Raw genomic sequence first — 144,179 nt, forward strand, 5'->3', positions numbered from 1 at the left:
CTACCTAAGTACCACATCTCTATCCATTTTTTCTCTCCAGAGACATTTAAGTTATATCCTAGTCGAGGATCTTTTAAACAGAGAGGGGGTAAACATTGGGGTGCCTGTGTCCTCTCGATTTTTGTTTTTCCCAAGATATACGCCCATGAGTGCAAGTGCCCTATGCTCTGTAGCTCATTTTTTAGATGCTTTAGTAAACACAATACACTTCTCCAGAATGGCCGTTGGCAATATACATTTCCACTATAAGTCTCACAGGGCTCCCTCTTCTCCTTGCCCTGTCCTGCATTTCTGTTATTTACGCTTTATGAGGATGGCTCTTCTGACTGATGCGAAGTGATATCTTTTGTAGTATTGACTTCCAGTGCCCACCTGTTTGGTTGGCTAAAAAAGTGTATGCCCTTTTCTTGAATATATACAGAAAAAAACGCATACACCCTTTTTGGCCAACTGCAATGTTGGCAATGTTCAGCTCCTTTTCTTGTGCTTAATGGCGAGTCCTTTCTACCTCCTCAAATCCCTTTCCTGCCATTCTCCCTTGCTTACAAGTCCTCTTCTCTGACTTTCCTCAAGACATTTTTCAGTGATGGATATTTTCAACTCTGCAGTTTCATGAATTTTACTGCCCCTGAGTTCCATTGTTCAACTTGTGTTTATGGGAACTGGCCACAAAGCAGCGGGATTTCCTCAAGCCCTATACTGTTTCCATGGGCAACCCTAGCCTTTGGTCAATTCGTCTTCCTGATTGGAAATTAGAGTGACATGTGCCTGTCTGAACACCTAGGACTTGTCTCTCATTGTTCCTCATCCTTCCGCTTCATCCTCTGGACAAATTCCAAACTGTACGCAACAGGATGTTGACAGTGCTGACCTCTCCAAGTGGGGAGACTGTTAGTAAAGACGCTGGAGGGGTGAACCCGAGCACCAGGAGATGAGGAGATGAGATGCCTTTTCCAAACTCTTCCCGATCAGACGGTATACCATCCTCTGGGTGTGACAGACATGTTTTAGCAGTAGGAAGAGTCCCATTCATGTAAGGAGAACACCAGGGCTTTTTCAAAATCAGTGTCTCCCCGAAACCCAAACTGGGGAATTTTTTAAGCTACGGCTACACATATGTTCATTAAGGGCCTTGGGAAGTAGGCAGAGTCCAAACTTTAGATGATTGAAGTCTTCAGGGTCAGAAGCACTCACCACCAGCTTCCCTTAGGTTACACTTTAACTGTCATTGATAGATGATGTCAATAAAAATTTCTATTCTTTTTCAGATTATTTCCCCTTGAGTGTAGTTCCCTGTGCTATACAGTAGTTCCTTGTTGATGATCTATTTTATACATAGCAGTGTGTATGTGTTAATCCCAAACTGTTAATTTATCCCTCCTCCCACCTTTCCCCTTTGGTAATAATAAATTATAAGATTTTATACTTCTCAGAAATGGGGGAGCTGAAAGAGAGGTATCATTTTCAATGGAAAAGCATTTAAAACAAGATTGAAGCTTTAACCAAGATTATTAGATGTACATCCTTGGAAAGAAATCACTTCGTTTCTCTAATATTGACCTGACAAATAAGACAAACCTTTTCACTGAACTTGCTTATAATAAAGAGATGGAAATATCAAATGGAAGTGTTAGAAACATCTTATTTTACCCGAGCCTTATACACTGTTCTATGTTAACTACAGTTTGGCTCACACATCTGTTCATTGAGGTTACAATAGTCTCAATTTCTGTTACTGATCCTCCAGAGTGGACCCCAACAAGTGTCCCCCTGCCCAGTGTCATTGGGGCCAACAGATCGAGACTGAGTTTGGTTCACAAGCAAAGGAAACTTTATATTTTGATCAGAGAATGGAGAGGTGAGAGCATGCACTACCCCGTGGGCTGTGGGCTGGGCTGCTGTGTAAAGATCCTGTCAGAGTCAGTGGGAGGGAGGGGGCGGAGCTCTCGAGGGCCGGGTTGGCTGCAGCTCAGGCTCTATATTGCGGAGTCTGCACTGGGCCCCAGGAGCTGAGGTGTCGACCCAGCCATTCTGCACTAGGAAATCTGGTCTGAAGTGCCGGGTGTGGAACCTCTGCATGCGGGACACTAGGAGCACATGAAATTAGACAAAGCACAAAGGATAAAAAAGGTTAGACTTGACTTTATTGCCCAGATTCTATTTTTATCTCCCAGGGATTTTTAATGGGCTTTGCTGGGGACAAACCCCTCCTCTGCCTTTTGTCCCGTTCCTCATTCTTGGAGTGCTGAGGGTGCAGACCCTTCTTCTGTAACTGCTGAGTGCTGAGTTGGGAGCCCTCATACCCGGGGGCGAGGGTCAGAGCTTCTCCCCAGCAGCCTCCAGGTGACGTTGATTGTCCCCAGGCCCCCTGCCTCCCTGCTCGTCCACCTGAGCACCAGCATTGGAAGTGTTATAGATTCTAATGACCTTTAAGGGTCCAGGAAAGAGATGTGCAGAGACGCTGTGGGGGCCGGTTTCACCCCGCCCCACATTTGTTCGGCCACCTTAGGCTGACCGTTTCTGCCAGCCTAGATGCTCTGACCAGTAGTCTGCGCTTTCTTCAATTAGGCCCCTGAATTAACGTACAAACAGCACCAGGTGTCAGAGCCCTGCCCGCTCAACTCCCAGACAGTCCAGGGTCAGTGGTGATCAAGGACCATGATGGCCACTGAGTCAACAGCCTTTTGAAGTAAACAGGAGTCCAGCCGGTCTTATTGGCCACCATCATCATGGTGTCTGTAGGCTTTTCTATGGTGACAGTGTGATATACGGTTCCCCCGCCAAGATTATTAGCTCCCCTCTGGGTGCAGTAAGTCCTGCAAGCAGTAGTCTACTCTTTTGGGACACACTCTTGTTGTTTTATGAGAGAAACTCCAGGTCAAGTGATGTTCACACGAGTCGTCATGGTGCCCTGTTGCCCCCGGTTATCTCTCTGGATGTTGGAGTTGGAGGGCCTCCTCACTCGAGGTTGGTGTGCCCACGGAGCGAACCCTGCAACTTCAGGGCATGGTTGGTGGTTAGGATCACCACGTGGGGTCCTTTTCCCTTAGGAGGGAGGTGGCCTTTTGGGCTGCTGATTTCCAGGTTTTTAGATACTGCCAGTATCTTGGCCAGATGTGGCAGTGGGCCAAGCCCCTTGGTGACCGTAGTTTATCCTACCTGGATGGCATTCTTGCATTGTTCCATTTCAAGTGGTCCCAGTTTTTGCACTAATTCTCCAATGGCGATTCACCTTTCACCGGGAATGTAAAGGTCAAAGGGTTTAGCTAAATTAGGGAGTTCCAGGGCAAGGGTCTGAATTGACTGCTCTTTCCATTCTTGAAAGGCCACTTCTGGATTCTATTCAAAAGGATCATCATCTTTTCCTTTCAGTGTTTCATATAGAGGCCCAGCTAGTAGACTGTAGTTAGGGATCCAGAAGCAGCAAACCCTGGCCTCCCCAGGAACCCCTAAGCTGTCTTCTAGTTTTAGAAAGGGGTAAGGCTGAAAATGGTTTCTTCCCTTTCCTGGGATGGGCTTCTCCGTACTTCTGTGAGAATGAAGCCCAGGCAGGTCACCACAGTCTGTGATATTTGAGCTTTTTCTTGGACAACTTCTATCCTTTATTGGCTTGGTAGTTCAGAGGCCTCCTTAGTAGGGCTGGCGATCAGAATGTCGTCTGCGTACTGAAGGAGGGTTTCCTTTTCCAGAGGTAGAACTTTTAGGTCTTTAGCTAAGCTTTCCCCAAAGATGGTGTGGGAATTTTTGCACCCTTGGGGCAAGACGGCCCGGAAGTATTGTTTTAGTTGTATGTTGAGTCCTGCCACTCACAAGCCAAAATTTCTTGTGACTCTGGGACTAATGGAATGCAAAAGAAGGCATCATTGAAGACTAATACGGAATACCATGTCCTGGTGGTTGGTAGAATGACCAGCAGGGTGTAGGAATTAGGAGCAGCTGGAGGTATATCCTCGGTGGCTTCACTGACTGTCCTGACATCCTTCACCAGGTCCCCAGCAGCCCATGGGGCTCTCGTGGTCAGACCAATCCCAGAATATGGAGCTCACCTGGGCAGGTACCCCACCCCCCACCCCAGCCCACAGGGCTCTCATGGTCAGGCCCCTCCCAGGATACAGAGCTACCCTTGCATGTACCGTGGCAGGGCTGGGCACACAGGAACTGTGCACATAGCCCTAATTGCAGAGCACCCCCAGCTCACCTGTCACTCAGAGCTGACACAGAGCACCTCAGAGCAGGACTTGAACTAACAAACAGCAGCTGCGACAGGTCTGTGACCCTGGGCATCACTCTGTGCGGCCTCCCTCCACCTGGTCTTCCAGAGACTTCCACTGCACCCGGGGCACCAGGCCTCTGTCTCCAACCACCACCCACCCCTCCTCTCCCTGACTCCTGGGTTCCTCTCATTAGGAGAGGGTTTTCTTGAAGTTGTCTCCCACTCATGGGCCAGATAAAATGATTAGAAAACAAACCAAAGCTGCAGGCCCTTGTCTATCCTGACTCTCAGGAACCCACACCTGCTCCTTGGACCTGGCCGGTTCAGCAAGTTCCATTTTCTGCAACTGTGAGCCCCTGAGGGGTGATGATTGGCTGACCTGGGCAGCCTTACCGTGCCGGTCAGCCCTCCCCAGGTGTGCCTGGGTTGAGATCAATATAAATACCACTCCAGGCAGCAAGAGCCCCTGCAGCCGTGCCTGACACCATTTTCTCTGCCCTGTCAGCAGTCTCGGGGCTGGGCTGGTGGGAGGGAGTGAGAGGCCACGGCTTTGTGGGTGGCCCAGTGTGAGTGGGGCTCTGCTGGACTTTCTGCAGCAGTTGCCAGGCTGCCACCTGCTAAAGAAGATGATGTGTTACCCATACATGCTGCTGGAATTTCTCCCTGGGCAGAGGTGGGGAAGGAAAAAAGCAGTGGGGGCAGGGACAGGACGGGTATCTCAGGCAGGGAAATGGAAATCTTCCAGAAGAGCACCCAGGGCCAGGACCATCCTGGCTGGCCTGCAGGCACCAAGTCGGCCGGCATGCTGTCACTCGTGTGGCTCTATGGCCCTTCCTCTAGGCTTTCAAGTCCTTGTATATATTCAGGTGTTTTACCTGGGACGGGTGGGAATAGTTCAGCAGCAACTGGCCTGGGGCTCAGCTCACGTTTACTCACAGATGCCTCGGCACGGTGCCCCAGCTTTGCAATGAGGACGCTTGTTGCGTGGGGGCTGCTGGCTGAATGGGAGATGATTCCCCACCACTGACCAACTTCAGAATTGTTTACAACTGGAGCAAGTGCCCTGATACGGTTTTCCTCTGTGGAACTGGTGGGTTCTGTGTTTTTTTTCTCTTTTTCGTTTTTGGTTCAAGGTAGATTTTATTCCTCTTTTTTGTATTTACAGATATAAGCATGGAAATAATTTATTCATATAAATACATGTATGTGAAGGGAATAATTGTTTTTTCTGTTTTATTTTTTAAATTTTATTTCTTTCTAATTTTGAATTTTATTTTATATTTTTATAGAGCAGGTTCTTATTGGTTATCTATTTTATACATATAAATGTATACAGGCCAATCCCAGACTCTCAACTCCTCCCACCACCACCCCCCCAACAGCTTTCCCCCCTTGTTGTCCATACATTTGTTGTCTACATCTGTTGCTCTATTTATACCTTGCAAAATGGTTAATCTGTACAGTTTTTCTAGGTTCCACATATATGCATGAATATACAAGATTTGTTTTTCTCTTTCTGACTTACTTCACTCTGTATGACAGTCTCTAGATCCATCGACGTCTCTACAAATGACCCAATTTCATTCCTTTTCATGGCTTAGTAATATTCCATTTTATATATGTACCACAGCTTTATGCATTCGTCTGTCTGTGGGCATTTAGGTTGCTTCCATTACCTCGATATTGTAAAGAGTGAGGCAATGAACATTGCAGTGAATGTCTCTTTTTGATTTATGGTTTTGTCTGGGTATATGTCCAGTACTGGGATTGCTGTATCATATGGTAATTCTATTGTTAGTTTCTTAAGAAACTCCATATTGTTCTCCATAGTGACTGTATCAATTTATATTCCCAACAATAGTGGAAGAGGGTTCCTTTTCTCCACACCCTTTCCAGCATTTTTTGTTTGTAGATTTTCTGATGATGCCCATTCTATCAGGTGTGAGGTGATACCTCATTGTGGAGTCCATTGTGTTGAGCAAGGGGTAGGTCTTGTCTATTACATATTAGGCTTATGGAACGGTATCTGTGCTAAATTCAAACTCTGGTTTTATGCAGCACCCCAACTCACCTTCCCCCTTAAGCAAGCATAAGTTGGTTTTCTAAACTTGAGACCCTGTTCTGTTTTGTAACTCAGTTCATGTGTAGCCAAGTTCACATTCCGTGTATTAGTGATATCTTATGATGTTTCTTTTTCTGTGTGACTTATTTCAGTTAGAATCATCATACCTGAATCCACTCATTATGCTGCTATGGGCCTGATGACATAGATTTCATTGCTGAGTGATATTGCATTGTACGTAAGTACCACAACTTCTTTATCCATTTTTCACTTTCTGCGATATTGAACTTGTACTGTAAACGAGGTTCTTGTAAACAGACCCGTCCCAAACTTTGGGGTGGCTGTGTCTTTTTGATTTTAATTTCCCTAAGCTTTAGGAACATAAGTTCAAGTCCCCTAGGCTCTGTTGCTTTGTTTTTTAGATGTTTCAGGAAACACCATACATTTCTCCCAAGTGGCTGTTGGCAATTTACATCCCGCCCATCAGCATAACAAGGCTCCCAGTTCTCCATGGCCTGTCCTGCCTTTCTGGATTTTACACTTTTTTCAGATGACCCTTTTGACTGGGGGGAAGTGAGACTTCATTGTAGTGCAGTTTGCCTTTGCAAGCTTGCTTGGTTGGCCAAAAAGGGCGTATGCGTTTTTTCCTGAATATATTCAGGAAAAAACGCATACGCCCTTTTTGGCCAAGTGCATCATTGTGGACGTTCTGCCTCTTTTCCTATGCTTTCAATGCAATTCCAGTCTACCTCCTGAAATCGGTTGCCTGCTATTCTGCCCCGCTTTCAAGTAATCTTGGCAGCCTTACTTCAGTATATTTTTGGACGATAGCTGTCATTTATAACTCTGCAGGTTTGTGAATTACAGTGCCCCTGAGCTCCTTTCTTCAACTCGCTTTCTTGTGAGCTGGCCGCAACACCGCAGGATTGCTTCAGGCCCTAATCTGGTTCCGGCACGGCATGCTGAGCCTTTGGTTAATTCCTCTTCCTGGTGGGAAATGAGAGGTAAATTTGCCCGTCCAGACACCTCCAGCTAGTCTCTCATTGGTTCTCCCTATTCCTGTTCATCTTCCGCAGAAATTGCAAACTGGGCCAAACAGGAGGTTAAAGGCAGTGACTCTCCAAGTCGGGAGAGTGTTAGTAAAGCATCTGGAATGTTGCACCCGAGTACCAGGGGACGAAAACTGAGACATATTTGAACACGTCTCCCGATCACACGGTTGATCATACTCTGGGTTCCACATGCATGTTTTAGCTGAAGGAAGAATCCCTTAAACCTGGAGAGTTGAGACCCGTGGAATGGGTACCATGCAATATGACTTCAAAGGGTCTTCATTTGCTCACCGAACCTCTCCAATCCTATCACTGCTGCTTTTATGCCCCTGTACACACGCTTGATTCTCTTTCACAGACATAGCTATCTATAGGTTTTAAGGTATTTACTAGTCAGGTACATTCTTAGGCGTTTAATATGGGGTGATGAGTCCATTTCGTGGAGCAAGGAGTAGCTCTTGTCTATTCCATATTTGGTTTAAGGAACTTTATCTGTGCTCATTTCAATGTCTGGTTTTATGCAGCACCCCAACTCACCTTTCCCCTTAAGCAAGCATAAGTTATTTTTCTAAATTTGAGACCCTCTTCTGTTTTGTAATCCAGTTCCTGTGTAGCCAAGTTTACATTCCGTGTATTAGTGATATCTTATGATGTTTCTTTTTCTGTGTGACTTATTTCAGTTAGAATCATCATACCTGAATCCACTCATTATGCTGCTACGGGCCTGATGACATAGATTTCATTGCTGAGTAATATTGCATTGTACGTAAGTACCACAACTTCTTTATCCATTTTTCACTTTCTGCGATATTGAACTTGTACCGTAAATGAGGTTCTTGTAATCAGAGCCGTCCCAAACTTTGGGGGGGCTGTGTCTTTTTGATTTTAATTTCCCTAAGCTATAGGACCATAAGTGGAAGTGCCCTAGGCTCTGTTGCTTTGTTTTTTAGATGTTTCAGAAAACACCATACACTTCTCCCTAGTGGCTGTTGGCAATTTACATCCCGCCCATCAGCATAACAAGGCTCCCAGTTCTCCATGACCTGTCCTGCTTTTCTGGATTTTACACTTTTTTCAGATGGCCCTTTTGACCGGGGGGAAGTGAGACTTCATTGTAGTGCAGATTTCCTTTGCAAGCTTGCTTGGTTGGCCAAAAAGGGCGTATGCGTTTTTTCCTGAATATATTCAGGAAAAAACGCATACGCCCTTTTTGGCCAAGTGCATCATTGTGGACGTTTTGCCTCTTTTCCTATGCTTTACATGCAATTCCAGTCTACCTCCTGAAATCGGTTTCCTGCAATTCTGCCCCGCTTTCAAGTCCTCTTGGCAGCCTTACTTCAGTACATTTTTGGACGATAGCTGTCATTTATAACTCTGCAGGTTTGTGAATTACAGTGCCCCTGAGCTCCTTTCTTCAACTCGCTTTCTTGTGAGCTGGCCGCAACACCGCAGGATTGCTTCAGGCCCTAATCTGGTTCCGGCAAGGCACGCTGAGCCTTTGGTTAATTCCTCTTCCTGGTGGGAAATGAGAGTTAAATTTGCCCATCCAGACACCTCCAGCTAGTCTCTCATTGGTTCTCCCTATTCCTGGAAATATTCCGCAGAAATTGCAAACTGGGCCAAAGAGGAGGTTAAAGGCACTGACTCTGCAAGTCGGGAGAGTGTTAGTAAAGCGTCTGGAATGTTGCACCCGAGTACCAGGGGACAAAAACTGAGACATATTTGAACACGTCTCCCAATCACACGGTTGATCATACTCTGGATTCCACATGCATGTTTTAGCTGAAGGAAGAATCCCTTAAACCTGGAGAGTTGAGACCCGTGGAATGGGTACCATGCAATATGACTTCAAAGGGTCTTCAGTTGCTCACGGAACCTCTCCAATCCTATCACTGCTGCGTTTATGACCCTGTACACAGGCTGGATTCTCTTTCGGAGACATAGCAATCCATAAGTTTTAAGAAACTTACTAGTCAAGTACATTCTTAGGCGTTTAATATGGCGTGTTGAGTCCATTTCGTTGAGCAAGGAGTAGCTCTTGTCTATTACATATTTGGCTTAAGGAACTTTATCAGTGCTCATTTCAATCTCTGGTTTTCTGCAGCACCCCAACTCACCTTTCCCCTAAAGCAAGCATAAGTTGGTTTTCTAAATTTGAGACCCTGTTCTGTTTTGTAATTCAGTTCCTGTGTAGCCAAGTTTACATTCCGTGTATTAGTGACAACTTATGTTTCTTTTTCTGTGTGACTTAGTTCAGTTAGAATCATCATACCTGAATCCACTCATTATGCTGCTACGGGCCTGATGACATAGATTTCTTTGCTGAGTGATATTGCATTCTACGTAAGTACCACAACTTCTTTATCCATTTTTTGCTTTCTGCGATATTGAACTTGTACCGTAAACGAGGTTCTTGTAAACAGAGCCGTCCCCAAATTTGCGGTGGCCGTGTCATTTTGATTTTAATTTCCCTAAGCTATAGGACCATAAGTGGAAGTGCCCTAGGCTCTGTTGCTTTGTTTTTTAGATGTTTCAGGAAACACCATACACTTCTCCTGAGTGGCTGTTGGCAATTTACATCCTGCCCATCAGCATAACAAGGCTCCCAGTTCTCCATGGCCTGTCCTGCCTTTCTGGATTTTACACTTTTTTCAGATGGCCCTTTTGACCCGGGGGAAGTGAGACTTCATTGTAGTCCAGATTTCCTTTGCAAGCTTGCTTGGTTGGCCAAAAAGGGCGTATGCCTTTTTTCTTGAATATATTCAGGAAAAAACGCATATGCCCTTTTTGGCCAAGTGCATCATTGTCCACGTTCTGCCTCTTTTCCTATGCTTTCAATGCAATTCCAGTCTACCTCCTGAAATCGGTTTCGTGCAATTCTGCCCCGCTTTCAAGTCCTCTTGGCAGCCTTACTTCAGTATATTTTTGGACGATAGCTGTCATTTATAACTCTGCAAATTTTTGAATTACAGTGCCCCTGAGCTCCTTTCTTCAACTCGCTTTCTTGTGAGCTGGCCGCAACACCGCAGGATTGCTTCAGGCCCTAATCTGGTTCCGGCACGGCACGCTGAGCCTTTGGTTAATTCCTCTTCCTTTTGGGAAATGAGAGTTAAATTTGCCCATCCAGACACCTCCAGCTAGTCTCTCATTGGTTCTCCCTATTCCTCGAAATATTCCGCAGAAATTGCAAACTGGGCCAAACAGGAGGTTAAAGGCACTGACTCTCCAAGTCGGGAGAGTGTTAGTAAAGCATCTGGAATGTTGCACTCGAGTACCAGGGGACGAAAATGGAGACATATTAGAACACGTCTCCCGATCACATGGTTGATCATACTCTGGGTTCCACATGCATGTTTTAGCTGAAGGAAGAATCCCTTAAACCAGGAGAATTGAAACCCGTGGAATGGGTAGCCTGCAATATGACTTCAAAGTGTCTTCGTTTGCTCACTGAACCTCTCCAATCCTATCACTGCTGCGTTTATTCCCCTGTACACACGCTGGATTCTCTTTCAGAGACATAGCAATCCATAGGTTTTAAGATACTTACTAGTCAGGTACATTCTTAGGCGTTTAATATGGGGTGTTGAGTCCATTTCGTTGAGCAAGGAGTAGCTCTTGTCTATTCCATATTTGGCTTAAGGAACTTTATCTGTGCTCATTTCAATCTCTGGTTTTATGCAGCACCCCAACTCACCTTTCCCCTTAAGCAAGCATAAGTTGGTTTTCTGCATTTGAGTCCCTGTTCTGTTTTGTAATCCAGTTCCTGTGTATCCAAGTTTACATTCCGTGTATTAGTGACATCTTATGATGTTTCTTTTTCTGTGTGACTTATTTCAGTTACAATCATCATACCTGAGTCCACTCATTATGCTGCTACGGGCCTGATGACATAGATTTCATTGCTGAGTGATATTGCATTGTACGTAAGTACCACAACTTCTTTATCCATTTTTCACTTTCTGTGATATTGAACTTGTACCGTAAACGAGGTTCTTGTAAACAGAGCCGTCCCAAACTTTGGGGTGGCTGTGTCTTTTTGATTTTAATTTCTCTAAGCTATAGGACCATAAGTGGAAATGCCCTAGGCTCTGTTGCTTTGTTTTTTAGATGTTTCAGGAAACACCATACACTTCTCCAGAGTGGCTGTTGGCAATTTACGTCCCGCCCATCAGCATAACAAGGCTCCCAGTTCTCCATGGCCTGTCCTGCCTTTCTGGATTTTACACTTTTTTCAGATGGCCCTTTTGACCGGGGGGAAGTGAGACTTCATTGTAGTGCAGATTTCCTTTGCAAGCTTGCTTTGTTGGCGAAAAAGGGCGTATGTGTTTTTTCATGAATATATTCAGGAAAAAACGCATATGCCCTTTTTGGCCAAGTGCATCATTGTGGACGTTCTGCCTCTTTTCCTATGCTTTACATGCAATTCCAGTCTACCTCCTGAAATCGGTTTCCTGCAATTCTGCCCCACTTTCAAGTCCTCTTGGCAGCCTTACTTCAGTATATTTTTGGACGATAGCTGTCATTTATAACTCTGCAGGTTTGTGAATTACAGTGCCCCTGAGCTCCTTTCTTCAACTCGCTTTCTTGTGAGCTGGCCGCAACACCGCAGGATTGCTTCAGGCCCTAATCTGGTTCCGGCACGGCATGCTGAGCCTTTGGTTAATTCCTCTTCCTGGTGGGAATTGGCAGTTAAATTTGCCCGTCCAGACACCTCCAGCTAGTCTCTCATTGGTTCTCACTAAAGAGTCTGGAATGATGCACCCGAGTACCAAGGGACGAGAACTGAGACATATTTTAACACGTCTCCCAATCACAAGGTTGATCATACTCTGGGTTCCACATGCATGTTTTAGCTGAAGGAAGAATCCCTTAAACCTGGAGAGTTGAGACCCGTGGAATGGGTACCATGCAATATGACTTCAAAGCGTCTTCATTTGCTCACCGAACCTCTCCAATCCTATCACTGCTGCGTTTATGCCCCTGTACACACGCTTGATTCTCTTTCGGAGACATAGCAATCCATAGGTTTTAAGATACTTACTAGTCAGGTAAATACTTAGGCGTTTAATACGGGGTGTTGAGTCCATTTCGTTCAGCAAAGAGTAGCTCTTGACTATTACATATTTGGCTTAAGGAACTATATCTGTGCTCATTTCAATCTCTGGTTTTATGCAGCACCCCAACTCACCTTTCCCCTTAAGCAAGCATAAGTTGGTTTTCTAAATTTGAGACCCTGTTCTGTTTTGTAATTCAGTTCCTCTGTAGCCAAGTTTACATTCCGTGTATTAGTGATATCTTATGATGTTTCTTTTTCTGTGTGACTTATTTCAGTTAGAATCATCATACCTGTATCCACTCATTATGCTGCTACGGGCCTGATGAGATAGATGTCATTGCTGAGTGATATTGCATTGTACGTAATTACCACCACTTCTTTATCCATTTTTCACTTTCTGCCATATTGAACTTGTACCGTAAACGAGGTTCTTGTAAACAGAGTCGTCCCAAACTTTGGGGTAGCTGTGTCTTTTTGATTTTAATTTCCCTAAGCTATAGGACCATAAGTGGAAGTGCCCTAGGCTCTGTTGCTTTGTTTTTTAGATGTTTCCGGAAACACCATACACTTCTCCAGAGTGGCTGTTGAGAGTTTACATCCCTCCCTTCAGCATAACAAGGCTCCCAGTTCTCCATGGCCTGTCCTGCCTTTCTGGATTTTACACTTTTTTCAGATGGCCCTTTTGACCGGGGGGAAGTGAGACTTCATTGTAGTGCAGATTTCCTTTGCAAGCTTGCTTTGTTGGCCAAAAAGCGCATATGCGTTTTTTCCTGAATATATTCAGGAAAAAACGCATACGCCCTTTATGGCCAAGTGCATCATTTTGGACCTTCTGCCTCTTTTCCTATGCTTTAAATGCAATTCTAGTCTACCTCCTGAAATCGGTTTCTTGCAATTCTGCCCCGCTTTCAAGTCCTCTTGGCAGCCTTACTTCAGTATATTTTTGGAAGATAGCTGTCATTTATAACTCTGCAGGATTGTGAATTACAGTGCCCCTGAGCTCCTTTCTTCAACTCGCTTTCTTGTGAGCTGGCCGCAACACCGCAGGATTGCTTCAGGCCCTAATCTGGTTCCGGCACGGCACGCTGAGCCTTTGGTTAATTCCTCTTCCTGGTGGGAAATGAGAGTTAAATTTGCCCGTCCAGACACCTCCAGCTAGTCTCTCATTGGTTCTCCCTATTCCTGTTCATCTTCCGCAAAAATTGCAAACTGGGCCAAACAGGAGGTTAAAGGCACTGACTCTCCAAGTCGGGAGAGTGTCAGTAAAGCGTCTGGAATGCTGCACCCGAGTACCAGGGGACGAAAACTGAGACATATTGGAACACGTCTCCCGATCACACGGTTGATCATACTCTGGGTTCCACATGCATGTTTTAGCTGAAGGAAGAATCCCTTAAACCTGGAGAGTTCAGATCCGTGGAATGGGTACCATGCAATATGACTTCAAAGGGTCTTCATTTGCTCACCGAACCTCAACAATCCTATCACTGCTGCGTTTATGCCCCTGTACACATGCTTGATTCTCTTTCAGAGTCATAGCAATCCATAGGTTTTAAGATACTTACTAGTCAGGTACATTCTTAGGCGTTTAATATGGGGTGTTGAGTCCATTTCGTTGAGCAAGGAGTAGCTCTTGTCTATTCCATATTTGGCTTAAGGAACTTTATCTGTGCTCATTTCAATCTCTGGTTTTCTGCAGCACCCCAACTCAACTTTCCCCTTAAGCAAGCATAAGTTGGTTTTCTAAATTTGAGACCCTGTTCTGTTTTGTAATTCAGTTCCTGTGTAGCAAAGTTTACATTCCGTGTTTAGTGATATCTTATGATGTTTCTTTTTCTGTGTGACTTATTTCAGTTAGAATCATCATACCTGAATCCACTCATTATGCTGCTACGGGCCTGAGGACATAGATTTCATTCCTGAGTGATATTGCATTCTACGTAAGTACCACAACTTCTTTGTCCATTTTCCACTTTCTGCGATATTGAACTTGTACTGTAAACGAGGTTCTTGTAAACAGAGCCGTCCCAAACTTTGGGGTGGCTGTGTGTTTTTGATTTTAATTTCCCTAAGCTATAGGACCATAAGTGGAAGTGCCCTAGGCTCTGTTGCTTTGTTTTTTAGATGTTTCAGGAGACACCATACACTTCTCCCTAGTGGCTGTTGGCAATTTACATCCCGCACATGAGCATAACATGGCTCCCAGTTCTCCATGGCCTGTCCTGCCTTTCTGGATTTTACACTGTTTTCAGATGGCCCTTTTGACCGGGGGGAAGTGAGACTTCATTGTAGTGCAGATTTCCTTTGCAAGCTTGCTTGGTTGGCCAAAAAGGGCGTATGCGTTTTTTCCTGAATATATTCAGGAAAAAACGCATACGCCCTTTTTGACCAAGTGCATCATTGTGGACGTTCTGCCTCTTTTCCTATGCTTTCAATGCAATTCCAGTCTACCTCCTGAAATCGGTTTCGTGCAATTCTGCCCCGCTTTCAAGTCCTCTTGGCAGCCTTACTTCGGTATATTTTTGGATGATAGCTGTCATTTATAACTCTGCAGGCTTGTGAATTACAGTGCCCCTGAGCTCCTTTCTTCAACTCGCTTTCTTGTGAGCTGGCCGCAACACCGCAGGATTGATTCAGGCCCTAATCTGGTTCCGGCACGGCACGCTGAGCCTTTGGTTAATTCCTCTTCCTGGTGGGAAATGAGAGTTAAATTTGCCCGTCCAGACACCTCCAGCTAGTCTCTCATTGGTTCTCCCTATTCCTGTTCATCTTCCGCAGAAATTGCAAACTGGGCCAAACAGGAGGTTAAAGGCACTGACTCTCCAAGTCGGGAGAGTGTTAGTAAAGCGTCTGGAATGTTGCACCCGAGTACCAGGGGACGAAAACTGAGACATATTTGAACACGTCTCCCGATCACACGGTTGATCATACTCTGGGTTCCACATGCATGTTTTAGCTGAAGGAAGAATCCCTTAAACCTGGAGAGTTGAGACCTGTGGAATGGGTACCATGCAATATGACTTCAAAGGGTCTTCATTTGCTCACCGAACCTCTCCAATCCTATCACTGCTGCGTTTATGCCCCTGTACACATGCTTGATTCTCTTTCGGAGACATAGCAATCCATAGGTTTTAAGATACTTACTAGTCAGGTACATTCTTAGGCGTTTAATATGGGGTGTTGAGTCCATTTCGTTGAGCAAGGAATAGCTCTTGTCTATTCCATATTTGGCTCAAGGAACTTTATCTGTGCTCATTTCAATCTCTGGTTTTATGCAGCACCCCAACTCACCTTTCCCCTTAAGCAAGCATAAGTTGGTTTTCTTAATTTGAGACCCTGTTCTGTTTTGTAATTCAGTTCCTGTGTAGCCAAGTTTACATTCCGTGTATTAGTGACATCTTATGATGTTTCTTTTTCTGTGTGACTTATTTCAGTTAGAATCATCATACCCGAATCCACTCATTATGCTGCTACGGGCCTGATGACATAGATTTCATTGCTGAGTGATATTGCATTGTACGTAAGTACCACAACTTCTTTATCCATTTTTCACTTTCTGCGATATTGAACTTGTACCGTAAACGAGGTTCTTGTAAACAGAGCCGTCCCAAACTTTGGGGTGGCTGTGTCTTTTTGATTTTAATTTCCCTAAGCTATAGGACCATAAGTGGAAGTGCCCTAGGCTCTGTTGCTTTGTTTTTTAGATGTTTCAGGAGACACCATACACTTCTCCCTAGTGGCTGTTGGCAATTTACATCCCGCCCATCAGCATAACAAGGCTCCCAGTTCTCCATGGCCTGTCCTGCCTTTCTGGATTTTACACTTTTTTCAGATGGCCCTTTTGACTGGGGGGAAGTGAGACTTCATTGTAGTGGAGATTTCCTTTGCAAGCTTGCTTGGTTGGCCAAAAAGGGCGTATGCGTTTTTTCCTGAATATATTCAGGAAAAAACGCATACGCCCTTTTTGACCAAGTGCATCATTGTGGACGTTCTGCCTATTTTCCTATGCTTTCAATGCAATTCCAGTCTACCTCCTGAAATTGGTTTCTTGCAATTCTGCCCTGCTTTCAAGTCCTCTTGGCAGCCTTACTTCAGTATATTTTTGGACGATAGCTGTCATTTATAACTCTGCAGGTTTGTGAATTACAGTGCCCCTGAGCTCCTTTCTTCAACTCGCTTTCTTGTGAGCTGGCCGCAACACTGCAGGATTGCTTCAGGCCCTAATCTGGTTCCGGCACGGCACGCTGAGCCTTTGGTTAATTCCTCTTCCTGGTGGGAAATGAGAGTTAAATTTGCCCATCCAGACACCTCCAGCTAGTCTCTCATTGGTTCTCCCTATTCCTGTTCTTCTTCCGCAGAAGTTGCAAACTGGGCCAAACAGGAGGTTAAAGGCACTGACTCTCCAAGTCGGGAGAGTGTTAGTAAAGCGTCTTGAATGTTGCACCCGAGTACCAGGGGACGAAAACTGAGACATATTTGAACACGTCTCCCGATCACACGGTGGATCATACTCTGGTTTCCACATGCATGTTTTAGCTGAAGGAAGAATCCCTTAAACCTGGAGAGTTGAGACCCGTGGAATGGGTACCATGCAATATGACTTCAAAGGGTCTTCATTTGCTCACCGATCCTCTCCAATCCTATCACTGCTGCATTTATGCCCCTGTACACACGCTTGATTCTCTTTCGGAGACATAGCAATCCATAGGTTTTAAGATACTTACTAGTCAGGTACATTCTTAGGCGTTTAATATGGGGTGTTGAGTCCATTTCGTTGAGCAAGGAGTAGCTCTTGTCTATTCCATATTTGGACCAAGGAACTTTATCTGTGCTCATTTCAATCTCTGGTTTTATGCAGCACCCCAACTCACCTTTCCCCTTAAGCAAGCATAAGTTGGTTTTCTTAATATGAGACCCTGTTCTGTTTTGTAATTCAGTTCCTGTGTAGCCAAGTTTACATTCCGTGTATTAGTGACATCTTATGATGTTTCTTTTTCTGTGTGACTTATTTCAGTTAGAATCATCATACCCGAATCCACTCATTATGCTGCTACGGGCCTGATGACATAGATTTCATTGCTGAGTGATATTGCATTGTACGTAAGTACCACAACTTCTTTATCCATTTTTCACTTTCTGCGATATTGAACTTGTACCGTAAACGAGGTTCTTGTAAACAGAGCCGTCCCAAACTTTGGGGTGGCTGTGTCTTTTTGATTTTAATTTCCCTAAGCTATAGGACCATAAGTGGAAGTGCCCTATGCTCTGTTCCTTTGTTTTTTAGATGTTTCAGGAAACACTATACACTTCTCCCGAGTGGCTGTTGGCAATTTACATCCCGCCCATCAGCATAACAAGGCTCCCAGTTCTCCATGGCCTGTCCTGCCTTTCTGGATTTTACACTTTTTTCAGATGGCCCTTTTGACCGGGGGGAAGTGAGACTTCATTGTAGTGGAGATTTCCTTTGCAAGCTTGCTTGGTTGGCCAAAAAGGGCATATGTGTTTTTTCCTGAATATATTCAGGAAAAAACGCATATGCCCTTTATGGCCAAGTGCACAATTGTGGACGTTCTGCCTCTTTTCCTATGCTTTAAATGCAATTCCAGAGTACCTCCTGAAATCGGTTTCTTGCAATTCTGCCCTGCTTTCAAGTCCTCTTGGCAGCCTTACTTCAGTATATTTTTGGACGATAGCTGTCATTTATAACTCTGCAGGTTTGTGAATTACAGTGCCCCTGAGCTCCTTTCTTCAACTCGCTTTCTTGTGAGCTGGCCGCAACACCGCAGGATTGCTTCAGGCCCTAATCTGGTTCCGGCACGGCACGCTGAGCCTTTGGTTAATTCCTCTTCCTGGTGGGAAATGAGAGTTAAATTTGCCCGTCCAGACACCTCCAGCTAGTCTCTCATTGGTTCTCACTATTCCTGTTCATCTTCCGCAGAAATTGCAAACTGGGCCAAACAGGAGGTTAAAGGCACTGACTCTCCAAGTCGGGAGAGTGTTACTAAAGCGTCTGGAATGTTACACCCGAGTACCAGGGGAGGAGAACTGAGACATATTTGAACACGTCTCCCGATCACACGGTTGATCATACTCTGGTTTCCACATGCATGTTTTAGCTGAAGGAAGAATCCCTTAAACCTGGAGAGTTGAGACCCATGGAATGGGTACCATGCAATATGACTTCAAAGGGTCTTCATTTGCTCACCGAACCTCTCCAATCTTATCACTGCTGCGTTTATGCCCCTGTACACACGCTTGATTCTCTTTCAGAGACATAGCAATCCATAGGTTTTAAGATACTTACTAGTCAGGTACATTCTTAGGCGTTTAATATGGGGTGTTGAGTCCATTTCGTTGAGCAAGGAGTAGCTCTTGTCTATTCCATATTTGGCTTAAGGAACTTTATCTGTGCTCATTTCAGTCTCTGGTTTTATGCAGCACCCCAACTCACCTTTCCCCTTAAGCAAGCATAAGTTGGTTTTCTACATTTGAGACCCTGTTCTGTTTTGTAATCCAGTTCCTGTGTAGCCAAGTTTACATTCCGTGTATTAGTGATACCTTATGATGTTTCTTTTTCTGTGTGACTTATTTCAGTTAGAATCATCATACCTGAATCCACTCATTATGCCGCTATGGGCCTGATGACATAGATTTCATTGCTGAGTGATATTGCATTGTACGTAAGTACCAGAACTTCTTTATCCATTTTTCGCTTTCTGCGATATTGAACTTGTACCGTAAACGAGGTTCTTGTAAACAGAGCCGTCCCAAACTTTGGGGTGGCTGTGTCTTTTTGATTTTAATTTCCCTAAGCTATAGGACCATAAGTGGAAGTCCCCTAGGCTCTGTTACTTTGTTTTTTAGATGTTTCAGGAAACACCATACACTTCTCCCGAGTGGCTGTTGGCAATTTACATCCCGCCCATCAGCATAACAAGGCTCCCAGTTCTCCATGGCCTGTCCTTCCTTTCTGGATTTTACACTTTTTTCAGATGGCCCTTTTGACCGGGGGGAAGTGAGACTTCATTGTAGTGTAGATTTCCTTTGCAAGCTTGCTTGGTTGGCCAAAAAGGGCATATGCGTTTTTTCCTGAATATATTCAGGATAAAACGCATATGCCCTTTATGGCCAAGTGCATCATTGTGGACGTTCTGCCTCTTTTCCTATGCTTTAAATGCAATTCCAGTCTACCTCCGAAAATCGGTTTCCTGCAATTCTGCCCCGCTTTCAAGTCCTCTTGGCAGCCTTACTTCAGTATATTTTTGGACGATAGCTGTCATTTATAACTCTGCAGGTTTGTGAATTACAGTGCCCCTGAGCTCCTTTCTTCAACTCGCTTTCTTGTGAGCTGGCCGCAACACCGCAGGATTGCTTCAGGCCCTAATCTGGTTCCGGCACGGCATGCTGAGCCTTTGGTTAATTCCTCTTCCTGGTGGGAAATGAGAGTTAAATTTGCCCGTCCAGACACCTCCAGCTAGTCTCTCATTGGTTCTCCCTATTCCTGTTCATCTTCCGCAGAAATTGCAAAGTGGGCCAAACAGGAGGTTAAAGGCACTGACTCTCCAAGTCGGGAGAGTGTTAGTAAAGCGTCTTGAATGTTGCACCCGAGTACCAGGTGACGAAAACTGAGACATATTTGAACACGTCTCCCGATCACACGGTTGATCATACTCTGGGTTCCACATGCATGTTTTAGCTGAAGGAAGAATCCTTAAACCTGGAGAGTTGAGACCCGTGGAATGGGTACCATGCAATATGACTTCAAAGGGTCTTCATTTGCTCACCGAACCTCTCCAAACCTATCACTGCTGCGTTTATGCCCCTGTACACATGCTTGATTCTCTTTCGGAGACATAGCAATCCATAGGTTTTAAGATACTTACTAGTCAGTTACATTCTTAGGCGTTTAATATGGGGTGTTGAGTCCATTTCGTTGAGCAAGGAGTAGCTCTTGTCTATTCCATATTTGGCTTAAGGAACTTTATCTGTGCTCATTTCAGTCTCTGGTTTTATGCAGCACCCCAACTCACCTTTCCCTTTAAGCAAGCATAAGTAAGTTTTCTACATTTGAGACTCTCTTCTGTTTTGTAATGCAGTTCCTGTGTAGCGAAGGTTACATTCCGTGTATTAGTGATATCTTATGATGTTTCTTTTTCTGTGTGACTTATTTCAGTTAGAATCATCATACCTGAATCCACTCATTATGCTGTTACGGGCCTGATGACATAGATTTCATTGCTGAGTGATATTGCATTGTACGTAAGTACCACAACTTCTTTATCCATTTTTCACTTTCTGCGATATTGAACTTGTACCGTAAACGAGGTTCGTGTAAACAGAGCCATCCCAAACTTTGGGGTGGCTGTGTCTTTTTGATTTTAATTTCCCTAAGCTATAGGACCATAAGTGGAAGTGCCCTAGGCTCTGTTGCTTTGTTTTTTAGATGTTTCAGGAAACACCATATGCTTCTCCCAAGTGGCTGTTGGCAATTTACATCACGCCCATCAGCATAACAAGGCTCCCAGTTCTCCATGGCCTGTCCTGCCTTTCTGGATTTTACACTTTTTTCAGATGGCCCTTTTGACCGGGGGGAAGTGAGACTTCATTGTAGTGCAGATTTCGTTTGCAAGCTTGCCTTGTTGGCCAAAAAGAGCATATGCGTTTTTTCCTGAATATATTCAGGAAAAAACGCATACACCCTTTTTGGCCAAGTGCATCATTATGGACGTTCTGCCTCTTTTCCTATGCTTTAAATGCAATTCCAGTCTACCTCCTGAAATCGGTTTCCTGCAATTCTGCCCCGCTTTCAAGTTCTCTTGGCAGCCTTACTTCAGTATATTTTTGGAGGATAGCTGTCATTTATAACTCTGCAGGTTTGTGAATTACAGTGCCCCTGAGCTCCTTTCTTCAACTCGCTTTCTTGTGAGCTGGCCGCAACACCACAGGATTGCTTCAGGCCCTAATCTGGTTCTGGCACGGCACGCTGAGCCTTTGGTTAATTCCTCTTCCTGGTGGGAAATGAGAGTTAAATTTGCCCGTCCAGACACCTCCAGCTAGTCTCTCATTGGTTCTCCCTATTCCTGTTCATCTTCCGCATAAATTGCAAACTGGGCCAAACAGGAGGTTAAAGGCACTGACTCTCCAAGTCGGGAGAGTGTTAGTAAAGCGTCTGGAATGTTGCACCCGAGTACCAGGGGACGAAAACTGAGACATATTTGAACACGTCTCCCGATCACACGGTTGATCATACTCTGGGTTCCACGTGCATGTTTTAGCTGAAGGAAGAATCCATTAAACCTGGAGAGTTGAGACCCATGGAATGGGTACCATGCAATATGACTTCAAAGGGTCTTCATTTGCTCACCAAACCTTTCCAATCCTATCACTGCTGCGTTCATGCCCCTGTACACATGCTTGATTCCCTTTTGGAGACATAGCAATCCATAGGTTTTAAGATACTTACTAGTCAGGTACATTCTTAGGCGTTTAATATGGGGTGTTGAGTCCATTTCGTTGAGCAAGGAGTAGCTCTTGTCTATTCCATATTTGGCTTAAGGAACTTTATCTGTGCTCATTTCAGTCTCTGGTTTTATGCAGCACCCCAACTCACCTTTCCCTTTAAGCAAGCATACGTAAGTTTTCTACATTTGAGACCCTCTTCTGTTTTGTAATGCAGTTCCTGTGTAGCGAAGGTTACATTCCGTGTATTAGTGATATCTTATGATGTTTCTTTTTCTGTGTGACTTATTTCAGTTAGAATCATCATACCTGAATCCACTCATTATGCTGTTACGGGCCTGATGACATAGATTTCATTGCTGAGTGATATTGCATTGTACGTAAGTACTACAACTTCTTTATCCATTTTTCACTTTCTGCCATATTGAACTTGTACCGTAAACGAGTTTCGTGTAAACAGAGCCGTCCCAAACTTTGGGGTGGCTGTGTCTTTTTGATTTTAATTTCCCTAAGCTATAGGACCATAAGTGGAAGTGCCCTAGGCTCTGTTGCTTTGTTTTTTAGATGTTTCAGGAAACACCATACGCTTCTCCCAAGTGGCTGTTGGCAATTTACATCCCGCCCATCAGCATAACAAGGCTCCCAGTTCTCCATGGCCTGTCCTGCCTTTCTGGATTTTACACTTTTTTCAGATGGCCCTTTTGACCTGGGGGAAGTGAGACTTCATTGTAGTGCAGATTTCGTTTGCAAGCTTGCCTTGTTGGCCAAAAAGAGCATATGCGTTTTTTCCTGAATATATTCAGGAAAAAACGCATACGCCCTTTTTGGCCAAGTGCATCATTGTGGACGTTCTGCCTCTTTTCCTATGCTTTAAATGCAATTCCAGTCTACCTCCTGAAATCGGTTTCCTGCAATTCTGCCCCGCTTTCAAGTTCTGTTGGCATCCTTACTTCAGTATATTTTTGGAGGATAGCTGTCATTTATAACTCTGCAGGTTTGTGAATTACAGTGCCCCTGAGCTCCTTTCTTCAACTCGCTTTCTTGTGCGCTGGCCGCAACACCACAGGATTGCTTCAGGCCCTAATCTGGTTCAGGCACGGCACGCTGAGCCTTTGGTTAATTCCTCTTCCTGGTGGGAAATGAGAGTTAAATTTGCCCGTCCAGACACCTCCAGCTAGTCTCTCATTTGTTCTCCCTATTCCTGTTCATCTTCCGCATAAATTGCAAACTGGGCCAAACAGGAGGTTAAAGGCACTGACTTTCCAAGTCGGGAGAGTGTTAATAAAGCGTCTGGAATGTTGCACCCGAGTACCAGGGACGAAAACTGAGACATATTTGAACACGTCTCCCGATCACACGGTTGATCATACTCTGGGTTCCACGTGCATGTTTTAGCTGAAGGAAGAATCCCTTAAACCTGGAGAGTTGAGACCCGTGGAATGGGTACCATGCAATATGACTTCAAAGGGTCTTCATTTGCTCACCGAACCTCTCCAGTCCTATCACTGCTGCGTTTATGCCCCTGTACACACGCTTGATTCTCTTTAGGAGACATAGCAATCCATAGGTTTTCAGATACTTTCTAGTCATGTACATTCTTAGGCGTTTAATATGGGGTGTTGAGTCCATTTCGTTCATCAAGGAGTAGCTCTTGTCTATTCCATATTTGGCTTAAGGAACTTTATCTGTGCTCATTTCAGTCTCTGGTTTCATGCAGCACCCCAACTCACCTTTCCCCTTAAGCAAGCATAAGTTGGTTTTCTAAATTTGAGACCCTGTTCTGTTTTGTAATCCAGTTCCTGTGCAGCCAAGTTTACATTCCCTGTATTAGTGATATCTTATGATGTTTCTTTTTCTGTGTGACTTATTTCAGTTAGAATCATCATACCTGAATCCCCTCATTATGCTGTTACGGGCCTGATGACATAGATTTCATTGCTGAGTGATATTGCATTGTACGTAAGTACCACAACTTCTTTATCCATTTTTCACTTTCTGCCATATTGAACTTGTACCGTAAACGAGGTTCTTGTAAACAGAGCCGTCCCAAACTTTGGGGTGGCTGTGTCTTTTTGATTTTAAATTCCCTAAGTTATAGGACCATAAGTGGAAGTGCCCTAGGCTCTGTTCCTTTGTTTTTTAGATGTTTCAGGAAACACCATACACTTCTCCCCAGTGGCTGTTTGCAATTTACATCCCGCCCATCAGCATAACAAGGCTCCCAGTTCTCCATGGCCTCTCCTGCCTTTCTGGATTTTACACTTTTTTCAGATGGCCCTTTTGACCAGGGGGAAGTGAGACTTCATTGTAGTGCAGATTTCCTTTGCAAGCTTGCCTGGTTGGCCAAAAAGGGCGTATGCGTTTTTTCCTGAATATATTCAGGAAAAAACGCATACGCCCTTTATGGCCAAGGGCATCATTGTGGACATTCTGCCTCTTTTCCTATGCTTTCAATGCAATTCCAGTCTACCTCCTGAAATTGGTTTCCTGCAATTCTGCCCCGCTTTCAAGTCCTCTTGGCAGCCTTACTTCAGTATATTTTTGGACGATAGCTGTCATTTATAACTCTGCAGGTTTGTGAATTACAGTGCCCCTGAGCACCTTTCTTCAACTCGCTTTCTTGTGAGCTGGCCGCAACACCGCAGGATTGCTTCAGGCCCTAATATGGTTCCGGCACGGCACGCTGAGCCTTTGGTTAATTCCTCTTCCTGGTGGGAAATGAGAGTTAAATTTGCCCGTCCAGACACCTCCAGCTAGTCTCTCATTGGTTCTCCCTATTCCTGTTCATCTTCCGCAGAAATTGCAAACTGGGCCAAACAGGAGGTTAAAGGCACTGACTCTCCAAGTCGGGAGAGTGTTAGTAAAGCATCTGGAATTTTGCACCCGAGTACCAGGGGACGAAAAATGAGACATATTTGAACACGTCTCCTGATCACACGGTTGATCATACTCTGGGTTCCACATGCATGTTTTAGCTGAAGGAAGAATCCCTTAATCCTGGAGAGTTGAGACCCGTGGAATGGGTACCATGCAATATGAGTTCAAAGGGTCTTCATTTGCTCACCGAACCTCTCCAATCCTATCACTGCTGCATTTATGCCCCTGTACACACGCTTGATTCTCTTTCAGAGACACAGCAATCCATAGGTTTTAACATACTTACTAGTCAGGTACATTCTTAGGCGTTTAATATGGGGTGTTGAGTCCATTTCGTTGAGCAAGGAGTAGCTCTTGTCTATTACATATTTGGCTTAAGGAACTTTATCTGTGCTCATTTCAATATCTGGTTTTATGCAGCACCCCAACTCTCCTTTCCCCTTAAGCCAGCATAAGTTGGTTTTCTAAATTTGAGACCCTGTTCTGTTTTGTAATCCAGTTCCTGTGTAGCCAAGTTTACATTCCGTGTATTAGTGATATCTTATGATGTTTCTTTTTCTGTGTGACTTATTTCAGTTAGAATCATCATACCTGAATCCACTCATTATGCTGCTACGGGCCTGATGACATAGATTTCATTGCTGAGTGATATTGCATTGTACGTAAGTACCACAACTTCTTTATCCATTTTTCACTTTCTGCGATATTGAACTTGTACCATAAATGAGGTTCTTGTAAACAGAGCCGTCCCAAACTTTGGGGTGGCTGTGTCTTTTTGATTTTAATTTCCCTAAGCTATAGGACCATAAGTGGAAGTGCCCTAGGCTCTGTTGCTTTGTTTTTTAGATGTTTTAGGAAACAACATACACTTCCCCAGAGTGGCTGTTGGCAATTTACATCCCGCCCATCAGAATAACAAGGCTCCCAGTTCTCCATGGCCTGTCCTTCCTTTTTGGATTTTATACTTTTTTCAGATGGCCCTTTTTACTGGGGGGAAGTGAGACTTCATTGTAGTGCAGATTTCCTTTGCAAGCTTGCTTGGTTGGCCAAAAAGGGCGTATGCGTTTTTTCCTGAATATATTCAGGAAAAAACGCATACGCCCTTTTTGCCCAAGTGCATCATTGTGGAAGTTCTGCCTCTTTTCCTTTGTTTTCAATGCAATTCCAGTCTACCTCCTGAAATCGGTTTTCTGCAATTCTGCCCCGCTTTCAAGTCCTCTTGGCAGCCTTACTTCAGTATGTTTTTGGAGGATAGCTGTCATTTATAACTCTGCAGGTTTGTGAATTACAGTGCCCCTGAGCTCCTTTCTTCAACTCGCTTTCTTGTGAGCTGGCCGCAACACTGCAGGATTGCTTCAGGCCCTAATCTGGTTCCGGCACGGCACGCTGAGCCTTTGGTTAATTCCTCTTCCTGGTGGGAAATGAGAGTTAAATTTGCCCGTCCAGACACCTCCAGCTGGTCTCTCATTGGTTCTCCCTATTCCTGGAAATATTCCGCAGAAATTGCAAACTGGGCCAAACAGGAGGTTAAAGGCACTGACTCTCCAAGTCGGGAGAGTGTTAGTAAAGCATCTGGAATGTTGCACCCGAGTACCAGGGGACGAAAACTGAGACATATTTGAACACGTCTCCTGATAACACGGTTGATCATACTCTGGGTTCCACATGCATGTTTTAGCTGAAGGAAGAATCCCTTAATCCTGGAGAGTTGAGACCCATGGAATGGGTACCATGCAATATGACTTCAAAGGGTCTTCATTTGCTCACCGAACCTCTCCAATCCTATCACTGCTGCGTTTATGCCCCTGTACACATGCTTGATTCTCTTTCAGAGACGTAGCAATCCATAGGTTTTAAGATACTTACTAGTCAGGTACATTCTTAGGCATTTAATATGGGGTGTTGAGTCCATTTCGTTGAGCAAGGAGTAGCTCTTGTCTATTCCATATTTGGCTTAAGGAACTTTATCTGTGCTCATTTCAATCTCTGGTTTTATGTAGCACCCCAACTCACCTTTCCCCTTAAGCAAGCATAAGTTGGTTTTCTACATTTGAGACCCTGTTCAGTTTTGTAATCCAGTTCCTGTTTAGCCAAGTTTACATTCCGTGTATTAGTGATATCTTATGATGTTTCTTTTTCTGTGTGACTTATTTCAGTTAGAATCATCATACGTGGATCCACTCATTATGCTGCTATGGTCCTGATGACATAGATTTCATTGCTGAGTGATATTGCATTGTACGTAAGTACTACAACTGCTTTATCCATTTTTCACTTTCTGCGATATTGAACTTGTACCGTAAACGAGGTTCTTGTAAACAGAGCTGTCCCAAACTTTGGGGTGGCTTTGTCTTTTTGATTTTAATTTCCCTAAGCTATAGGACCATAAGTGGAAGTGCCCTAGGCTCTGTTGCTTTGTTTTTTAGATGTTTCAGGAAACACCATACACTTCTCCCGAGTGGCTGTTGGCAATTTACATCCCGCCCATCAGCATAACAAGGCTCCCAGTTCTCCATGGCCTGTCCTGCCTGTCTGGATTTTACACTTTTTTCAGATGGCCCTTTTGACCGGGGGGAAGTGAGACTTCATTGTAGTGCAGATTTCCTTTGCAAGCTTGCTTGGTTGGCCAAAAAGGGCGTATGCGTTTTTACCTGAATGTATTCAGGAAAAAACACATACGCCCTTTTTGGCCAAGTGCATCATTGTGGACGTTCTGCCTCTTTTCCTATGTTTTCAATGCAATTCCAGTCTACCTCCTGAAATCGGTTTCCTGCAATTCTGCCCCGCTTTCAAGTCCTCTTGGCAGCCTTACTTCAGTATGTTTTTGGAGGATAGCTGTCATTTATAACTCTGCAGGTTTGTGAATTACAGTGCCCCTGAGCTCCTTTCTTCAACTCGCTTTCTTGTGAGCTGGCCGCAACACCGCAGGATTGCTTCAGGCCCTAATCTGGTTCCGGCACGGCACGCTGAGCCTTTGGTTAATTCCTCTTCCTGGTGGGAAATGAGAGTTAAATTTGCCCGTCCAGACACCTCCAGCTGGTCTCTCATTGGTTCTCCCTATTCCTGGAAATATTCCGCAGAAATTGTAAACTGGGCCAAACAGGAGGTTAAAGGCACTGACTCTCCAAGTCGGGAGAGTGTTAGTAAAGCGTCTGGAATGTTGCACCCGAGTACCAGGGCATGAAAACTGAGACATATTTGAACACGTCTCCCGATCACACGGTTGATCATACTCTGGGTTCCACATGCATGTTTTAGCTGAAGGAAGAATCCCTTAATCCTGGAGAGTTGAGACCCGTGGAATGGGTACCAGGCAATATGACTTCAAAGGGTCTTCATTTGCTCACCGAACCTCTCCAATCCTATCACTGCTGCGTTTATGCCCCTGTACACATGCTTGATTCTCTTTCAGAGACATAGCAATCCATAGGTTTTAAGATACTTACTAGTCAGGTACATTCTTAGGTGTTTAATACGGGGTGTTGAGTCCATTTCATTGAGCAATGAGTAGCTCTTGTCTATTCCATATTTGGCTTAAGGAACTTTATCTGTGCTCATTTCAATCTCTGGTTTTATGCAGCACCCCAACTCACCTTTCCCCTTAAGCAAGCATAAGTTGGTTTTCTACATTTGAGAACCTGTTCTGTTTTGTAATCCAGTTCCTGTGTAGCCAAGTTTACATTCCGTGTATTAGTGATATCTTATGATATTTCTATTTCTGTGTGACTTATTTAAGTTAGAATTATCATACCTGAATCCACTCATTATGCTGCTACGGGTGTGATGACATAAATTTCATTGGTGAGTGATATTGCATTGTACGTAAGTACCACAACTTCTTTATCCATTTTTCACTTTCTGCGATATTGAACTTGTACCGTAAACGAGGTTCTTGTAAACAGAGCCGTCCCAAACTTTGGGGTGGCTGTGTCTTTTTGATTTTAATTTCCCTAAGCTATAGTACCATAAGTGGAAGTGCCCTAGGCTCTGTTGCTTTGTTTTTTAGATGTTTCAGGAAACACCATACACTTCTCCTGAGTGGCTGTTGGCAATTTACATCCCGCCCATCAGCATAACAAGGCTCCCAGTTCTCCATGGCCTGTCCTGCCTTTCTGGATTTTACACATTTTTCAGATGGCCCTTTTGACCGGGGGGAAGTGAGACTTCATTGTAGTGCAGATTTCTTTGCAAGCTTGCTTGGTTGGCCAAAAAGGGCGTATGTGTTTTTTCCTGAATATATTCAGGAAAAAACGCATACGCCCTTTTTGGCCAAGTGCATCATTGTCAACCTTCTGCCTCTTTTCCTATGCTTTAAATGCAATTCCAGTCTACCTCCTGAAATCGGTTTCCTGCAATTCTGCCCCGCTTTCAAGTCCTCTTGGCAGCCTTACTTCAGTATATTTCTGGACAATAGCTGTCATTTATAACTCTGCAGGTTTGTGAATTACAGTGCCCCTGAGCTCCTTTCTTCAACTCGCTTTCTTGTGAGCTGGCTGCAACACCGAAGGATTGCTTCAGGCCCTAATCTGGTTCCGGCACGGCACGCTGAGCCTTTGGTTAATTCCTCTTCCTGGTGGGAAATGAGAGTTAAATTTGCCCGTCCAGACACCTCCAGCTAGTCTCTCATTGGTTCTCCCTATTCCTGTTCATCTTCCTCAGAAATTGCAAACTGGGCCAAACAGGAGGTTAAAGGCACTGACTCTCCAAGTCGGGAGAGTGTTAATAAAGCATCTGGAATGTTGCACCCGAGTAACAGGGGACGAGAACTGAGACATATTTGAACACGTCTCCCGATCACACGGTTGATCATACTCTGGGTTCCACATGCATGTTTTAGCTGAAGGAAGAATCCCTTAAACCTGCAGAGTTGAGACCCGTGGAATGGCTACCATGCAATATGACTTCAAAGGGTCTTCATTTGCTCACCGAACCTCTCCAATCCTATCACTGCTGCGTTTATGCCCCTGTACACATGCTTCATTCTCTTTCAGAGACATAGCAATCCATAGGTTTTAAGATACTTACTAGTCAGGTACATTCTTAGGCGTTTAATATGGGGTGTTGAGTCCATTTCGTTGAGCAAGGAGTAGCTCTTGTCTATTCCATATTTGGCTTAAGGAACTTTATCTGTGCTCATTTCAGTCTCTGGTTTCATGCAGCACCCCAACTCACCTTTCCCCTTAAGCAAGCATAAGTTGGTTTTCTACATTTGAGACCCTGTTCTGTTTTGTAATTCAGTTCCTGTGTAGCCAAGTTTACATTCCGTGTATTAGTGATATCTTTTGATGTTTCTTTTTCTGTGTGACTTATTTCAGTTAGAATCATCATACCTGAATCCACTCATTATGCTGCTACGGGCCTGATGACATAGATTTCATTGCTGAGTGATATTGCATTGTACGTAAGTACCACAACTTCTTTATCCATTTTTCACTTTCTGCGATATTGAACTTGTACCCTGAATGAGGTTCTTGTAAACAGAGACGTCCCAAACATTGGGATGGCTGTGTCTTTTTGATTTTAATTTACCTAAGCTATAGGACCATAAGTGGAAGTGTCCTTGGCTCTGTTGCTTTGTTTTTTAGATGTTTCAGGAAACACCATACACTTCTCCCGAGTGGCTGTTGGCAATTTACATCCCGCCCATCAGCATAACAAGGCTCCCAGTTCTCCATGGCCTGTCCTGCCTTTCTGTATTTTACACTTTTTTCAGATGGCCCTTTTGACCGGGGGGAAGTGAGACTTCATTGTAGTGCAGATTTCCTTTGCAAGCTTGCTTGGTTGGCCAAAAAGTGCGTTTGCGTTTTTTCCTGCATATATTCAGGAAAAAACGCATACGCCCTTTTTGGCCAAGTGCATCATTGTCGACGTTCTGCCTCTTTTCCTATGCTTTCAATGCAATTCCAGTCTACCTCCTGAAATCGGTTTCCTGCAATTCTGCCCCGCTTTCAAGTCCTCTTGGCAGCCTTACTTCAGTATATTTTTGGACGATAGCTGTCATTTATAACTCTGCAGGTTTGTGAATTACAGTGACCCTGAGCTCCTTTCTTCAACTCGCTTTCTTGTGAGCTGGCCGCAACACCACAGGATTGCTTCAGGCCCTAATATGGTTCCTGCACGGCACGCTGAGCCTTTGGTTAATTCCTCTTCCTGGTGGGAAATGTGAGTTAAATTTGCCCATCCACACACCTCCAGCTAGTCTCTCATTGGTTCTCCCTATTCATGTTCATCTTCCGCAGAAATTGCAAACTGGGCCAAACAGGAGTTTAAAGGCACTGACTCTCCAAGTCGGGAGAGTGTTAGTAAAGCGTCTGGAATGTTGCAGCCGAGTACCAGGGTTCGAAAACTGAGACATATTTGAATACGTCTCCCGATCACGCGGTTGATCATACTCTGGTTTCAACATGCATGTTTTAGGTGAAGGAATAATCCCTTAAACCTGGAGAGTTGAGCCCGTGGAATGGGTACCATGCAATATGACTTCAAAGGGTCTTCATTTGCTCACCGAAGCTCTCCAATCCTATCACTGCTGCGTTTATGCCCCTGTACACACGCTTGATTCTTTTCAGAGACATAGCAATCCATAGGTTTTAAGATACTTACTAGTCAGGTACATTCTTAGGCGTTTAATATGGGGTGTTGAGTCCATTTCGTTGAGCAAGGAGTAGCTCTTGTCTATTCCATATTTGGCTTAAGGAACTTTATCTGTGCTCATTTCAATCTCTGGTTTTATGCAGCACCCCAACTCACCTTTCCCCTTAAGCAAGCATATTGGTTTTCTAAATTTTAGAAACTGTTCTGTTTTGTAATCCAGTTCCTGTGTAGCCAAGTTTACATTCCGTGTATTAGTGATATCTTATGATGTTTCTTTTTCTGTGTGACTTATTTCATTTAGAATCATCATACCTGAATACACTCATTATGCTGCTAGGGGCCTGATGACATAGATTTCATTGCTGAGTGATATTGCATTGTACGTAAGTACCACAACTTCTTTATCCAATTTTCACTTTCTGCGATATTGAACTTGTACCGTAAAGGAAGTTCTTGTAAACAGAGCCGTCCCAAACTTTGGGGTGGCTGTGTCTTTTTGATTTTAATGTCCCTAAGCTATAGGACCATAAGTGGAAGTGCCCTAGGCTCTGTTGCTTTGTTTTTTAGATGTTTCAGGAAACACCATACACTTCTCCCGAGTGGCTGTTGGCAATTTACATCCCGCCAATCAGCATAACAAGGCTCCCAGTTCTCCATGGACTGTCTTGCCTTTCTGGATTTTACACTTTTTTAAGATGGCCCTTTTGACCGGGGGGAAGTGAGACTTCATTGTAGTGTAGATTTCCTTTGCAAGCTTGCTTGGTTGGCCAAAAAGTGCGTATGCGTTTTTTCCTGAATATATTCAGGAAAAAACGCATACGCCCTTTTTAGCCAAGTGCATCATTGTGGACGTTCTGTCTCTTTTCCTATGCTCTAAATGCAATTCCAGTCTACCTCCTGAAATCGGTTTCCTGCAATTCTGCCCGCTTTCAAGTCCTCTTGGCAGCCTTAATTCAGTGTATTTTTGGACGATAGCTGTCATTTATAACTCTGCAGGTTTGTGAATTACAGTGCACCTGAGCTCCTTTCTTCAACTCGCTTTCTTGTGAGCTGGCCGCAACACCGCAGGATTGCTTCAGGCCCTAATCTGGTTCTGGCATGGCACGCTGAGCCTTTGGTGAATTCCTCTTCCTGTTGGGAAATGAGAGTTAAATTTGCCCGTCCAGACACCTCCAGCTAGTCTCTCATTGGTTCTCCCTATTCCTGTTCATCTTCCTCAGAAATTGCAAACTGGGCCAAACAGGAGGTTAAAGGCACTGACTCTCCAAGTCGGGAGAGTGTTAATAAAGCATCTGGAATGTTGCACCCGAGTAACAGGGGACGAGAACTGAGACATATTTGAACACGTCTCCCGATCACACGGTTGATCATACTCTGGGTTCCACATGCATGTTTTAGCTGAAGGAAGAATCCCTTAAACCTGGAGAGTTGAGACCCGTGGAATGGGTACCATGCAATATGACTTCAAAGGGTCTTCATTTGCTCACCGAACCTCTCCAATCCTATCACTGCTGCGTTTATGCCCCTGTACACATGCTTCATTCTCTTTCGGAGACATAGCAATCCATAGGTTTTAAGATACTTACTAGTCAGGTACATTCTTAGGCGTTTAATATGGGGTGTTGAGACCATTTCGTTGATCAAGGAGTAGCTCTTGTCTATTCCATATTTGGCTTAAGGAACTTTATCTGTGCCCATTTCAATCTCTGGTTTTATGCAGCACCCCAACTCACCTTTCCCCTTAAGCAAGCATAAGTTGGTTTTCTACATTTGAGACCCTGTTCTGTTTTGTAATTCAGTTCCTGTGTAGCCAAGTTTACATTCCGTGTATTAGTGATATCTTATGATGTTTCTTTTTCTCTGTGACTTATTTCAGTTAGAATCATCATACCTGAATCCACTCATTTTCTGCTAGAGGCCTGGTGACATAGATTTCATTGCTGAGTGATATTGCATTGTACGTAAGTACCACAACTTCTTTATCCATTTTTCACTTTCTGCGATATTGAACTTGTACCGTAAACGAGGTTCTTGTAAACAGAGCCGTCCCAAACTTTGGGGTGGCTGTGTGTTTTTGATTTTAATTTCCCTAAGCTATAGTACCATAAGTGGAAGTGCCCTAGGCTCTGTTGCTTTGTTTTTTAGATTTTTCAGGAGACACCATACACTTCTCCTGAGTGGCTGTTGGCAATTTTCATCCCGCCCATCAGCATAACAAGGCTCCCAGTTCTTCATGGCCTGTCCTGCCTTTCTGGATTTTACACATTTTTCAGATGGCCCTTTTGACCGGGGGGAAGTGAGACTTCATTGTACTGCAGATTTCCTTTGCAAGCTTGCTTGGTTGGCCAAAAAGGGCGTATGTGTTTTTTCCTGAATATATTCAGGAAAAAACGCATACGTCCTTTTTGGCCAAGTGCATCATTGTCAACGTTCTGCCTCTTTTCCTATGCTTTAAATTCAATTCCAGTCTACCTCCTGAAATTGGTTTCCTGCAATTCTGCCCCGCTTTCAAGTCCTCTTGGCAGCCTTACTTCAGTATATTTCTGGACAATAGCTGTCATTTATAACTCTGCAGGTTTGTGAATTACAGTGCACCTGAGCTCCTTTCTTCAACTCGCTTTCTTGTGAGCTGGCCGCAACACCGCAGGATTGCTTCAGGCCCTAATCTGGTTCCGGCACGGCACGCTGAGCCTTTGGTTAATTCCTCTTCCTGGTGGGAAATGAGAGTTAAATTTGCCCGTCCAGACACCTCCAGCTAGTCTCTCATTGGTTCTCCCTATTCCTGTTCATCTTCCTCAGAAATTGCAAACTGGGCCAAACAGGAGGTTAAAGGCACTGACTCTCCAAGTCTGGAGAGTGTTAATAAAGCATCTGGAATGTTGCACCCGAGTAACAGGGGACGAGAACTGAGACATATTTGAACACGTCTCCCGATCACACGGTTGATCATACTCTGGGTTCCACATGCATGTTTTAGCTGAAGGAAGAATCCCTTAAACCTGGAGAGTTGAGACCCGTGGAATGGGTGCCATGCAATATGACTTCAAAGGGTCTTCATTTGCTCACCGAACCTCTCCAATCCTATCACTGCTGCGTTTATGCCCCTGTACACACGCTTGATTCTCTTTCGGAGACATAGCAATCCATAGGTTTTAAGATACTTACTAGTCAGGTACATTCTTAGGCGTTTAATATGGGGTGTTGAGTCCATTTCGTTGATCAAGGAGTAGCTCTTGTCTATTCCATATTTGGCTTAAGGAACTTTATCTGTGCCCATTTCAATCTCTGGTTTTATGCAGCACCCCAACTCACCTTTCCTCTTAAGCAAGCATAAGTTGGTTTTCTACATTTGAGACCCTGTTCTGTTTTGTAATTCAGTTCCTGTGTAGCCAAGTTTACATTCCGTGTATTAGTGATATCTTATGATGTTTCTTTTTCTGTGTGACTTATTTCAGTTAGAATCATCATACCTGAATCCACTCATTTTCTGCTAGAGGCCTGGTGACATAGATATCATTGCTGAGTGATATTGCATTGTACGTAAGTACCACAACTTCTTTATCCATTTTTCACTTTCTGCGATATTGAACTTGTACCGTGAATGAGGTTCTTGTAAACAGAGCCGTCCCAAACTTTGGGGTGGCTGTGTCTTTTTGATTTTAATTTCCCTAAGCTATAGGACCATAAGTGGAAGTGTCCTAGGGTCTGTTGCTTTGTTTTTTAGATGTTTCAGGAAACACCATACACTTCTCCCGAGTGGCTGTTGGCAATTTACATCCCGCCCATCAGCATAACAAGGCTCCCAGTTCTCCATGGCCTGTCCTGCCTTTCTGGATTTTACACTTTTTTCAGATGGCCCTTTTGACCGGGGGGAAGTGAGACTTCATTGTAGTGCAGATTTCATTTGCAACCTTGCTTGCTTGGGCAAAAAGTGCGTATGCGTTTGTTCCTGAATATATTCAGGAAAAAATGCATACGCCCTTTTTGGCCAAATGTATCATTGTGGACGTTCTGCCTCTTTTCCTATGCTTTAAAGGCAATTCCAGTCTACCTCCTGAAATCGGTTTCCTTCAATTCTGCCCCGCTTTCAAGTCCTCTTGGCAGCCTTACTTCAGTATATTTTTGGACGATAGCTGTCATTTATAACTCTGCAGGTTTGTGAATTACAGTGCCCCTGAGCTCCTTTCTTCAACTCGCTTTCTTGTGAGCTGGCCGCAACACCGCACGATTGCTTCAGGCCCTATTCTGTTTCCGGCATGGCACGCTGAGCCTTTGGTTAATTCCACTTCCCGGTGGGAAATGAGAGTTAAATTTGCCCGTATAGTCACCTCCAGCAAGTCTCTCATTGGTTCTCCCTCTTCCTGTTCATCTTCCGCAGAAATTGCAAACTGGGCCAAACAGTAGGTTAATGGCACTGACTCTCCAAGTCGGGTGAATGTTAGTAAAGCGTCTGGAATGTTGCACCGGAGTACCAGGTGACGAAAACTGAGGCATATTGGAACACGTCTCCCGATCACACGGTTGATCATACTCTGGGTTCCACATGCATGTTTTAGCTGAAGGAAGAATCCCTTAAACCTGGAGAGTTGAGACCCATGGAATGGGTACCATGCAATATGACTTCAAAGGGTCTTCATTTGCGCACCGAACCTCTCCAATCCTATCACTGCTGCGTTTATGCCCGTGTACACACGCTTGATTCTCTTTCGGAGACATAGCAATCCATAGGTTTTAAGATAATTACTAGTCAGGTACATTCTTAGGCGTTTAATATGGGGTGTTGAGTCCATTTCGTTGAGCAAGGTGTAGCTCTTGTCTATTCCATATTTGGCTTAAGGAACTTTATCTGTGCTCATTTCAATCTCTGGTTTTATGCAGCACCCCAACTCACCTTTCCCCTTAAGCAAGCATAAGTTGGTTTTCTACATTTGAGACCCTGTTCTGTTTTGTAATCCAGTTCCTGTGTAGCCAAGTTTACATTCCGTGTATTAGTGATGTCTTATGATATTTCTATTTCTGTGTGACTTATTTCAGTTAGAATCATCATACCTGAATCCACTCATTATGCTGCTATGGGCCTGATGACATAGATTTCATTGCTGAGTGATATTGCATTGGACGTAAGTACCACAACTTCTTTATCCATTTTTCGCTTTCTGCAATATTGAACTTGTACCGTAAACGAGGTTCTTGTAAACAGAGCCGTCCCAAACTTTGGGGTGGCTGTGTCTTTTTGATTTTAATTTCCCTAAGCTGTAGGACCATAAGTGGAACTGCCCTAGGCTCTGTTGCTTTGTTTTTTAGATGTTTCAGGAAACACCATACACTTCTCCCGAGTGGCTGTTGGCAATTTACATCCCGCCCATCAGCATAACAAGGCTCCCAGTTCTCCATGGCCTGTCCTGCCTTTCTGGATTTTACACTTTTTTCAGATGGCCCTTTTGACCGGGGGGAAGTGAGACTTCATTGTAGTGCAGATTTCCTTTGCAACTTGCTTGGTTGGCCAAAAAGGGCGTATGCATTATTCCTGAATATATTCAGGAAAAAATGCATACGCCCTTTTTGGCCAAGTGCATCATTGTGGACGTTCTGCCTCTTTTCCTATGCTTTAAATGCAATTCCAGTCTACCTCCTGAAATCGGTTTCCTGCAATTCTGCCCCGCTTTCAAGTCCCCTTGGCAGCCTTACTTCAGTATTTTTTGGACAATAGCTGTCATTTATAACTCTGCAGGTTTGTGAATTACTGTGCCCCTGAGCTCCTTTCTTCAACTCGCTTTCTTGTGAGATGGCCGCAACACCGAAGGATTGCTTCAGGCCCTAATCTGGTTCCGGCACGGCACGCTGAGCCTTTGGTTAATTCCTCTTCCTGGTGGGAAATGAGAGTTAAATTTGCCCGTCCAGACACCTCCAGCTAGACTCTCATTGGTTCTCCCTATTCCTGTTCATCTTCCACAGAAATTGCAAACTGGGCCAAACAGGAGGTTAAAGGCACTGACTCTCCAAGTCGGGAGAGTGTTAATAAAGCATCTGGAATGTTGCACCCGAGTAACAGTGGACGAGAACTGAGACATATTTGAACACGTCTCCCGATCACACGGTTGATCATACTCTGGGTTCCACATGCATGTTTTAGCTGAAGGAAGAATCCCTTAAACCTGGAGAGTTGAGACCCGTGGAATGGCTACCATGCAATATGACTTCAAAGGGTCTTCATTTGCTCACCGAACCTCTCCAATCCTATCACTGCTGCGTTTATGCCCCTGTACACACGCTTGATTCTCTTTCGGAGACATAGCAATCCATAGGTTTTAAGATACTTACTAGTCAGGTACATTCTTAGGCGTTTAATATGGGGTGTTGAGTCCATTTCGTTGATCAAGGAGTAGCTCTTGTCTATTCCATATTTGGCTTAAGGAAGTTTATCTGTGCTCATTTCAATCTCTGGTTTTATGCAGCAACCCAACTCACCTTTCCCCTTAAGCAAGCATCAGTTGGTTTTCTACATTTGAGACCCTGTTCTGTTTTGTAATCCAGTTCCTGTGTAGCCAAGTTTACATTCCGTGTATTAGTGATATCTTATGATGTTTCTTTTTCTGTGTGACTTATTTCAGTTAGAATCATCATACCTGAATACACTCATAATGCTGCTACGGGCCTGATGACATAGATTTCATTGCTGAGTGATATTGCATTGTACGTAAGTACCACAACTTCTTTATCCAGTTTTCACTCTCTGCGATATTGAACTTGTACCATAAACGAGGTTCTTGTAAACAGAACCGTCCCAAACTTTGGGGTGGCTGTGTCTTTTTGATTTCAATTTTCCTAAGCTATAGGACCATAAGTGGAAGTGCCCTAGGCTCTGTTGCTTTGTTTTTTAGATGTTTCAGGAAACACGATACACTTCTCCCGAGTGGCTGTTGGCAATTTACATCCCCCCAACAGCATAACAAGGCTCTCAGTTCTCCATGGCCTGTCCTGCCTTTCTGGATTTTAGACTTTTTCCGATGGCCCTTTTGACAGGGGGGAAGTGAGACTTCATTGTAGTGCAGATTTCCTTTGCAAGCTTGCTTGGTTGGCCAAAAAGGGCATATGCGTTTTTTCCTGAATATATTCAGGAAAAAACGCATATGCCCTTTTTGGCCAAGTGCATCATTGTCGACGTTCTGCCTCTTTTCCTATGCTTTAAATGCAATTCCAGTCTACCTCCTGAAATCGGTTTCCTGCAATTCTGCCCCGCTTTCAAGTCCTCTTGGCAGTCTTACTTCAGCATATTTTTGGACGATAGCTGTCATTTATAACTCTGCAGGTTTGTGAATTACAGTGCCCCGAGCTCCTTTCTTCAACTCGCTTTCTTGTGAGCTGGCCGCAACACCGCAGGATTGCTTCAGGCCCTAATCTTCTTCTGGCACAGCACGCTGAGCCTTTGGTTAATTCCTCTTCCTGGTGGGAAATGAGAGTTAAATTTGCCCGTCCAGACACCTCCAGCTAGTCTCTCATTGGTTCTCCCTATTCCTGTTCATCTTCCGCAGAAATTGCAAACTAGGCCAAACAGGAGGTTAAAGGCACTGACTCTCCAAGTCGGGAGAGTGTTAGTTAAGCATCTGGAATGTTGCACGTGAGTACCAGGGGACGAAAACTGAGACATATTGGAACACGTCTCCCGATCACACGGTTGATCATACTCTGGGTTCCACATGCATGTTTTAGCTGAAGGAAGAATCCCTTAAACCTGGAGAGTTGAGACCCGTGGAATGGGTACCATGCAATATGACTTCAAAGGCTCTTCATTTGCTCACCAAACCTCTCCAATCCTATCACTGCTGCGTTTATGCCCCTGTACACACGCTTGATTCTCTTTCGGAGACATAGCAATCCTTAGGTTTTAAGATACTTACTAGTCAGGTACATTCTTAGGCGTTCAATATGGGGTGTTGAGTCCATTTCGTTGAGCAAGGAGTAGCTCTTGTCTATTCCATATTTGGCTTAAGGAACTTTATCTGTGCTCATTTCAGTCTCTGGTTTTATGCAGCACCCCAACTCACCTTTCCCCTTAAGCAAGCATAAGTTGGTTTTCTACATTTGAGACCCTGTTCTGTTTTGTAATCCAGTTCCTGTGTAGCCAAGTTTACATTCCGTGTATTAGTGATATCTTATGATGTTTTTCTTCTGTGTGACTTATTTTTGTTAGAATCATCATACCTGAATCCACTCATTATGCTGCTACGGGCCTGATGACATAGATTTCATTCCTGAGTGATATTGCATTGTACGTAAGTACCACAAATTCGTTATCCATTTTTTGCTTTCTGCTATATTGAACTTGTACCGTGAATGAGGTTCTTGTAAACAGAGACGTCCCAAAGATTGGGGTGGCTGTGTCTTTTTGATTTTAATTTCCCTAAGCTATAGGACCATAAGTGGAAGTGTCCTAGGCTCTGTTGCTTTGTTTTTTAGATGTTTCAGGAAACACCATACACTTCTCCCGAGTGTCTGTTGGCTATTTACATCCCGCCCATCAGCATAACAAGGCTCCCAGTTCTCCATGGCCTGTCCTGCCTTTCTGGATTTTACACTTTTTTCAGATGGCCCTTTTGACCGGGGGGAAGTGAGACTTCATTGTAGTGCAGATTTCCTTTGCAAGCTTGCTTGGTTGGCTAAAAAGTGCGTATGCGTTTTTTCCTGAATATATTCAGGAAAAAACGCATACGCTCTTTTTGGCCAAGTGCATCATTGTCGACGTTCTGCCTCTTTTCCTATGCTTTCAATGCAATTCCAGTCTACCTCCTGAAATCGGTTTCCTGCAATTCTGCCCCGCTTTCAAGTCCTCTTGGAAGCCTTACTTCAGTATATTTTTGGACGATAGCTGTCATTTATAACTCTGCAGGTTTGTGAATTACAGTGCCCCTGAGCTCCTTTCTTCAACTCGCTTTCTTGTGAGCTGGCCGCAACACCACAGGATTGCTTCAGGCCCTAATATGGTTCCTGCACGGCACGCTGAGCCTTTGGTTAATTCCTCTTCCTGGTGGGAAATGAGAGTTAAATTTGCCCATCCACACACCTCCAGCTAGTCTCTCATTGGTTCTCCCTATTCATGTTCATCTTCCGCAGAAATTGCAAACTGGGCCAAACAGGAGGTTAAAGGCACTGACTCTCCAAGTCGGGAGAGTGTTAGTAAAGCATCTGGAATGTTGCACACGAGTACCAGGGTTCGAAAACTGAGACATATTTGAACACGTCTCCCGATCACGCGGTTGATCATACTCTGAGTTCAACATGCATGTTTTAGGTGAAGGAATAATCCCTTAAACCTGGAGAGTTGAGCCCGTGGAATGGGTACCATGCAATATGACTTCAAAGGGTCTTCATTTGCTCACCGAACCTCTCCAATCCTATCACTGCTGCGTTTATGCCCCTGTACACACGCTTGATTCTCTTTCGGAGACATAGCAATCCATAGGTTTTAAGATACTTACTAGTCAGGTACATTCTTAGGCGTTTGATATGAGGTGTTGAGTGCATTTCGTTGAGCAAGGAGTAGCTCTTGTCTATTCCATATTTGGCTTAAGGAACTTTATCTGTGCTCATTTCAATCTCTGGTTTTATGCAGCACCCCAACTCACCTTTCCCCTTAAGCAAGCATAAGTTGGTTTTCTACATTTGAGACACTGTTCTGTTTTGTAATCCAGTTCCTGTGTAGCCAAGTTTACATTCCGTGTATTAGTGATATCTTATGATGTTTCTTTTTCTGTGTGACTTATTTCAGTTAGAATCATCATACCTGAATCCACTCATTATGCTGCTATGGGCCTGATGACATAGATTTCATTGCTGAGTGATATTGCATTGTACGTAAGTACCACAACTTCTTTATCCATTTTTCACTTTCTGCGATATTGAACTTGTACCGTAAACGACGTTCTTGTAAACAGAGCCGTCCCAAACTTTGGGGTGGCTGTGTCTTTTTGATTTTAATTTCCCTAAGCTATAGGACCATAAGTGGAAGTGCCCTAGGCTCTGTTGCTTTGTTTTTTAGATGTTTCAGGAAACACCATACACTTCTCCGGAGTGGCTGTTGGCAATTTACATCCCGCCCATCAGCATAACAAGGCTCCCAGTTCTCCATGGCCTGTCCTGCCTTTCTGGATTTTACACTTTTTTCAGATGGCCCTTTTGACCGGGGGGAAGTGAGACTTCATTTTAGTGCAGATTTCCTTTGCAACCTTGCTTGGTTGGCCAAAAAGTGCGTATGCCTTTGTTCCTGAATATATTCAGGAAAAAACGCATACGCCATTTTTGGCCAAATACATCATTGTGGACGTTCTGCCTCTTTTCCTATGCTTTAAATGCAATTCCAGTCTGCCTCCTGAAATCGGTTTCCTGCAATTCTGCCCCGCTTTCAAGTCCTCTTGGCAGCCTTACTTCAGTATATTTTTGGACGATAGCTGTCATTTATAACTCTGCAGGTTTGTGAATTACAGTGCCCCTGAGCTCCTTTCTTCAACTCGTTTTCTTGTGAGCTGGCCGCAACACCGCACGATTGCTTCAGGCCCTATTCTGTTTCCGGCATGGCACGCTGAGCCTTTGGTTAATTCCACTTCCCGGTGGGAAATGAGAGTTAAATTTGCCCGTATAGTCACCTCCAGCTAGTCTCTCATTGGTTCTCCCTCTTCCTGTTCATCTTCCGCAGAAATTGCAAACTGGGCAAACAGTAGTTTAAAGGCACTGACTCTCCAAGTCGGGAGAATGTTAGTAAAGCGTCTGGAATGTTGCACCCGAGTACCAGGGGACGAAAACTGAAGCATATTGGAACACGTCTCCCGATCACACGGTTGATCATACTCCGGGTTCCACATGCATGTTTTAGCTGAAGGAAGAATCCCTTAAACCTGGAGAGTTGAGACCCATGGAATGGGTACCATGCAATATGACTTCAAAGGGTCTTCTTTTGCGCACCGAACCTCTCCAATCCTATCACTGCTGCGTTTATGCCCGTGTACACACGCTTGATTCTCTTTCGGAGACATAGCAATCCATAGGTTTTAAGATACTTACTAGTCAGTTACATTCTTAGGCGTTTAATATGGGGTGTTGAGTCCATTTCGTTGAGCAAGGAGTAGCTCTTGTCTATTCCATATTTGGCTTAAGGAACTTTATCTGTGCTCATTTCAATCTCTGGTTTTATGCAGCACCCCAACTCACCTTTCCCCTTAAGCAAGCATAAGTTGGTTTTCTACATTTGAGACCCTGTTCTGTTTTGTAATCCAGTTCCTGTGTAGCCAAGTTTACATTCCGTGTATTAGTGATGTCTTATAATATTTCTATTTCTGTGTGACTTATTTCAGTTAGAATCATCATACCTGAATCCACTCATTATGCTGCTATGGGCCTGATGACATAGATTTCATTGCTGAGTGATATTGCATTGGACGTAAGTACCACAACTTCTTTATCCATTTTTCACTTTCTGCGATATTGAACTTGTCCCGTAAACGAGGTTCTTGTAAACAGCCGTCCCAAACTTTGGGGTGGCTGTGTCTTTTTGATTTTAATTTCCCTAAGGTATAGGACCATAAGTGGAAGTGCCCTAGGCTCTGTTGCTTTGTTTTTTAGATGTTTCAGGAAACACCATACACTTCTCCCGAGTGGCTGTTGGGAATTTACATCCCGCCCATCAGCATAACAAGGCTCCCAGTTCTCCATGGCCTGTCCTGCCTTTCTGGATTTTACACTTTTTTCAGATGGCCCTTTTGACCAGGGGGAAGTGAGATTTCATTGTAGTGCAGATTTCCTTTGCAATTTACTTGGTTGGCCAAAAAGGGCGTATGCATTATTCCTGAATATATTCAGGAAAAAACGCATACGCCCTTTTTGGCCAAGTGCATCATTGTGGACGTTCTGCCTCTTTTCCTATGCTTTAAATGCAATTCCAGTCTACCTCCTGAAATCAGTTTCCTGCAATTCTGCCCCGCTTTCAAGTCCTCTTGGCAGCCTTACTTCAGTATAGTTTTGGACGATAGCTGTCATTTATAACTCTGCAGGTTTGTGAATTACAGTGCCCCTGAGCTCCTTTCTTCAACTCACTTTCTTGTGAGCTGGCCGCAACACCGCAGGATTGCTTCAGGCCCTAATCTGGTTCCGGCACGGCACGCTGAGCCTTTGGTTAATTCCTCTTCCTGGTGGGAAATGAGAGTTAAATTTGCCCATCCGCAAACCTCCAGCCAGTCTCTCATTGGTTCTCCCTATTCCTGTTCATCTTCCGCAGAAATTGCAAACTGGGCCAAACAGGAGTTTAAAGGCACTGACTCTCCAAGTCGGGAGAGTGTTAGTAAAGCATCTGGAATGTTGCACCCGAGTACCAGGGGACGAAAACTGAGACATATTTGAACAAGTCTCCCGATCACATGGTTGATCATACTCTGGGTTCCACATGCATGTTTTACCTGAAGGAAGAATCCCTTAAACCTGGAGAGTTGAGACCCGTGGAATGGGTACCATGCAATGTGACTTCAAAGGGTCTTCATTTGCTCACCGAACCTCTCCAATCCTATCACTCCTGCGTTTATGCCCCTGTACACACGCTTGATTCTCTTTCGGAGACATAGTGATCCATAGGTTTTAAGATACTTACTAGTCAGGTACATTCTTAGGCGTTTAATATGGGGTGTTGAGTCCATTTCGTTGAGCAAGGAGTAGCTCTTGTCTATTCCATATTTGGCTTAAGGAACTTTATCTGTGCTCATTTCAATCTCTGGTTTTATGCAGCACCCCAACTCACCTTTCCCCTTAAGCAAGCATAAGTTGGTTTTCTACATTTGAGACCCTGTTCTGTTTTGTAATCCAGTTCCTGTGTAGCCAAGTTTACATTCCGTGTATTAGTGATGTCTTATGATATTTCTTTTTCTCTGTGTCTTATTTCAGTTAGAATCATCATACCTGAATCCACTCATTATGCTGCTACGGGCCTGATGACATAGATTTCATTGCTGAGTGATATTGCATTGTACGTAAGTAGCACAACTTCTTTATCCAGTTTTCACTTTCTGCGATATTGAACTTATACCGTAAACGAGGTTCTTGTAAACAGCCATCCCAAACTCTGGGGTGGCTGTGTCTTTTTGATTTTAATTTCCCTATGCTATAGGACCATAAGTGGAAGTGCCCTAGGCTCTGTTGCTTTCTTTTTTAGATGTTTCAGGAAACACCATACACTTTTCCCTAGTGGCTGTTGGCAATTTACATCCCGCCCATCAGCATAACAAGGCTCCCAGTTCTCCATGGCCTGTCCTGCCTTTCTGGATTTTACACTTTTTTCAGATGGCCCTTTTGACCCAGGGGAAGTGAGACTTCATTGTAGTGCAGATTTCCTTTGCAAGCTTGCTTGGTTGGCCAAAAAGGGCGTATGCGTTTTTTCCTGAATATATTCAGGAAAAAACGCATACGCCCTTTTTGGCCAAGTGCATCATTGTCGACGTTCTGCCTCTTTTCCTATGCTTTAAATGCAATTCCAGTCTACCTCCTGAAATCGGTTTCCTGCAATTCTGCCCCGCTTTCAAGTCCTCTTGGCAGTCTTACTTCAGTATAGTTTTGGAAGATAGCTGTCATTTATAACTCTGCAAGTTTGTGAATTACAGTGCCCCGAGCTCCTTTCTTCAACTCGCTTTCTTGTGAGCTGGCCGCAACACCGCAGGATTGCTTCAGGCCGTAATCTTGTTCCGGCACAGCACGCTGAGCCTTTCGTTAATTCCTCTTCCTGGTGGGAAATGAGAGTTAAATTTGCCCGTCCACAAACCTCCAGCTAGTCTCTCATTGGTTCTTCCTATTCCTGTTCATCTTCCGCAGAAATTGCAAACTGGGCCAAACAGGAGGTTAAAGGCACTGACTCTCCAAGTCGGGAGAGTGTTAGTTAAGCATCTGGAATGTTGCACGTGAGTACCAGGGGACGAAAACTGAGACATATTGGAACACGTCTCCCGATCACACGGTTGATCATACTCTGGGTTCCACATGCATGTTTTAGCTGAAGGAAGAATCCCTTAAACCTGGAGAGTTGAGACCCGTGGAATGGGTACCATGCAATATGACTTCAAAGGGTCTTCATTTGCGCACCGAACCTCTCCAATCCTATCACTGCTGCGTTTATGCCCCTGTACACACGCTTGATTCTCTTTCGGAGACATAGCAATCCATAGGTTTTAAGATACTTACTAGTCAGGTACATTCTTAGGAGTTCAATATGGGGTGTTGAGTCCATTTCGTTGAGCAAGGAGTAGCTCTTGTCTATTCCATATTTGGCTTAAGGAACTTTATCTGTGCTCATTTCAATCTCTGGTTTTATGCAGCACCCCAACTCACCTTTCCCCTTAAGCAAGCATAAGTTGGTTTTCTACATTTGAGACCCTGTTCTGTTTTGTAATCCAGTTCCTGTGTAGCCAAGTTTACATTCGGTGTATTAGTGATGTCTTATGATGTTTCTTTTTCTGTGTGACTTATTTCAGTTAGAAGCATCATACCTGAAACCACTCATTATGCTGCTACGGGCCTGATGACATAGATTTCATTGCTGAGTGATATTGCATTGTACGTAAGTACCACAACTTCTTTATCCATTTTTCACTTTCTGGGATATTGAACTTGTCCCGTAAACGAGGTTCTTGTAAACAGAGCCGTCCCAAACTTTGGGGTGGCTGTGTCTTTTAGATTTTAATTTCCCTAAGCTATAGGACCATAAGTGGAAGTGCCCTAGGCTCTGTTGCTTTGTTTTTTAGATGTTTCAGGAAACACCATACACTTCTCCCGAGTGGCTGTTGGCAATTTACATCCCGCCCATCAGCATAACAAGGATCCCAGTTCTCCATGGCCTGTCCTGCCTTTCTGGATTTTACACTTTTATCAGATGGCCCTTTTGACCGGGGGGAAGTGAGACTTCATTGTAGTGCAGATTTCCTTTGCAAGCTTGCTTGGTTGGCCAAAAAGGGCATATGCGTTTTTTCCTGAATATATTCAGAAAAAAACGCATACGCCCTTTTTGGCCAAGTGCATCATTGTCGACGTTCTGCCTCTTTTCCTATGCTTTAAATGCAATTCCAGTCTACCTCCTGAAATCGGTTTCCTGCAATTCTGCCCCGCTTTCAAGTCCTCTTGGCAGCCTTACTTCAGTATATTTTTGGACGATAGCTGTCATTTATCACTCTGCAGGATTGTGAATTACAGTGCCCCTGAGCTCCTTTCTTCAACTCGCTTTCTTGTGAGCTGGCCGCAACACCGCAGGATTGCTTCAGGCCCTAATCTGGTTCCGGCACGGCACGCTGAGCCTTTGGTTAATTCCTCTTCCTGGTGGGAAATGAGAATTAAATTTGCCCGTCCAGACACCTCCAGCTAGTCTCTCATTGTTTCTCCCTATTCCTGTTCAACTTCCGCAGAAATTGCAAACTGGGACAAACAGGAGTTTAAAGGCACTGACTCTCCAAGTCGGGAGAGTGTTAGTAAAGCGTCTGGAATGTTTCACCCGTGTACCAGGGGACGAAAACTGAGACATATTGGAACACGTCTCCCGATCACACGGTTGATCATACTCTGGGCTCCACATGCATGTTTTAGCTGAAGGAAGAATCCCTTAAACCTGGAGAGTTGAGACCCTTGGAATGGGTACCATGCAATATGACTTCAAAGGGTCTTCCTTTGCTCACCGAACCTCTCCAATCCTATCACTGCTGCGTTTGTGCCCCTGTACACACGCTTGATTCTCTTTCGGAGACATAGCAATCCATAGGTTTTCAGATACTTACTAGTCAGGTACATTCTTAGGTATTTAATATGGGGTGTTGAGTCCCTCTCGTTGAGCAAGGAGTAGCTCTTGTCTATTATATATTTGGCTTAAGGAACTTTATCTGTGCTCATTTCAATCTCTGTTTTTATGAAGCACCCCAACTCACCTTTCCCCTTAAGCAAGCATAAGTTGGTTTTCTAAATTTGAGACCATGTTCTGTTTTGTAATTCAGTTCCTGTGTAGCCAAGTTTACATTCCGTGTATTAGTGATATCTTATGATGTTTCTTTCTCTGTGTGACTTATTTCAGTTAGAATCATCATACCTGAATCCAGTCATTATGCTGCTACGGGCCTGATGACATAGATTTCATTGCTGAGTGATATTGCATGGTACGTAAGTACCACAACTTCTTTATCCATTTTTCACTTTCTGCGATATTGAACTTGTCCCGTAAACGAGGTTCTTGTAAACAGAGCTGTCCCAAACTTTGGGGTGGCTGTGTCTTTTTGATTGTAATTTCCCTAAGCTATAGGACCATAAGTGGAAGTGCCCTAGGCTCTGTTGCTTTGTTTTTTAGATGTTTCAGGAAACACCATACACTTCTCCCAAGTGGCTGTTGGCAATTTTCATCCCGCCCATCAGCATAACAAGGCTCCCAGTTCTCCATGGCCTGTCCTGCCTTTCTGGATTTTACACTTTTTTCAGATGGCCCTTTTGACCCAGGGGAAGTGAGACTTCATTGTAGTGCAGATTTCCTTTGCAAGCTTGCTTGGTTGGCCAAAAAGGGCGTATGCGTTTTTTCCTGAATATATTCAGGAAAAAACGCATATGCCCTTTTTGGCCAAGTGCATCATTGTGGACGTTCTGCCTCTTTTCCTATGATTTACATGCAATTCCAGTCTACCTCCTGAAATCGGGTTCCTGCAATTCTGCCCCGCTTTCAAGTCCTCTTGGCAGCCTTACTTCAGTATACTTTTGGACGATAGCTGTCATTGATAACTCTGCAGGTTTGTGAATTACAGTGCCCCTGAGCTCCTTTCTTCAATTCGCTTTCTTGTGAGCTGGCCGCAACACCGCAGGATTGCTTCAGGCCCTAATCTGGTTCCGGCACGGCAGGCTGAGCCTTTGGTTAATTCCTCTTCCTGGTGGGAAATGAGAATTTAATTTGCCCGTCCAGACACCTCCAGCTAGTCTCTCATTGGTTCTCCCTATTCCTGTTCAACTTCCGCAGAAATTGCAAACTGGGACAAACAGGAGTTTAAAGGCACTGACTCTCCAAGTCGGGAGAGTGTTAGTAAAGCGTCTGGAATGTTTCACCCGAGTACCAGGGGACGAAAACTGAGACATATTGGAACACGTCTCCCGATCACACGGTTGATCATACTCTGGGCTCCACATGCATGTTTTAGCTGAAGGAAGAATCCCTTAAGCCTGGAGAGTTGAGACCCGTGGAATGGGTACCATGCAATATGACTTCAAGGGGTCTTCATTTGCTCACCGAACCTCTCCAGTCCTATCACTGCTGCTTTTATGCCCCTGTACACATGCTTGATTCTCTTTCAGAGACATAGCAATCTATAGCTTTTAAGATACTTACTAGTCAGGTACATTCTTAGGCGTTTAATATGGGGTGTTGAGTCCATTTCGTTGAGCAAGGTGTAGCTCTTGTCTATTCCATATTTGGCTTAAGGAACTTTATCTGTGCTCATTTCAATCTCTGGTTTTATGCAGCACCCCAACTCACCTTTCCCCTTAAGCAAACATAAGTTGGTTTTCTACATTTGAGACCCTGTTCTGTTTTGTAATCCAGTTCCTGTGTAGCCAAGTTTACATTCCGTGTATTAGTGATATCTTCTGATGTTTCTTTTTCTGTGTGACTTATTTCAGTTAGAATCATCATACCTGAATCCACTCATTATGCTGCTATGGGCCTGATGACATAGATTTCATTGCTGAGTCATATTGCATTGTACGTAAGTACCACACCTTCTTTATCCATGTTTCACTTTCTGCGATATTGAACTTGTACTGTAAAGGAGGTTCTTGTAATCTGAGCCGTCCCAAACTTTGGGGTGGCTGTGTCTTTTTGATTTTAATTTCCCTAAGCTATAGGACCATAAGTGGAAGTGCCCTAGGCTCAGTTGCTGTGTTTTTTACATGTTTCAGTAAACACCATACATTTCTCCCGAGTGGCTGTTGGCAATTTACATCCCGCCCATCAGCATAACAAGGCTCCCAGTTCTCCATGGCCAGTCCTGCCTTTCTGGATTTTACACTTTTTTCAGATTGCCCTTTTGACCGGGGGGAAGTGAGACTTCATTGTAGTGCAGATTTCCTTTGCAAGCTTGCTTGGTTGGCCAAAAAGTGCGTATGCGTTTTTTCCTGAATGTATTCAGGAAAAAACACATACGCCCTTTTTGGCCAAGTGCATCATTGTCGACGTTCTGCCTCTTTTCCTATGCTTTCAATGCAATTCCAGTCTACCTCCTGAAATCGGTTTCCTGCAATTCTGCCCTGCTTTCAAGTCCTCTTTGCAGGATTACTTCAGTATATTTTTGGACGATAGCTGTCATTTATAACTCTGCAGGTTTGTGAATTACAGTGCCCCTGAGCTCCTTTCTTCAACTCGCTTTCTTGTGAGCTGCCGCAAGATCGCAGGATTGCTTCAGGCTCTAATCTGGTTCCGGCACGGCACGCTGAGCCTTTGGTTAATTCCTCTTCCTGGTGGGAAATGAGAGTTAAATTTGCCCGTCCACACACCTCCAGCTGGTCTCTCATTTGTTCTCCCTATTCCTGTTCATCTTCCGCAGAAATTGCAAACTGGGCCAAACAGGAGGTTAAAGGCACTGACTCTCCATGTCGGGAGAGTGTTAGTAAAGCGTCTGGAATGTTGCACCCGAGTACCAGGGGTTGAAAACTGAGAGATATTAGAACACATCTCCCGATCACACGGTTGATCATACTCTGGGTTCCACATGCATGTTTTAGCTGAAGGAAGAATCCTTTAAACCTGGAGAGTTGATAACCGTGTAATGGGTACCATGCAATATGACTTCAAAGGGTCTTCATTTGCTCACCGTACCTCTCCAATCCTATCACTGCTGCGTTTATGCCCCTGTACACACGCTTGATTGTCTTTCAGAGACAGCAATCCTTAGGTTTTAAGATACTTACTAGTCAGGTACATTCTTAGGCGTTTAATATGGGGTGTTGAGTCCATTTTGTTGAGCAAGGAGTAGCTCTTGTCTATTACATGTTTGGCTTAAGGAACTTTATCTGTGCTCATTTCAATCTCTGGTTTTATGAAGCACCCCAAGTCACCTTTCCCCTTAAGCAAGCATAAGTTGGTTTTCTACATTTGAGACCCTGTTCTGTTTTGTAATCCAGTTCCTGTGTAGCCAAGATTACATTCCGTGTATTAGTGATATCTTATGATGTTTCTTTTTCTGTGTGACTTATTTCAGTTAGAATCATCATACCTGAATCCACTCATTATGCTGCTACGGGCCTGATGACATAGATTTCATTGCTGAGTGATATTGCATTGTACGTAAGTACCACAACTTCTTTATCCAGTTTTCACTTTCTGCGATATTAAACTTGTACCGTAAACGAGGTTCTTGTAAACAGAGCCGTCGCAAACATTGGGGTGGCTGTGTCTTTTTGATTTTAATTTCCCTAAGCTATAGGACCATAAGTGGAAGTGCCCTAGGCTCTGTTGCTTTGTTTTTTAGATGTTTCAGGAGACACCATACACTTCTCCCGAGTGGCTGTTGGCAATTTACATCCCGCCCATCAGCATAACAAGGCTCCCAGTTCTCCATGGCCTGTCCTGCCTTTCTGGATTTTACACTTTTTTCAGATGGCCCTTTTGACCGGGGGGAAGTGAGACTTCATTGTAGTGAAGATTCCCTTTGCAACCTTGCTTGGTTGGGCAAAAAGTGCGTATGCGTTTTTTCCTGAATATATTCAGGAAAAAACGCATACGCCCTTTTTGTCCAAGTGGATCATTGTCGACGTTCTGCCTCTTTTCCTATGCTTTAAATGCAATTCCAGTCTACCTCCTGAAATCGGTTTCCTGCAATTCTGCCCCGCTTTCAAGTCCTCTTGGCAGCCTTACTTCAGTATATTTTTGGACGATAGCTGTCATTTATAACTCTGCAGGTTTGTGAATTACAGTGCCCCTGAGCTCCTTTCTTCAACTCGCTTTCTTGTGAGCTGGCCGCAACACCGCAGGATTGCTTCAGGCCCTAATCTGGTTCCGGCACAGCACGCTGAGCCTTTGGTTAATTCCTCTTCCTGGTGGGAAATGAGAGTTAAATTTGCCCGTCCAGACACCTCCAGCTAGTCTCTCATTGGTTCTCCCTATTCCTGATCATCTTCCGCAGAAACTGCAAACTGGGCCAAACAGGAGGTTAAAGGCCCTGACTCTCCAAGTCGGGAGAGTGTTAGTAAAGCGTCTGGAATGTTGCACCCGAGTACCAGGGGACGAGAACTGAGACATATTGGAACACATCTCCCGATCACACGGTTGATCATACTCTGGGTTCCACATGCATGTTTTAGCTGAAAGAAGAATCCCTTAAACCTGGAGAGTTGAGACCTGTGGAATGGGTACCATGCAATATGACTTCAAAGGGTCTTCATTTGCTCACCGAACCTCTCCAGTCCTATCACTGCTGCCTTTATGCCCCTGTACACACGCTTGATCTCTTTCGGAGACATAGCAATCCATTGGTTTTAAGATACTTACTAGTCAGGTACATTCTTAGGCGTTTAATATGGGGTTTTGAGTCCATTTCGTTGAGCAAGGAGTAGCTCTTGTTTATTCCATATTTGGCTTAAGGAACTTTATCTGTGCTCATTTCAATCTCTGCTTTTATGCAGCACCCCAACTCACCTTTCCCCTTAAGCAAGCATAAGTTGGTGTTCTACATTTGAGACCCTGTTCTGTTTTGTAATCCAGTTCCTGTGTAGCCAAGTTTACATTCCATGTATTAGTGATATCTTATGATATTTCTATTTCTGTGTGACTTATTTCAGTTAGAATCATCATACCTGAATCCACTCATTATGCTGCTACGGGCCTGATGACGTAGGTGTCATTGCTGAGTTATATTGCATTGTACGTAAGTACCACAACTTCTTATCCATTTTTCACTTTCTGCGATATTGAACTTGTACCGTAAACGAGGTTCTTGTAAACAGAGCCGTCGCAAACTTTGGGGTGGCTGTGTCTTTTTGATTTTAATTTCCCTAATCTATAGGACCATAAGTGGAAGTGCCCTAGGCTCTGTTGCTTTGTTTTTTAGATGTTTCAGGAAACACCATACACTTCTCCCGAGTGGCTGTTGGCAATTTACATCCCGCCCATCAGCATAACAAGGCTCCCAGGTCTCCATGGCCTGTCCTGCCTTTGTGTATTTTACACTTTTTTCAGATGGCCCTTTTGACCCAGGGGAAGTGAGACTTCATTGTAGTGCAGATTTCCTTTGCAAGCTTGCTTGGTTGGCCAAAAAGTGCATATGTGTATTTTCCTGAATATATTCAGGAAAAAACGCATACCCACTTTTTGGCCAAGTGCATCATTGTGGACGTTCTGCCTCTTTTCCTATGCTTTAAATGCAATTCCAGTCACCTTCTGAAATCGGTTTCCTGCAATTCTGCCCCGCTTTCAAGTCCTCTTGGCAGCCTTACTTCAGTATATTTTTGGACGATAGCTGTCATTTATCACTCTGCAGGATTGTGAATTACAGTGCCCCTGAGCTCCTTTCTTCAACTCGCTTTCTTGTGAGCTTGCCGCAACACCGCAGGATTGCTTCAGGCCCTAATCTGGTTCCGGCACGGCAGGCTGAGCCTTTGGTTAATTCGTCTTCCTGGTGGGAAATGAGAATTAAATTTGCCCGTCCAGACACCTCCAGCTAGTCTCTCATTGGTTCTCCCTATTCCTGTTCAACTTCCGCAGAAATTGCAAAATGGGACAAACAGGAGTTTAAAGGCACTGACTCTCCAAGTCGGGAGAGTGTTAGTAAAGCGTCTGGAATGTTACACCCGAGTACCAGGGGACGAAAACTGAGACATATTGGAACACGTCTCCCGATCACACGGTTGATCATACTCTGGGCTCCACATGAATGTTTTAGCTGAAGGAAGAATCCCTTAAACCTGGAGAGTTGAGACCCGTGGAATGGGTACCATGCAATATGACTTCAAAGGGTCTTCATTTGCTCACCGAACCTCTCCAATCCTATCACTGCTGCGTTTGTGCCCCTGTAAACACGCTTGATTCTCTTTCGGAGACATAGCAATCCATAGGTTTTCAGATACTTACTAGTCAGGTACATTCTTAGGCATTTAATATGGGGTGTTGAGTCCCTCTCGTTGAGCAAGGAGTAGCTCTTGTCTATTATATATTTGGCTTAAGGAACTTTATCTGTGCTCATTTCAATCTCTGTTTTTATGCAGCACCCCAACTCACCTTTCCCCTTAAGCAAGCATAAGTTGGTTTTCTAAATTTGAGACCCTGTTCTGTTTTGTAATTCAGTTCCTGTGTAGCCAAGTTTACATTCCATGTATTAGTGATATCTTATGATGTTTCTTTCTCTGTGTGACTTATTTCAGTTAGAATCATCATACCTGAATCCAGTCATTATGCTGCTACGGGCCTGATGACATAGATTTCATTGCTGAGTGATATTGCATGGTACGTAAGTACCACAACTTCTTTATCCATTTTTCACTTTCTGCGATATTGAACTTGTCCCGTAAACGAGGTTCTTGTAAACAGAGCTGTCCGAAACTTTGGGGTGGCTGTGTCTTTTTGATTGTAATTTCCCTAAGCTATAGAACCATAAGTGGAAGTGCCCTAGGCTCTGTTGCTTTGTTTTTTAGATGTTTCAGGAAACACCATACACTTCTCCCAAGTGGCTGTTGGCAATTTTCATCCCGCCCATCAGCATAACAAGGCTCCCAGTTCTCCATGGCCTGTCCTGCCTTTCTGGATTTTACACTTTTTTCAGATGGCCCTTTTGACCCAGGGGAAGTGAGACTTCATTGTAGTGCAGATTTCCTTTGCAAGCTTGCTTGGTTGGCCAAAAAGGGCGTATGCGTTTTTTCTTGAATATATTCAGGAAAAAACGCATATGCCCTTTTTGGCCAAGTGCATCATTGTGGACGTTCTGCCTCTTTTCCTATGCTTTACATGCAATTCCAGTCTACCTCCTGAAATCGGGTTCCTGCAATTCTGCCCCGCTTTCAAGTCCTCTTGGCAGCCTTACTTCAGTATATTTTTGGACGATAGCTGTCATTTATAACTCTGCAGGTTTGTGAATTACAGTGCCCCTGAGCTCCTTTCTTCAATTCGCTTTCTTGTGAGCTGGCCGCAACACCGCAGGATTGCTTCAGGCCCTAATCTTGTTCCGGCACAACACGCTGAGCCTTTGGTTAATTCCTCTTCCTGGTGGGAAATGAGAGTTAAATTTGCCCGTCCAGACACCTCCAGCTAGTCTCTCATTGGTTCTCCCTATTCCTGTTCATCTTCTGCAGTAATTGCAACCTGGGCCAAACAGGAGTTTAAAGGCACTGACTCTCCAAGTCGGGAGAGTGTTAGTAAAGCGTCTGGAATGTTGCCCCCGAGTACAAGGGGACGAGAACTGAGACATATTTGAACACGTCTCCCGATCACACGGTTGATCATACTCTGGGCTCCACATGCATGTTTTAGCTGAAGGAAGAATCCCTTAAACCTGGAGAGTTGAGACCCGTGGAATGGGTACCATGCAATATGACTTCAAAGGGTCTTCATTTGCTCACCGAACCTCTCCAATCCTATCACTGCTGCGTTTGTGCCCCTGTACACACGCTTGATTCTCTTTCGGAGACATAGCAATCCATAGGTTTTCAGATACTTACTAGTCAGGTACATTCTTAGGCATTTAATATGGGGTGTTGAGTCCCTCTCGTTGAGCAAGGAGTAGCTCTTGTCTATTATATATTTGGCTTAAGGAACTTTATCTGTGCTCATTTCAATCTCTGTTTTTATGCAGCACCCCAACTCACCTTTCCCCTTAAGCAAGCATAAGTTGGTTTTCTAAATTTGAGACCCTGTTCTGTTTTGTAATCCAGTTGCTGTGTAGCCAAGTTTACATTCCGTGTATTAGTGATATCTTATGATGTTTCTCTTTCTGTGTGACTTATTTCAGTTAGAATCATCATACCTGAATCCACTCATTATGCTGCTACGGGCCTGATGAGATAGATTTCATTGCTGAGTGATATTGCATTGTACGTAAGTACCACAACTTCTTTATGCATTTTTCACTTTCTGCGATATTGAACTTGTCCCGTAAACGAGGTTCTTGTAAACAGAGCCGTCCCAAACTTTGGGGTGGCTGTGTCTTTTAGATTTTAATTTCCCTAAGCTATAGGACCATAAGTGGAAGTGCCCTAGGCTCTGTTGCTTTGTTTTTTAGATGTTTCAGGAAACACCATACACTTCTCCCAAGTGGCTGTTGGCAATTTACATCCCGCCCATCAGCATAACAAGGCTCCCAGTTCTCCATGGCCTGTCCTGACTTTCTGGATTTTACACTTTTATCAGATGGCCCTTTTGACCCCGGGGAAGTGAGACTTCATTGTAGTGCAGATTTCCTTTTCAAGCTTGCTTGGTTGGCCAAAAAGGGCATATGCGTTTTTTCCTGAATATATTCAGGAAAAAACGCATACGCCCTTTTTGGCCAAGTGCATCATTGTCAACGTTCTGCCTCTTTTCCTATGCTTTAAATGCAATTCCAGTCTACCTCCTGAAATCGGTTTCCTGCAATTCTGCCCCGCTTTCAAGTCCTCTTGGCAGCCTTACTTCAGTATATTTTTGGACGATAGCTGTCATTTATCACTCTGCAGGATTGTGAATTACAGTGCCCCTGAGCTCCTTTCTTCAACTCGCTTTCTTGTGAGCTGGCCGCAACACTGCAGGATTGCTTCAGGCCCTAATCTGGTTCCGGCATGGCACGCTGAGCCTTTGGTTAATTCCTCTTCCTGGTGGGAAATGAGAATTAAATTTGCCCGTCCAGACACCTCCAGCTAGTCTCTCATTGTTTCTCCCTATTCCTGTTCAACTTCCGCAGAAATTGCAAACTGGGACAAACAGGAGTTTAAAGGCACTGACTCTCCAAGTCGGGAGAGTGTTAGTAAAGCGTCTGGAATGTTTCACCCGAGTACCAGGGGACGAAAACTGAGACATATTGGAACACGTCTCCTGATCACACGGTTGATCATACTCTGGGCTCCACATGCATGTTTTAGCTGAAGGAAGAATCCCTTAAACCTGGAGAGTTGAGACCCTTGGAATGGGTACCATGCAATATGACTTCAAAGGGTCTTCATTTGCTCACCGAACCTCTCCAATCCTATCACTGCTGCGTTTGTGCCCCTGTACACACGCTTGATTCTCTTTCGGAGACATAGCAATCCATAGGTTTTCAGATACTTACTAGTCAGGTACATTCTTAGGTATTTAATATGGGGTGTTGAGTCCCTCTCGTTGAGCAAGGAGTAGCTCTTGTCTATTATATATTTGGCTTAAGGAACTTTATCTGTGCTCATTTCAATCTCTGTTTTTATGAAGCACCCCAACTCACCTTTCCCCTTAAGCAAGCATAAGTTGGTTTTCTAAATTTGAGACCCTGTTCTGTTTTGTAATTCAGTTCCTGTGTAGCCAAGTTTACATTCCGTGTATTAGTGATATCTTATGATGTTTCTTTCTCTGTGTGACTTATTTCAGTTAGAATCATCATACCTGAATCCAGTCATTATGCTGCTACGGGCCTGATGACATAGATTTCATTGCTGAGTGATATTGCATGGTACGTAAGTACCACAACTTCTTTATCCATTTTTCACTTTCTGCGATATTGAACTTGTCCCGTAAACGAGGTTCTTGTAAACAGAGCTGTCCCAAACTTTGGGGTGGCTGTGTCTTTTTGATTTTAATTTCCCTAAGCTATAGGACCATAAGTGGAAGTGCCCTAGGCTCTGTTGCTTTGTTTTTTAGATGTTTCAGGAAACACCATACACTTCTCCCAAGTGGCTGTTGGCAATTTTCATCCCGCCCATCAGCATAACAAGGCTCCCAGTTCTCCATGGCCTGTCCTGCCTTTCTGGATTTTACACTTTTTTCAGATGGCCCTTTTGACCCAGGGGAAGTGAGACTTCATTGTAGTGCAGATTTCCTTTGCAAGCTTGCTTGGTTGGCCAAAAAGGGCGTATGCGTTTTTTCCTGAATATATTCAGGAAAAAACGCATACGCCCTTTTTGGCCAAGTGCATCATTGTGGACGTTCTGCCTCTTTTCCTATGATTTACATGCAATTCCAGTCTACCTCCTGAAATCGGGTTCCTGCAATTCTGCCCCGCTTTCAAGTCCTCTTGGCAGCCTTACTTCAGTATACTTTTGGACGATAGCTGTCATTTATAACTCTGCAGGTTTGTGAATTACAGTGCCCCTGAGCTCCTTTCTTCAATTCGCTTTCTTGTGAGCTGGCCGCAACACCGCAGGATTGCTTCAGGCCCTAATCTGGTTCCGGCACGGCAGGCTGAGCCTTTGGTTAATTCCTCTTCCTGGTGGGAAATGAGAATTAAATTTGCCCGTCCAGACACCTCCAGCTAGTCTCTCATTGGTTCTCCCTATTCCTGTTCAACTTCCGCAGAAATTGCAAACTGGGACAAACAGGAGTTTAAAGGCACTGACTCTCCAAGTCGGGAGAGTGTTAGTAAAGCGTCTGGAATGTTTCACCCGAGTACCAGGGGACGAAAACTGAGACATATTGGAACACGTCTCCCGATCACACGGTTGATCATACTCTGGGCTCCACATGCATGTTTTAGCTGAAGGAAGAATCCCTTAAACCTGGAGAGTTGAGACCCGTGGAATGGGTACCATGCAATATGACTTCAAGGGGTCTTCATTTGCTCACCGAACCTCTCCAATCCTATCACTGCTGCATTTATGCCCCTGTACACACGCTTGATTCTCTTTGGGAGACATAGCAATCCATAGGTTTTAAGATACTTACTAGTAAGGTACATTCTTAGGCATTTAATATGGGGTGTTGAGTCCATTTCGTTGAGCAAGGGGTAGCTCTTGTCTATTCCATATTTGGCTTAAGGAACTTTATCTGTGCTCATTTTAATCTCTGATTTTATGCAGCATCCCAACTCACCTTTCCCCTTAAGCAAGCATAATTTGGTTTTCTAAATTTGAGACCCTCTTCTGTTTTGTAATTCAGTTCCTGTGTAGCCAAGTTTACATTCGGTGTATTAGTGATGTCTTATGATGTTTCTTTTTCTGTGTGACTTATTTCAGTTAGAAGCATCATACCTGAAACCACTCATTATGCTGCTACGGGCCTGATGACATAGATTTCATTGCTGAGTGATATTGCATTGTACGTAAGTACCACAACTTCTTTATCCATTTTTCACTTTCTGCGATATTGAACTTGTCCCGTAAACGAGGTTCTTGTAAACAGAGCCGTCCCAAACTTTGGGGTGGCTGTGTCTTTTTGATTGTAATTTCCCTAAGCTATAGGACCATAAGTGGAAGTGCCCTAGGCTCTGTTGCTTTGTTCTTTAGATGTTTCAGGAATCACCATACACTTCTCCCAAGTGGCTGTTGGCAATTTTCATCCCGCCCATCAGCATAACAAGGCTCCCAGTTCTCCATGGCCTGTCCTGCCTTTCTGGATTTTACACTTTTTTCAGATGGCCCTTTTGACCCAGGGGAAGTGAGACTTCAATGTAGTGCAGATTTCCTTTGCAAGCTTGCTTGGTTGGCCAAAAAGGGCGTATGCGTTTTTTTCCTGAATATATTCAGGAAAAAACGCATATGCCCTTTTTGGCCAAATGCATCATTGTGGACGTTCTGCCTCTTTTCCTATGCTTTACATGCAATTCCAGTCTACCTCCTGAAATCGGGTTCCTGCAATTCTGCCCCGCTTTCAAGTCCTCTTGGCAGCCTTACTTCAGTATACTTTTGGACGATAGCTGTCATTTATAACTCTGCAGTTTTGTGAATTACAGTGCCCCTGAGCTCCTTTCTTCAATTCGCTTTCTTGTGAGCTGGCCGCAACACCGCAGGATTGCTTCAGGCCCTAATCTGGTTCCGACACAGCACGCTGAGCCTTTGGTTAATTCCTCTTCCTGGTGGGAAATGAGAGTTAAATTTGCCCGTCCAGACACCTCCAGCTAGTCTCTCATTGGTTCTCCCTATTCCTGTTCATCTTCTGCAGTAATTGCAACCTGGGCCAAACAGGAGTTTAAAGGCACTGACTCTCCAAGTCGTGAGAGTGTTAGTAAAGCGTCTGGAATGTTGCACCCGAGTACAAGGGGACGAGAACTGAGACATATTTGAACACGTCTCCCGATCACACGGTTGATCATACTCTGGGTTCCACATGCATGTTTTAGCTGAAGGAAGAATCCCTTAAACCTGGAGAGTTGAGACCCGTGGAATGGGTACCATGCAATATGACTTCAAAGGGTCTTAATTTGCTCACCGAACCTCTCCAATCCTATCACTGCTGCGTTTATGCCCCTGTACGCACGCTTGATTCTCTTTCGGAGACATAGCAATCCATAGGTTTTGAGATACTTACTAGTAAGGTACATTCTTACGCGTTTAATATGGGGTGTTGAGTCCATTTCGTTGAGCAAGGAGTAGCTCTTGTCTGTTACATATTTGGCTTAAGGAACTTTATCTGTGCTCATTTCAATCTCTGGTTTTATGAAGCACCACAACTCACCTTTCCCCTTAAGCAAGCATAAGTTGGTTTTCTAAATTTGAGACCCTGTTCTGTTTTGTAATCCAGTTGCTGTGTAGCCAAGTTTACATTCCGTGTATTAGTGATGTCTTATGATGTTTCTTTTTCTGTGTGACTTATTTCAGTTAGAAGCATCATACCTGAAACCACTCATTATGCTGCTACGGGCCTGATGACATAGATTTCATTGCTGAGTGATATTGCATTGTACGTAAGTACCACAACTTCTTTATCCATTTTTCACTTTCTGCGATATTGAACTTGTCCCGTAAACGAGGTTCTTGTAAACAGAGCCGTCCCAAACTTTGGGGTGGCTGTGTCTTTTAGATTTTAATTTCCCTAAGCTATAGGACCATAAGTGGAAGTGCCCTAGGCTCTGTTGCTTTGTTTTTCAGATGTTTCAGGAAACACCATACACTTCTCCAGAGTGGCTGTTGGCAATTTACATCCCGCCCATCAGCATAACAAGGCTCCCAGTTCTCCATGGCCTGTCCTGCCTTTCTGGATTTTACACTTTTATCAGATGTCCCTTTTGACCGGGGGGAAGTGAGACCTCATTGTAGTGCAGATTTCCTTTGCAAGCTTGCTTGGTTGGCCAAAAAGGGCATATGCGTTTTTTCCTGAATATATTCAGGAAAAAACGCATACGCCCTTTTTGGCCAAGTGCATCATTGTCGACGTTCTGCCTCTTTTCCTATGCTTTAAATGCAATTCCAGTCTACCTCCTGAAATCGGGTTCCTGCAATTCTGCCCCGCTTTCAAGTCCTCTTGGCAGCCTTACTTCAGTATATTTTTGGACGATAGCTGTCATTTATCACTCTGCAGGATTGTGAATTACAGTGCCCCTGAGCTCCTTTCTTCAACTCGCTTTCTTGTGAGCTGGCCGCAACACCGCAGGATTGCTTCAGGCCCTAATCTGGTTCCGGCACGGCACGCTGAGCCTTTGGTTAATTCCTCTTCCTGGTGGGAAATGAGAATTAAATTTGCCCGTCCAGACACCTCCAGCTAGTCTCTCATTGGTTCTCCCTATTCCTGTTCAACTTCCGCAGAAATTGCAAACTGGGACAAACAGGAGTTTAAAGGCACTGACTCTCCAAGTCGGGAGAGTGTTAGTAAAGCGTCTGGAATGTTACACCCGAGTACCAGGGGACGAAAACTGAGACATATTGGAACACGTCTCCCGATCACACGGTTGATCATACTCTGGGCTCCACATGCATGTTTTAGCTGAAGGAAGAATCCCTTAAACCTGGAGAGTTGAGACCCGTGGAATGGGTACCATGCAATATGACTTCAAAGGGTCTTCATTTGCTCACCGAACCTCTCCAATCCTATCACTGCTGCGTTTGTGCCCCTGTACACACGCTTGATTCTCTTTCGGAGACATAGCAATCCATAGGTTTTCAGATACTTACTAGTCAGGTACATTCTTAGGCATTTAATATGGGGTGTTGAGTCCCTCTCGTTGAGCAAGGGGTAGCTCTTGTCTATTCCATATTTGGCTTAAGGAACTTTATCTGTGCTCATTTCAATCTCTGTTTTTATGCAGCACCCCAACTCACCTTTCCCCTTAAGCAAGCATAAGTTGGTTTTCTAAATTTGAGACCCTGTTCTGTTTTGTAATTCAGTTCCTGTGTAGCCAAGTTTACATTCCATGTATTAGTGATATCTTATGATGTTTCTTTCTCTGTGTGACTTATTTCAGTTAGAATCATCATACCTGAATCCAGTCATTATGCTGCTATGGACCTGATGACATAGATTTCATTGCTGAGTGATATTGCATGGTACGTAAGTACCACAACTTCTTTATCCATTTTTCACTTTCTGCGATATTGAACTTGTCCCGTAAACGAGGTTCTTGTAAACAGAGCTGTCCCAAACTTTGGGGTGGCTGTGTCTTTTTGATTGTAATTTCCCTAAGCTATAGGACCATAAGTGGAAGTGCCCTAGGCTCTGTTGCTTTGTTTTTTAGATGTTTCAGGAAACACCATACACTTCTCCCAAGTGGCTGTTGGCAATTTTCATCCCGCCCATCAGCATAACAAGGCTCCCAGTTCTCCATGGCCTGTCCTGCCTTTCTGGATTTTACACTTTTTTCAGATGGCCCTTTTGACCCCGGGGAAGTGAGACTTCATTGTAGTGCAGATTTCCTTTGCAAGCTTGCTTGGTTGGCCAAAAAGGGCGTATGCGTTTTTTCTTGAATATATTCAGGAAAAAACGCATATGCCCTTTTTGGCCAAGTGCATCATTGCGGACGTTCTGCCTCTTTTCCTATGCTTTACATGCAATTCCAGTCTACCTCCTGAAATCGGGTTCCTGCAATTCTGCCCCGCTTTCAAGTCCTCTTGGCAGCCTTACTTCAGTATATTTTTTGACGATAGCTGTCATTTATAACTCTGCAGGTTTGTGAATTACAGTGCCCCTGAGCTCCTTTCTTCAATTCGCTTTCTTGTGAGCTGGCCGCAACACCGCAGGATTGCTTCAGGCCTTAATCTTGTTCCGGCACAGCACGCTGAGCCTTTGGTTAATTCCTCTTCCTGGTGGGAAATGAGAGTTAAATTTGCCCGTCCAGACACCTCCAGCTAGTCTCTCATTGGTTCTCCCTATTCCTGTTCATCTTCTGCAGTAATTGCAACCTGGGCCAAACAGGAGTTTAAAGGCACTGACTCTCCAAGTCGGGAGAGTGTTAGTAAAGCGTCTGGAATGTTGCACCCGAGTACAAGGGGACGAGAACTGAGACATATTTGAACACGTCTCCCGATCACACGGTTGATCATACTCTGGGTTCCACATGCATGTTTTAGCTGAAGGAAGAATCCCTTAAACCTGGAGAGTTGAGACCCGTGGAATGGGTACCATGCAATATGACTTCAAGGGGTCTTCATTTGCTCACCGAACCTCTCCAATCCTATCACTGCTGCGTTTATGCCCCTGTACACACGCTTGATTCTCTTTCGGAGACATAGCAATCCATAGGTTTTAAGATACTTACTAGTAAGGTACATTCTTAGGCGTTTAATATGGGGTGTTGAGTCCATTTTGTTGAGCAAGGAGTAGCTCTTGTCTATTCCATATTTGGCTTAAGGAACTTTATCTGTGCTCATTTTAATCTCTGGTTTTATGCAGCACCCCAACTCACCTTTCCCCTTAAGCAAGCATAAGTTGGTTTTCTAAATTTGAGACCCTCTTCTGTTTTGTAATTCAGTTCCTGTGTAGCCAAGTTTACATTCGGTGTATTAGTGATGTCTTATGATGTTTCTTTTTCTGTGTGACTTATTTCAGTTAGAAGCATCATACCTGAAACCACTCATTATGCTGCTACGGGCCTGATGACATAGATTTCATTGCTGAGTGATATTGCATTGTACGTAAGTACCACAACTTCTTTATCCATTTTTCACTTTCTGCGATATTGAACTTGTCCCGTAAACGAGGTTCTTGTAAACAGAGCCGTCCCAAACTTTGGGGTGGCTGTGTCTTTTAGATTTTAATTTCCCTAAGCTATAGGACCATAAGTGGAAGTGCCCTAGGCTCTGTTGCTTTGTTTTTTAGATGTTTCAGGAAACACCATACACTTCTCCCGAGTGGCTGTTGGCAATTTACATCCCGCCCATCAGCATAACAAGGATCCCAGTTCTCCATGGCCTGTCCTGCCTTTCTGGATTTTACACTTTTATCAGATGGCCCTTTTGACCGGGGGGAAGTGAGACTTCATTGTAGTGCAGATTTCCTTTGCAAGCTTGCTTGGTTGGCCAAAAAGGGCATATGCGTTTTTTCCTGAATATATTCAGAAAAAAACGCATACGCCCTTTTTGGCCAAGTGCATCATTGTCGACGTTCTGCCTCTTTTCCTATGCTTTAAATGCAATTCCAGTCTACCTCCTGAAATCGGTTTCCTGCAATTCTGCCCCGCTTTCAAGTCCTCTTGGCAGCCTTACTTCAGTATATTTTTGGACGATAGCTGTCATTTATCACTCTGCAGGATTGTGAATTACAGTGCCCCTGAGCTCCTTTCTTCAACTCGCTTTCTTGTGAGCTGGCCGCAACACCGCAGGATTGCTTCAGGCCCTAATCTGGTTCCGGCATGGCAGGCTGAGCCTTTGGTTAATTCCTCTTCCTGGTGGGAAATGAGAATTAAATTTGCCCGTCCAGACACCTCCAGCTAGTCTCTCATTGGTTCTCCCTATTCCTGTTCAACTTCCGCAGAAATTGCAAACTGGGACAAACAGGAGTTTAAAGGCACTGACTCTCCAAGTCGGGAGAGTGTTAGTAAAGCGTCTGGAATGTTTCACCCGAGTACCAGGGGACGAAAACTGAGACATATTGGAACACGTCTCCCGATCACACGGTTGATCATACTCTGGGCTCCACATGCATGTTTTAGCTGAAGGAAGAATCCCTTAAACCTGGAGAGTTGAGACCCGTGGAATGGGTACCATGCAATATGACTTCAAAGGGTCTTCATTTGCTCACCGAACCTCTCCAGTCCTATCACTGCTGCGTTTGTGCCCCTGTACACACGCTTGATTCTCTTTCGGAGACATAGCAATCCATAGGTTTTCAGATACTTGCTAATCAGGTACATTCTTAGGCATTTAATATGGGGTGTTGAGTCCCTCTCGTTGAGCAAGGAGTAGCTCTTGTCTATTATATATTTGGCTTAAGGAACTTTATCTGTGCTCATTTCAATCTCTGTTTTTATGCAGCACCCCAACTCACCTTTCCCCTTAAGCAAGCATAAGTTGGTTTTCTAAATTTGAGACCCTGTTCTGTTTTGTAATTCAGTTCCTGTGTAGCCAAGTTTACATTCCGTGTATTAGTGATATCTTATGATGTTTCTTTCTCTGTGTGACTTATTTCAGTTAGAATCATCATACCTGAATCCAGTCATTATGCTGCTACGGGCCTGATGACATAGATTTCATTGCTGAGTGATATTGCATGGTACGTAAGTACCACAACTTCTTTATCCATTTTTCACTTTCTGCGATATTGAACTTGTCCCGTAAACGAGGTTCTTGTAAACAGAGCTGTCCCAAACTTTGGGGTGGCTGTGTCTTTTTGATTGTAATTTCCCTAAGCTATAGGACCATAAGTGGAAGTGCCCTAGGCTCTGTTGCTTTGTTTTTTAGATGTTTCAGGAAACACCATACACTTCTCCCAAGTGGCTGTTGGCAATTTTCATCCCGCCCATCAGCATAACAAGGCTCCCAGTTCTCCATGGCCTGTCCTGCCTTTCTGGATTTTACACTTTTTTCAGATGGCCCTTTTGACCCCGGGGAAGTGAGACTTCATTGTAGTGCAGATTTCCTTTGCAAGCTTGCTTGGTTGGCCAAAAAGGGCGTATGCGTTTTTTCCTGAATATATTCAGGAAAAAACGCATATGCCCTTTTTGTCCAAGTGCATCATTGTGGACGTTCTGCCTCTTTTCCTATGCTTTACATGCAATTCCAGTCTACCTCCTGAAATCGGGTTCCTGCAATTCTGCCCCGCTTTCAAGTCCTCTTGGCAGCCTTACTTCAGTATACTTTTGGACGATAGCTGTCATTTATAACTCTGCAGGTTTGTGAATTACACTGCCCCTGAGCTCCTTTCTTCAATTCGCTTTCTTGTGAGCTGGCCGCAACACCGCAGGATTGCTTCAGGCCCTAATCTGGTTCCGGCACAGCACGCTGAGCCTTTGGTTAATTCCTCTTCCTGGTGGGAAATGAGAGTTAAATTTGCCCGTCCAGACACCTCCAGCTAGTCTCTCATTGGTTCTCCCTATTCCTGTTCATCTTCTGCAGTAATTGCAACCTGGGCCAAACAGGAGTTTAAAGGCACTGACTCTCCAAGTCGGGAGAGTGTTAGTAAAGCGTCTGGAATGTTGCACCCGAGTACAAGGGGACGAGAACTGAGACATATTTGAACACGTCTCCCGATCACACGGTTGATCATACTCTGGGCTCCACATGCATGTTTTAGCTGAAGGAAGAATCCCTTAAACCTGGAGAGTTGAGACCCGTGGAATGGGTACCATGCAATATGACTTCAAGGGGTCTTCATTTGCTCACCGAACCTCTCCAATCCTATCACTGCTGCATTTATGCCCCTGTACACACGCTTGATTCTCTTTCGGAGACATAGCAATCCATAGGTTTTAAGATACTTACTAGTAAGGTACATTCTTAGGCATTTAATATGGGGTGTTGAGTCCATTTCGTTGAGCAAGGGGTAGCTCTTGTCTATTCCATATTTGGCTTAAGGAACTTTATCTGTGCTCATTTTAATCTCTGGTTTTATGCAGCACCCCAACTCACCTTTCCCCTTAAGCAAGCATAAGTTGGTTTTCTAAATTTGAGACCCTCTTCTGTTTTGTAATTCAGTTCCTGTGTAGCCAAGTTTACATTCGGTGTATTAGTGATGTCTTATGATGTTTCTTTTTCTGTGTGACTTATTTCAGTTAGAAGCATCATACCTGAAACCACTCATTATGCTGCTACGGGCCTGATGACATAGATTTCATTGCTGAGTGATATTGCATTGTACGTAAGTACCACAACTTCTTTATCCATTTTTCACTTTCTGCGATATTGAACTTGTCCCGTAAACGAGGTTCTTGTAAACAGAGCCGTCCCAAACTTTGGGGTGGCTGTGTCTTTTTGATTGTAATTTCCCTAAGCTATAGGACCATAAGTGGAAGTGCCCTAGGCTCTGTTGCTTTGTTTTTTAGATGTTTCAGGAATCACCATACACTTCTCCCAAGTGGCTGTTGGCAATTTTCATCCCGCCCATCAGCATAACAAGGCTCCCAGTTCTCCATGGCCTGTCCTGCCTTTCTGGATTTTACACTTTTTTCAGATGGCCCTTTTGACCCAGGGGAAGTGAGACTTCATTGTAGTGCAGATTTCCTTTGCAAGCTTGCTTGGTTGGCCAAAAAGGGCGTATGCGTTTTTTTCCTGAATATATTCAGGAAAAAACGCATATGCCCTTTTTGGCCAAATGCATCATTGTGGACGTTCTGCCTCTTTTCCTATGCTTTACATGCAATTCCAGTCTACCTCCTGAAATCGGGTTCCTGCAATTCTGCCCCGCTTTCAAGTCCTCTTGGCAGCCTTACTTCAGTATACTTTTGGACGATAGCTGTCATTTATAACTCTGCAGTTTTGTGAATTACAGTGCCCCTGAGCTCCTTTCTTCAATTCGCTTTCTTGTGAGCTGGCCGCAACACCGCAGGATTGCTTCAGGCCCTAATCTGGTTCCGACACAGCACGCTGAGCCTTTGGTTAATTCCTCTTCCTGGTGGGAAATGAGAGTTAAATTTGCCCGTCCAGACACCTCCAGCTAGTCTCTCATTGGTTCTCCCTATTCCTGTTCATCTTCTGCAGTAATTGCAACCTGGGCCAAACAGGAGTTTAAAGGCACTGACTCTCCAAGTCGTGAGAGTGTTAGTAAAGCGTCTGGAATGTTGCACCCGAGTACAAGGGGACGAGAACTGAGACATATTTGAACACGTCTCCCGATCACACGGTTGATCATACTCTGGGTTCCACATGCATGTTTTAGCTGAAGGAAGAATCCCTTAAACCTGGAGAGTTGAGACCCGTGGAATGGGTACCATGCAATATGACTTCAAAGGGTCTTCATTTGCTCACCGAACCTCTCCAATCCTATCACTGCTGCGTTTATGCCCCTGTACGCACGCTTGATTCTCTTTCGGAGACATAGCAATCCATAGGTTTTGAGATACTTACTAGTAAGGTACATTCTTACGCGTTTAATATGGGGTGTTGAGTCCATTTCGTTGAGCAAGGAGTAGCTCTTGTCTGTTACATATTTGGCTTAAGGAACTTTATCTGTGCTCATTTCAATCTCTGGTTTTATGAAGCACCACAACTCACCTTTCCCCTTAAGCAAGCATAAGTTGGTTTTCTAAATTTGAGACCCTGTTCTGTTTTGTAATCCAGTTGCTGTGTAGCCAAGTTTACATTCCGTGTATTAGTGATGTCTTATGATGTTTCTTTTTCTGTGTGACTTATTTCAGTTAGAAGCATCATACCTGAAACCACTCATTATGCTGCTACGGGCCTGATGACATAGATTTCATTGCTGAGTGATATTGCATTGTACGTAAGTACCACAACTTCTTTATCCATTTTTCACTTTCTGCGATATTGAACTTGTCCCGTAAACGAGGTTCTTGTAAACAGAGCCGTCCCAAACTTTGGGGTGGCTGTGTCTTTTAGATTTTAATTTCCCTAAGCTATAGGACCATAAGTGGAAGTGCCCTAGGCTCTGTTGCTTTGTTTTTCAGATGTTTCAGGAAACACCATACACTTCTCCAGAGTGGCTGTTGGCAATTTACATCCCGCCCATCAGCATAACAAGGCTCCCAGTTCTCCATGGCCTGTCCTGCCTTTCTGGATTTTACACTTTTATCAGATGTCCCTTTTGACCGGGGGGAAGTGAGACCTCATTGTAGTGCAGATTTCCTTTGCAAGCTTGCTTGGTTGGCCAAAAAGGGCATATGCGTTTTTTCCTGAATATATTCAGGAAAAAACGCATACGCCCTTTTTGGCCAAGTGCATCATTGTCGACGTTCTGCCTCTTTTCCTATGCTTTAAATGCAATTCCAGTCTACCTCCTGAAATCGGTTTCCTGCAATTCTGCCCCGCTTTCAAGTCCTCTTGGCAGCCTTACTTCAGTATATTTTTGGACGATAGCTGTCATTTATCACTCTGCAGGATTGTGAATTACAGTGCCCCTGAGCTCCTTTCTTCAACTCGCTTTCTTGTGAGCTGGCCGCAACACCGCAGGATTGCTTCAGGCCCTAATCTGGTTCCGGCACGGCAGGCTGAGCCTTTGGTTAATTCCTCTTCCTGGTGGGAAATGAGAATTAAATTTGCCCGTCCAGACACCTCCAGCTAGTCTCTCATTGGTTCTCCCTATTCCTGTTCAACTTCCGCAGAAATTGCAAACTGGGACAAACAGGAGTTTAAAGGCACTGACTCTCCAAGTCGGGAGAGTGTTAGTAAAGCGTCTGGAATGTTACACCCGAGTACCAGGGGACGAAAACTGAGACATATTGGAACACGTCTCCCGATCACACGGTTGATCATACTCTGGGCTCCACATGCATGTTTTAGCTGAAGGAAGAATCCCTTAAACCTGGAGAGTTGAGACCCGTGGAATGGGTACCATGCAATATGACTTCAAAGGGTCTTCATTTGCTCACCGAACCTCTCCAATCCTATCACTGCTGCGTTTGTGCCCCTGTACACACGCTTGATTCTCTTTCGGAGACATAGCAATCCATAGGTTTTCAGATACTTACTAGTCAGGTACATTCTTAGGCATTTAATATGGGGTGTTGAGTCCCTCTCGTTGAGCAAGGAGTAGCTCTTGTCTATTATATATTTGGCTTAAGGAACTTTATCTGTGCTCATTTCAATCTCTGTTTTTATGCAGCACCCCAACTCACCTTTCCCCTTAAGCAAGCATAAGTTGGTTTTCTAAATTTGAGACCCTGTTCTGTTTTGTAATTCAGTTCCTGTGTAGCCAAGTTTACATTCCATGTATTAGTGATATCTTATGATGTTTCTTTCTCTGTGTGACTTATTTCAGTTAGAATCATCATACCTGAATCCAGTCATTATGCTGCTATGGACCTGATGACATAGATTTCATTGCTGAGTGATATTGCATTGTACGTAAGTACCACAACTTCTTTATCCATTTTTCACTTTCTGCGATATTGAACTTGTCCCGTAAACGAGGTTCTTGTAAACAGAGCTGTCCCAAACTTTGGGGTGGCTGTGTCTTTTTGATTGTAATTTCCCTAAGCTATAGGACCATAAGTGGAAGTGCCCTAGGCTCTGTTGCTTTGTTTTTTAGATGTTTCAGGAAACACCATACACTTCTCCCAAGTGGCTGTTGGCAATTTTCATCCCGCCCATCAGCATAACAAGGCTCCCAGTTCTCCATGGCCTGTCCTGCCTTTCTGGATTTTACACTTTTTTCAGATGGCCCTTTTGACCCAGGGGAAGTGAGACTTCATTGTAGTGCAGATTTCCTTTGCAAGCTTGCTTGGTTGGCCAAAAAGGGCGTATGCGTTTTTTCTTGAATATATTCAGGAAAAAACGCATATGCCCTTTTTGGCCAAGTGCATCATTGCGGACGTTCTGCCTCTTTTCCTATGCTTTACATGCAATTCCAGTCTACCTCCTGAAATCGGGTTCCTGCAATTCTGCCCCGCTTTCAAGTCCTCTTGGCAGCCTTACTTCAGTATATTTTTTGACGATAGCTGTCATTTATAACTCTGCAGGTTTGTGAATTACAGTGCCCCTGAGCTCCTTTCTTCAATTCGCTTTCTTGTGAGCTGGCCGCAACACCGCAGGATTGCTTCAGGCCTTAATCTTGTTCCGGCACAGCACGCTGAGCCTTTGGTTAATTCCTCTTCCTGGTGGGAAATGAGAGTTAAATTTGCCCGTCCAGACACCTCCAGCTAGTCTCTCATTGGTTCTCCCTATTCCTGTTCATCTTCTGCAGTAATTGTCACCTGGGCCAAACAGGAGTTTAAAGGCACTGACTCTCCAAGTCGGGAGAGTGTTAGTAAAGCGTCTGGAATGTTGCACCCGAGTACAAGGGGACGAGAACTGAGACATATTTGAACACGTCTCCCGATCACACGGTTGATCATACTCTGGGTTCCACATGCATGTTTTAGCTGAAGGAAGAATCCCTTAAACCTGGAGAGTTGAGACCCGTGGAATGGGTACCATGCAATATGACTTCAAGGGGTCTTCATTTGCTCACCGAACCTCTCCAATCCTATCACTGCTGCGTTTATGCCCCTGTACACACGCTTGATTCTCTTTCGGAGACATAGCAATCCATAGGTTTTAAGATACTTACTAGTAAGGTACATTCTTAGGCGTTTAATATGGGGTGTTGAGTCCATTTCGTTGAGCAAGGAGTAGCTCTTGTCTATTACATATTTGGCTTAAGGAACTTTATCTGTGCTCATTTTAATCTCTGGTTTTATGCAGCACCCCAACTCACCTTTCCCCTTAAGCAAGCATAAGTTGGTTTTCTAAATTTGAGACCCTGTTCTGTTTTGTAATTCAGTTCCTGTGTAGCCAAGTTTACATTCGGTGTATTAGTGATGTCTTATGATGTTTCTTTTTCTGTGTGACTTATTTCAGTTAGAAGCATCATACCTGAAACCACTCATTATGCTGCTACGGGCCTGATGACATAGATTTCATTGCTGAGTGATATTGCATTGTACGTAAGTACCACAACTTCTTTATCCATTTTTCACTTTCTGCGATATTGAACTTGTCCCGTAAACGAGGTTCTTGTAAACAGAGCCGTCCCAAACTTTGGGGTGGCTGTGTCTTTTAGATTTTAATTTCCCTAAGCTATAGGACCATAAGTGGAAGTGCCCTAGGCTCTGTTGCTTTGTTTTTTAGATGTTTCAGGAAACACCATACACTTCTCCCGAGTGGCTGTTGGCAATTTACATCCCGCCCATCAGCATAACAAGGATCCCAGTTCTCCATGGCCTGTCCTGCCTTTCTGGATTTTACACTTTTATCAGATGGCCCTTTTGACCGGGGGGAAGTGAGACTTCATTGTAGTGCAGATTTCCTTTGCAAGCTTGCTTGGTTGGCCAAAAAGGGCATATGCGTTTTTTCCTGAATATATTCAGAAAAAAACGCATACGCCCTTTTTGGCCAAGTGCATCATTGTCGACGTTCTGCCTCTTTTCCTATGCTTTAAATGCAATTCCAGTCTACCTCCTGAAATCGGTTTCCTGCAATTCTGCCCCGCTTTCAAGTCCTCTTGGCAGCCTTACTTCAGTATATTTTTGGACGATAGCTGTCATTTATCACTCTGCAGGATTGTGAATTACAGTGCCCCTGAGCTCCTTTCTTCAACTCGCTTTCTTGTGAGCTGGCCGCAACACTGCAGGATTGCTTCAGGCCCTAATCTGGTTCCGGCACGGCACGCTGAGCCTTTGGTTAATTCCTCTTCCTGGTGGGAAATGAGAATTAAATTTGCCCGTCCAGACACCTCCAGCTAGTCTCTCATTGTTTCTCCCTATTCCTGTTCAACTTCCGCAGAAATTGCAAACTGGGACAAACAGGAGTTTAAAGGCACTGACTCTCCAAGTCGGGAGAGTGTTAGTAAAGCGTCTGGAATGTTTCACCCGAGTACCAGGGGACGAAAACTGAGACATATTGGAACACGTCTCCCGATCACACGGTTGATCATACTCTGGGCTCCACATGCATGTTTTAGCTGAAGGAAGAATCCCTTAAACCTGGAGAGTTGAGACCCTTGGAATGGGTACCATGCAATATGACTTCAAAGGGTCTTCATTTGCTCACCGAACCTCTCCAATCCTATCACTGCTGCGTTTGTGCCCCTGTACACACGCTTGATTCTCTTTCGGAGACATAGCAATCCATAGGTTTTCAGATACTTACTAGTCAGGTACATTCTTAGGTATTTAATATGGGGTGTTGAGTCCCTCTCGTTGAGCAAGGAGTAGCTCTTGTCTATTATATATTTGGCTTAAGGAACTTTATCTGTGCTCATTTCAATCTCTGTTTTTATGAAGCACCCCAACTCACCTTTCCCCTTAAGCAAGCATAAGTTGGTTTTCTAAATTTGAGACCCTGTTCTGTTTTGTAATTCAGTTCCTGTGTAGCCAAGTTTACATTCCGTGTATTAGTGATATCTTATGATGTTTCTTTCTCTGTGTGACTTATTTCAGTTAGAATCATCATACCTGAATCCAGTCATTATGCTGCTACGGGCCTGATGACATAGATTTCATTGCTGAGTGATATTGCATGGTACGTAAGTACCACAACTTCTTTATCCATTTTTCACTTTCTGCGATATTGAACTTGTCCCGTAAACGAGGTTCTTGTAAACAGAGCTGTCCCAAACTTTGGGGTGGCTGTGTCTTTTTGATTGTAATTTCCCTAAGCTATAGGACCATAAGTGGAAGTGCCCTAGGCTCTGTTGCTTTGTTTTTTAGATGTTTCAGGAAACACCATACACTTCTCCCAAGTGGCTGTTGGCAATTTTCATCCCGCCCATCAGCATAACAAGGCTCCCAGTTCTCCATGGCCTGTCCTGCCTTTCTGGATTTTACACTTTTTTCAGATGGCCCTTTTGACCCAGGGGAAGTGAGACTTCATTGTAGTGCAGATTTCCTTTGCAAGCTTGCTTGGTTGGCCAAAAAGGGCGTATGCGTTTTTTCTTGAATATATTCAGGAAAAAACGCATATGCCCTTTTTGGCCAAGTGCATCATTGCGGACGTTCTGCCTCTTTTCCTATGCTTTACATGCAATTCCAGTCTACCTCCTGAAATCGGGTTCCTGCAATTCTGCCCCGCTTTCAAGTCCTCTTGGCAGCCTTACTTCAGTATATTTTTTGACGATAGCTGTCATTTATAACTCTGCAGGTTTGTGAATTACAGTGCCCCTGAGCTCCTTTCTTCAATTCGCTTTCTTGTGAGCTGGCCGCAACACCGCAGGATTGCTTCAGGCCCTAATCTGGTTCCGGCACAGCACGCTGAGCCTTTGGTTAATTCCTCTTCCTGGTGGGAAATGAGAGTTAAATTTGCCCGTCCAGACACCTCCAGCTAGTCTCTCATTGGTTCTCCCTATTCCTGTTAATCTTCTGCAGTAATTGCAACCTGGGCCAAACAGGAGTTTAAAGGCACTGACTCTCCAAGTCGGGAGAGTGTTAGTAAAGCGTCTGGAATGTTGCACCCGAGTACAAGGGGACGAGAACTGAGACATATTTGAACACGTCTCCCGATCACACGGTTGATCATACTCTGGGTTCCACATGCATGTTTTAGCTGAAGGAAGAATCCCTTAAACCTGGAGAGTTGAGACCCGTGGAATGGGTACCATGCAATATGACTTCAATGGGTCTTCATTTGCTCACCGAACCTCTCCAATCCTATCACTGCTGCGTTTATGCCCCTGTACACACGCTTGATTCTCTTTCGGAGACATAGCAATCCATAGGTTTTAAGATACTTACTAGTAAGGTACATTCTTAGGCGTTTAATATGGGGTGTTGAGTCCATTTCGTTGAGCAAGGAGTAGCTCTTGTCTATTACATATTTGGCTTAAGGAACTTTATCTGTGCTCATTTTAATCTCTGGTTTTATGCAGCACCTCAACTCACCTTTCCCCTTAAGCAAGCATAAGTTGGTTTTCTAAATTTGAGACCCTCTTCTGTTTTGTAATTCAGTTCCTGTGTAGCCAAGTTTACATTCGGTGTATTAGTGATGTCTTATGATGTTTCTTTTTCTGTGTGACTTATTTCAGTTAGGAGCATCATACCTGAAACCACTCATTATGCTGCTACGGGCCTGATGACATAGATTTCATTGCTGAGTGATATTGCATTGTACGTAAGTACCACAACTTCTTTATCCATTTTTCACTTTCTGCGATATTGAACTTGTCCCGTAAACGAGGTTCTTGTAAACAGAGCCGTCCCAAACTTTGGGGTGGCTGTGTCTTTTAGATTTTAATTTCCCTAAGCTATAGGACCATAAGTGGAAGTGCCCTAGGCTCTGTTGCTTTGTTTTTTAGATGTTTCAGGAAACACCATACACTTCTCCGGAGTGGCTGTTGGCAATTTACATCCCGCCCATCAGCATAACAAGGATCCCAGTTCTCCATGGCCTGTCCTGCCTTTCTGGATTTTACACTTTTATCAGATGGCCCTTTTGACCGGGGGGAAGTGAGACTTCATTGTAGTGCAGATTTCCTTTGCAAGCTTGCTTGGTTGGCCAAAAAGGGCATATGCGTTTTTTCCTGAATATATTCAGAAAAAAACGCATACGCCCTTTTTGGCCAAGTGCATCATTGTCGACGTTCTGCCTCTTTTCCTATGCTTTAAATGCAATTCCAGTCTACCTCCTGAAATCGGTTTCCTGCAATTCTGCCCCGCTTTCAAGTCCTCTTGGCAGCCTTACTTCAGTATATTTTTGGACGATAGCTGTCATTTATCACTCTGCAGGATTGTGAATTACAGTGCCCCTGAGCTCCTTTCTTCAACTCGCTTTCTTGTGAGCTGGCCGCAACACCGCAGGATTGCTTCAGGCCCTAATCTGGTTCCGGCACGGCACGCTGAGCCTTTGGTTAATTCCTCTTCCTGGTGGGAAATGAGAATTAAATTTGCCCGTCCAGACACCTCCAGCTAGTCTCTCATTGTTTCTCCCTATTCCTGTTCAACTTCCGCAGAAATTGCAAACTGGGACAAACAGGAGTTTAAAGGCACTGACTCTCCAAGTCGGGAGAGTGTTAGTAAAGCGTCTGGAATGTTTCACCCGAGTACCAGGGGACGAAAACTGAGACATATTGGAACACATCTCCCGATCACACGGTTGATCATACTCTGGGCTCCACATGCATGTTTTAGCTGAAGGAAGAATCCCTTAAACCTGGAGAGTTGAGACCCTTGGAATGGGTACCATGCAATATGACTTCAAAGGGTCTTCATTTGCTCACCGAACCTCTCCAATCCTATCACTGCTGCGTTTGTGCCCCTGTACACACGCTTGATTCTCTTTCGGAGACATAGCAATCCATAGGTTTTCAGATACTTACTAGTCAGGTACATTCTTAGGTATTTAATATGGGGTGTTGAGTCCCTCTCGTTGAGCAAGGAGTAGCTCTTGTCTATTATATATTTGGCTTAAGGAACTTTATCTGTGCTCATTTCAATCTCTGTTTTTATGCAGCACCCCAACTCACCTTTCCCCTTAAGCAAGCATAAGTTGGTTTTCTAAATTTGAGACCCTGTTCTGTTTTGTAATTCAGTTCCTGTGTAGCCAAGTTTACATTCCGTGTATTAGTGATATCTTATGATGTTTCTTTCTCTGTGTGACTTATTTCAGTTAGAATCATCATACCTGAATCCAGTCATTATGCTGCTACGGGCCTGATGACATAGATTTCATTGCTGAGTGATATTGCATGGTACGTAAGTACCACAACTTCTTTATCCATTTTTCACTTTCTGCGATATTGAACTTGTCCCGTAAACGAGGTTCTTGTAAACAGAGCTGTCCCAAACTTTGGGGTGGCTGTGTCTTTTTGATTGTAATTTCCCTAAGCTATAGGACCATAAGTGGAAGTGCCCTAGGCTCTGTTGCTTTGTTTTTTAGATGTTTCAGGAAACACCATACACTTCTCCCAAGTGGCTGTTGGCAATTTTCATCCCGCCCATCAGCATAACAAGGCTCCCAGTTCTCCATGGCCTGTCCTGCCTTTCTGGATTTTACACTTTTTTCAGATGGCCCTTTTGACCCAGGGGAAGTGAGACTTCATTGTAGTGCAGATTTCCTTTGCAAGCTTGCTTGGTTGGCCAAAAAGGGCGTATGCGTTTTTTCCTGAATATATTCAGGAAAAAACGCATACGCCCTTTTTGGCCAAGTGCATCATTGTGGACGTTCTGCCTCTTTTCCTATGATTTACATGCAATTCCAGTCTACCTCCTGAAATCGGGTTCCTGCAATTCTGCCCCGCTTTCAAGTCCTCTTGGCAGCCTTACTTCAGTATACTTTTGGACGATAGCTGTCATTTATAACTCTGCAGGTTTGTGAATTACAGTGCCCCTGAGCTCCTTTCTTCAATTCGCTTTCTTGTGAGCTGGCCGCAACACCGCAGGATTGCTTCAGGCCCTAATCTGGTTCCGGCACGGCAGGCTGAGCCTTTGGTTAATTCCTCTTCCTGGTGGGAAATGAGAATTAAATTTGCCCGTCCAGACACCTCCAGCTAGTCTCTCATTGGTTCTCCCTATTCCTGTTCAACTTCCGCAGAAATTGCAAACTGGGACAAACAGGAGTTTAAAGGCACTGACTCTCCAAGTCGGGAGAGTGTTAGTAAAGCGTCTGGAATGTTTCACCCGAGTACCAGGGGACGAAAACTGAGACATATTGGAACACGTCTCCCGATCACACGGTTGATCATACTCTGGGCTCCACATGCATGTTTTAGCTGAAGGAAGAATCCCTTAAACCTGGAGAGTTGAGACCCGTGGAATGGGTACCATGCAATATGACTTCAAGGGGTCTTCATTTGCTCACCGAACCTCTCCAATCCTATCACTGCTGCATTTATGCCCCTGTACACACGCTTGATTCTCTTTCGGAGACATAGCAATCCATAGGTTTTAAGATACTTACTAGTAAGGTACATTCTTAGGCATTTAATATGGGGTGTTGAGTCCATTTCGTTGAGCAAGGGGTAGCTCTTGTCTATTCCATATTTGGCTTAAGGAACTTTATCTGTGCTCATTTTAATCTCTGGTTTTATGCAGCACCCCAACTCACCTTTCCCCTTAAGCAAGCATAAGTTGGTTTTCTAAATTTGAGACCCTCTTCTGTTTTGTAATTCAGTTCCTGTGTAGCCAAGTTTACATTCGGTGTATTAGTGATGTCTTATGATGTTTCTTTTTCTGTGTGACTTATTTCAGTTAGAAGCATCATACCTGAAACCACTCATTATGCTGCTACGGGCCTGATGACATAGATTTCATTGCTGAGTGATATTGCATTGTACGTAAGTACCACAACTTCTTTATCCATTTTTCACTTTCTGCGATATTGAACTTGTCCCGTAAACGAGGTTCTTGTAAACAGAGCCGTCCCAAACTTTGGGGTGGCTGTGTCTTTTTGATTGTAATTTCCCTAAGCTATAGGACCATAAGTGGAAGTGCCCTAGGCTCTGTTGCTTTGTTTTTTAGATGTTTCAGGAATCACCATACACTTCTCCCAAGTGGCTGTTGGCAATTTTCATCCCGCCCATCAGCATAACAAGGCTCCCAGTTCTCCATGGCCTGTCCTGCCTTTCTGGATTTTACACTTTTTTCAGATGGCCCTTTTGACCCAGGGGAAGTGAGACTTCATTGTAGTGCAGATTTCCTTTGCAAGCTTGCTTGGTTGGCCAAAAAGGGCGTATGCGTTTTTTTCCTGAATATATTCAGGAAAAAACGCATATGCCCTTTTTGGCCAAATGCATCATTGTGGACGTTCTGCCTCTTTTCCTATGCTTTACATGCAATTCCAGTCTACCTCCTGAAATCGGGTTCCTGCAATTCTGCCCCGCTTTCAAGTCCTCTTGGCAGCCTTACTTCAGTATACTTTTGGACGATAGCTGTCATTTATAACTCTGCAGTTTTGTGAATTACAGTGCCCCTGAGCTCCTTTCTTCAATTCGCTTTCTTGTGAGCTGGCCGCAACACCGCAGGATTGCTTCAGGCCCTAATCTGGTTCCGACACAGCATGCTGAGCCTTTGGTTAATTCCTCTTCCTGGTGGGAAATGAGAGTTAAATTTGCCCGTCCAGACACCTCCAGCTAGTCTCTCATTGGTTCTCCCTATTCCTGTTCATCTTCTGCAGTAATTGCAACCTGGGCCAAACAGGAGTTTAAAGGCACTGACTCTCCAAGTCGTGAGAGTGTTAGTAAAGCGTCTGGAATGTTGCACCCGAGTACAAGGGGACGAGAACTGAGACATATTTGAACACGTCTCCCGATCACACGGTTGATCATACTCTGGGTTCCACATGCATGTTTTAGCTGAAGGAAGAATCCCTTAAACCTGGAGAGTTGAGACCCGTGGAATGGGTACCATGCAATATGACTTCAAAGGGTCTTCATTTGCTCACCGAACCTCTCCAATCCTATCACTGCTGCGTTTATGCCCCTGTACGCACGCTTGATTCTCTTTCGGAGACATAGCAATCCATAGGTTTTGAGATACTTACTAGTAAGGTACATTCTTACGCGTTTAATATGGGGTGTTGAGTCCATTTCGTTGAGCAAGGAGTAGCTCTTGTCTGTTACATATTTGGCTTAAGGAACTTTATCTGTGCTCATTTCAATCTCTGGTTTTATGAAGCACCACAACTCACCTTTCCCCTTAAGCAAGCATAAGTTGGTTTTCTAAATTTGAGACCCTGTTCTGTTTTGTAATCCAGTTGCTGTGTAGCCAAGTTTACATTCCGTGTATTAGTGATGTCTTATGATGTTTCTTTTTCTGTGTGACTTATTTCAGTTAGAAGCATCATACCTGAAACCACTCATTATGCTGCTACGGGCCTGATGACATAGATTTCATTGCTGAGTGATATTGCATTGTACGTAAGTACCACAACTTCTTTATCCATTTTTCACTTTCTGCGATATTGAACTTGTCCCGTAAACGAGGTTCTTGTAAACAGAGCCGTCCCAAACTTTGGGGTGGCTGTGTCTTTTAGATTTTAATTTCCCTAAGCTATAGGACCATAAGTGGAAGTGCCCTAGGCTCTGTTGCTTTGTTTTTCAGATGTTTCAGGAAACACCATACACTTCTCCAGAGTGGCTGTTGGCAATTTACATCCCGCCCATCAGCATAACAAGGCTCCCAGTTCTCCATGGCCTGTCCTGCCTTTCTGGATTTTACACTTTTATCAGATGTCCCTTTTGACCGGGGGGAAGTGAGACCTCATTGTAGTGCAGATTTCCTTTGCAAGCTTGCTTGGTTGGCCAAAAAGGGCATATGCGTTTTTTCCTGAATATATTCAGGAAAAAACGCATACGCCCTTTTTGGCCAAGTGCATCATTGTCGACGTTCTGCCTCTTTTCCTATGCTTTAAATGCAATTCCAGTCTACCTCCTGAAATCGGTTTCCTGCAATTCTGCCCCGCTTTCAAGTCCTCTTGGCAGCCTTACTTCAGTATATTTTTGGACGATAGCTGTCATTTATCACTCTGCAGGATTGTGAATTACAGTGCCCCTGAGCTCCTTTCTTCAACTCGCTTTCTTGTGAGCTGGCCGCAACACCGCAGGATTGCTTCAGGCCCTAATCTGGTTCCGGCACGGCAGGCTGAGCCTTTGGTTAATTCCTCTTCCTGGTGGGAAATGAGAATTAAATTTGCCCGTCCAGACACCTCCAGCTAGTCTCTCATTGGTTCTCCCTATTCCTGTTCAACTTCCGCAGAAATTGCAAACTGGGACAAACAGGAGTTTAAAGGCACTGACTCTCCAAGTCGGGAGAGTGTTAGTAAAGCGTCTGGAATGTTACACCCGAGTACCAGGGGACGAAAACTGAGACATATTGGAACACGTCTCCCGATCACACGGTTGATCATACTCTGGGCTCCACATGCATGTTTTAGCTGAAGGAAGAATCCCTTAAACCTGGAGAGTTGAGACCCGTGGAATGGGTACCATGCAATATGACTTCAAAGGGTCTTCATTTGCTCACCGAACCTCTCCAATCCTATCACTGCTGCGTTTGTGCCCCTGTACACACGCTTGATTCTCTTTCGGAGACATAGCAATCCATAGGTTTTCAGATACTTACTAGTCAGGTACATTCTTAGGCATTTAATATGGGGTGTTGAGTCCCTCTCGTTGAGCAAGGAGTAGCTCTTGTCTATTATATATTTGGCTTAAGGAACTTTATCTGTGCTCATTTCAATCTCTGTTTTTATGCAGCACCCCAACTCACCTTTCCCCTTAAGCAAGCATAAGTTGGTTTTCTAAATTTGAGACCCTGTTCTGTTTTGTAATTCAGTTCCTGTGTAGCCAAGTTTACATTCCATGTATTAGTGATATCTTATGATGTTTCTTTCTCTGTGTGACTTATTTCAGTTAGAATCATCATACCTGAATCCAGTCATTATGCTGCTATGGACCTGATGACATAGATTTCATTGCTGAGTGATATTGCATTGTACGTAAGTACCACAACTTCTTTATCCATTTTTCACTTTCTGCGATATTGAACTTGTCCCGTAAACGAGGTTCTTGTAAACAGAGCTGTCCCAAACTTTGGGGTGGCTGTGTCTTTTTGATTGTAATTTCCCTAAGCTATAGGACCATAAGTGGAAGTGCCCTAGGCTCTGTTGCTTTGTTTTTTAGATGTTTCAGGAAACACCATACACTTCTCCCAAGTGGCTGTTGGCAATTTTCATCCCGCCCATCAGCATAACAAGGCTCCCAGTTCTCCATGGCCTGTCCTGCCTTTCTGGATTTTACACTTTTTTCAGATGGCCCTTTTGACCCAGGGGAAGTGAGACTTCATTGTAGTGCAGATTTCCTTTGCAAGCTTGCTTGGTTGGCCAAAAAGGGCGTATGCGTTTTTTCTTGAATATATTCAGGAAAAAACGCATATGCCCTTTTTGGCCAAGTGCATCATTGTGGACGTTCTGCCTCTTTTCCTATGCTTTACATGCAATTCCAGTCTACCTCCTGAAATCGGGTTCCTGCAATTCTGCCCCGCTTTCAAGTCCTCTTGGCAGCCTTACTTCAGTATATTTTTTGACGATAGCTGTCATTTATAACTCTGCAGGTTTGTGAATTACAGTGCCCCTGAGCTCCTTTCTTCAATTCGCTTTCTTGTGAGCTGGCCGCAACACCGCAGGATTGCTTCAGGCCTTAATCTTGTTCCGGCACAGCACGCTGAGCCTTTGGTTAATTCCTCTTCCTGGTGGGAAATGAGAGTTAAATTTGCCCGTCCAGACACCTCCAGCTAGTCTCTCATTGGTTCTCCCTATTCCTGTTCAACTTCCGCAGAAATTGCAAACTGGGACAAACAGGAGTTTAAAGGCACTGACTCTCCAAGTCGGGAGAGTGTTAGTAAAGCGTCTGGAATGTTTCACCCGAGTACCAGGGGACGAAAACTGAGACATATTGGAACACGTCTCCCGATCACACGGTTGATCATACTCTGGTTTCCACATGCATGTTTTAGCTGAAGGAAGAATCCCTTAAACCTGGAGAGTTGAGACCCGTGGAATGGGTACCATGCAATATGACTTCAAGGGGTCTTCATTTGCTCACCGAACCTCTCCAATCCTATCACTGCTGCATTTATGCCCCTGTACACACGCTTGATTCTCTTTCGGAGACATAGCAATCCATAGGTTTTAAGATACTTACTAGTAAGGTACATTCTTAGGCATTTAATATGGGGTGTTGAGTCCATTTCGTTGAGCAAGGGGTAGCTCTTGTCTATTCCATATTTGGCTTAAGGAACTTTATCTGTGCTCATTTTAATCTCTGGTTTTATGCAGCACCCCAACTCACCTTTCCCCTTAAGCAAGCATAAGTTGGTTTTCTAAATTTGAGACCCTCTTCTGTTTTGTAATTCAGTTCCTGTGTAGCCAAGTTTACATTCGGTGTATTAGTGATGTCTTATGATGTTTCTTTTTCTGTGTGACTTATTTCAGTTAGAAGCATCATACCTGAAACCACTCATTATGCTGCTACGGGCCTGATGACATAGATTTCATTGCTGAGTGATATTGCATTGTACGTAAGTACCACAACTTCTTTATCCATTTTTCACTTTCTGCGATATTGAACTTGTCCCGTAAACGAGGTTCTTGTAAACAGAGCCGTCCCAAACTTTGGGGTGGCTGTGTCTTTTTGATTGTAATTTCCCTAAGCTATAGGACCATAAGTGGAAGTGCCCTAGGCTCTGTTGCTTTGTTTTTTAGATGTTTCAGGAATCACCATACACTTCTCCCAAGTGGCTGTTGGCAATTTTCATCCCGCCCATCAGCATAACAAGGCTCCCAGTTCTCCATGGCCTGTCCTGCCTTTCTGGATTTTACACTTTTTTCAGATGGCCCTTTTGACCCAGGGGAAGTGAGACTTCATTGTAGTGCAGATTTCCTTTGCAAGCTTGCTTGGTTGGCCAAAAAGGGCGTATGCGTTTTTTTCCTGAATATATTCAGGAAAAAACGCATATGCCCTTTTTGGCCAAATGCATCATTGTGGACGTTCTGCCTCTTTTCCTATGCTTTACATGCAATTCCAGTCTACCTCCTGAAATCGGGTTCCTGCAATTCTGCCCCGCTTTCAAGTCCTCTTGGCAGCCTTACTTCAGTATACTTTTGGACGATAGCTGTCATTTATAACTCTGCAGTTTTGTGAATTACAGTGCCCCTGAGCTCCTTTCTTCAATTCGCTTTCTTGTGAGCTGGCCGCAACACCGCAGGATTGCTTCAGGCCCTAATCTGGTTCCGACACAGCACGCTGAGCCTTTGGTTAATTCCTCTTCCTGGTGGGAAATGAGAGTTAAATTTGCCCGTCCAGACACCTCCAGCTAGTCTCTCATTGGTTCTCCCTATTCCTGTTCATCTTCTGCAGTAATTGCAACCTGGGCCAAACAGGAGTTTAAAGGCACTGACTCTCCAAGTCGTGAGAGTGTTAGTAAAGCGTCTGGAATGTTGCACCCGAGTACAAGGGGACGAGAACTGAGACATATTTGAACACGTCTCCCGATCACACGGTTGATCATACTCTGGGTTCCACATGCATGTTTTAGCTGAAGGAAGAATCCCTTAAACCTGGAGAGTTGAGACCCGTGGAATGGGTACCATGCAATATGACTTCAAAGGGTCTTCATTTGCTCACCGAACCTCTCCAATCCTATCACTGCTGCGTTTATGCCCCTGTACGCACGCTTGATTCTCTTTCGGAGACATAGCAATCCATAGGTTTTGAGATACTTACTAGTAAGGTACATTCTTACGCGTTTAATATGGGGTGTTGAGTCCATTTCGTTGAGCAAGGAGTAGCTCTTGTCTGTTACATATTTGGCTTAAGGAACTTTATGTGTGCTCATTTCAATCTCTGGTTTTATGAAGCACCACATCTCACCTTTCCCCTTAAGCAAGCATAAGTTGGTTTTCTAAATTTGAGACCCTGTTCTGTTTTGTAATCCAGTTGCTGTGTAGCCAAGTTTACATTCCGTGTATTAGTGATGTCTTATGATGTTTCTTTTTCTGTGTGACTTATTTCAGTTAGAAGCATCATACCTGAAACCACTCATTATGCTGCTACGGGCCTGATGACATAGATTTCATTGCTGAGTGATATTGCATTGTACGTAAGTACCACAACTTCTTTATCCATTTTTCACTTTCTGCGATATTGAACTTGTCCCGTAAACGAGGTTCTTGTAAACAGAGCCGTCCCAAACTTTGGGGTGGCTGTGTCTTTTAGATTTTAATTTCCCTAAGCTATAGGACCATAAGTGGAAGTGCCCTAGGCTCTGTTGCTTTGTTTTTCAGATGTTTCAGGAAACACCATACACTTCTCCAGAGTGGCTGTTGGCAATTTACATCCCGCCCATCAGCATAACAAGGCTCCCAGTTCTCCATGGCCTGTCCTGCTTTTCTGGATTTTACACTTTTATCAGATGTCCCTTTTGACCGGGGGGAAGTGAGACCTCATTGTAGTGCAGATTTCCTTTGCAAGCTTGCTTGGTTGGCCAAAAAGGGCGTATGCGTTTTTTCCTGAATATATTCAGGAAAAAACGCATACGCCCTTTTTGGCCATGTGCATCATTGTCGACGTTCTGCCTCTTTTCCTATGCTTTAAATGCAATTCCAGTCTACCTCCTGAAATCGGTTTCCTGCAATTCTGCCCCGCTTTCAAGTCCTCTTGGCAGCCTTACTTCAGTATATTTTTGGACGATAGCTGTCATTTATCACTCTGCAGGATTGTGAATTACAGTGCCCCTGAGCTCCTTTCTTCAACTCGCTTTCTTGTGAGCTGGCCGCAACACCGCAGGATTGCTTCAGGCCCTAATCTGGTTCCGGCACGGCAGGCTGAGCCTTTGGTTAATTCCTCTTCCTGGTGGGAAATGAGAATTAAATTTGCCCGTCCAGACACCTCCAGCTAGTCTCTCATTGGTTCTCCCTATTCCTGTTCAACTTCCGCAGAAATTGCAAACTGGGACAAACAGGAGTTTAAAGGCACTGACTCTCCAAGTCGGGAGAGTGTTAGTAAAGCGTCTGGAATGTTTCACCCGAGTACCAGGGGACGAAAACTGAGACATATTGGAACACGTCTCCCGATCACACGGTTGATCATACTCTGGGCTCCACATGCATGTTTTAGCTGAAGGAAGAATCCCTTAAACCTGGAGAGTTGAGACCCGTGGAATGGGTACCATGCAATATGACTTCAAGGGGTCTTCATTTGCTCACCGAACCTCTCCAATCCTATCACTGCTGCATTTATGCCCCTGTACACACGCTTGATTCTCTTTCGGAGACATAGCAATCCATAGGTTTTAAGATACTTACTAGTAAGGTACATTCTTAGGCATTTAATATGGGGTGTTGAGTCCATTTCGTTGAGCAAGGGGTAGCTCTTGTCTATTCCATATTTGGCTTAAGGAACTTTATCTGTGCTCATTTTAATCTCTGGTTTTATGCAGCACCCCAACTCACCTTTCCCCTTAAGCAAGCATAAGTTGGTTTTCTAAATTTGAGACCCTCTTCTGTTTTGTAATTCAGTTCCTGTGTAGCCAAGTTTACATTCGGTGTATTAGTGATGTCTTATGATGTTTCTTTTTCTGTGTGACTTATTTCAGTTAGAAGCATCATACCTGAAACCACTCATTATGCTGCTACGGGCCTGATGACATAGATTTCATTGCTGAGTGATATTGCATTGTACGTAAGTACCACAACTTCTTTATCCATTTTTCACTTTCTGCGATATTGAACTTGTCCCGTAAACGAGGTTCTTGTAAACAGAGCCGTCCCAAACTTTGGGGTGGCTGTGTCTTTTTGATTGTAATTTCCCTAAGCTATAGGACCATAAGTGGAAGTGCCCTAGGCTCTGTTGCTTTGTTTTTTAGATGTTTCAGGAATCACCATACACTTCTCCCAAGTGGCTGTTGGCAATTTTCATCCCGCCCATCAGCATAACAAGGCTCCCAGTTCTCCATGGCCTGTCCTGCCTTTCTGGATTTTACACTTTTTTCAGATGGCCCTTTTGACCCAGGGGAAGTGAGACTTCATTGTAGTGCAGATTTCCTTTGCAAGCTTGCTTGGTTGGCCAAAAAGGGCGTATGCGTTTTTTTCCTGAATATATTCAGGAAAAAACGCATATGCCCTTTTTGGCCAAATGCGTCATTGTGGACGTTCTGCCTCTTTTCCTATGCTTTACATGCAATTCCAGTCTACCTCCTGAAATCGGGTTCCTGCAATTCTGCCCCGCTTTCAAGTCCTCTTGGCAGCCTTACTTCAGTATACTTTTGGACGATAGCTGTCATTTATAACTCTGCAGTTTTGTGAATTACAGTGCCCCTGAGCTCCTTTCTTCAATTCGCTTTCTTGTGAGCTGGCCGCAACACCGCAGGATTGCTTCAGGCCCTAATCTGGTTCCGACACAGCACGCTGAGCCTTTGGTTAATTCCTCTTCCTGGTGGGAAATGAGAGTTAAATTTGCCCGTCCAGACACCTCCAGCTAGTCTCTCATTGGTTCTCCCTATTCCTGTTCATCTTCTGCAGTAATTGCAACCTGGGCCAAACAGGAGTTTAAAGGCACTGACTCTCCAAGTCGTGAGAGTGTTAGTAAAGCGTCTGGAATGTTGCACCCGAGTACAAGGGGACGAGAACTGAGACATATTTGAACACGTCTCCCGATCACACGGTTGATCATACTCTGGGTTCCACATGCATGTTTTAGCTGAAGGAAGAATCCCTTAAACCTGGAGAGTTGAGACCCGTGGAATGGGTACCATGCAATATGACTTCAAAGGGTCTTCATTTGCTCACCGAACCTCTCCAATCCTATCACTGCTGCGTTTATGCCCCTGTACGCACGCTTGATTCTCTTTCGGAGACATAGCAATCCATAGGTTTTGAGATACTTACTAGTAAGGTACATTCTTACGCGTTTAATATGGGGTGTTGAGTCCATTTCGTTGAGCAAGGAGTAGCTCTTGTCTGTTACATATTTGGCTTAAGGAACTTTATCTGTGCTCATTTCAATCTCTGGTTTTATGAAGCACCACAACTCACCTTTCCCCTTAAGCAAGCATAAGTTGGTTTTCTAAATTTGAGACCCTGTTCTGTTTTGTAATCCAGTTGCTGTGTAGCCAAGTTTACATTCCGTGTATTAGTGATGTCTTATGATGTTTCTTTTTCTGTGTGACTTATTTCAGTTAGAAGCATCATACCTGAAACCACTCATTATGCTGCTACGGGCCTGATGACATAGATTTCATTGCTGAGTGATATTGCATTGTACGTAAGTACCACAACTTCTTTATCCATTTTTCACTTTCTGCGATATTGAACTTGTCCCGTAAACGAGGTTCTTGTAAACAGAGCCGTCCCAAACTTTGGGGTGGCTGTGTCTTTTAGATTTTAATTTCCCTAAGCTATAGGACCATAAGTGGAAGTGCCCTAGGCTCTGTTGCTTTGTTTTTCAGATGTTTCAGGAAACACCATACACTTCTCCAGAGTGGCTGTTGGCAATTTACATCCCGCCCATCAGCATAACAAGGCTCCCAGTTCTCCATGGCCTGTCCTGCCTTTCTGGATTTTACACTTTTATCAGATGTCCCTTTTGACCGGGGGGAAGTGAGACCTCATTGTAGTGCAGATTTCCTTTGCAAGCTTGCTTGGTTGGCCAAAAAGGGCGTATGCGTTTTTTCCTGAATATATTCAGGAAAAAACGCATACGCCCTTTTTGGCCAAGTGCATCATTGTCGACGTTCTGCCTCTTTTCCTATGCTTTAAATGCAATTCCAGTCTACCTCCTGAAATCGGTTTCCTGCAATTCTGCCCCGCTTTCAAGTCCTCTTGGCAGCCTTACTTCAGTATATTTTTGGACGATAGCTGTCATTTATCACTCTGCAGGATTGTGAATTACAGTGCCCCTGAGCTCCTTTCTTCAACTCGCTTTCTTGTGAGCTGGCCGCAACACCGCAGGATTGCTTCAGGCCCTAATCTGGTTCCGGCACGGCACGCTGAGCCTTTGGTTAATTCCTCTTCCTGGTGGGAAATGAGAATTAAATTTGCCCGTCCAGACACCTCCAGCTAGTCTCTCATTGGTTCTCCCTATTCCTGTTCAACTTCCGCAGAAATTGCAAACTGGGACAAACAGGAGTTTAAAGGCACTGACTCTCCAAGTCGGGAGAGTGTTAGTAAAGCGTCTGGAATGTTACACCCGAGTACCAGGGGACGAAAACTGAGACATATTGGAACACGTCTCCCGATCACACGGTTGATCATACTCTGGGCTCCACATGCATGTTTTAGCTGAAGGAAGAATCCCTTAAACCTGGAGAGTTGAGACCCGTGGAATGGGTACCATGCAATATGACTTCAAAGGGTCTTCATTTGCTCACCGAACCTCTCCAATCCTATCACTGCTGCGTTTGTGCCCCTGTACACACGCTTGATTCTCTTTCGGAGACATAGCAATCCATAGGTTTTCAGATACTTACTAGTCAGGTACATTCTTAGGCATTTAATATGGGGTGTTGAGTCCCTCTCGTTGAGCAAGGAGTAGCTCTTGTCTATTATATATTTGGCTTAAGGAAATTTATCTGTGCTCATTTCAATCTCTGTTTTTATGCAGCACCCCAACTCACCTTTCCCCTTAAGCAAGCATAAGTTGGTTTTCTAAATTTGAGACCCTGTTCTGTTTTGTAATTCAGTTCCTGTGTAGCCAAGTTTACATTCCATGTATTAGTGATATCTTATGATGTTTCTTTCTCTGTGTGACTTATTTCAGTTAGAATCATCATACCTGAATCCAGTCATTATGCTGCTATGGACCTGATGACATAGATTTCATTGCTGAGTGATATTGCATGGTACGTAAGTACCACAACTTCTTTATCCATTTTTCACTTTCTGCGATATTGAACTTGTCCCGTAAACGAGGTTCTTGTAAACAGAGCTGTCCCAAACTTTGGGGTGGCTGTGTCTTTTTGATTGTAATTTCCCTAAGCTATAGGACCATAAGTGGAAGTGCCCTAGGCTCTGTTGCTTTGTTTTTTAGATGTTTCAGGAAACACCATACACTTCTCCCAAGTGGCTGTTGGCAATTTTCATCCCGCCCATCAGCATAACAAGGCTCCCAGTTCTCCATGGCCTGTCCTGCCTTTCTGGATTTTACACTTTTTTCAGATGGCCCTTTTGACCCAGGGGAAGTGAGACTTCATTGTAGTGCAGATTTCCTTTGCAAGCTTGCTTGGTTGGCCAAAAAGGGCGTATGCGTTTTTTCTTGAATATATTCAGGAAAAAACGCATATGCCCTTTTTGGCCAAGTGCATCATTGCGGACGTTCTGCCTCTTTTCCTATGCTTTACATGCAATTCCAGTCTACCTCCTGAAATCGGGTTCCTGCAATTCTGCCCCGCTTTCAAGTCCTCTTGGCAGCCTTACTTCAGTATATTTTTTGACGATAGCTGTCATTTATAACTCTGCAGGTTTGTGAATTACAGTGCCCCTGAGCTCCTTTCTTCAATTCGCTTTCTTGTGAGCTGGCCGCAACACCACAGGATTGCTTCAGGCCTTAATCTTGTTCCGGCACAGCACGCTGAGCCTTTGGTTAATTCCTCTTCCTGGTGAGAAATGAGAGTTAAATTTGCCCGTCCAGACACCTCCAGCTAGTCTCTCATTGGTTCTCCCTATTCCTGTTCATCTTCTGCAGTAATTGTCACCTGGGCGAAACAGGAGTTTAAAGGCACTGACTCTCCAAGTCGGGAGAGTGTTAGTAAAGCGTCTGGAATGTTGCACCCGAGTACAAGGGGACGAGAACTGAGACATATTTGAACACGTCTCCCGATCACACGGTTGATCATACTCTGGGTTCCACATGCATGTTTTAGCTGAAGGAAGAATCCCTTAAACCTGGAGAGTTGAGACCCGTGGAATGGGTACCATGCAATATGACTTCAAGGGGTTTTCATTTGCTCACCGAACCTCTCCAATCCTATCACTGCTGCGTTTATGCCCCTGTACACACGCTTGATTCTCTTTCGGAGACATAGCAATCCATAGGTTTTAAGATACTTACTAGTAAGGTACATTCTTAGGCGTTTAATATGGGGTGTTGAGTCCATTTCGTTGAGCAAGGGGTAGCTCTTGTCTATTCCATATTTGGCTTAAGGAACTTTATCTGTGCTCATTTTAATCTCTGGTTTTATGCAGCACCCCAACTCACCTTTCCCCTTAAGCAAGCATAAGTTGGTTTTCTAAATTTGAGACCCTCTTCTGTTTTGTAATTCAGTTCCTGTGTAGCCAAGTTTACATTCGGTGTATTAGTGATGTCTTATGATGTTTCTTTTTCTGTGTGACTTATTTCAGTTAGAAGCATCATACCTGAAACCACTCATTATGCTGCTACGGGCCTGATGACATAGATTTCATTGCTGAGTGATATTGCATTGTACGTAAGTACCACAACTTCTTTATCCATTTTTCACTTTCTGCGATATTGAACTTGTCCCGTAAACGAGGTTCTTGTAAACAGAGCCGTCCCAAACTTTGGGGTGGCTGTGTCTTTTAGATTTTAATTTCCCTAAGCTATAGGACCATAAGTGGAAGTGTCCTAGGCTCTGTTGCTTTGTTTTTTAGATGTTTCAGGAAACACCATACACTTCTCCCGAGTGGCTGTTGGCAATTTACATCCCGCCCATCAGCATAACAAGGCTCCCAGTTCTCCATGGCCTGTCCTGCCTTTCTGGATTTTACACTTTTATCAGATGGCCCTTTTGACCGGGGGGAAGTGAGACCTCATTGTAGTGCAGATTTCCTTTTCAAGCTTGCTTGTTTGGCCAAAAAGGGCGTATGCGTTTTTTCCTGAATATATTCAGGAAAAAACGCATACGCCCTTTTTGGCCAAGTGCATCATTGTCGACGTTCTGCCTCTTTTCCTATGCTTTAAATGCAATTCCAGTCTACCTCCTGAAATCGGTTTCCTGCAATTCTGCCCCGCTTTCAAGTCCTCTTGGCAGCCTTACTTCAGTATATTTTTGGACGATAGCTGTCATTTATCACTCTGCAGGATTGTGAATTACAGTGCCCCTGAGCTCCTTTCTTCAACTCGCTTTCTTGTGAGCTGGCCGCAACACCGCAGGATTGCTTCAGGCCCTAATCTGGTTCCGGCACGGCACGCTGAGCCTTTGGTTAATTCCTCTTCCTGGTGGGAAATGAGAATTAAATTTGCCCGTCCAGACACCTCCAGCTAGTCTCTCATTGGTTCTCCCTATTCCTGTTCAACTTCCGCAGAAATTGCAAACTGGGACAAACAGGAGTTTAAAGGCACTGACTCTCCAAGTCGGGAGAGTGTTAGTAAAGCGTCTGGAATGTTACACCCGAGTACCAGGGGACGAAAACTGAGACATATTGGAACACGTCTCCCGATCACACGGTTGATCATACTCTGGGCTCCACATGCATGTTTTAGCTGAAGGAAGAATCCCTTAAACCTGGAGAGTTGAGACCCGTGGAATGGGTACCATGCAATATGACTTCAAAGGGTCTTCATTTGCTCACCGAACCTCTCCAATCCTATCACTGCTGCGTTTGTGCCCCTGTACACACGCTTGATTCTCTTTCGGAGACATAGCAATCCATAGGTTTTCAGATACTTACTAGTCAGGTACATTCTTAGGCATTTAATATGGGGTGTTGAGTCCCTCTCGTTGAGCAAGGAGTAGCTCTTGTCTATTATATATTTGGCTTAAGGAACTTTATCTGTGCTCATTTCAATCTCTGTTTTTATGCAGCACCCCAACTCACCTTTCCCCTTAAGCAAGCATAAGTTGGTTTTCTAAATTTGAGACCCTGTTCTGTTTTGTAATTCAGTTCCTGTGTAGCCAAGTTTACATTCCATGTATTAGTGATATCTTATGATGTTTCTTTCTCTGTGTGACTTATTTCAGTTAGAATCATCATACCTGAATCCAGTCATTATGCTGCTGCGGGCCTGATGACATAGATTTCATTGCTGAGTGATATTGCATTGTACGTAAGTACCACAACTTCTTTATCCATTTTTCACTTTCTGCGATATTGAACTTGTCCCGTAAACGAGGTTCTTGTAAACAGAGCTGTCCCAAACTTTGGGGTGGCTGTGTCTTTTTGATTGTAATTTCCCTAAGCTATAGGACCATAAGTGGAAGTGCCCTAGGCTCTGTTGCTTTGTTTTTTAGATGTTTCAGGAAACACCATACACTTCTCCCAAGTGGCTGTTGGCAATTTTCATCCCGCCCATCAGCATAACAAGGCTCCCAGTTCTCCATGGCCTGTCCTGCCTTTCTGGATTTTACACTTTTTTCAGATGGCCCTTTTGACCCCGGGGAAGTGAGACTTCATTGTAGTGCAGATTTCCTTTGCAAGCTTGCTTGGTTGGCCAAAAAGGGCGTATGCGTTTTTTCTTGAATATATTCAGGAAAAAACGCATATGCCCTTTTTGGCCAAGTGCATCATTGCGGACGTTCTGCCTCTTTTCCTATGCTTTACATGCAATTCCAGTCTACCTCCTGAAATCGGGTTCCTGCAATTCTGCCCCGCTTTCAAGTCCTCTTGGCAGCCTTACTTCAGTATATTTTTTGACGATAGCTATCATTTATAACTCTGCAGGTTTGTGAATTACAGTGCCCCTGAGCTCCTTTCTTCAATTCGCTTTCTTGTGAGCTGGCCGCAACACCGCAGGATTGCTTCAGGCCCTAATCTTGTTCCGGCACAGCACGCTGAGCCTTTGGTTAATTCCTCTTCCTGGTGGGAAATGAGAGTTAAATTTGCCCGTCCAGACACCTCCAGCTAGTCTCTCATTGGTTCTCCCTATTCCTGTTCATCTTCTGCAGTAATTGCAACCTGGGCCAAACAGGAGTTTAAAGGCACTGACTCTCCAAGTCGGGAGAGTGTTAGTAAAGCGTCTGGAATGTTGCACCCGAGTACAAGGGGATGAGAACTGAGACATATTTGAACACGTCTCCCGATCACACGGTTGATCATACTCTGGGTTCCACATGCATGTTTTAGCTGAAGGAAGAAACCCTTAAACCTGAAGACTTGAGACCCGTGGAATGGGTACCATGCAATATGACTTCAAGGGGTCTTCATTTGCTCACCGAACCTCTCCAATCCTATCACTGCTGCGTTTATGCCCCTGTACACACGCTTGATTCTCTTTCGGAGACATAGCAATCCATAGGTTTTAAGATACTTACTAGTAAGGTACATTCTTAGGCGTTTAATATGGGGTGTTGAGTCCATTTCGTTGAGCAAGGAGTAGCTCTTGTCTATTACATATTTGGCTTAAGGAACTTTATCTGTGCTCATTTTAATCTCTGGTTTTATGCAGCACCCCAACTCACCTTTCCCCTTAAGCAAGCATAAGTTGGTTTTCTAAATTTGAGACCCTCTTCTGTTTTGTAATTCAGTTCCTGTGTAGCCAAGTTTACATTCGGTGTATTAGTGATGTCTTATGATGTTTCTTTTTCTGTGTGACTTATTTCAGTTAGAAGCATCATACCTGAAACCACTCATTATGCTGCTACGGGCCTGATGACATAGATTTCATTGCTGAGTGATATTGCATTGTACGTAAGTACCACAACTTCTTTATCCATTTTTCACTTTCTGCGATATTGAACTTGTCCCGTAAACGAGGTTCTTGTAAACAGAGCCGTCCCAAACTTTGGGGTGGCTGTGTCTTTTAGATTTTAATTTCCCTAAGCTATAGGACCATAAGTGGAAGTGCCCTAGGCTCTGTTGCTTTGTTTTTTAGATGTTTCAGGAAACACCATACACTTCTCCCGAGTGGCTGTTGGCAATTTACATCCCGCCCATCAGCATAACAAGGATCCCAGTTCTCCATGGCCTGTCCTGCCTTTCTGGATTTTACACTTTTATCAGATGGCCCTTTTGACCGGGGGGAAGTGAGACTTCATTGTAGTGCAGATTTCCTTTGCAAGCTTGCTTGGTTGGCCAAAAAGGGCATATGCGTTTTTTCCTGAATATATTCAGAAAAAAACGCATACGCCCTTTTTGGCCAAGTGCATCATTGTCGACGTTCTGCCTCTTTTCCTATGCTTTAAATGCAATTCCAGTCTACCTCCTGAAATCGGTTTCCTGCAATTCTGCCCCGCTTTCAAGTCCTCTTGGCAGCCTTACTTCAGTATATTTTTGGACGATAGCTGTCATTTATCACTCTGCAGGATTGTGAATTACAGTGCCCCTGAGCTCCTTTCTTCAACTCGCTTTCTTGTGAGCTGGCCGCAACACCGCAGGATTGCTTCAGGCCCTAATCTGGTTCCGGCACGGCACGCTGAGCCTTTGGTTAATTCCTCTTCCTGGTGGGAAATGAGAATTAAATTTGCCCGTCCAGACACCTCCAGCTAGTCTCTCATTGGTTCTCCCTATTCCTGTTCAACTTCCGCAGAAATTGCAACCTGGGACAAACAGGAGTTTAAAGGCACTGACTCTCCAAGTCGGGAGAGTGTTAGTAAAGCGTCTGGAATGTTTCACCCGAGTACCAGGGGACGAAAACTGAGACATATTGGAACACGTCTCCTGATCACACGGTTGATCATACTCTGGGCTCCACATGCATGTTTTAGCTGAAGGAAGAATCCCTTAAACCTGGAGAGTTGAGACCCGTGGAATGGGTACCATGCAACATGACTTCAAAGGGTCTTCATTTGCTCACCGAACCTCTCCAATCCTATCACTGCTGCGTTTGTGCCCCTGTACACATGCTTGATTCTCTTTCGGAGACATAGCAATCCATAGGTTTTCAGATACTTACTAGTCAGGTACATTCTTAGGCATTTAATATGGGGTGTTGAGTCCCTCTCGTTGAGCAAGGAGTAGCTCTTGTCTATTATATATTTGGCTTAAGGAACTTTATCTGTGCTCATTTCAATCTCTGTTTTTATGCAGCACCCCAACTCACCTTTCCCCTTAAGCAAGCATAAGTTGGTTTTCTAAATTTGAGACCCTGTTCTGTTTTGTAATCCAGTTGCTGTGTAGCCAAGTTTACATTCCGTGTATTAGTGATATCTTATGATGTTTCTTTTTCTGTGTGACTTATTTCAGTTAGAATCATCATACCTGAATCCACTCATTATGCTGCTACGGGCCTGATGAGATAGATTTCATTGCTGAGTGATATTGCATTGTACGTAAGTACCACAACTTCTTTATCCATTTTTCACTTTCTGCGATATTGAACTTGTCCCGTAAACGAGGTTCTTGTAAACAGAGCCGTCCCAAACTTTGGGGTGGCTGTGTCTTTTAGATTTTAATTTCCCTAAGCTATAGGACCATAAGTGGAAGTGCCCTAGGCTCTGTTGCTTTGTTTTTTAGATGTTTCAGGAAACACCATACACTTCTCCCAAGTGGCTGTTGGCAATTTTCATCCCGCCCATCAGCATAACAAGGCTCCCAGTTCTCCATGGCCTGTCCTGACTTTCTGGATTTTACACTTTTATCAGATGGCCCTTTTGACCCCGGGGAAGTGAGACTTCATTGTAGTGCAGATTTCCTTTGCAAGCTTGCTTGGTTGGCCAAAAAGGGCGTATGCGTTTTTTCCTGAATATATTCAGGAAAAAACGCATACGCCCTTTTTGGCCAAGTGCATCATTGTCGACGTTCTGCCTCTTTTCCTATGCTTTAAATGCAATTCCAGTCTACCTCCTGAAATCGGTTTCCTGCAATTCTGCCCCGCTTTCAAGTCCTCTTGGCAGCCTTACTTCAGTATATTTTTGGACGATAGCTGTCATTTATCACTCTGCAGGATTGTGAATTACAGTGCCCCTGAGCTCCTTTCTTCAACTCGCTTTCTTGTGAGCTGGCCGCAACACCGCAGGATTGCTTCAGGCCCTAATCTGGTTCCGGCACGGCACGCTGAGCCTTTGGTTAATTCCTCTTCCTGGTGGGAAATGAGAATTAAATTTGCCCGTCCAGACACCTCCAGCTAGTCTCTCATTGGTTCTCCCTATTCCTGTTCAACTTCCGCAGAAATTGCAAACTGGGACAAACAGGAGTTTAAAGGCACTGACTCTCCAAGTCGGGAGAGTGTTAGTAAAGCGTCTGGAATGTTTCACCCGAGTACCAGGGGACGAAAACTGAGACATATTGGAACACGTCTCCCGATCACACGGTTGATCATACTCTGGGCTCCACATGCATGTTTTAGCTGAAGGAAGAATCCCTTAAACCTGGAGAGTTGAGACCCGTGGAATGGGTACCATGCAATATGACTTCAAAGGGTCTTCATTTGCTCACCGAACCTCTCCAATCCTATCACTGCTGCGTTTGTGCCCCTGTACACACGCTTGATTCTCTTTCGGAGACATAGCAATCCATAGGTTTTCAGATACTTACTAGTCAGGTACATTCTTAGGCATTTAATATGGGGTGTTGAGTCCCTCTCGTTGAGCAAGGAGTAGCTCTTGTCTATTATATATTTGGCTTAAGGAACTTTATCTGTGCTCATTTCAATCTCTGTTTTTATGCAGCACCCCAACTCACCTTTCCCCTTAAGCAAGCATAAGTTGGTTTTCTAAATTTGAGACCCTGTTCTGTTTTGTAATTCAGTTCCTGTGTAGCCAAGTTTACATTCCGTGTATTAGTGATATCTTATGATGTTTCTTTCTCTGTGTGACTTATTTCAGTTAGAATCATCATACCTGAATCCACTCATTATGCTGCTACGGGCCTGATGACATAGATTTCATTGCTGAGTGATATTGCATGGTACGTAAGTACCACAACATCTTTATCCATTTTTCACTTTCTGCGATATTGAACTTGTCCCGTAAACGAGGTTCTTGTAAACAGAGCTGTCCCAAATTTTGGGGTGGCTGTGTCTTTTTGATTGTAATTTCCCTAAGCTATAGGACCATAAGTGGAAGTGCCCTAGGCTCTGTTGCTTTGTTTTTTAGATGTTTCAGGAATCACCATACACTTCTCCCAAGTGGCTGTTGGCAATTTTCATCCCGCCCATCAGCATAACAAGGCTCCCAGTTCTCCATGGCCTGTCCTGCCTTTCTGGATTTTACACTTTTTTCAGATGGCCCTTTTGACCCCGGGGAAGTGAGACTTCATTGTAGTGCAGATTTCCTTTGCAAGCTTGCTTGGTTGGCCAAAAAGGGCGTATGTGTTTTTTCCTGAATATATTCAGGAAAAAACGCATACGCCCTTTTTGGCCAAGTGCATCATTGTCGACGTTCTGCCTCTTTTCCTATGCTTTAAATGCAATTCCAGTCTACCTCCTGAAATCGGGTTCCTGCAATTCTGCCCCGCTTTCAAGTCCTCTTGGCAGCCTTACTTCAGTATACTTTTGGACGATAGCTGTCATTTATAACTCTGCAGGTTTGTGAATTACAGTGCCCCTGAGCTCCTTTCTTCAATTCGCTTTCTTGTGAGCTGGCCGCAACACCGCAGGATTGCTTCAGGCCCTAATCTGGTTCCGACACAGCACGCTGAGCCTTTGGTTAATTCCTCTTCCTTGTGGGAAATGAGAGTTAAATTTGCCCGTCCAGACACCTCCAGCTAGTCTCTCATTGGTTCTCCCTATTCCTGTTCATCTTCTGCAGTAATTGCAACCTGGGCCAAACAGGAGTTTAAAGGCACTGACTCTCCAAGTCGGGACAGTGTTAGTAAAGCATCTGGAATGTTGCACTCGAGTACAAGGGGACGAGAACTGAGACATATTTGAACACGTCTCCCGATCACACGGTTGATCATACTCTGGGTTCCACATGCATGTTTTAGCTGAAGGAAGAATCCCTTAAACCTGGAGAGTTGAGACCCGTGGAATGAGTACCATGCAATATGACTTCAAGGGGTCTTCATTTGCTCACCGAACCTCTCCAATCCTATCACTGCTGCGTTTATGCCCCTGTACACACGCTTGATTCTCTTTCGGAGACATAGCAATCCATAGGTTTTAAGATACTTACTAGTAAGGTACATTCTTAGGCGTTTCATATGGGGTGTTGAGTCCATTTCATTGAGCAAGGGGTAGCTCTTGTCTATTCCATATTTGGCTTAAGGAACTTTATCTGTGCTCATTTTAATCTCTGGTTTTATGCAGCACCCCAACTCACCTTTCCCCTTAAGCAAGCATAAGTTGGTTTTCTAAATTTGAGACCCTCTTCTGTTTTGTAATTCAGTTCCTGTGTAGCCAAGTTTACATTCGGTGTATTAGTGATGTCTTATGATGTTTCTTTTTCTGTGTGACTTATTTCAGTTAGAAGCATCATACCTGAAACCACTCATTATGCTGCTACGGGCCTGATGACATAGATTTCATTGCTGAGTGATATTGCATTGTACGTAAGTACCACAACTTCTTTATCCATTTTTCACTTTCTGCGATATTGAACTTGTCCCGTAAACGAGGTTCTTGTAAACAGAGCCGTCCCAAACTTTGGGGTGGCTGTGTCTTTTAGATTTTAATTTCCCTAAGCTATAGGACCATAAGTGGAAGTGCCCTAGGCTCTGTTGCTTTGTTTTTTAGATGTTTCAGGAAACACCATACACTTCTCCCGAGTGGCTGTTGGCAATTTACATCCCGCCCATCAGCATAACAAGGATCCCAGTTCTCCATGGCCTGTCCTGCCTTTCTGGATTTTACACTTTTATCAGATGGCCCTTTTGACCGGGGGGAAGTGAGACTTCATTGTAGTGCAGATTTCCTTTGCAAGCTTGCTTGGTTGGCCAAAAAGGGCGTATGCGTTTTTTCCTGAATATATTCAGGAAAAAATGCATACGCCCTTTTTGGCCAAGTGCATCATTGTCGACGTTCTGCCTCTTTTCCTATGCTTTAAATGCAATTCCAGTCTACCTCCTGAAATCGGTTTCCTGCAATTCTGCCCCGCTTTCAAGTCCTCTTGGCAGCCTTACTTCAGTATATTTTTGGACGATAGCTGTCATTTATCACTCTGCAGGATTGTGAATTACAGTGCCCCTGAGCTCCTTTCTTCAACTCGCTTTCTTGTGAGCTGGCCGCAACACCGCAGGATTGCTTCAGGCCCTAATCTGGTTCCGGCACGGCACGCTGAGCCTTTGGTTAATTCCTCTTCCTGGTGGGAAATGAGAATTAAATTTGCCCGTCCAGACACCTCCAGCTAGTCTCTCATTGGTTCTCCCTATTCCTGTTCAACTTCCGCAGAAATTGCAAACTGGGACAAACAGGAGTTTAAAGGCACTGACTCTCCAAGTCGGGAGAGTGTTAGTAAAGCGTCTGGAATGTTTCACCCGAGTACCAGGGGACGAAAACTGAGACATATTGGAACACGTCTCCCGATCACACGGTTGATCATACTCTGGGCTCCACATGCATGTTTTAGCTGAAGGAAGAATCCCTTAAACCTGGAGAGTTGAGACCCGTGGAATGGGTACCATGCAATATGACTTCAAAGGGTCTTCATTTGCTCACCGAACCTCTCCAATCCTATCACTGCTGCGTTTGTGCCCCTGTACACACGCTTGATTCTCTTTCGGAGACATAGCAATCCATAGGTTTTCAGATACTTACTAGTCAGGTACATTCTTAGGCATTTAATATGGGGTGTTGAGTCCCTCTCGTTGAGCAAGGAGTAGCTCTTGTCTATTATATATTTGGCTTAAGGAACTTTATCTGTGCTCATTTCAATCTCTGTTTTTATGCAGCACCCCAACTCACCTTTCCCCTTAAGCAAGCATAAGTTGGTTTTCTAAATTTGAGACCCTGTTCTGTTTTGTAATCCAGTTGCTGTGTAGCCAAGTTTACATTCCGTGTATTAGTGATATCTTATGATGTTTCTTTTTCTGTGTGACTTATTTCAGTTAGAATCATCATACCTGAATCCACTCATTATGCTGCTACGGGCCTGATGACATAGATTTCATTGCTGAGTGATATTGCATTGTACGTAAGTACCACAACTTCTTTATCCATTTTTCACTTTCTGCGATATTGAACTTGTCCCGTAAACGAGGTTCTTGTAAACAGAGCTTTCCCAAACTTTGGGGTGGCTGTGTCTTTTTGATTGTAATTTCCCTAAGCTATAGGACCATAAGTGGAAGTGCCCTAGGCTCTGTTGCTTTGTTTTTTAGATGTTTCAGGAAACACCATACACTTCTCCCGAGTGGCTGTTGGCAATTTACATCCCGCCCATCAGCATAACAAGGCTCCCAGTTCTCCATGGCCTGTCCTGCCTTTCTGGATTTTACACTTTTTTCAGATGGCCCTTTTGACCCCGGGGAAGTGAGACTTCATTGTAGTGCAGATTTCCTTTGCAAGCTTGCTTGGTTGGCCAAAAAGGGCGTATGCGTTTTTTCCTGAATATATTCAGGAAAAAACGCATACGCCCTTTTTGGCCAAGTGCATCATTGTCGACGTTCTGCCTCTTTTCCTATGCTTTAAATGCAATTCCAGTCTACCTCCTGAAATCGGGTTCCTGCAATTCTGCCCCGCTTTCAAGTCCTCTTGGCAGCCTTACTTCAGTATACTTTTGGACGATAGCTGTCATTTATAACTCTGCAGGTTTGTGAATTACAGTGCCCCTGAGCTCCTTTCTTCAATTCGCTTTCTTGTGAGCTGGCCGCAACACCGCAGGATTGCTTCAGGCCCTAATCTGGTTCCGACACAGCACGCTGAGCCTTTGGTTAATTCCTCTTCCTTGTGGGAAATGAGAGTTAAATTTGCCCGTCCAGACACCTCCAGCTAGTCTCTCATTGGTTCTCCCTATTCCTGTTCATCTTCTGCAGTAATTGCAACCTGGGCCAAACAGGAGTTTAAAGGCACTGACTCTCCAAGTCGGGACAGTGTTAGTAAAGCGTCTGGAATGTTGCACTCGAGTACAAGGGGCGAGAACTGAGACATATTTGAACACGTCTCCCGATCACACGGTTGATCATACTCTGGGTTCCACATGCATGTTTTAGCTGAAGGAAGAATCCCTTAAACCTGGAGAGTTGAGACCCGTGGAATGGGTACCATGCAATATGACTTCAAGGGGTCTTCATTTGCTCACCGAACCTCTCCAATCCTATCACTGCTGCGTTTATGCCCCTGTACACACGCTTGATTCTCTTTCGGAGACATAGCAATCCATAGGTTTTAAGATACTTACTAGTAAGGTACATTCTTAGGCGTTTCATATGGGGTGTTGAGTCCATTTCGTTGAGCAAGGGGTAGCTCTTGTCTATTCCATATTTGGCTTAAGGAACTTTATCTGTGCTCATTTTAATCTCTGGTTTTATGCAGCACCCCAACTCACCTTTCCCCTTAAGCAAGCATAAGTTGGTTTTCTAAATTTGAGACCCTCTTCTGTTTTGTAATTCAGTTCCTGTGTAGCCAAGTTTACATTCGGTGTATTAGTGATGTCTTATGATGTTTCTTTTTCTGTGTGACTTATTTCAGTTAGAAGCATCATACCTGAAACCACTCATTATGCTGCTACGGGCCTGATGACATAGATTTCATTGCTGAGTGATATTGCATTGTACGTAAGTACCACAACTTCTTTATCCATTTTTCACTTTCTGCGATATTGAACTTGTCCCGTAAACGAGGTTCTTGTAAACAGAGCCGTCCCAAACTTTGGGGTGGCTGTGTCTTTTAGATTTTAATTTCCCTAAGCTATAGGACCATAAGTGGAAGTGCCCTAGGCTCTGTTGCTTTGTTTTTTAGATGTTTCAGGAAACACCATACACTTCTCCCGAGTGGCTGTTGGCAATTTACATCCCGCCCATCAGCATAACAAGGCTCCCAGTTCTCCATGGCCTGTCCTGCCTTTCTGTATTTTACACTTTTATCAGATGGCCCTTTTGACCGGGGGGAAGTGAGACTTCATTGTAGTGCAGATTTCCTTTGCAAGCTTGCTTGGTTGGCCAAAATGGGTGTATGCGTTTTTTCCTGAATATATTCAGGAAAAAACGCATACGCCCTTTTTGGCCAAGTGCATCATTGTCGACGTTCTGCCTCTTTTCCTATGCTTTAAATGCAATTCCAGTCTACCTCCTGAAATCGGTTTCCTGCAATTCTGCCCCGCTTTCAAGTCCTCTTGGCAGCCTTACTTCAGTATATTTTTGGACGATAGCTGTCATTTATCACTCTGCAGGATTGTGAATTACAGTGCCCCTGAGCTCCTTTCTTCAACTCGCTTTCTTGTGAGCTGGCCGCAACACCGCAGGATTGCTTCAGGCCCTAATCTGGTTCCGGCACGGCACGCTGAGCCTTTGGTTAATTCCTCTTCCTGGTGGGAAATGAGAATTAAATTTGCCCGTCCAGACACCTCCAGCTAGTCTCTCATTGGTTCTCCCTATTCCTGTTCAACTTCCGCAGAAATTGCAACCTGGGACAAACAGGAGTTTAAAGGCACTGACTCTCCAAGTCGGGAGAGTGTTAGTAAAGCGTCTGGAATGTTTCACCCGAGTACCAGGGGACGAAAACTGAGACATATTGGAACACGTCTCCCGATCACACGGTTGATCATACTCTGGGCTCCACATGCATGTTTTAGCTGAAGGAAGAATCCCTTAAACCTGGAGAGTTGAGACCCGTGGAATGGGTACCATGCAATATGACTTCAAAGGGTCTTCATTTGCTCACCGAACCTCTCCAATCCTATCACTGCTGCGTTTGTGCCCCTGTACACACGCTTGATTCTCTTTCGGAGACATAGCAATCCATAGGTTTTCAGATACTTACTAGTCAGGTACATTCTTAGGCATTTAATATGGGGTGTTGAGTCCCTCTCGTTGAGCAAGGAGTAGCTCTTGTCTATTATATATTTGGCTTAAGGAACTTTATCTGTGCTCATTTCAATCTCTGTTTTTATGCAGCACCCCAACTCACCTTTCCCCTTAAGCAAGCATAAGTTGGTTTTCTAAATTTGAGACCCTGTTCTGTTTTGTAATCCAGTTGCTGTGTAGCCAAGTTTACATTCCGTGTATTAGTGATATCTTATGATGTTTCTTTTTCTGTGTGACTTATTTCAGTTAGAATCATCATACCTGAATCCACTCATTATGCTGCTACGGGCCTGATGACATAGATTTCATTGCTGAGTGATATTGCATTGTACGTAAGTACCACAACTTCTTTATCCATTTTTCACTTTCTGCGATATTGAACTTGTCCCGTAAACGAGGTTCTTGTAAACAGAGCTGTCCCAAACTTTGGGGTGGCTGTGTCTTTTTGATTGTAATTTCCCTAAGCTATAGGACCATAAGTGGAAGTGCCCTAGGCTCTGTTGCTTTGTTTTTTAGATGTTTCAGGAAACACCATACACTTCTCCCGAGTGGCTGTTGGCAATTTACATCCCGCCCATCAGCATAACAAGGCTCCCAGTTCTCCATGGCCTGTCCTGCCTTTCTGGATTTTACACTTTTTTCAGATGGCCCTTTTGACCCCAGGGAAGTGAGACTTCATTGTAGTGCAGATTTCCTTTGCAAGCTTGCTTGGTTGGCCAAAAAGGGCGTATGCGTTTTTTCTTGAACATATTCAGGAAAAAACGCATATGTCCTTTTTGGCCAAGTGCATCATTGTGGACGTTCTGCCTCTTTTCCTATGCTTTACATGCAATTCCAGTCTACCTCCTGAAATCGGGTTCCTGCAATTCTGCCCCGCTTTCAAGTCCTCTTGGCAGCCTTACTTCAGTATATTTTTTGACGATAGCTGTCATTTATAACTCTGCAGGTTTGTGAATTACAGTGCCCCTGAGCTCCTTTCTTCAATTCGCTTTCTTGTGAGCTGGCCGCAACACCGCAGGATTGCTTCAGGCCCTAATCTGGTTCCGGCACAGCACGCTGAGCCTTTGGTTAATTCCTCTTCCTGGTGGGAAATGAGAGTTAAATTTGCCCGTCCACACACCTCCAGCTAGTCTCTCATTGGTTCTCCCTATTCCTGTTCATCTTCTGCAGTAATTGCAACCTGGGCCAAACAGGAGTTTAAAGGCACTGACTCTCCAAGTCGGGAGAGTGTTAGTAAAGCGTCTGGAATGTTGCACCCGAGTACAAGGGGACGAGAACTGAGACATATTTGAACACGTCTCCCGATCACACGGTTGATCATACTCTGGGTTCCACATGCATGTTTTAGCTGAAGGAAGAATCCCTTAAACCTGGAGAGTTGAGACCCGTGGAATGGGTACCATGCAATATGACTTCAAGGGGTCTTCATTTGCTCACCGAACCTCTCCAATCCTATCACTGCTGCGTTTATGCCCCTGTACACACGCTTGATTCTCTTTCGGAGACATAGCAATCCATAAGTTTTAAGATACTTACTAGTAAGGTACATTCTTAGGCGTTTCATATGGGGTGTTGAGTCCATTTCGTTGAGCAAGGGGTAGCTCTTGTCTATTCCATATTTGGCTTAAGGAACTTTATCTGTGCTCATTTTAATCTCTGGTTTTATGCAGCACCCCAACTCACCTTTCCCCTTAAGCAAGCATAAGTTGGTTTTCTAAATTTGAGACCCTCTTCTGTTTTGTAATTCAGTTCCTGTGTAGCCAAGTTTACATTCGGTGTATTAGTGATGTCTTATGATGTTTCTTTTTCTGTGTGACTTATTTCAGTTAGAAGCATCATACCTGAAACCACTCATTATGCTGCTACGGGCCTGATGACATAGATTTCATTGCTGAGTGATATTGCATTGTACGTAAGTACCACAACTTCTTTATCCATGTTTCACTTTCTGCGATATTGAACTTGTCCCGTAAACGAGGTTCTTGTAAACAGAGCCATCCCAAACTTTGGGGTGGCTGTGTCTTTTAGATTTTAATTTCCCTAAGCTATAGGACCATAAGTGGAAGTGCCCTAGGCTCTGTTGCTTTGTTTTTTAGATGTTTCAGGAAACACCATACACTTCTCCCGAGTGGCTGTTGGCAATTTACATCCCGCCCATCAGCATAACAAGGCTCCCAGTTCTCCATGGCCTGTCCTGCCTTTCTGTATTTTACACTTTTATCAGATGGCCCTTTTGACCGGGGGGAAGTGAGACTTCATTGTAGTGCAGATTTCCTTTGCAAGCTTGCTTGGTTGGCCAAAAAGGGCGTATGCGTTTTTTCCTGAATATATTCAGGAAAAAACGCATACGCCCTTTTTGGCCAAGTGCATCATTGTCGACGTTCTGCCTCTTTTCCTATGCTTTAAATGCAATTCCAGTCTACCTCCTGAAATCGGTTTCCTGCAATTCTGCCCCGCTTTCAAGTCCTCTTGGCAGCCTTACTTCAGTATATTTTTGGACGATAGCTGTCATTTATCACTCTGCAGGATTGTGAATTACAGTGCCCCTGAGCTCCTTTCTTCAACTCGCTTTCTTGTGAGCTGGCCGCAACACCGCAGGATTGCTTCAGGCCCTAATCTGGTTCCGGCACGGCACGCTGAGCCTTTGGTTAATTCCTCTTCCTGGTGGGAAATGAGAATTAAATTTGCCCGTCCAGACACCTCCAGCTAGTCTCTCATTGGTTCTCCCTATTCCTTTTCAACTTCCGCAGAAATTGCAACCTGGGCCAAACAGGAGTTTAAAGGCACTGACTCTCCAAGTCGGGAGAGTGTTAGTAAAGCGTCTGGAATGTTTCACCCGAGTACCAGGGGACGAAAACTGAGACATATTGGAACACGTCTCCCGATCACACGGTTGATCATACTCTGGGCTCCACATGCATGTTTTAGCTGAAGGAAGAATCCCTTAAACCTGGAGAGTTGAGACCCGTGGAATGGGTACCATGCAATATGACTTCAAAGGGTCTTCATTTGCTCACCGAACCTCTCCAATCCTATCACTGCTGCGTTTGTGCCCCTGTACACATGCTTGATTCTCTTTCGGAGACATAGCAATCCATAGGTTTTCAGATACTTACTAGTCAGGTACATTCTTAGGCATTTAATATGGGGTGTTGAGTCCCTCTCGTTGAGCAAGGAGTAGCTCTTGTCTATTATATATTTGGCTTAAGGAACTTTATCTGTGCTCATTTCAATCTCTGTTTTTATGCAGCACCCCAACTCACCTTTCCCCTTAAGCAAGCATAAGTTGGTTTTCTAAATTTGAGACCCTGTTCTGTTTTGTAATCCAGTTGCTGTGTAGCCAAGTTTACATTCCGTGTATTAGTGATATCTTATGATGTTTCTTTTTCTGTGTGACTTATTTCAGTTAGAATCATCATACCTGAATCCACTCATTATGCTGCTACGGGCCTGATGACATAGATTTCATTGCTGAGTGATATTGCATTGTACGTAAGTACCACAACTTCTTTATCCATTTTTCACTTTCTGCGATATTGAACTTGTCCCGTAAACGAGGTTCTTGTAAACAGAGCTGTCCCAAACTTTGGGGTGGCTGTGTCTTTTTGATTGTAATTTCCCTAAGCTATAGGACCATAAGTGGAAGTGCCCTAGGCTCTGTTGCTTTGTTTTTTAGATGTTTCAGGAAACACCATACACTTCTCCCGAGTGGCTGTTGGCAATTTACATCCCGCCCATCAGCATAACAAGGCTCCCAGTTCTCCATGGCCTGTCCTGCCTTTCTGGATTTTACACTTTTTTCAGATGGCCCTTTTGACCCCAGGGAAGTGAGACTTCATTGTAGTGCAGATTTCCTTTGCAAGCTTGCTTGGTTGGCCAAAAAGGGCGTATGCGTTTTTTCTTGAATATATTCAGGAAAAAACGCATATGTCCTTTTTGGCCAAGTGCATCATTGTGGACGTTCTGCCTCTTTTCCTATGCTTTACATGCAATTCCAGTCTACCTCCTGAAATCGGGTTCCTGCAATTCTGCCCCGCTTTCAAGTCCTCTTGGCAGCCTTACTTCAGTATATTTTTTGACGATAGCTGTCATTTATAACTCTGCAGGTTTGTGAATTACAGTGCCCCTGAGCTCCTTTCTTCAATTCGCTTTCTTGTGAGCTGGCCGCAACACCGCAGGATTGCTTCAGGCCCTAATCTGGTTCCGGCACAGCACGCTGAGCCTTTGGTTAATTCCTCTTCCTGCTGGGAAATGAGAGTTAAATTTGCCCGTCCACACACCTCCAGCTAGTCTCTCATTGGTTCTCCCTATTCCTGTTCATCTTCTGCAGTAATTGCAACCTGGGCCAAACAGGAGTTTAAAGGCACTGACTCTCCAAGTCGGGAGAGTGTTAGTAAAGCGTCTGGAATGTTGCACCCGAGTACAAGGGGACGAGAACTGAGACATATTTGAACACGTCTCCCGATCACACGGTTGATCATACTCTGGGTTCCACATGCATGTTTTAGCTGAAGGAAGAATCCCTTAAACCTGGAGAGTTGAGACCCGTGGAATGGGTACCATGCAATATGACTTCAAGGGGTCTTCATTTGCTCACCGAACCTCTCCAATCCTATCACTGCTGCGTTTATGCCCCTGTACACACGCTTGATTCTCTTTCGGAGACATAGCAATCCATAAGTTTTAAGATACTTACTAGTAAGGTACATTCTTAGGCGTTTAATATGGGGTGTTGAGTCCATTTCGTTGAGCAAGGAGTACCTCTTGTCTATTACATATTTGGCTTAAGGAACTTTATCTGTGCTCATTTTAATCTCTGGTTTTATGCAGCACCCCAACTCACCTTTCCCCTTAAGCAAGCATAAGTTGGTTTTCTAAATTTGAGACCCTCTTCTGTTTTGTAATTCAGTTCCTGTGTAGCCAAGTTTACATTCGGTGTATTAGTGATGTCTTATGATGTTTCTTTTTCTGTGTGACTTATTTCAGTTAGAAGCATCATACCTGAAACCACTCATTATGCTGCTACGGGCCTGATGACATAGATTTCATTGCTGAGTGATATTGCATTGTACGTAAGTACCACAACTTCTTTATCCATTTTTCACTTTCTGCGATATTGAACTTGTCCCGTAAACGAGGTTCTTGTAAACAGAGCCGTCCCAAAATTTGGGGTGGCTGTGTCTTTTAGATTTTAATTTCCCTAAGCTATAGGACCATAAGTGGAAGTGCCCTAGGCTCTGTTGCTTTGTTTTTTAGATGTTTCAGGAAACACCATACACTTCTCCCGAGTGGCTGTTGGCAATTTACATCCCGCCCATCAGCATAACAAGGCTCCCAGTTCTCCATGGCCTGTCCTGCCTTTCTGGATTTTACACTTTTATCAGATGGCCCTTTTGACCCCAGGGAAGTGAGACTTCATTGTAGTGCAGATTTCCTTTGCAAGCTTGCTTGGTTGGCCAAAAAGGGCGTATGCGTTTTTTCTTGAATATATTCAGGAAAAAACGCATATGCCCTTTCTGGCCAAGTGCATCATTGTGGACGTTCTGCCTCTTTTCCTATGCTTTACATGCAATTCCAGTCTACCTCCTGAAATCGGGTTCCTGCAATTCTGCCCCGCTTTCAAGTCCTCTTGGCAGCCTTACTTCAGTATATTTTTTGACGATAGCTGTCATTTATAACTCTGCAGGTTTGTGAATTACAGTGCCCCTGAGCTCCTTTCTTCAATTCGCTTTCTTGTGAGCTGGCCGCAACACCGCAGGATTGCTTCAGGCCCTAATCTGGTTCCGGCACAGCACGCTGAGCCTTTGGTTAATTCCTCTTCCTGGTGGGAAATGAGAGTTAAATTTGCCCGTCCAGACACCTCCAGCTAGTCTCTCATTGGTTCTCCCTATTCCTGTTCATCTTCTGCAGTAATTGCAACCTGGGCCAAACAGGAGTTTAAAGGCACTGACTCTCCAAGTCGGGAGAGTGTTAGTAAAGCGTCTGGAATGTTGCACCCGAGTACAAGGGGACGAGAACTGAGACATATTTGAACACGTCTCCCGATCACACGGTTGATCATACTCTGGGTTCCACATGCATGTTTTAGCTGAAGGAAGAATCCCTTAAACCTGGAGAGTTGAGACCCGTGGAATGGGTACCATGCAATATGACTTCAAGGGGTCTTCATTTGCTCACCGAACCTCTCCAATCCTATCACTGCTGCGTTTATGCCCCTGTACACACGCTTGATTCTCTTTCGGAGACATAGCAATCCATAGGTTTTAAGATACTTACTAGTAAGGTACATTCTTAGGCGTTTAATATGGGGTGTTGAGTCCATTTCGTTGAGCAAGGAGTAGCTCTTGTCTATTCCATATTTGGCTTAAGGAACTTTATCTGTGCTCATTTTAATCTCTGGTTTTATGCAGCACCCCAACTCACCTTTCCCCTTAAGCAAGCATAAGTTGGTTTTCTAAATTTGAAACCCTCTTCTGTTTTGTAATTCAGTTCCTGTGTAGCCAAGTTTACATTCGGTGTATTAGTGATGTCTTATGATGTTTCTTTTTCTGTGTGACTTATTTCAGTTAGAAGCATCATACCTGAAACCACTCATTATGCTGCTACGGGCCTGATGACATAGATTTCATTGCTGAGTGATATTGCTTTGTACGTAAGTACCACAACTTCTTTATCCATTTTTCACTTTCTGCGATATTGAACTTGTCCCGTAAACGAGGTTCTTGTAAACAGAGCCGTCCCAAACTTTGGGGTGGCTGTGTCTTTTAGATTTTAATTTCCCTAAGCTATAGGACCATAAGTGGAATTGCCCTAGGCTCTGTTGCTTTGTTTTTTAGATGTTTCAGGAAACACCATACACTTCTCCCGAGTGGCTGTTGGCAATTTACATCCCACCCATCAGCATAACAAGGCTCCCAGTTCTCCATGGCCTGTCCTGCCTTTCTGGATTTTACACTTTTATCAGATGGCCCTTTTGACCGGGGGGAAGTGAGACTTCATTGTAGTGCAGATTTCCTTTGCAAGCTTGCTTGGTTGGCCAAAAAGGGCGTATGCGTTTTTTCCTGAATATATTCAGAAAAAAACGCATACGCCCTTTTTGGCCAAGTGCATCATTGTCGACGTTCTGCCTCTTTTCCTATGCTTTAAATGTAATTCCAGTCTACCTCCTGAAATCGGTTTCCTGCAATTCTGCCCCGCTTTCAAGTCCTCTTGGCAGCCTTACTTCAGTATATTTTTGGACGATAGCTGTCATTTATCACTCTGCAGGATTGTGAATTACAGTGCCCCTGAGCTCCTTTCTTCAACTCGCTTTCTTGTGAGCTGGCCGCAACACCGCAGGATTGCTTCAGGCCCTAATCTGGTTCCGGCACGGCACGCTGAGCCTTTGGTTAATTCCTCTTCCTGGTGGGAAATGAGAATTAAATTTGCCCGTCCAGACACCTCCAGCTAGTCTCTCATTGGTTCTCCCTATTCCTGTTCAACTTCCGCAGAAATTGCAACCTGGGACAAACAGGAGTTTAAAGGCACTGACTCTCCAAGTCGGGAGAGTGTTAGTAAAGCGTCTGGAATGTTTCACCCGAGTACCAGGGGACGAAAACTGAGACATATTGGAACACGTCTCCCGATCACACGGTTGATCATACTCTGGGCTCCACATGCATGTTTTAGCTGAAGGAAGAATCCCTTCAACCTGGAGAGTTGAGACCCGTGGAATGGGTACCATGCAATATGACTTCAAAGGGTCTTCATTTGCTCACCGAACCTCTCCAATCCTATCACTGCTGCGTTTGTGCCCCTGTACACACGCTTGATTCTCTTTCGGAGACATAGCAATCCATAGGTTTTCAGATACTTACTAGTCAGGTACATTCTTAGGCATTTAATATGGGGTGTTGAGTCCCTCTCGTTGAGCAAGGAGTAGCTCTTGTCTATTATATATTTGGCTTAAGGAACTTTATCTGTGCTCATTTCAATCTCTGTTTTTATGCAGCACCCCAACTCACCTTTCCCCTTAAGCAAGCATAAGTTGGTTTTCTAAATTTGAGACCCTGTTCTGTTTTGTAATCCAGTTGCTGTGTAGCCAAGTTTACATTCCGTGTATTAGTGATATCTTATGATGTTTCTTTTTCTGTGTGACTTATTTCAGTTAGAATCATCATACCTGAATCCACTCATTATGCTGCTACGGGCCTGATGAGATAGATTTCATTGCTGAGTGATATTGCATTGTACGTAAGTACCACAACTTCTTTATCCATTTTTCACTTTCTGCGATATTGAACTTGTCCCGTAAACGAGGTTCTTGTAAACAGAGCTGTCCCAAACTTTGGGGTGGCTGTGTCTTTTTGATTGTAATTTCCCTAAGCTATAGGACCATAAGTGGAAGTGCCCTAGGCTCTGTTGCTTTGTTTTTTAGATGTTTCAGGAAACACCATACACTTCTCCCAAGTGGCTGTTGGCAATTTTCATCCCGCCCATCAGCATAACAAGGCTCCCAGTTCTCCATGGCCTGTCCTGCCTTTCTGGATTTTACACTTTTTTCAGATGGCCCTTTTGACCCCGGGGAAGTGAGACTTCATTGTAGTGCAGATTTCCTTTGCAAGCTTGCTTGGTTGGCCAAAAAGTGCGTATGCGTTTTTTCTTGAATATATTCAGGAAAAAACGCATATGCCCTTTTTGGGCAAGTGCATCATTGTGGACGTTCTGCCTCTTTTCCTATGCTTTACATGCAATTCCAGTCTACCTCCTGAAATCGGGTTCCTGCAATTCTGCCCCGCTTTCAAGTCCTCTTGGCAGCCTTACTTCAGTATATTTTTTGACGATAGCTGTCATTTATAACTCTGCAGTTTTGTGAATTACAGTGCCCCTGAGCTCCTTTCTTCAATTCGCTTTCTTGTGAGCTGGCCGCAACACCGCAGGATTGCTTCAGGCCCTAATCTGGCTCCGGCACAGCACGCTGAGCCTTTGGTTAATTCCTCTTCCTGGTGGGAAATGAGAGTTAAATTTGCCCGTCCAGACACCTCCAGCTAGTCTCTCATTGGTTCTCCCTATTCCTGTTCATCTTCTGCAGTAATTGCAACCTGGGCCAAACAGGAGTTTAAAGGCACTGACTCTCCAAGTCGGGACAGTGTTAGTAAAGCGTCTGGAATGTTGCACCCGAGTACAAGGGGACGAGAACTGAGACATATTTGAACACGTCTCCCGATCACATGGTTGATCATACTCTGGGTTCCACATGCATGTTTTAGCTGAAGGAAGAATCCCTTAAACCTGGAGAGTTGAGACCCGTGGAATGGGTACCATGCAATATGACTTCAAGGGGTCTTCATTTGCTCACCGAACCTCTCCAATCCTATCACTGCTGCGTTTATGCCCCTGTACACACGCTTGATTCTCTTTCAGAGACATAGCAATCCATAGGTTTTAAGATACTTACTAGTAAGGTACATTCTTAGGCGTTTAATATGGGGTGTTGAGTCCATTTCGTTGAGCAAGGAGTAGCTCTTGTCTATTCCATATTTGGCTTAAGGAACTTTATCTGTGCTCATTTTAATCTCTGGTTTTATGCAGCACCCCAACTCACCTTTCCCCTTAAGCAAGCATAAGTTGGTTTTCTAAATTTGAGACCCTCTTCTGTTTTGTAATTCAGTTCCTGTGTAGCCAAGTTTACATTCGGTGTATTAGTGATGTCTTATGATGTTTCTTTTTCTGTGTGACTTATTTCAGTTAGAAGCATCATACCTGAAACCACTCATTATGCTGCTACGGGCCTGATGACATAGATTTCATTGCTGAGTGATATTGCTTTGTACGTAAGTACCACAACTTCTTTATCCATTTTTCACTTTCTGCGATATTGAACTTGTCCCGTAAACGAGGTTCTTGTAAACAGAGCCGTCCCAAACTTTGGGGTGGCTGTGTCTTTTAGATTTTAATTTCCCTAAGCTATAGGACCATAAGTGGAAGTGCCCTAGGCTCTGTTGCTTTGTTTTTTAGATGTTTCAGGAAACACCATACACTTCTCCCGAGTGGCTGTTGGCAATTTACATCCCGCCCATCAGCATAACAAGGCTCCCAGTTCTCCATGGCCTGTCCTGCCTTTCTGGATTTTACACTTTTATCAGATGGCCCTTTTGACCGGGGGGAAGTGAGACTTCATTGTAGTGCAGATTTCCTTTGCAAGCTTGCTTGGTTGGCCAAATAGGGCATATGCGTTTTTTCCTGAATATATTCAGGAAAAAACGCATACGCCCTTTTTGGCCAAGTGCATCATTGTCGACGTTCTGCCTCTTTTCCTATGCTTTAAATGCAATTCCAGTCTACCTCCTGAAATCGGTTTCCTGCAATTCTGCCCCGCTTTCAAGTCCTCTTGGCAGCCTTACTTCAGTATATTTTTGGACGATAGCTGTCATTTATCACTCTGCAGGATTGTGAATTACAGTGCCCCTGAGCTCCTTTCTTCAACTCGCTTTCTTGTGAGCTGGCCGCAACACCGCAGGATTGCTTCAGGCCCTAATCTGGTTCCGGCACGGCACGCTGAGCCTTTGGTTAATTCCTCTTCCTGGTGGGAAATGAGAATTAAATTTGCCCGTCCAGACACCTCCAGCTAGTCTCTCATTGGTTCTCCCTATTCCTGTTCAACTTCCGCAGAAATTGCAACCTGGGACAAACAGGAGTTTAAAGGCACTGACTCTCCAAGTCGGGAGAGTGTTAGTAAAGCGTCTGGAATGTTTCACCCGAGTACCAGGGGACGAAAACTGAGACATATTGGAACACGTCTCCCGATCACACGATTGATCATACTCTGGGCTCCACATGCATGTTTTAGCTGAAGGAAGAATCCCTTAAACCTGGAGAGTTGAGACCCGTGGAATGGGTACCATGCAATATGACTTCAAAGGGTCTTCATTTGCTCACCGAACCTCTCCAATCCTATCACTGCTGCGTTTGTGCCCCTGTACACACGCTTGATTCTCTTTCGGAGACATAGCAATCCGTAGGTTTTCAGATACTTACTAGTCAGGTACATTCTTAGGCATTTAATATGGGGTGTTGAGTCCCTCTCGTTGAGCAAGGAGTAGCTCTTGTCTATTATATATTTGGCTTAAGGAACTTTATCTGTGCTCATTTCAATCTCTGTTTTTATGCAGCACCCCAACTCACCTTTCCCCTTAAGCAAGTATAAGTTGGTTTTCTAAATTTGAGACCCTGTTCTGTTTTGTAATTCAGTTCCTGTGTAGCCAAGTTTACATTCGGTGTATTAGTGATGTCTTATGATGTTTCTTTTTCTGTGTGACTTATTTCAGTTAGAAGCATCATACCTGAAACCACTCATTATGCTGCTACGGGCCTGATGACATAGATTTCATTGCTGAGTGATATTGCTTTGTACGTAAGTACCACAACTTCTTTATCCATTTTTCACTTTCTGCGATATTGAACTTGTCCCGTAAACGAGGTTCTTGTAAACAGAGCCGTCCCAAACTTTGGGGTGGCTGTGTCTTTTAGATTTTAATTTCCCTAAGCTATAGGACCATAAGTGGAAGTGCCCTAGGCTCTGTTGCTTTGTTTTTTAGATGTTTCAGGAAACACCATTCACTTCTCCCGAGTGGCTGTTGGCAATTTACATCCCGCCCATCAGCATAACAAGGCTCCCAGTTCTCCATGGCCTGTCCTGCCTTTCTGGATTTTACACTTTTATCAGATGGCCCTTTTGACCGGGGGGAAGTGAGACTTCATTGTAGTGCAGATTTCCTTTGCAAGCTTGCTTGGTTGGCCAAATAGGGCATATGCGTTTTTTCCTGAATATATTCAGGAAAAAACGCATACGCCCTTTTTGGCCAAGTGCATCATTGTCGACGTTCTGCCTCTTTTCCTATGCTTTACATGCAATTCCAGTCTACCTCCTGAAATCGGGTTCCTGCAATTCTGCCCCGCTTTCAAGTCCTCTTGGCAGCCTTACTTCAGTATATTTTTTGACGATAGCTGTCATTTATAACTCTGCAGTTTTGTGAATTACAGTGCCCCTGAGCTCCTTTCTTCAATTCGCTTTCTTGTGAGCTGGCCGCAACACCGCAGGATTGCTTCAGGCCCTAATCTGGCTCCGGTACAGCACGCTGAGCCTTTGGTTAATTCCTCTTCCTGGTGGGAAATGAGAGTTAAATTTGCCCGTCCAGACACCTCCAGCTAGTCTCTCATTGGTTCTCCCTATTCCTGTTCATCTTCTGCAGTAATTGCAACCTGGGCCAAACAGGAGTTTAAAGGCACTGACTCTCCAAGTCGGGACAGTGTTAGTAAAGCGTCTGGAATGTTGCACCCGAGTACAAGGGGACGAGAACTGAGACATATTTGAACACGTCTCCCGATCACATGGTTGATCATACTCTGGGTTCCACATGCATGTTTTAGCTGAAGGAAGAATCCCTTAAACCTGGAGAGTTGAGACCCGTGGAATGGGTACCATGCAATATGACTTCAAGGGGTCTTCATTTGCTCACCGAACCTCTCCAATCCTATCACTGCTGCGTTTGTGCCCCTGTACACACGCTTGATTCTCTTTCGGAGACATAGCAATCCATAGGTTTTCAGATACTTACTAGTCAGGTACATTCTTAGGCATTTAATATGGGGTGTTGAGTCCCTCTCGTTGAGCAAGGAGTAGCTCTTGTCTATTATATATTTGGCTTAAGGAACTTTATCTGTGCTCATTTCAATCTCTGTTTTTATGCAGCACCCCAACTCACCTTTCCCCTTAAGCAAGCATAAGTTGGTTTTCTAAATTTGAGACCCTCTTCTGTTTTGTAATCCAGTTGCTGTGTAGCCAAGTTTACATTCCGTGTATTAGTGATATCTTATGATGTTTCTTTTTCTGTGTGACTTATTTCCGTTAGAATCATCATACCTGAATCCACTCATTATGCAGCTACGGGCCTGATGAGATAGATTTCATTGCTGAGTGATATTGCATTGTACGTAAGTACCACAACTTCTTTATCCATTTTTCACTTTCTGCGATATTGAACTTGTCCCGTAAACGAGGTTCTTGTAAACAGAGCCGTCCCAAACTTTGGGGTGGCTGTGTCTTTTAGATTTTAATTTCCCTAAGCTATAGGACCATAAGTGGAAGTGCCCTAGGCTCTGTTGCTTTGTTTTTTAGATGTTTCAGGAAACACCATACACTTCTCCCGAGTGGCTGTTGGCAATTTACATCCCGCCCATCAGCATAACAAGGCTCCCAGTTCTCCATGGCCTGTCCTGACTTTCTGGATTTTACACTTTTATCAGATGGCCCTTTTGACCCCGGGGAAGTGAGACTTCATTGTAGTGCAGATTTCCTTTGCAAGCTTGCTTGGTTGGCCAAAATGGGTGTATGCGTTTTTTCCTGAATATATTCAGGAAAAAACGCATACACCCATTTTGGCCAAGTGCATCATTGTGGACGTTCTGCCTCTTTTCCTATGCTTTAAATGCAATTCCAGTCTACCTCCTGAAATCGGTTTCCTGCAATTCTGCCTTGCTTTCAATGCCTCTTCATAGCCTTTCCTCAATATACTTTTTGATAATAGTTGGCCTTTATAACTCTGCACGTTTTTGAATTGCAGTGGCCCTTATCTCCATTTTTCAGCTCTTATTTTTGTGATCTTGCCTCATAACCACAGGATTCCTTCAGGCCCTATTTTTCTTCTGGGACGCCTTGCTGTGCCTTTGGTTAATTCTTCTTACTGATGTGAAATTAGAGTGACATGTGCCCATTGAAACTGCTACAGCTAGTTTCTCACTGGTTCCCCCTATTCCCATTCATCCTCCGTACTAACTGCAGACTGTGCGATACCGGAACTTAAAGGCATTGACTCTCCATGTGGGGTTGTTGTTAGTAAAGTGGCTGGAATGTCGATCCGGAGCCCCAGGAGAGGAACAATGAGGTGCGTTTTAGAAACCTTTCCCGATCATATGGTATACCAGTCGCTGGGTTTCCCAAGCATGGTTTAGCTGTAGGAAGATTCCCTTCAACCTGGAGTGTTGGGACCCTTGGAATGAGTAGCATGAAGTATTGCATTAAACTTTCGGCAGTTGCTCACCAAAGCTCACCAATCCTCTCAGCCCCAAGTGCCCAGCCTTATGTCTTATCCAGCTGTGGGTTTATATGTGGTCAACCCAGGTTGCATCACAGCCCCTGAGCGAATATTGTAAGAATTTTTCTCTCTTTGATTGTTTCTGCGTTGTGTTTTTAAAATTTATTTCTATAATGGGGTTTAGCTCATTTTCACTGCTGTGTTTGTGCTGCTCTGCACACACTTGATTCCCTTATGAAGATATATCAATACATGAGTTTTAAGATTCTTATTACTCAGATATATTTCTGTGTAGTATATAGGGTGTGTTGAGGCCAGTTCATTGAGCAAGGTGTAGATCTTGTCTAATATCTATTTGGTTTATTGAACGGTATCTGTGCTAATTTCAAACTCTTGTTTTATGTATCACCCCACCTCTCCTTTCCCCTTAAGCTGACATAAGTGTGTTTTCTAAATGTGAGACACTGTTCTGTTTTGTAATTCATTTTTTGTGCAGCCATATTTACCCTCCTTCTATACGTGATATCTTATGATATGTTTCTTTTTCTGTTTGACTTATTTCAAGTAGTATTATCGGACCTAAATCCACTCTTTATCCTTCTACTAGCCTTATTACATTGATTTCATGGTGAAGAGATATTCCATTGTACATAAGTACCACATCTTCTTTATCCATTGTTCTCTTTCCTGGGATATTTAAGGTGTACTGAAGTTGAGGTTCTTGTAAACAGAGTAGCCCTAAACTGTGGTGTGCTTGTGTCTTGTTGATTTTTAGACTTCCCTAGATATACTCCCATGATTGGATGTGTCCTATGCTCTGTAGCTCTGTTTTTTAGATGATTTAGGAACCACCATACACTTCTCCACAGTGGCTCTCGGCAGTTCACACACTGCCCATCAGTGTATAAAGGTTCCCTGTTCTCCATGGCCTGTCCTGCATTTCTGGTTTTTACAATTTTTTAGGATGGCCCTTTTGACCGGTGGGAAATGAGACTTCTTTGTTGTGCACATTTGCATTGCTTGCTTGCTTCGTTGCCCATAAAGTGCGTATGCGTTTTTTCCTGGATATAATCAGGAAAAAACGCATACGCCCTTTTGGGCCAACTGCATCATTGTCGAAATTCTGCTGCTTTTCTTGTGCTTTAAAGACGAGTCCAATCTATCTCTTGAAATCTGTTTCTTGCAATTCTGTCTTGCATTCAGATCCTCTTCTTTGCCTTACCTCAACATATTTTTGGACGTTAGTTTTCATTTATAACTCTGCAGTTTTGTGAATTGCAGTGACCCTGAGCTCCATTTTTTAAGTTGCTCTTTTGTGAGCTGGCCTCAAACCCGCAGGATTGCTTCAGGCCCTATTTTGGCTCCGGCGAGGCGGGCTGAGCCTTTTTTCAATTCTTATTCTTAATGGGAAATTAGAGTGATATGTGCCCGTCCAAACCCCTACAACTATTCTCTCATTGGTTCCCCCTCTTCCCGTTCATCCTCCTCACAATTTGCAAAATGTGTGAAACAGAAGTTGAAATGTGCTGATTCTCCAAGTGGGGAGATTCTAAGTAACGTGGCTGGAATGGTGAACAGGAGCACCAGGAGAGGATAAATGAGCTGCATTTTAGACACATCTCCCGATCACATGGTGTACAGTCCTCTGGGTTTTCCATGCATGTTTTAGCTGTAGGAAGATCCCTTGAACCTGCAGATTTGGGACCCATTGAATGGGTACCAGGTAGTATTACTTTAAAGGGTGTGCATTTCCTCACCCAACCTCACATTTCTCTTAGTGCAAACAGTTTCCAGCCTTATGTCTCATCCTGCTGTGGGTCTAGACGTGTTCAATCCATGTTGCATCACCGTCCCTGAGGAAAAGTTGTAAGAGGTTTTCTCTGTCTCTCTGTCGTTTATGTTTTTCAATTTATTACTATATTGGTTACAGCTCATTTTCAAAGCTCTGTTTCTTGCTGCTGTACATCCACTTGATTCACGTACAGAGAGACATCAATAAATTCTTTTTCAGATTCCTACCAGTCGTATATATTCTTTTCCGGTGACTTGAGTGTGCTGAGTGCAGTTCTTTTAGCTACCGTGTAGGCCTTGTTGATTATCAGTTTGGTATTTGGAATGGTATCTTTGCTAATTTCAACCTCCTGGATGATGCCTCACCCCTCCCCACCTTTCCCGTTTAGCAGCCTTATGAGTGTTTTCTACATATTTGACTATGTTTTTGTTTTGTAATTTATTTCTTGTGTAGCTATTTTGGATTCCACCTTTAAGTGATATCTTATGATATGTGTCTTTTTCTTTTTGAATTATGTCACTTAGAATGATCATACGTAACTCCTCTGGAGTTGTTACAACTGGCCATATTTCATTGATTTCCGGGTGAGTAATATTGCACTCTACATAAGTACCACATCACTATCCATTTTTTCCCTCCAGAGACATTAAAGTTATATCCTAGTCGAGGATCTTTTAAACAGAGAGGCAGTAAACATTGGGGTGCCTGTGTCCTCTCGATTTTTGTTTTTCCCAAGATATACGTCCATGAGTGCAAGTGCCCTATGCTCTGTAGTTCATTTTTTAGATGCTTTAGTAAACACAATACACTTCTCCAGAATGGCCGTTGGCAATATACATTTCCACTATAAGTCTCACAGGGCTCCCTCTTCTCCTTGCCCTGTCCTGCATTTCTGTTGTTTACGCTTTATGAGGATGGCTCTTCTGACTGATGCGAAGTGATATCTTTTGTAGTATTGATTTCCAGTGCCCACCTGTTTGGTTGGCTAAAAAAGTGTATGCCCTTTACTTGAATATATACAGAAAAAAACGCATACACCCTTTTTGGCCAACTGCAATGTTGGCAATGTTCAGCCCCTTTTCTTGTGCTTAATGGCGAGTCCTTTCTACCTCCTCAAATCCCTTTCCTGCCATTCTCCCTTGCTTACAAGTCCTTTTCTCTGACTTTCCTCAAGACATTTTTCAGTGATGGATATTTTCAACTCTGCAGTTTCGTGAATTTTACTGCCCCTGAGTTCCATTGTTCAACTTGTGTTTATGGGAACTGGCCACAAAGCAGCGGGATTTCCTCAAGCCCTATACTGTTTCCATGGGCAAACCTAGCCTTTGGTCAATTCGTCTTCCTGATTGGAAATTAGAGTGACATGTGCCTGTCTGAACACCTAGGACTTGTCTCTCATTGTTCCTCATCCTTCCGCTTCATCCTCTGGACAAATTCCAAACTGTACGCAACAGGATGTTGACAGTGCTGACATCTCCAAGTGGGTAGACTTTAGTAAAGAGGCTAGAGGGGTGAACCCGAGCACCAGGAGATGAGGAGATGAGATGCCTTTTCTAAACTCTTCCTGATCAGACGGTATACTATCCTCTGGGTGTGACAGACATGTTTTAGCAGTAGGAAGTGTCCCATTCATGTAAGGAGAACACCAGGGCTTTTTCAAAATCAGTGTCTCCCCGAAACCCAAACTGGGGAATTTTTTAAGCTACGGCTACACATATGTTCATTAAGGGCCTTGGGAAGTAGGCAGAGTCCAAACTTTAGATGATTGAAGTCTTCAGGGTCAGAAGCACTCACCACCAGCTTCCCTTAGGTTACACTTTAACTGTCATTGATAGATGATGTCAATAAAAATATCTATTCTTTTTCAGATTATTTCCCCTTATAGGTTATTGCAAAATGTTGAGTGTAGTTCCCTGTGCTATACAGTAGTTCCATGTTGATGATCTGTTTTATACATAGCAGTGTGTATGTGTTAATCCCAAACTGTTAATTTATCCCTCCTCCCACCTTTCCCCTTTGGTAATAATAAATTATACGATTTTATACTTCTCAGAAATGGGGGAGCTGAAAGAGAGGTATCATTTTCAATGGAAAAGCATTTAAAACAAGATTGAAGCTTTAACCAAGATTATTAGATGTACATCCTTGGAAAGAAATCACTTCGTTTCTCTAATATTGACCTGACAAATAAGACAAACCCTTTCACTGAACTTGCTTATAATAAAGTGATGGAAATATCAAATGGAAGTGTTAGAAACATCTTATTTTACCCGAGCCTTATACACTGTTCTATGTTAACTACAGTTTGGCTCACACATCTGTTCATTGAGGTTACAATAATCTCAATTTCTGTTACTGATCCTCCAGAGTGGACCCCAACAAGTGTCCCCCTGCCCAGTGTCATTGGGGCCAACAGATCGAGACTGAGTTTGGTTCACAAGCAAAGGAAACTTTATATTTTGATCAGAGAATGGAGAGGTGAGAGCATGCACTACCCCGTGGGCTGTGGGCTGGGCTGCTGTGTAGAGATCCTGTCAGAGTCAGTGGGAGGGAGGGGGCGGAGCTCTCGAGGGCCGGGTTGGCTGCAGCTCAGGCTCTATATCGCGGAGTCTGCACTGGGCCCCAGGAGCTGAGGTGTCGACCCAGCCATTCTGCACTAGGAAATCTGGTCTGAAGTGCCGGGTGTGGAACCTCTGCATGCGGGACCCTAGGAGCACGTGAAATTAGACAAAGCACAAAGGATAAAATAGGTTAGACTTGACTTTATTGCCCAGATTCTATTTTTATCTCCCAGGGATTTTTAATGGGCTTTGCTGGGGACAAACCCCTCCTCTGCCTTTTGTCCCGTTCCTCATTCTTGGAGTTCTGAGGGTGCAGACCCTTCTACTGTAACTGCTGAGTGCTGAGTTGGGAGCCCTCATACCCAGGGGCAAGTGTCAGAACTTCTCCCCAGCAGCCTCCAGGTGACGTTGATTGTCCCCAGGCCCCCTGCCTCCTTGCTCGTCCGCCTGAGCACCAGCATTGGAAGTGTTATAGATTCTAATGACCTTTAAGGGTCCAGGAAAGAGATGTGCAGAGACGCTGTGGGGGTCGGTTTCACCGCACCGCACATTTGTTCGGCCACCTTAGGCTGACCGTTTCTGCCAGCCTAGATGCTCTGAACAGTAGTCTGTGCTTTCTTCAATTAGGCCCCTGAATTAACGTACAAACAGCACCAGGTGTCCGAGCCCTGCCCACTCAACTCCCAGACAGTCCAGGGTCAGTAGTGATCAAGGACCATGATGGCCACTGAGTCAACAGCCTTTTGAAGTAAACAGGAGTCCAGCCGGTCTTATTGGCCACCATCATCACGGTGTCTGTAGGCTTTTCTATGGTGACAGTGTGATATACGGTTCCCACGCCAAGATTATTATCTCCCCTCTGGGTGCAGTAAGTCCTGCAAGCAGTAGTCTACTCTTTTGGAATACACTCTTGTTGTTTTATGAGAGAAACTCCAGGTCAAGTGATGTTCACACGAGTCATCATGGTGCCCTGTTGCCCCCGGTTATCTCTCTGGATGTTGGAGTTGGAAGGCCTCCTCACTCGAGGTCAGTGTGCCCACGGAACGAACCCTGCAACTTCAGGGCATGGTTGGTGGTTAGGATCACCACGTGGGGTCATTTTCCCTTAGGAGGGAGGTGGCCTTTTGGGCTGCTGATTTACAGGTTTTTAGGTACCGCCAGTATCTTGGCCAGATGTGGCAGTGGGCCAAGCCCCTTGGTGCCCATAGTTTATCCTACCTGGATGGCATTCTTGCATTGTTCCATTTCAAGTGGTCCCAGTTTTTGCACTAATTCTCCAATGGCGATTCACCTTTCACCGGGAATGTAAAGGTCAAAGGGTTTAGCTAAATTAGGGAGTTCCAGGGCAAGGGTCTGAATTGACTGCTCTTTCCATTCTTGAAAGGCCACTTCTGGATTCTATTCAAAAGGATCATCATCTTTTCCTTTCAGTGTTTCATATAGAGGCCCAGCTAGTAGACTGTAGTTAGGGATCCAGAAGCAGCAAACCCTGGCCTCCCCAGGAACCCCTAAGCTGTCTTCTAGTTTTAGAAAGGGGTAAGGCTGCAAATGGTTTCTTCCCTTTCCTGGGATGGGCTTCTCCGACCTTCTGTGAGAATGAAGCCCAGGCAGGTCACCGCAGTCTGTGATATTTGAGCTTTTTCTTGGACAACTTCTATCCTTTATTGGCTTGGTAGTTCAGAGGCCTCCTTAGTAGGGCTGGCGATCAGAATGTCGTCTGTGTATTGAAGGAGGGTTTCCTTTTCCAGAGGTAGAACTTTTAGGTCTTTAGCTAAGCTTTCCCCAAAGACGGTGTGGGAATTTTTGCACCCTTGGGGCAAGACGGCCCGGAAGTATTGTTTTAGTTGTATATTGAGTCCTGCCACTCACAAGCCAAAATTTCTTGTGACTCTGGGACTAATGGAATACAAAAGAAGGCATCATTGAAGACTAATACAGAATACCATGTCCTGGTGGTTGGTAGAATGACCAGCAGGGTGTAGGAATTAGGAGCAACTGGAGGTATATCCTCGGTGGCTTCACTGACTGTCCTGACATCCTTTACCAGGTCCCCAGCAGCCCATGGGGCTCTCGTGGTCAGACCAATCCCAGGATACAGAGCTACCCTTGCAGGTACCGTGGCAGGGCTGGGCACACAGGAACCATGCACATAGCCCTCATTGCAGAGCACCCCCAGCTCACCTGTCACTCAGAGCTGACACAGAGCACCTCAGAGCAGGACTTGAACTAACAAACAGCAGCTGCAACAGTTCTGTGACCCTGGGCATCACTCTGTGCGGCCTCCCTCCACCTGGTCTTCCAGAGACTTCCACTGCACCCGGGGCACCAGGCCTCTGTCTCCAACCACCACCCACCCCTCCTCTCCCTGACTCCTGGGTTCCTCTCATTAGGAGAGGGTTTTCTTGAAGTTGTCTCCCACTCATGGGACAGATAAAATGATTAGAAAACAAGCCAAAGCTGCAGCCCCTTGTCTATCCTGACTCTCAGGAGCCCACACCTGTTCCTTGGACCTGGTCGGTTCAGCAAGTTCCATTTTCTGCAACTGTGAGCCCCTGAGGGGTGATGATTGGCTGAGCTGGGCAGCCTTACCGTGCCGGCCAGCCCTCCCCAGGTGTGCCTGGTTTGAGATCAATATAAATACCACTCCAGGCAGCAAGAGCCCCTGCAGCCATGCCTGACGCCATTTTCTCTGCCCTGTCAGCAGTCTCGGGGCTGGGCTGGTGGGAGGGAGTGAGAGGCCACAGCTTTGTGGGTGGCCCAGTGTGAATGGGGCTCTGCTGGACTTTCTGCAGCAGTTGCCAGGCTGCCACCTGCTAAAGAAGAGGATGTGTCACCCATACCTGCTGCTGGAATTTCTCCCTGGGCAGAGGTGAGGAAGGAAAAAAGCAGTGGGGGCAGGGACAGGATGGGTATCTCAGGCAGGGAAATGGAAATCTTCCAGAAGAGCACCCAGTGCCAGGACCATCCTGGCTGGCCTGCAGGCACCAAGTCGGCTGGCATGGTGTCACTCGTGTGGCTCCATGGCCCTTCCTCTAGGCTTTCAAGTCCTTGTACATATTCAGGTGTTTTACCTGGGAAGGTTGGGAACAGTTCAGCAGCAGCTGGCCTGGGGCTCATCTCACGTTTACTCACAGATGCTTCGGCACGTTCCCCCAGGCTTGTAATGAGGACACTCCTTGTGGGGGGGCTGCTGGTTGCATGCGAGACGATTCCCCACCTCTGACCAACTTCAGAATTGTCTACCACTGGAGCAAGTGCCCTGATAGGGTTTTCCTCTGTATAACTGGTGGGTTCTGTTTTTTTTTTTTCTTTTTTGTTTCAAGGTAGATTTTATTCCTCTTTTTTGTACTTATGGATGTAAGCATGGAAATAATTCATTCATATAAATACATGTATGTGAAGGGAATAACTTTTTTCCGTTTTTTAAAAAATTTTATTTTTCATTTTATTTTATTTATTTTTTATACAGTAGGTTCTTATTGGTTATCTATTTTATACATATAAATGTATACATGTCAATCCCAATCTCCCAACTCCTCCCACCGCCACCCCCCCCATGGCTTTCCCCTCTTTGTGTCCATACATTTGTTCTCTACATCTGTGTCTCTGTTTCTTCCCTTCAAACCGGTTCATCTGTACCATTTTTCTAGGTTCCACATATATGCGTTAATATACAATATTTGTTTTTCTCTTTCTGACTTACTTCACTCTGTATGACAGTCTCTAGATCCATCGACGTCTCTACAAATGACCCAATTTCATTCCTTTTTATGGCTAATAGTCCATTTTATATATGTATCACATCTTTATCCATTCGTCTGTCTGTGGGCGTTTAGGTTGCTTCCATTACCTGGCTATTGTAAATAGTGCTGCAATGAACATTGTGGTGAATGTGTCTTTTTGATTTATGGTTTTCTCTGGGTATATGCCCAGTAGTGGGTTGCTGGATCATATGGTAATTCTATTTTTAGTTTTTTAAGGAACCTCCATACTGTTCTCCATAGTGACTATCAATTTACATTCCCACCAATCGTGGAAGAGGGTTCCTTTTCTCCACACCCTCTCCAGCATTTGTTGTTTGTAGATTTTCTGATGATGCCCATTCTAACAGGTGTGAGGTGATACCTCATTGTAGTTTTGATTTGCATTTCTCTAATAATTAGTGATGTAAAGCAGCTTTTCATGTGCTCCTTGGCCATCTCTACGTCTTCTTGGAAGAAATGTCTATTTAGATCTCCTGCCCATTTTTGTATTGGGTTGTTTGTTTTTTTAATATTGAGCTGCATGAGCTGTTTATATATATTGGAGATTAATCCTTTGTCCATTGATTCAGTTGCAAATATATTCTCCCATTCTGAGGGTTGTCTTTTTGTGTTTGTAGTTTCCATTGCTTTGCAAAAGCTTTTACGTTTCATTAGGTCCCATTTGTTTAGTTTTCTTTTTTATGTCATTACTCTAGGAGGTGGATCAAAAAAGATCTTGCTGTGATTTATGTTAGAGTATTCTTCCTATGTTTTCCTCTAAGAGTTTTATACTGTCCGGTCTTACATTAAGGTCTCTAATCCATTTTGAATTTATTTTTGTGTATGGTGTTAGGGGGTGTTCTAATTTCATTCTTTTACATGTAGCTGTCCATTTTTCCCAGCACCACTGATTGAAGACACTGTCTTTTCTCCATTGTATATTCTTGCCTACTTTGTCATAGATTAGTTGACAATAGGTGTGTAGGTTTATCTCTGGGCTTCTTTCTTTTTTATTTTCCTTTTACACCTTTATTGGAGTATAATTGCTTTACAATGGAGTGTTAGTTTCTGCTGTATAACAAAGTGAATCAATTATACATATACATATATCACCATATCCCCTCCCTCTTACATCTCCCTCCCACCCTCCACATCCCACCCCTTTAGGTGGTCACAAAGCACCGAGCTGATCTCCCTGTGCTATGTGGCTGCTTCCCAGTAGCTATCGATGTTACATTTGGTAATGTATATATGTCCATGGCACTCTCTCACTTCGTCCCAGCTTACCCTTCCCCCTCCCCGTGTCCTCAAGTCCTTTCTCTATGTCTGTGTCCTTAATCCTGTCCTGCCCCTAGGTTCTTCATAAACTTTTTTCTTTAGATTCCATATATCTCTGTTAGCACACGGTATTTATTTTTCTCTTTCTGACTTACTTCACTGTGTAGGACAGACTCTAAGTCCATCCCCCTCACTACAAATAACTCAGTTTTGTTTCTTTTTATGGCTGAGTAATATTCCATTTATATATGTGCCAGATATTCTTTATCCATTCATCTGTCGATGGACACTTAGGTTGCTTCCATGTCCTGGCTATTGTAAGTAGAACTGCAATGAACATTGTTGTATATAACTCTTTTTGAATTATGGTTTTCTCAGGGCAAATGCCCAGTAGTTGGATTGCTGGGTCGTATGGTACTTCTATTTTTAGTTTTTTAAGGAACCTCTATACTGTTATCCCTAGCGGGTATAGCAATTTACATTCCCAGCAACAGTGCAAGAACGTTCCCTTTTCTCCAGTAAATGTCTCTCCAGCATTTATTGTTTGTAGATTTTTTGATGATTGCCATTCTGACTGCTGGGAGGTGATACCTCACTGTAGTTTTGATTTGCATTTCTCTAATGATTAGTGATGTTCAGCATCCTTTCATGTGTTTATTGGCAATCTGTATGTCTCCTTTGGAGAAATGTCTATTTAGGTCTTCTGCCCATTTTTGGATTGTGTTGTTTGTTTTTGTGATATTGAGCTACACGAGCTGCTTGTAAATTTTGGAGATTAATCTTTTGTCATTTGCTTCATTTGAAAACATTTTCTCCCATTCTGAGGGTTGTATTTTCGTCTTGTTTATGTTTTCCTTTGCTGTGCAAAAGCTTTGAAGTTTCATTAGGTCCCATTTGTTTATTTTTGTTTTTATTTCCACTTCTCTAGGAGGTGGGTCAAAAAGGATCTTGCTGTGATTTATGTCATAGAGTGTTCTGCCTATGTTTTCCTCTAATAATTTTATAGTGTCTGGTCTAACATTTAGATCTCTAATTCATTTTGAGTTTATTTTTGTGTATGGTGTTATGGAGTGTTCTAATTTCATTCTTTCACGTGTAGTTGTCCAGTTTTCCCAGCACCACTTACTGAAGAGACTGTCTTTTCTTCATTGTATATCTTTGCCTCCTTTGTCATAGATGAGTTAGCCATAGGTACGTAGGTTTATCTCTGGGCTTTCTATCTTGTTCAATTGATCTATATTTCTGTTTTTGTGCCAGTATGATATAATCTTGATTAATGTAGCTTTGTAGTATAGTCTGAAGTTAGGAAGTCTGATTCCTCCAGCTCTTTTAATTTCCCTCAAGACTGCTTTGGCTATTCGGGGTCTTTTGTGTCTCCATACAAATTTTAAGATTTTTTTGTTCTAGTTCTGTAGAAAATGCCAGTGGTATTTGATAGGGATTGCATTGAATCTGTAGCTTGCTTTGGGTACTATAGTCATTTTCACAATATTGATTCTTCTAATCCAAGAACATGGTTTATACCTCCATATGTTTATATCATCTTTGATTTCTTTCAGCAGTGTCTTATAGTTTTCTGAGTACAGGTCTTTTACCTCCTTATGTAGGTTCATTCCTCCGTATTTTATTCTTTTTGTTGCAATGGTGAATGAGATTGTTTCCTTAATTTCTCTTTCTGATCTTTCATTGTTAGTGTATAGGAATGCAAGAGATTTCTGTGCATTAATTTTGTATCCTGCAACTTTACCAAATTCATTGATTAGCTCTAGTAGTTTTCTGGTGGCATCTTTAGGATTCACTATGTGTAGTATCGTGTCATTTGCAAACAGTGACAATTTTACTTCTTCTTTTCCAATTTGTATTCCTTTTATTTCTTTTTCTTCTCTGATTACTGTGTCTAGGACTTCCAAAACTATGTTGAGTAATAGTGGTGAGAGTGGACATCCTTGTCTTGTTCCTGATCTTAGAGGAAATGCTTTTAGTTTTTCACTATTGAGAATGATGTTTGCTGTGGGTTTGTCATATACTGCCTTTATTATGTTGAGGTAGATTCCCTCTATGCCCACTTTTTGGAGACTTTTAATCATAAATTGGTGTTGAATTTTGTCGAAAGCTTTTCCTGCATCTATTGGGATGATCATATTTTTATTCTACAATTTGTTAATATGGTGTATCACATTGATTGATTTGTGTATATTGAAGAATTCTTGCATCCCTGGGATAAACCCCACCTGATCATGGTGCATGATCCTTTTAATGTGTTGTTCAATTCTGTTTCCTAGTATTTTGTTGAGGATTTTTACATCTATATTAATCAGTGATATTGGTCTCTAATTTTCTTTTTCTGTAGTATCTTTGTCTGGTTTTGGTATCAGGGTGATGGTGGCCTCATACAATGAGTTTGGGAGTGTTCTTTCCCCTGAAAAGTTCTGAAGAGTTTGAGAAGATTGGGTGTTAGCTCTTGTCTAAATGTTTGATAGAATTCACCTCTGATGCCATCTAGTTCTGGACTTTTGTTTGTTGGAAGATTTTTAATCACACTTTCAATTTCATTACTTGTGATAGGTCTGTTCATATTTTCTATTTCTTCCCGGTTCAGTCTTGGAAGGTTATACCTTTCTAAGAATTTGTCCATTTCTTCCAGGTTGTCCATTTTATTGGCATAGAGTTGCTTGTAGAGGTCTCTTAGGATGCTTTGTATTTCTGTGGTGTCTGTTACAACTTCTCCTTTTTCATTTCTAATTTTATTGATTTGAGTCCTCTCCCTCTTTTACTTGAGTCTGGCTACAGGTTTATCATTTTTGTTTATCTTCTCAAAGAACCAGCTTTTAGTTTTATTGATCTTTGCTATTGTTTTTATTTCATTTATTTCTGCTCTGATCTTTATGATTTCTTTCCTTCTATTAACTTTGGGTTTTGTTCTTCGTTCTCTAGTTCCTTTAGGTGTAGGGTTAGATTGTTTATTTGAGATTTTTCTGGTTTCTTGAGGTAGTCTTTTATTGCTATAAACTTCCCTCTTAGAACTGTTTTTGCTGCATCCCATAGGTTTTCAATCATCGTGTTTTTGTTGTCATTTGTCTCTAGGTAGTTTTTGATTTCCTCTTTTATTTCTTCAGTGATCTCTTGGTTATTTAGAAACGTATTGTTTAGCCTCCATGTGTTTGTTTTTTACGTTATTTTCCCTGTAATTGAGTTCTAATCTCATAGCATTGTGGTCGGAACAGCTGCTTGATATGATTTCAGTTTTCTTAAATTTACTGAGGCTTTATTTGTGACCCAAGATGTGATCTATCCCGGAGAATGTTTCGTGTACCATTGAGAAGAACTTGTAGTCTGCTGTTTTTGGATGGAATGTCCTATAAATATCCATTAAATCTATCTGGTCTATTGTGTCATTTAAAGCTTGTGTTTCCTTATTAATTTTCTGTCTGGATGATCTCCATTGGTGTAAGTGAGGTGTTAAAGTCCCTTGCTATTATTGTGTTACTGTTGATTTCCTCTTTTATAGCTGTTAGCAGTTGCCTTATATATTGAGGTGTTCCTGTGTTGGGTACATATATATTTATAATTGTTATATCTTCGATTGATCCCTTGATCATTATGTAGTGTCCTTCCTTGTCTCTTGTAACATTCTTTATTTTAAAATCTATTTTATCTGATATGAGTATTGCTACTTCAGCTTTCTTTTGACTTTCATTTGCATGGAATATATTTTTCCATCCCCTCACTTTCAGTCTGTATGTGTCCCTAGGTCTGAAATGGGTCTCTTGTAGACAGCATATATATGGATCTTGTTTTTGTATCCATTCAGTGAGCCTGTGTCATTTGGTTGGAGCATTTAATCCATTCATGTTTAAGGTAATTATCAATATGTATGTTCCTATTATTATTTTCTTAATTGTTATGGGTTTGTCTTAGTGGGTCCTTTTCTTCTCTTGTGTTTCCCACTTAGAGAAGTTCCTTTAGCATTTGTTGTAGAGCTGGTTTCATGGTGCTGAATTCTCTTAGCTTTTGCTTGTCTGTAAAGCTTTTGATTTCTCCATCAAATCTGAATGAGATACTTGCTGGGTGGAGTACTCTTGGTGGTAGGTTCTTCCCTTTCATCACGTTAAATTATCATGCCACTCCCTTCTGGCTTGTAGATTTTCTGCTGAGAAATCAGCTGTTAACCTTATGGGAGTTCCGTTGTATGTTGTCATTTTTCCCTTGTTGCTTTCAATAATTTTTCTTTGTCTTTAATTTTTTCAATTTGATTACTGTGTGTCTCGGCATTTTTCTCCTTTGGTTTATCCTGCCTGGGACTCTCTGCGCTTTGTGGACTTCGGTGGCTATTTCTTTTCCCATGCTAGGGAAGTTTTCAACTATAATCTCTTCAGATATTTTCTCGAGTCCTTTCTCTCTCTGTTCTCCATCTGGGACCCCTATAATGCGAATGTTGTTGCATTTAATGTTGTCCCAGAAGTCTCTTAGGTTGTCTTCATTTATTTTCATTCTTTTTCTTTATTCTGTTCCATGGCAGTGATTTCCACCTTTCTGTCTTCCAGGTCACTTATCCGTTCTTCTGTCACAGTTATTCTGCTACTGATTCCTTCTAGTGTATTTTTCATTTCAGTTATTGTATTGTTCATCTCTGTTTGTTTGTTCTTTAATTCTTCTAGGTGTTTGTTCCTTAATTCTTCTAGGTCTTTGTTAAGCATTTCTTGCATCTTCTCGATCTTTGCCTCCATTATTTTTCTAAGGTCTTGGATCATCTTCACTATCATTATTCTTAATTCTTTTACTGGAAGGTTACCTATCCCCACTTCATTTCGTTGTTTTTCTGAGGATTTATCTTGTTTCTTGATCTGGTATAAAGTCCTCTGCCTTTTCATTTTCTCTGTCTTTCTGTGAATGTGGTTTTCCTTCCACAGGCTGCAGAATTGTAGTTCTTCTTGCTTCTGCTGTCTGCTCTCCAGTGATTGAGTCTATCTGAGAGGCTTGTGCAAGCTTCCTTATGCGAGGGACTGGTGGTGGGTAGAGCTGGGTGTTGCTCTGGTGGGCAGACCTTTAATCTGCTTGTCTGTGGATTAAATAAAAGTTTAATAAAAAGTTTAATCCACTTGTCTGCTGATGCATGGGGCTGGGTTCCCTCCCTGTTTGTTGTTTGGACTGAGGCGACCCAGCACTGGAGCCTACCTTGCTCTTGGTGAGGCTAATGGTGGACTCTGGGAGAGTTCACGCCAAGGAGTATTTCCCAGAACTTCTGCTGTCAGTGTCGTTGTCCCCATAGTGAGCCGCAGCCACACCCCACCTCTGCAGGAGACCCTCTAAAACTAGCAGCTAGGTATGATCATTCACCTATGGGGTGACTGCTCCTTCCCCTGGGTCCTGATGTGCACACTACTTTGTGTGTGTCCTCCAAGAGGGGAGTCTCTGTTGAGACTCTGAGTCTCTGAGTGCAGTTGAGACTCTGAGTGGAGTCGCACAGACTCTGGGTCCTGTGAAGCTTTGATGTTTTGTGGTTCTAGAAATCCTATAGGAGACGGTCCACAGCAGGTGAAGCTAATGCTGTCATAGAGGTGGTGAAACCAAAGATCTGCAGTTCCGACTAGAGGTGCTGATGTACAAACAGGACAAAATCATCTCATGTGAATGTAGTTCAGGCATGTTTAAAATGAATGCAGTCATGTTAATGCCTAACATCTTCTATCTTGTGCCTCTCCTCAAGGACCCCCTCCTCAGTTCCTGAGGCTCCTGTAAGTCATGTACAGGGGAATGGAGAGTGGGCTCTGTCCAGTCTGAGCCCTGAGTTACCCTGTGTGTATCTTAGGATACTTTGTATTTCTGTGGTGGCTCTTGTAACATCATCTCTTTCAGTTCTGATTTATTTGGGCCCTCTCTTTTAAAAAAAGTACTACTGTTGTCTTTTATTCCTTACAGAAGTTTAATAAGTGTTTGATCTACTACCCTTACTCTATGTATACTTTTTGCCGTGAGATTTTTACTTTTGTTTGTTTTCTTGTTACTGTCAATAATTAGTGAGAATTCTTTTAAGCTACCTTCAACATTGTTTATAAAGCTGCTTTATTAGTGATGACAGAGCTTTAATGGAAGTCGTGTTCTGGTTGTAAACTAGAATGCAATGTGCCAGCAAAAAGTCCCTTAAGTGTATGTCTCATTACTTCTTGTTCTTTTTTTTTCCTTTTTTCTCTCTTTTTTTTCTTGTTCTTTTTTTAATTTTTATTTTTTATCAGAGCAAATTTGATTAAAATGTTTTGTTTGTTCTAGGTGTGTAAGATGTGGTTCTTTTACACATATACATGTATCTATACTTCTTCAGATCGTTTTCTCATGTAGCTTGTGACACAATGTTGAGTAGTCTTCTCTTGGTATTCTGTAGGTCTTTGGTGATTATATATTTCACATGTGTTTCTATATCTATGTTAACCCCAATATCCTAATATATCCAGTCCTCACACCTTTCCATTTGGTGAACCTTAACTTTGTTTAATGAATCTGTGATTGCCTTTCTCTGTGGAAATATCTTCATTGGTATCAATTTTTAGCTAACACCTATAAGTGATATTATAGGATATGTGTCTTTTGCTGTCTGACTTAGTACAATTTGCCTGATTACCTCTAGAATCATCTACGGTGCTGCAAATGGCATTGTTTCATTTTTTTTCCCTAGATAATATTCCATCTGTACATGTACCAGTTCTTCTTTGTCCACTCACCTTTTGATGGACTTTTTGGTTGCCTCCATGTCTTGGCTATTGTAATACTGCTGCACTGCACATTTGCCTGCCTGTGTCTTTCCAATTCTGTCTTCTTATGTTATAGGCCCAAGAGTGGGCCTCCTGTATCATATAGTATCTCAGGGTTTACCGTTTAAATGCACCACGATTCTGTGCTCATTAGTGGCTCTTTCCAGGTTACATCTCACTTAAAGTTGAGGGTATGCATTTCTCTACAACATCTTCAGCATTTATTTATTTATTTATTTTTAACATCTTTATTGAAGTATAATTGCTTTACAATGGTGTGTTAGCTTGTGCTTTACAACAAAATGAATCAGTTATACATATACATATGTTCCCATATCACTTCCCTCTTGCGTCTCCCTCCCTCCCACCCTCCCTCCCCTCCCCTCCCCTCCCCTCCAGGCGGTCACAAAGCACCGAGCTGATCTCCCTGTGCCATGCTGCTGCTTCCCACTAGCTATCTACCTTACGTTTGGTAGTGTATATATGTCCGTGCCTCTCTCTCCCTTTGTCACAGCTTACCCTTCCCCCTCTCCATATCCTCAAGTCCATTCTCTAGTAGGTCTCTGTCTTTATTCCTGTTTTACCCCTAGGTTCTTCATGACATTTTTTTTTCTTAAATTCCAGGTATATGTGTTAGCATACGGTATTTGTCTCTCTCTTTCTGACTTACTTCACTGTGTATGACAGACTCTAGGTCTATCCACCTCATTACAAATAGCTCAATTTCGTTTCTTTTTATGGCTTCAGCATTTATTGTTTGTAGTTTTCTTGCTGATGGATATTCTGACTGGTGTGAGCTGATACCTCTTTGTGGTTGAATTTGCATATGACTCATAATCCTTTGAAATTGAGCTTTAAGGCATGTCCTTTTTATTTTTCAAACTGTGATTACAGCTTAGCTCTTCAAAGTGTTTTCTAAAGTATGTGTTACATTTTGAAATTTATTGGCCATTACCTCCCTCAAAACATTTTGAGGGCAGGTTTCATTTACAGCCCTGCAGTACTTGTTCACATGAAGTGACCATTAGCACAGGCTTTAAAGCTGCTTTTGCAGGTAACGGCCAGATTGCGGCAGCCTTTCTTTGTTCCCCATGCTGGTACTAGGGAAACAGAGCTTCCGGCCAGTGGTCTTCCTCGGTTATAAATTAGAGTGGAATGTGCCCGGATAAACCCCCAAAGGCTGATGTCTCCTTATTTTTGTTTGTTTTTTAAATTTAATTTATATTTTTATCGGAGTAATATTCCATTGTGTATATGGACCACTTCTTGGTGCATAGCTCTGTTGAGGGACATTTTCGTTGCTTCCAAGTGTTGGCTATATTAAATATTGCTGGAGTGCAAGATTGCCAGCCTGTGACTTTTTGATTCTCATTTTCTCAGGTGATAGGCCCAGCAGTGGGTGTGACTGATTGACTAGTAGCTCAATGTTTACCTTTTCAAAGCACCTCCATTGTGTTTTCATTAGTGGCTCTTACCATGTCTCCCTTAGAACCAAGGGTACGAACTTCTCCACAATCCCTTCAGCATTTATAGTTTGCAGCATTTTTGCTAATGGCCAATCTGACTGCTGTGACCTGATAAGTTTTTGTAATTTGGGTTTGCATGACTTTAAAATTTCCTAAAATTCATCATTTTCCACGCCTTTTTCCTTTCTGTTAAAAATCAAGTGTGAGTACAATATATCTCTTGAAGCTCTCTTCTTGGAAGGTTGCCCTCTTTTGAATTTTTGGTGGATATTCGACCCCAGGATTTTTTTGGAGGGCAGATGTCATTACAGAACTGCAAGTTTGGTGAATATTTAGTGACCATTAGCACTGGGTTTAAAGCTGCTGTTGTGGGAAACAGCCACAAGGAGGCAGCATTTGTCCTTTCCCAAATCTGAGTACTAGGGCAGCAGAGCCTTTCTGGAAGTCGTGGTCCTAGGTTTTAAGTTAGAATGGAATGTGCCAGGAGGAACGCCCATAAGTTTATGTCTCATTACATCTTGGTTTTTAAAATTTATTTAATCGGGGTAATGATTAGATATTGTTTGTCCAGATGTACACAATCTGGTTCATTTGTACAATATATATGTCTATTCATGTTCAGATCCTCTTCCCATGTAAAATATTACAGTGTTCCGTAGACCTCCCTTGCTATATGGTCCGTCTTTTTGATATATGTTTATTATATGTATTTGTATACGTATGGTAACGTTAATCTTAATTTATCCATTCTGCCCACCTTTCCTTTTAGATAAGCATACTTAATTTCTAAGTCTGTGAGTGTCTTTCTCTGTGGAAATATGTTCATTTGTGTTAGTTATTAGATAACGCTTATAAGTGATATCATAGGATATAGGTCTTTTGCTTTCTGACTTACCTCATATTCTGTGATTATCTCCAAGCTCATCTATGGCACCTCAAATAGCAGTGTTTCATTGTTTTCCATGGCTAATATTCTATTGTGAACGTGGACCACTTCTTCTTCATCCATACATCTGTTGATGGACATTTTGGTGGCTTCACTGTCTTGGCTATTGTGAATAAGGCTGCAGTGCAGCTTTTGCAGCCCGCGTCTTCTTGATTCTGGTCTTCTCAGGTGAGAGGCCCAGTGGTGTGACTGCTGCATCGAATGGTATCTCAACTTTTACTTTTAATCGTAGCTCCTTTCTGTTCTCATTATTGGCTCTTACCACGTTACATCTCACCAGCAGCTAGAGGGTACACAGTTCTCTAAAACACCTTCAGAATTTATTGTTTGTAGACCTTTTGCTGATGGTCAGTCGACTGGTGTGAGTTGAAACCTTTTTGTACATTAGATTTGCATGTGTCTAATAATTCCTGAGGTTGAGCTTTCACTCATTTTCCTTTTTTTAAACAAGAGAGTTAGTCAAACTTACCTCTTCATACTATCATCTTGAAAAATTTGTCAGTTTTGAATTTTATTGTCCATTCCCTACCTCAGCACAGTTGTTTAGGGCAGGTGTCCTTTGTAGCCCTGAGTCCTTGTGAATGTTAAGAGAACATTAGCTGTGGGCTTAACGCCGCTCTTGCGGAAAACGGCCACAAGGCAGCAGAATTTCTACATTTCCAACTCTGGGTTTTTGGGCAGCAGAGCCTTCCTGGAAATCGTGTTAGTAGGCTGCAAATTAGAGTGGAATGTGCCAGAGCACATCCCCAAGAGCTTATATCTCCTTACTTCTTGTTTGTTTTATAAATTTAATTTTTATTAATTATCAGAGCAAACTTGATAAAAATATTTTGTTTCTCCTAGGTGTACAGAATCTGGTTCATTATATCAATGTATCTGTCATTTATCTTTGCATTCTTTACCGTGTAGGTTATTACAGAGTGTTGCCTAGACCTCTCTTGGTATTCCATAGGTATTTTGTGATTATATATTTCGTATGTATTAGTACATGTCTGTTAACCCTCATATCCTAATTCACACATTCCTTACACTTTTCCATTTGGTTAAACATAATTTTTTTTTCTTAATCCATGCTTTTCCTTCTCTTGGAAATAAGTTCATGAGTATCAACTTTTAGGTAACACCTAGAAGTGATGTCATAGGATATCTGTCTTTCACTTTCTTTCTTTAATTTGAGTGATTATCTCTAGGTCCTTATATGGTGGTGCAAACGGCACTGTTTCATTGTTTTCCATGGCTAATATTCCATTGTTTACATGGACCACTTCCTCTTTGTGCATTTTTCTGTTGATGGACATTTTGGTTTCTTCCAAGTCTTGGCTATGTTAAATATTCCTGCAGTACAGGATTGCCAGCCTGTGTCTTTTCCATTCTGCTCTGCTCAGGTGATAGGCACATCAAAGGACCTACCAGATCACATGGTAGCTCAATTTTTACCCTTAAACGCACCTCCATTATGTTCTCACTACTGGCTGTTACCAGTTTACATCCCCCCAGCAGCTGGAGGGTACACAGTTCTCTGAAACCCCTTCAGCATTTATTCTTTGTAGACTTTTTGCTGAAGAACATTCTGAAGGCTGTGAGGTGAACATTTCTGTAATTGGATTTGCATGGCTTTATTCATTGCTGATGTTGCGCATTTTTCAATTTCCTTTTATTTTAAAGAGAAAGAAAAGACAAAATGTGCGTAAAATATGCCTCTTGACATTGTCTTCTTGAAATGTTGACGTCTTTTGAATTTTCTGGTCGATTACGACCCCAGGACATTTTTTGAGGCCCGGTGTCCTTTACGGTGCTGCACATATTTTGAATATTAAGTGAACGTTACCTCTTGGTTTAAAGCTGCTGTTGTGTGAAACAGCCACAAGGCGGCAGCATTTCTCCTTTACCAAATCTGGTTACCAGGGCAACAGAGCCTTAATGGAAGTCCTGTTCTAGGTTGAAAATTAGAATGGGATGTGCCAGGAAAAATTCCTTTCAGTTTATGTCTCATTATTTCTTGTTCATATTTTTAATTTAATTTTTATTTTTTATCGCAGCAAATTTGATTACAATGGTTTTTTTTTTTTTGTTCTAGGTGTGCAAGATGTGGTTCTTTCACACACATACATATATCTATTCTTCTTTGGAACCTTTTCCCAGGTAGGTTATGACACAATGTTGAGTAGTCTTCTCTTGGTATTCCGTAGGTCTTTGGTGATTATATATTTCACATGTGTTTCTATATCTATGTTAACCCCAATATCGTAATGTATCCAATCCTCACACCTTTCGATTTGGGGAACCATAAGTTTGTTCAATGAATCTGTGATTGCCTTTCTCTGTGGAAATATCTTCACTGTTATCAATTTTCAGGTAACACCTATAAGTGATATACGTTAGGTGTCTTTCGCTTTCTCACTTACTACAAGTTGCATGGTTACCTCTAGACTCATCTATGGTGCTGCAAATGGCATTGTTTCATTTTTTTCCTGAGCTAATATTCCATCTCTACATGTAACAGTTCCTCTTTGTCCACTCATCTGTTGATGGACTTTTGGTTGCTTCCATGTCTTGGCTATTGTAATACTGCTGCAGTGCAGATTTGCCTGCCTGTGTCTTTCCAATTATGTCTTCTTATGTTATAGGCCCAGGAGTGGGCCTGCTGGATCATATAGTAGCTCAATGTTGAGCTTTTAAAGGCACCTCCACCCTGTTCCCATTAGTGACTCTTACCAGGTTACGTCCCACTTCAAATTAAGGGTATGCATTTCTCCACAACCTCTTCAGCATTGATCATTTGTAGTTTCTTTCCTGATGGTTATTCTGAATGGTGTGAGCTGATACCTCTGTGTGGTTGGATTTGCATGTGTCTCATAATCCTTTGAAATTGAGCTTTCAGGCATGTCCTTTTATTTTTCAAACGGTTATTACAGCTTAGTTCTTCAAATGGTTTTCTTGAAATATGTGCCACATTTTGAAATACTTTGGCCTTTACCTCCCACAAAACATGATGAAGGCAGGTTTCCTTTACAGCCCTGCAGGACTTGTTCATATGAAGTGAAAATTAGCATAGGTTTTAAAGCTGCTTTTGCAGGTAATGGCCAGAGGGTGGAGCATTTCATAATTCTATGAAACGTAACTGAACACACAATATATATTTTTTCTTTTAAATTTCCATTGTTACTTTTTTAAAGTACAATTATAATTGAAGTTCTTTGTAACAAGTGAAATTTAAAAAATTAAAGGAAAAGATAATATTTTACCACTTGCCATCCTTTCCCATTTACTGAAACGACCAGCATAATGTGTAGAGTTCTCATTTTATCCAGGTGTTCTATACATCTGGAATATCATGCTTCTCACTGTAGAAAAACAGATTTAGCTCTCACACTTTTTATAGGCTACATAACAGTCCATAGAACAGAAGTACCAACTATTTCAGACTTAGCTTTTTGAGGGACACTCAGGTTACTTTCTGTTTTATTTTGTTGTTCTTTTTCTGGGGGGGGGTAGGAGCTTATTATTTATTTATTTATTTTTGTTGTGTTGGGTCTGAGTTTCTGTGTGAGGGCTTTCTCTAGTTGTGGCAAGTGGGGGGCCACTCTTGATCTCGGTGCACGGGCCTCTCACTATTGCAGCCTCTCTTGTTGCAGAGCACAGGCTCCAGATGCGAGGGCTCACTGGTTGTGGCTTATGGGCCTAGTTGCTCCATGGCATGTGGGATCCTCCCAGACCAGGGCTCGAACCTGTGTCCCCTGCATTAGCAGGCAGATTCTAACCACCGCACCACCGGCGAAGCCCCCTATTTTGTTGTTCTGCTAGTTTGTTTTAACCCAAGAAAATATTTTTTTAAATACAAAAAAACAAAATTAAGCTAGGGGTAAGGATTAGGGTTTAGGGTAAGGTTTAGGGTTAGGATACGGGTTAGGATTATTGTACGGCTTAGAGTATGGTTTAGGGTTATGGTTATGGTATGGGTTAGTGTTAGGGTACAGTTTAGGGTATGGCTATGGTGTTAGGGTATGGGTTAAGGTATGGGTTAGTGTTAGGGTATGGGTTAGGATTAGGGTATGGTTTACATTCAGGGTTATGGTTAGGTTTAGTGTATGGGTTAGTGTTACATACGGGTTAGGGTAAGGGTTAGGGTTAGGTTTAGTGTTAAGGAAGGGGTACAGTTTAGGGTACAGTATAGGGAACAACAAAGGGTTAGGGTTAGGGTACGTGTTAGGGTACAGTTTAGTGTTAGTGTACGGGTTAGGATTAAGGTATGGTTTAGGGTAAGATTTAGGGTTAGGGTTAGGGAATGGGTATGGTTTGGGGTACAGTTTAGGGTATGACCACGTGTTAGGAGTAGGGTAAGTGTTAGGGTACGGTTTAGTGTTAGTGTACAGGTTAGGATTATGGTACGGGATAGTGTAAGGGTTAGGGTTAGGGTTAGGGAATGGGTACAGATTAGGTTACAGGTTAGGGTATGACAACGGGTTAGGGTTAGGGTACATGTTAGTGTATGGGTTAGGATTAGGGTACGGGTTAGGTTATGGGTTAATGTTAGGGGATGGGTTAGGATTAAGGTACGGGTTATGGTACGGTTTAGGGAAAGGGTTAGGATATGGGGTAGGGTAAGGATAAAGTTTAGTGTATGGCTATGTGTTACTGTTAGGGTACATGTTAGCGTACGGGTTAGTGTTTGTGTACAGCTTACGGTAAGGGTTAGGGTTAGGGAATTGGTACGGTCTCAGGTACAGGTTAGGGTACGGTAGCGGGATAGGGTTAGGGTACGTGTTAGGATGAGACTTCTTTGTAGTGCAGATTTGAATTTCCCGCTTGCTTGGTTGGCCAAAAAGTGCGTATGCGTTTTTTCCTGAATATATTCAGGAAAAAACGCATACGCACTTTTTGGCCAAGTGCATCGTTGCCTAAGATCGGCCGCTTTTCATATGCTTTAAATGCAATTCCAATCTACCTCCTGAAATCTGTTTCCTGCAATTGTGCCTTGTTTCAAGTCCTCTTCACAGCCATACCTCAATATATTTTTGGACGATAGTTGTCCTTTATAACTCTGCAGGTTTGTGAATTGCAGTGTCCCTGAGCTCCTTTTTTCAACTCGCTTTCTGTGAGCTGGCCACAAATCAACAGGATTGCTTCAGGCCCTATTCTGGTTCCGGCACGGCACACTGAGTCTTTGGTTAATTCTACATCCTGGTGGGAAATTAGAGTGAAATGTGCCTGTCCAAACACCTACAGCTAGTCTCTCATTGGTTCTCCCTATTCCCGTTCATCCTCCGCAGAAATTGCAGAGTGTGCCAAACAGGAGGTTACAAGCACTGACTCTTCAAGTGGGGAGATTGTTAGTAAAGCGTCTGGAATGGCGAACCCGAGTACCAGCGGACGAATAATGAGATGCGTTTTAGAAACCTTGCCCGATCACACAGTGGACCATCCTCTGGGTTTCCCACGCATGTTTTAGCTGTAGGAAGAATCCCTTAAACCTGGAGAGTTGGGACCCATGGAATGGGTAGCACGCAGTACTACTTCAAAGGGTTTGCATTTGCTCACCGAACCTCACCAATCCTCGCAGCCCCAAGTGTCCAGCCTTATGTATCTCCCAGCTGTGGGTGTAGATGTGGTAAATCCAGGTTTCGTCACAAGCCCTGAACGAATTATTTAAGAATTTATCTCTCTTTCACTGTCTTTGTGTTTTGATTTTGAAATTTATTTTTATAATGGGGTTTAGCTGATTTTCACTGCTGTGTTTATGCCGCTCGATGCACACTTGATCCTCTTATGGAGACATATAAACACATAGGTTTTAAGATTCTTACTAGTCAGATATATTCCTCTGCAGTGAATAGGGGGTGTTGAGTCCACTTCGTTGAACAAGGAGTATATCTTGTCTATTACTGGCTTATGGAACTGTATCTGTGCTAATTTCAATCTCTGGTTTTATGCAGCACCCCAACTCACCTTTCCCCTTAAGCAAGCAAAAGTTTGTTTTCTACATGTGAGACTCTGTTCTGTTTTGTAATTCAGTTCATGTGTAGCCAAGTTTACATTCCCTCTATAAGTGATATCTTATGACTAGTTTCTTTTTCTGTGTGACTTATTTCACTCAGAATCATCTTACCTAAATCCACTCATTATGCTGCTACGGGCCTGATGACATTGATTTCATTGCAGAGTGATATTCCATTCTATGTAAGTACCACAACTTCTTTATCCATTTTTCTCTTTCTGGGATACTTAAGTTGTTCCGTTGTCGAGGTTCTTGTAAACACAGCAGCCCTAAACTTTGGGGTGGCTGAGTCTTGTTGATTTTAATTTTCCTAAGCTATAGGGCCATAGGTGGAAGTGCCCGAGTCTCTGTAGCTTTGTTTTTTAGAGGTTTCAGGAAACACCATACACTTCTCCAGAGTGGCTGTTGGCCATTTACATCCCGCCCATCAGCATAACAAGGCTCCCTGTTCTCCATGGCCTGTCCTGCCTTTCTGGTTTTTACACTTTTTTCAGATGGCCCATTTGACCGGTGGGAAGTGAGACTTCATTGTAGTGCGGATTTCCATTGCACGCTTCCTTGGTTGGCAAAAAAGGCCGTATGCGTTTTTTCCTGGATATATTCAGGAAAAAACGCATATGCATTTTTTGGCCAAGTGCATCATTGTCGAAGTTCTGCCACTTTTCATATGCTTTAAATGCAGTTTCCATCTACCTCCTGAAATATATTTCCTGCAATTGTGCCGTGCTTTCAAGTCCTCTTTGCAGCCTTACCTCAATATATTTTTGGACGATAGCTGTCATTTATAACTCTGCAGGTTTATGAATTACAGTGCCCCTAAGGTCCTTTCTTCAACTCGCTTTCTTGTGAGCTGGCCGCAACACCGCAGGATTGCTTCAGGCCCTAATCTGGTTCCGGCACGGCACACTGAGCCTTTTGTTAATTCCTCTTCCTGGTGGGAAATTAGAGTGAAATGTGACCGTCCAAACACCTACAGCTAGTCTCTCATTGGTTCTCCCTATTCCCGTTCAACCTCTGCAGAACCTGCTAACTGTGCTAAACAGGAGTTTTAAGGCACAGACTCTCCACGTGGGGAGATTTTTAGTAAAGCATCTGGAATGGCGAACCCGTGTACCAAGGGACAAAAAATGAGATGCGTTTTAGAAACGTTGCCCGATCACATGGTGTACAATCCTCTGGGTTTCCCATGCATGTTTTAGCTGTAGGAAGAATCCCTTAAACCAGGAGAGTTGGGACCCATGGAATGGGTAGCATACAGTATTACTTCAAAGGGTCTCCATTTGCTCACCGAACCTCACGAATCCTCTCAGCCCCAAATGTCCTGCCTTATGTCTCACCCAGCTGTGGGTGTAGATGTGGTAAATCCAAGTTTCATCACAAGCCCTGAACGAATTATTTAAGAACTTTCTCTCCTTCACTGTCTTTGTTTTTGAAATTTATTTTAATAATGGGGTTTAGTTGATTTTCATGGCTGTGTATACTGCTCTACACACACTTGATTCTCTTACGGAGACATATAAATACATATGTTTTAATATTCTTATTGTCAGATATATTCCTCTGCAGTGAATAGGTGGTGTTGAGTCTAATTCGTTGAGCAAGGAGTATATCTCGTCTATTACATATTTGGCTTATGGAATAGTATCTCTGCTAATTTCAATCTCTGGTTTTACGTAGCACCCCAACTCATCATTCCCCTTAAGAAAGCATAAGTTTGTTTTCTAAATGTGAGACTCTGTTCTGTTTTGTAATTCAGTTCATGTGTAGCCAAGTTTACATTCCCTCTATAAGTGATATCTTATGATAAGTTTCTTTTTCTGTGTGACTTATTTCCTTTGAATTATTGTACCTAAATCCATTCATTATGCTTGTACGGGCCGGACGACATTGATTTCATTGCTGAGTGATGTTCCGTTGTACGTAAGTATGAAAACTTCTTTATCCATTTCTCTCTTTCAAGGATATTTAATTTGTACTGTAGTCGAGACTCTTGTAAACAGAGCAGCCCTAAACTTTGGGGTGGTTGTTTCTTGTTATTTTAATTTTCCTGAGTTATAGTGCTATAAGTAGGTTTAGGGTTAGGGTTAAGGTTAGGGTTAGGGAACGGGTATGGTTTAGGATGCGACAATGGTTTAGGGTGAGCGAAAGCGTTAGGGTACAGGTCAGTGTTAGTGTACTGTTTAGGATTAGGGTAAGTGTTAGGGTAATGCTTCAGGTTAGGGTTATGGTTAGGGAATGGGGACGGTTTAGGGTAGAGGTTAGGGTACGACAACAGTTTAGGGATAGTGTACATGTAAGGGTAAGGGTTAGTGTTAGCGTACGGGTTAGGATTAGGGGACGGGTTAAGGTAAGGCTTCGGGTAAGGGTTAGGGTTAGCGTTAGGGATAGGGGACGGTGACCGTTTAGGGAACAGGTTAGGGTATGACAATGGTTGAGAGTCAGCATTCGTGTTAGGGTATGAGTTAGAGTTAGCGCATGGGTTAGGATTAGGGGACCGGATAGGGTAAGACTTCGGGTAAGGGTTAGGGATAGGGTTAGGGGACGGGGAAAGTTTAGGGTACAAGTTAGGGTACGACAAGAGTTTAGGGTGAGCGTACGTGTGAGGGTATGGGTTAGTGTTAGAATACGGGTTAGAATTAGGGGACGGGTTAGGGTAAGGCTTCAGGTAAAGTTTAAGGTTAGGATTAGGGGACTGGGAAGGTTTAGGGTACAGGTTAGGGAACGACGATGGTTTAGGGTGAGTGTACATGTTAGGGCATGGGTTAGTGTTAGCATACGGGTTAGGATTAGGGGACAGGTTAAGGTAAGGCTTCGGGTAAAGGTTAGGGTTAGGGGATGGGGAATGTTTAGGGTACAGTTTAGGGTACGACAATGGTTTAGGGTGAGTGTACGTGTTAGGGTACGGGTTAGTTTAGCGTACAGGTTAGGATTAGGGGACGGGTTAGGGTAAGGCTTCAGGTAAGGGTTAGGGTTAGGAGAGGGGGACAGTTTAGGGTACAGGTTAGGGTGTGACAGCGGTTTAGGGTGACCGTACGTGTTAGGGTATGGGTTAGTGTTAGCGTACGGGTTAGGATTAGGTGACGGGTTAGGGTAAGGTTTCAGGTAAGGGTTAGGGTTAGGGTTAAGGGACGGGGACG

Source organism: Orcinus orca, chromosome 8 (assembly GCF_937001465.1).
Source record: "Orcinus orca chromosome 8, mOrcOrc1.1, whole genome shotgun sequence".
Lineage (NCBI taxonomy): Eukaryota > Metazoa > Chordata > Mammalia > Artiodactyla > Delphinidae > Orcinus > Orcinus orca.